Source organism: Marmota monax, unplaced genomic scaffold (genome assembly GCF_021218885.2).
Source record: "Marmota monax isolate L192 unplaced genomic scaffold, Marmota_monax_Labrador192_F-V1.1 WCK01_AAM20220418_F8-fsc00051, whole genome shotgun sequence".
Taxonomy (NCBI): Eukaryota; Metazoa; Chordata; class Mammalia; order Rodentia; family Sciuridae; genus Marmota; species Marmota monax.
The window spans coordinates 14,046,505-14,181,402 of record NW_026695202.1 but is presented as its reverse complement, the minus strand read 5'-3'; the positions used below and the strand labels follow the sequence as shown (position 1 = coordinate 14,181,402).

General features: G+C 50.0%; 1 protein-coding gene and 1 pseudogene across 4 annotated transcripts; one reads left to right on the top strand and one right to left on the bottom strand.

The window, feature by feature from the left end:
• Positions 1 to 744: 744 nt before the first annotated feature.
• Positions 745 to 2,411, bottom strand: LOC124083042 (heterogeneous nuclear ribonucleoprotein A1-like; annotated as a pseudogene).
• An 11,189-nt stretch (positions 2,412 to 13,600) lies between these two features.
• On the top strand, positions 13,601 to 126,641 carry Pacsin2 (protein kinase C and casein kinase substrate in neurons 2). Of its 4 annotated transcripts, none has more exons than XM_046429341.2 (11): positions 13,601 to 13,749; positions 96,525 to 96,663; positions 107,789 to 107,945; positions 109,710 to 109,945; positions 111,131 to 111,286; positions 114,944 to 115,119; positions 117,189 to 117,309; positions 119,522 to 119,643; positions 121,859 to 121,999; positions 122,542 to 122,738; positions 124,998 to 126,641. In XM_046429341.2, exons 2-11 carry the CDS (start codon positions 96,604 to 96,606, stop codon positions 125,108 to 125,110), a joined length of 1,479 nt encoding a protein of 492 aa, XP_046285297.1. In that variant the 5' UTR covers positions 13,601 to 13,749; positions 96,525 to 96,603; the 3' UTR covers positions 125,111 to 126,641. The 4 variants fall into 4 exon arrangements, with proteins under 4 accessions (XP_046285297.1, XP_058430273.1, XP_046285299.1 ...); XM_046429343.2 differs by having other exon boundaries at positions 13,602 to 13,749; positions 121,877 to 121,999; XM_046429342.2 differs by lacking the exon at positions 13,601 to 13,749 and adding an exon at positions 60,412 to 60,550.
• Positions 126,642 to 134,898: the final 8,257 nt, after the last annotated feature.

Below are 134,898 nucleotides of genomic sequence, written 5' to 3'. Positions count from 1 at the left end.
ATCCCTAGCCTTTTTATTTCGTTTATTTTGAGAAAGGGTCTCACTAATGATCCTGCTTCCCCGAAGGTTGAAGTATAACCCCAGAGAAGCTTTATTGAAAGGCTAGAAGAGACTTCAACCTTGAGGGAGAAGGGGACCCAAAACACCGAATCCGTGGGATGAGGAAGTCCCATCCCTTTATACATCTAAAGTTTTCTTTGTTCTTTTACCTTCTTCCCTCATCTCCTTCCTTTCCCCTCATCCTGTGTGTGTGACTGGGAGATGCCCTGGGAAAGCCAAAAGGGGGGCGGAGTGATCCGGCAGGAAATTAATCAGCAGTTCTCTAACAGGTCAGCAGTGGGAGGAGCTGCTTCACCAACAATTCTTCAGGAAGGCCACGGTTGGCTGGGCTTTGGGGACATCAACATTTCAGTCTCCCACCAGGCAGTCTCCAACCTTTGGGACCAGAACTAGTTGGTGGATTTTCCTCCATCTGGCCCAATTTATCTATCTCCCCTGACAACCTATTTTTTTAAGGACACATTCATTCAGCGTCATGATCAGACTATTGCATAGCAATCAACGGCATGGGTGCCCAAAAGAGTCTACATTAAACCCTTTGTTGGGATGTTTACGCTTTCCACAGAACAGAACTAAAATAACCTGTTACACAATTAGTCACAGATACAGAGTTCTGGGCCCACACACATGAGCACTGTCTGAACCGCAGCAGCGAGGCCCGGCCGCCACGGTGCTTGGCTGAGTTCACAAATCTGCTGTGACCTGTGGCTTCCCTGTCACTTCCTGGCTCTCCTCTCCTGACAAGCTCTGTTTCCTGGCAGTATCAAAACCTCTGCCCCTGCCAGAGCTCCTGCTGCCGCTGCTGGAGCCACCAGAGCCACCTGGGTCTCGTGGTGTTGGCCTCCACCACCGCAAGGTCCAGAGCTTCTGCCTCCAGAGTCCCCCCCTTCGTGGGCCAAAGTTTGACGACTGATCGTTGTAACTGCCCAAATCACTGCAGCTTCCACCACCTCCAGAATCGCTCCCGTCATTACCAGATCCATTGTAGCCATCCCCGCTGCCACCATAGCCGCCGCCGCCACCACCACCACGGCGGCCACCAAAGCCACCACCACTGAAGTTCCCTCCACGGCCGGAATTGTCATTTCCACCAACACCACCTCCACCTCCACCACCAAGGTTTGCAGAACCACCTCGACCTCTTTGGCTAGAGGAGGCGCCAGCCATCTCTTGCTGGGACCTGGCTTTCCTCATGTCTCAGGTGTGGCCCTTCACAGCAGGGTCTTTCTGAATGACAGTCTTATCCACAGAGTCACAGTCATCAAAAGTTACAAAAGCAAAGCCCCTTTTCTTTCCACTGCCTCCGTCAGTCAAGATTTCGATCACTTCAATTTCCCCTACTGTTCAAAATGATCTCGTAGATGATGTTCCCCGATGTCTTCTTTAATGCCACCAACAACAATCTTTTTCACAGTTAAGTGGGCCCCTGGTCTTTGAAAGTCTTCTCTGGAGACAGCCCTCTGAGGTTCCACAACCTTCCATCCACCTTGTGTACAAGGTCTTGCATTCATGGCTGCAGCTGTTATGCTTGAATTCGGGACCCCCCAAAAACACAAGAGACCAAGATCCATGTAAGCAGCAAAGAGGCGTTTATTGCCAGCTAGCTGGGTCCTCCGCGCACACAGCAACTGGTGATGCTGAGAGGCCCTGAGCCCAGGGTTTGTGGCAGTTTTATACACTCTTTGGGGAAGGCAGGGACTTCACATACATCATAGCGTCTCTTAGCAAATCATCACACACCACGGGAAAATCAAATAACAACTCTAAAACATGATTAGCACACTCACTGGCGGGAACAAGTTGGGTAGGGGTGATTGGTTACTACAAGAGGGGGATTCATTTGAACTGACTGGTTTAAGCCAAGAGGGGTGTTCGTGCTGAACTACACGGTTTCCCAACACCATAAACTACTGGGAGGGTCATCTGGCATCCCAGGTATTTCCCTGTCTCATGCTGATTGGTGGCTGCTAGGGGGTTACTCTGGGTCCCCACCTGGCCTGACTGAGTCAGGGACACCTGGCGCAGCAGATCTCTCCTGTGATTTGTAGATAAACAACTCAGCAGGGTGGGAATGTGCCTAGGAGTGCTCTGTGGGTCTTTCCAAGGACAAAGGTCATGTCCCTTCCTTGGACAGGCTTTGCTCTGAGGTAGAGGCTGGTTTTTCACAGCCACTTCCTCCACAGTGGCATAAATGACAAACCCAAAGCCCCTTGAGTGTTTTTGTGTTTGGGTGAGTGTCCCCATTGCTCAAAATGGCTTCTCAGACTCTCATCAGTTGTTTTAAAGCTCAGCCCTCCGATGAGTAGCTTCCGCAGCTGTTCGGGCTCTTTAGGGGACTCTGATTTAGACATGAGGCAGCAGGAAGAGAGACTTTAATGATGCTTTCTCGGCGGCGTTCACTGGCAGAAAGGACCTGACTACCTATTTTTTTTTTAAATTTTTTAATATTTATTTTTTAGTTTTCAGCAGACACAACATCTTTGTTTGTATGTGGTGCTGAGGATCCAACCCGGGCCGCACGCATGCCAGGCGAGCGCGCTACGGCTTGAGCCACATCCCCAACCCTGACTACCTATTTTTAATTCTGGCTTCACTAACTTGCTGAGGCTGGCCTTCAACTTGCAATCCTCCTGCCTCAGCCTCCCCAGCCGCTGGGATTACAGGCGTGTGCCACCACGCCCAGCAGTTAATATTTTTGTTATGACTTTTGTTTAAGATGTGGTGCCTGTCCTCAAAGAGTTACAAGGCATATTCAACAATGACAAAGACAGTGCAGGCTCAGTGCCAGAGAAGTAGCATGGATGAGACACGCCCCACAGCTGTAAGTTGGGCTGGCTGGACGATGGGGGGCTACCTGCTTGTCACTGGTCTCAGCAGCTCAAGAGCTTCAGAATGGGTGGAAAGATGATGAAGGACTTGGGGTGCCTAAGAATTTGCACCAATTCCTTAGGGACTAGGGAGCCACTGAATGTTTCTGAGGAGCAGAGTGATAAGATTGGTGTTCCTAGAGATGTGACTCTGGGGGCAACTGAGAGGGTGGTGGAGGCCAGGAGACTGGCAGGAGCCCAGCAGTGGAGGCAGATGGGGAGCTGAGGATGAGAACCAGGGCAGGCGCGGAGGACCCAGTGGGGAGCTGAGCACTAGGAGACGGCTCACAGGCAGAGGGCGTTGTCCAGAGCAGTTCTCAGCTGCCCAGCAGGGGGCGGACGTGTCCAGGGGCTGGAGCCTTGAGAGGAGAAGGATTGCCAAATAACACCCCCTGCAGGAATCCACCCCAAGGCCAAGAAGGCCCGGATTGGCCCAGTTCCCGCGTCTTGGATAAGCCATAACAAACATTGGAATTTGGGGAATGGGAATTAATTGTAATGGGAAGCTGGACCTGAAGGCGACCCTCCCGCACAGCCGTCCCGGGCACCCAGCACCAAGGCCAGGGGTGAGAAGGGAAGAGCAGGAGAGGAGGCCAGAATCAGGGGCTGGCTGGCAGCTGCTGAGGGTCTGGGAGCGGCCAGGCCTCCCAGGTGGTCTTGAAGAGCGGCTGGGCTCAGACCATTCCTATCTGAAGAGGGCCCTGGGCTCAGAGTGGGCCCCATAGACGCACCTGTGCGAATTGGGGCAGGGCTGGAGCTGCTCCCCGGGATCCAAGGGGCTAAGTTCATAAGGTGCCGGGTCCTGGAGATCCGCCCAGAAGGCCCCTGAGCTGGCGGCCTGGCCCAGGCCGGCCCAGTGCCTCCCTTTCCTCTCCCGATGGCCCAGTGCTTCCCAGCAGTGGAATGCCCCTGGTGTCCTTCCGGATCACCGCAGCCCACAGACGGTAGCCTGGGCTGTGGGGCCGGTGCCTGTTGCATGGAACCCAGAGAAACTTTTGCTGTTTATGTGGCTGGTGATGACCCCAGGCCCTGGGCATGCGAGGCAAGCGCCCTGCACGGACCCCCACCAGGCGCTTTCGCTCCTCCTCTCCTTCCTTGAGACCCGGTCTCACTGAGTCGCCAGGCTGCCCTCGGCCTCCGAGTCACTGGGATCAGGGCTGTGACCACCACTCGAGGCCCTCTGAGGGTCTGACCCTGTAAAAAGTCACCAGGTCACAGCGAGGTGAAGATGGAGCGCAAGGGGGGTGGTGGCCAGGAGAGGGCCTGGGACAGGGGTGATTGCTGGGAAGTAGAATGGGTTGACGGGACCTGGTGGGCGCAGGAGCGAGGGCCGGGGGAGAGTGCCCGGGCTCCAGGGTGAGGGGCCAATCACAGAGGGCGCTGTGGGCGGAGGGTGAGGGGAAGATGGAACCTGAGTGTGAGAAATGTAAAGCTTGAGAAATCTTGGGGACACTCACCTGGGTGTCACGTGGCATCTAGAGGGTCTGAGGATAGACCGGGGTGTGGAGCTGAGATCTGCGAAGGTGGAGGTGGGAGGGGTGGCCCGGCAAGAGGGAGGGCCGAGAGCCCAAGGGAGCCACAGGATGGTGCCCTGGTCATGCGGCTGAGATTCCAGGGTGCCTTTGGATTCACAACTGGAGGTTCCCTAGGCGAGGGCAATGTCACCGAGTGGTATCAATGTCCCCAAGGAAAGGGATCATCTGCATAGGCAAGCCTTTCAAGGAGGGTGGCCAAGGGGGGAAGACAGGGGCTGTGCTCCCACAGGGTTCCTAAGCTACTTCTGTTCCCTGTCCCAACATTCACGGGTGCCCTCTGTGTGCCGTGAACTGTCCTAGGTGCTGGGGACACTTGGTTAAATCGGACGAGAAGGTCTCTGCCAGTGGAAATGGGAGGAGAGAGCGTTCTGTGACCAGCTTTATTGAGGCATAATTGACATGCCATAAACTCATTCGCTTTCAGTGTGCAATTCAATGATTTTTAGAAAATTCACAGAGTTGTGCAATCATGACCACAGTCCAGTTCTGGAACATGTCCACCGCCCCAACAAGGTCCTTCATGCTCCTCTGCAGTCACTCCTTGTTCCTACCCCAGCCCCACGCAATCCCAAAGCCACTGACTGTTTCTATATTTGTCTTTTCCGGAAATTTCCTGTGGCATTCTGGTTTCGAGGTTGATGCCTGCTGTAACATGAATCGGCATTTTGTTCCTGCTTTGGGCTGAATGGGATTCCATCATCAATGGATAGGTCACATTTTCTTTCCCTCCCCCCACTGCCGGATGACAAGGGCTGAAATGATGTCCACTATTTGGCTATGGTGAATAGATCTGCTATGAGCATTTGCACAAGTCTTTGTGTGGACAAGTGTTTTCACTTCTCTTGAGTAGACACCTTGGAGCGGTCTTGCTAGGGGAGGAGACATTTCAGGGTATAAGGAGGACAGAGCGGTGTGTAGGCTCCCTGAGCCCTGGCCAGCAGGGCGAGGATGGGCCACCTCCGTAGCTTCTGCTCACTTGCTGATCTGCTGCGTATCCCTGTCTGCCAGAGGAGGTCTGCCCCACGAGGGCAGCCCCCTGTCTCATTCACCCTGCCTCGCCAGCGCTTAGAACAGTGTCTAGCACTTAATAGGTGTTCAATAAACCTCTGACTTCAAATCCTAGGCTCTGGAACTGGAGTCCCTGGGGAATACCTGTCCACCTCCTGGCCATGTGATCTGATCTGGGCTCTCCCATCTCTGTTCCTTGGGGATGGTGACATGAGAATGACAGGTATCCCTACCTGCCAGATGGGCAGCAGTGGTGACTGACCACGCACCTCTGGGCCTGAGCCAGGCCCTGGTTCCCTCCCTGCTATTCTTAGCAGCAATGATGACAAACCTGTTGTCGAGAGTGGCCCCTCCCAGTCCCACTGTCCCCTGGACAGGCAGTTCCCAGACCCTGCCCACTGCCCTCTGCCTTCAGAGAAGAGCAGCCCAGCTGGTGGAGCCCGGATGTGGGTGTGTGCCAAACCGGAGAGACTCAGGGCTGGGAGAGCCCTGGGCTGGGTGAGGGCTGAGTCACAGCCATAAAGCTGGGGGTGTGTCCTGGTGACACCGGACACCCACTTCCGGCCCTGAGGGACTGTGTCTCAGGCCTCCCAGGCTAGGAGCCCTCACAGAAAGCCTTTGAGAAATACAGGAAACAGGACCAATGGAAATTTTTGCATAACAGCTGCTCAGCCTGGGAGCTCCCTTCTGCTCTGGAGGTCTTTGACCTGTACCTGGTCTAACCTGTCACTCAGCCTGGGCCTGGAGTGGCTTTCCGGGTCACAGATGAAGCAGAGACTTCAAGAGTCCCCTGCCCGGCCCTCCATGCCCAGCAACCCCCGCCCCACCCCCAGGGCCACCGCCATGAGGTTCCTGTTCCTGGCAGGCTTCCTACCCCCCCCCCCAACACTCAGGCCCGAGGCCTTCCACCGCCTTCAGACCCAGCGCCTGTCACTGTCCTCTGCCTGTCCTTGACACTCAGGCCTTGGACACCCCTGGTGTGTCAGTGGGTGTTCCACGCTCACCCCTCTATCTCCAGCCACTAAATTGTCCATGCCCCGCCCCCCGCCATCGTGAACAGTCATCTGATGACCTCAAACAGTTCCACTGACCGCCACTCACAGTTGCCCAATCTCTCATAGGGACTTTTTCGTGCCATATGACAAAGCGGCCTGCCGCGGGCCAATAGCACTGTCCTTGGTGTTTACCAAGGATTTGGGAACTTAAGTCCACACAAAAACCTGTGCCCAGGGCTGGGGCTGCGGCTCAGCGGTAGAGCACTTGCCTGGCATGTGGGAGGCACTGGGTTCAAGTCTCAGCACCACATATAAATAAATAAAAAATAAAGGTCTATCAACTAAAAAATATTAATAAAACAACAACAAAAAAACTGTGCCCAGATGATTGTAGCAGCTTTATTCATAATTGCAAGCAAACAAGGTAGCCTTCAATAAGTACATTTTTAAAGAAACCAACTGGGCACTGTGGAGCACGCCTGTAATCTCAGAAGTTCAGGAGGCCAAGGCAGGAGGATTTCAAGTTTGAGGTCAGCCTCAGCAATTTATCGAGGCCCTAAGCAACTTAGCAAGATCCTTTCTCAAAATAAAAAAATAAAAAGGGCTGGGGAATGTGGTTCAGTGGCTAAGCACCCTGGGTTCAATGCCTCGTGAGAAAAAAAAGAAAGAAAGAAAAGAAAGCCTATTAATTAAAAAAAAAAAAAGACGTGGCCCTGTTTTTCTCCAGTGCTGAGAAGGCTCCTGGCCACACGTCTGTCCTTCCTCTGAGCTGCTAACAGAACTCACCACCCATTCTTCTCTCCCCTGAGGCCTCAGCCCTCACAGGAGGCATTTGTCGGCTGACTTGTTTTCCTTCCCCTCCTTCCTGCCTCCTTTTCTTTCTTTTGATTGAACCCTGGGCTGCTCTACCCGGGGCCATAGCCCCAGCCATTTTTATTTATTATTTTGGAATAGGATCTTGCTAAGTTGCCCTGGCCTTGAATTTGGATCCTCCTGCCTCAGCCTCCCCAGTCACTGGATTATAGGTGACAAGTCTGTTTTTGTGACAAACCCACTCATGTGGTAAGGACATTACTCCACTCATGAGGGGGGAGATTCCATGACGTCCCAACACTGTCACACTGGGGATCCAATTCTCAACATGTGAATTTTGGGGGGTCACATTCAAAGGATAACACCCAGACTCTTATGCATGGCCTCAGGTCCTCATCATCTGGTTGAGGAGAGGATGCAAGTATTTAAAAAAAAAATGCAGACATTACACAACTGTAGTTTGACAAAGAGAGCAGGAGAAGAGGGAGGGGAGGAGACTTCTGCTCACTCAGAAATTGTGGCTGCAATGTCAGAGGTGGTCTGGGGTCTTCTGGAAGGTTCTTTCTCACCTTTGTCTGGGTGGGCTCGTTAGCAGATGGGGTGGGGCTGAGGGGTCCGAGCCAGGAGGTGGGAGAGGGCTCTGCTTAAGCAAGGCTGTGCTCCCAGAGGCCCCTGGTGGGAGAGCCTGGGGAGTCCAGGTTTCTCTCTCTGTTGGAGACTCAGCATGGCCTGGGGCGGTGTTACAGGTGTGGCTTTGGCACCCTCTGAGAGCTGCATGACCTTTACCTCTCTAAGCCTCCGTGTCCTGAGTGCAGAGTGGGGTTGTGGCTAGGTAGAAAGCACTGAGCTCCGAGGGGGCCAGTTGTGTGGCAGCCAGTTCAGCTCTGCAGCTCTTCCTGGGCTCACCCCGTCCTGCAGGGTCTGTCCCAGGAGGTGGCTGACCCACGGGCTGCATGCATGAGTGAGTGGGGAGCTGTGCCCCAGGAAGGGGCCGGCTCTGGTGTCCGGGTCTGGGCACGAGCAGGAATGCCCGGAGCTGTAACTCACCCAGGCCTGGCTTGGCAGGTGGACAGGCGTGCCCGGTGCCCAGGCCTACTCCCATCAGCCCTAATGAGTGCACGTGCTGCAATCTGAAACCCTGCCCCCGGCTGGAACCAGTTGCACAGAGAATAGAGTTGTCACAACAGGAAGGGTGCGTCCAGAGCTGCAGAGGGACAGGGGGTGCCTCTTACTGCACTCCAGGCCCCGGAGCAGCTAGGGCACTGGGTGAAGGCCCTTCTGGCCACCCTGACTATGGTCTGGAGCTGTAGGGGGGTCTGTGCACTTGTGCTCTGGCACTTTACCCTCTCTGTCCCTTTACGTGTCCCTCAGACACCCTCCAAGTCCTTATTTTTTCTGAGGAGCTGCTGAAAGTCCTCTTCTCAGAAGCCTCGCAGGATCCCCCATGCCCCGCTCAGCCCATCTCTTGAGCACAACCCCTCTCCGGGGCTCCACCCACCAGGACTCACTTGGAAGTGGGGGTGCTTCTTAATTTGGGCCTAGTGTGTTTCTGGTGAATTAAACCAGACAGAAGAGGGAGAGAGTTTGGTTCATTGAGGGAAGAACTAGAGGAGCCCGGGGGCCCAAGTTTCGGGGGGGCCTCTGTTCTCTGGGAGCCCCCTGGCAGTCGCCTGAGTTCCCTGGGCCTTGGCTTCCTCACCTGGAGGCAGGGTAGGCCTCCCTCCCTCTCTTTGGGGGTCCTCTGGCTCTGCTGTTCTGTGGCCCCAGATTCTCATCAAGGACTTGTCCTGCCACTCTCCTGACCTGCCCACTGCTGCCCAGCAGGACACTTTGATGTGCAATTGTCATCACTTTATGTCTACTCTCTATCATTCATGCTCCCAAAGAGGAGGGGAACCGTCCTTCATCACTGTGGGGGCACACCACTAGGTCACATGACTCAAAAAGATGGTAGGCTTGGGCCTGCCATCGCCTAGACCCAGAGGCAGGGGGACGCGGGTGCCATGGGCAGTCGTCTGGGCAGAAGAGTTGCTTAAAAGGGACAAGGAGTTGGCCTCCCCACCTGCTGCCCCCAGGGGCTACTTGGGGTGGAATGTGGGTCTCAGACTAGGTCTGGAGGCTCTTGCAGAGGAGGGCAGGAGATGAGGCTGGGCAGGAACAGAGCCTGGGAGGAGCAGCTGGCTGTGGGCGTGGGATGCAGGGGCTGGGCAGAAGCCTGGAGGGGGGAGGGGGCTGCCTTCCTCTGCCCCCCTCCCCATAACAGCTGGGAGAGGGTGCTGACCTGAGTCCCAAGCCCAACTCCACTGCCACTCGTCCACTCTTGAGCAGCAGGAGGCCTCAGCCACACTCCTCCTGGGGCAGGCGGTATGGGGGGCGGGCAGGAGCTGCAGCTGCTGAGCTGCAGGCAGGGCGCTTCCTCTACTTGAGGTGGCGTGGTCACAGCACTGGTGGAGAGAGCAGCGACTGTGTGCTAGCATGGCCTACAGGAGGAGAGGGACTCAAATGCATCTTTGTTTTTGTCCCAGAATGGCAGGAAGATATGTCATCTAAACTCGAGGCTCAGGTTTATGGAGCAATTCTCTCTCTTCCTCCCTTCCTTCCTTCCTTTCTCTCTCTCTCTTTCTCTCTCTCGTTCCCTTTCCCCTAGTATGAAAGGTGTCTGTGCTTATGATAGTCTATGGAGGCCATATTAGAAAGCAGACAGGAGAGGGGAACCTCAGCCATGGCTTTCTCCTGCCCAACGCTGGCACAGGAGTAGTGACAAAGTACCACCAACTGGATGACTTACAGAAATTTACCTTTATAGTTCTGGAGGCCAGAGGTTCAATATCAAGGGCAGACAAGGACCTTGGTAAGGAGCGATTCAGGGGACGATGAGGTCCTGGGAGCCAACAGGGATCCCACTCTGAATCCTAAGTGTCATTTCTCCTTTTTCAGGGTCCTGGATTGAAAGGCACCCTGCGGTTGTTATGCAGGAGCAGAAGGTGCTGGGAGAAAGAGTTCCTGAGGGAATTGATATTTTTAACAGGTATCCAGTAAATCTCGACTTTGTCAGGTCTTCATTCAAAGTTGCAAAAGGTCAGTTTGGAATTCTTGACACTTGGCGCACGTTGGTACAAATGGTAACATTGTAACCTTAACCCCAGCAAAAGAGATTTTTCACTTAGTAAAAGTTAGACAGTAACCATCCAGATTTGGCCCTCAAACAGCAGGAGGCAGAAGAAGCAACTGAGGAACTCCTGAGAAGTGATCCTGATTCCGGGCACCCTGGTGATGCCTCCTGGGGAAGCCCTGTCCACTTGAAGTGTCATATCCCACTGCCTTTGGGTGGTGCAGGCTCTAGTCGATGGATGGCATGTGTGTGAGCGAAGTGTTGTACTCGCTGGTACAATTTTATGTGAGCAGAGCACATAGGCCAGGGAACAAACCAAAACAAAGCAAGAAAGGCTAAAGCAATTGCCTCCTAATCAATGACACATTCCCGAGGAATTCAGATCTTTACACACTTGGCAGGGAAGCTTCATTCCTAGGTACATCCAGAAATGCATCACTCCAGCTGCAACAGTTAACGCTTTGGTGTCTGCAAGATATTAACATGCGAAGAACATGTTCTGTTTTTCTTTTCTTTCTTTCTTTCTTTTAATTTATTTATTTATTGGTGCTGGGGATTGAACCCAGGGCCTGGTGCATGCTGCGCATGCTCTTTACTACTGCACTATATCCCCAGTCCTCAACCACAAGTCTTTTTTTTTTTTTTAATATTTATTTTTTAGTTTTAGGTGGACACGATATATTTTTATGTGGTGATGAGGATGGAACCCAGTGCCTCATGCATGCTAGGCGAACACTCTACCACTGGACCACAACTCCAGTCCCTCGACTACAATTCTTAAAAAAGTCGAAGCACTTTTACAAAAGGTGTAGGGGTCTTGGAACACACAGAACAAGTGGAGACTGTGTCAGGCCCCCTTCCAAGACCACTGCAAGTTTAAGTTCAGGCAGCTGCAGTGACTTGCCCAAGGGTCCTAGCTGGAGAAGGGCAGAGGCTGCAGGGGGCTGTAGGCTGCCTGAATAGGGTTGAAGGAGGTGGCTGGGCTGAGATACTGTGAAATGTTCCCAGCCTGCAAAGAAAGGGGAGCTGCATATGAAAACTACCTGGATAAGCTGCTGGGATAAAAGGTGCCCCAACCCAAAGAATTTAGCAAACAGTATCAAACTGCTGGGCTCCAGAAAACAAGAGGAATTTTGTTTCTTTTGAGGAGATGGGGAGATAAGAAGAGGGGAGTGTGAAAGGAGCCAGATGCTTGCAGAGCAACTGCATTGCTGCATGGGTCACATGACCAGGCAGTGACCCCCCTCACCCCTGGGGCCAGGAGGCCAAAAGGGCTTGATGCCTTTCTGTGGCTAGGGTGATGGTGAGGCCAGTGAGCACGGGGCACTGGAAGAGCAAGCGGCCACAAGAAAGACTGGTGCTCAGAAACCTGGGTGGCACCTCTGGATTGCTCAGGGCATGGCTCTGCAGCACCAGCTGACCTTAGGCAGGTCTTTAGGGCAGGGAACCCAGCTGGTGCCTGGGTCCACTCAGGTGGTCTAGAAGTCCCTGTGGATAGAGTCCCAGAGAACACATGGGACTTCTTGGCAGTGGTTTGTCTTATCATTAGGTTCTTTACTTTCTTTCTCAATTTGTGTATGTGTGTATGTGTGTATGTGTATGTGTGTGTGTGTGTGTGTGTTTGTTGCTGGTTGGGGATCCGACCCAGGGCCTCACACATACTAGGCAAACTTTCTTGGTTCTTTTCTTTTTGGTACCAGGGATTGAACCCAGGGATGCTTAAGCATGAGCCTCATCCCCAGACTCCTTAATATTTTATTTAGAGAAAGGGTCTCCCTGAGTTGCTTAGGGCCTGGCTAAGTTGCTGGGGCTGGCTTTGAACTCTCAACCCTCCTGCCTTAGCCTCCTGAGTCCCTGGGATTACAGGGGTGTTACACTGTGCCCAGCTACTTTCTCAGTTCTTATAAGGACAATGCAACAGAACAGTCTAGAAGGTGAACAACCACTATTTCTTTGTGACTCTTCTAGTTCCTATCCATATGCAGTAATAATTAGAGAGTTTCCGCCATTTTTAAATCTATCCTGCTTTTACTTTTTTTTTTAAATACCAGAGTATTATTAGTTGTAATTTCTTTTTTTAATATACCTTTATTTATTTATTTTTATGTGGTGCTGAGGATTGAACCCAGTGCCTTGCACATGCTAGCGCTCTACTGCTGAGCCACAACCCCAGCCCCTGCTTTTACTTTTTAAAATACATTTATTTATTTATTTTTATGTGGTGTCGAGGATTGAACCCAGTGCCTCACACGTTAGGCAAGCATTCTGCCACTGAACCCACAATCCTAGCCCCTGCTTTTACTTTTAACATTTTAATTCCAGCATTTTCCATATTGCTACAACAGTCCTCATTACCATTCTCACATGGTGATGTGGGACCAGCACAGGCCGCCATTGGTCCAGACGATCTGGGCTTCTAGTCCTGGCTCTGCCATTTGCCCATTTGCTCTTAACATGAAACTTCATGTTATCCCCAGCAAGTTACCTGGCTTCAGTTTCCCAACCCTCACTTGGGCATACCCTTACCATCCTCTCTCACCAGAATGATGTTCAGGAAATGTTAGCCCATTTGACTCACTATTTCCCTCTGTACACAGAATGGGGTTAATATCCTATCCTATCAAGCAAGTTTTTTTTTTTGTGTGTGTGCTGGGGATTGAATCCAGGGCCTTATGCACTCTAGACAAGCCCTCTACCAATTGAGCTATACCCCCAGAGCCCCACTATCAAGCAAGTTTAGTGTGAGAATGAGAAAAAATGTGGGTATCTTGCTATCGAGATGCACTCTTGGCCCTGTTTAAATTAAGCTGGCTCAAGTGGATACCTTCAGAGTTTTCTACGGGAAGAAACTTTCTGAAAGTCTACGTTCCCCGAGCTCCCAGTCAGGCACGGTGCTGCCCTGCTGCAACCCCCACCCCTAGGAGCTGGTTCAAGCCGCAAAACGCGCGGACCAAGGTCTTCCTAAGGTTGCAGATCTTGACCCCCGTCAGCCCTCTCAGTTCATTAGGAAGGTACTCCCGCTTTGATTGATAGAGGAAGCCGCCAATGCACGCTCAGGGGAGGCCCCTAGAGCGCGCTAGGGGGCGTGCCACCTCCTTGCTCCCCTGGCCCAATCCGAAGCCTCAAAGGGGCTGTGGGGCGGAGCTCGGCGTCTGGCAGCCAATGGGGCGAACACAGCGGGCGCGGCGGGGGCGGTGCTGTGGCGGCTGGCGGCAGAAGCGGCCGCTGCGGGTCTGGGCAGGGTTGGGCAGCGCAGCCGGAGCGAGGGGGTGCTGGGGCCAGAGCCCGAGCCGTGGCTGGAGACGCCGTCACGGTAGGAGCTGGGTGCGCGGCGCGTCCGGAGGCGAGCGGAGGCCGAGGTGAGCTGCGCTCCGCGACGGTTGGGCGCCAGGGCGGGACGCGGGGGCGCGGGTCGGCGGCCGGGCCCGTGCCTGACAGGCCGCCGCGCAGGGGCCGAGCCGAGCTCCGCGCCCCGGGAGCAGCTGTGGAGCCGCGCCGCGCGGAACTTCCCTTCGCCGTGGGAGGGGGCGTGTGCAGAGGAGCCGGGGCCGCCGGGAGAGGACGCCGCGGCCAGTGGGGTGCGCTTGCGGGAGGAGTGGGAGTTGGTGAGTTCTGGGGCGCGGGGCGCGCTGGAGAGGAGTCCGGAGCAGCGGCGTCCGGGCCCACGGGCCGCTCGCGGGGGGCTCTAGGCAGCCGCAGAAGTGGGAGGTGGGCGTCTTCAGGAGTCTGAGCGGAGCAGGGGCGCGATTGGAGAGAAGGCGGAGAGTCCCAGGGGCCCGCGGGTGGGCGAGGGGTGCCGGCAGCGGGGCTGGAGGAGAGGTGTGGCCGGGGAGCGCCAGTGAGCGGGCAGGAGCCGCGGATGCGCCCATTCTGGGCTCTTTGATGACCGCCCTCCATTTCCTTCCTTTCCACCCTCCCTGTCCTGCCTCTGTGTGCGTGTGTCTGGGGAGGGTGGGAGAGCAAAGCCCTTCCATGTCAGCAGGACCTAGGATTGGGGGACCAGCAGGAGAGGCTTGAGTGTTTGCCCATTTGACTCTCTAAGTTTCTCCAGACCCATTGAATCCCAGATGGGGACTCTTGCTCTTTCTCTGGGGCTTGTAAGCTAGTTTATCCTGAGAGGTATGGTAGCTGCTGAATTTCAGCGATTCATTCAGTTTCGCTCACTCACAGTTGGATTTTCTTTCCAGAAGGAGAGCAAGCTGTGCTGTCTCCTTGGGATCAGTACAGCCCATCTTTGGTGCCCCAGGGAGGCCATGCTCTGATAGGGTGCCTGAGGGAAGGTGGTCTTTGGGTGGGGCGTACACATCATTCCTGGGTCTTGCCTCTTCTCCTTTACCCCAACTGTCCTGAGTTTTTGTGGTCAAGGAGAGTTGGCAGCTCACAGTCTCCAAGGCTACTCATTATACTGTTTACCAAACACTCCCTGGCTGTCCTGATGAAAATCAAGAGACCAGCTCAAATAATTTAAACCTGAGCTGCGGATGTGAGCTCACACTTTCCTTCCCTCCTCTTGGGTTCCTCTCTTTGCAGTTATTTCAGAATGCTGAAGTTCTGTTTTAACCCTCCTAGGATTGCCAGCTTGGATCCCAGGGAGAGGGGACCAGGTGGGTCTTATTGAGTGCTAGCCCTCCTGTTCCATCTTGAAACACTCTTATTCCCCCAGCTTTGCAAGCCTGCCCAGAGCTGCCTCATAAAGGTTTGAATGGGCGCCAGTGCAACTTGGATTTCTCTTGATTCACCTGGAAAGCATTGATCTGTGTTCGTTTAAACTTAACTGGAGTTGTTTGGCAGCCTCCTTTGTGAAGTTGTGCTGGTTGAGATACGAGGCCACTACATCAAAAACTTTCCTGAGGGGCTGGGGATATGGCTCAAGTAGTAGCGCGCTTGCCTGGCATGCGTGAGGCACTGGGTTCAATTCTCAGCACCACATAAAAATAAAATATTGTGTCCACCTAAATCCAAAACAAAAAACAAACAACAACAACAAAAACTTTCCTGAAGTGTTTTTTTCTTTTGACAATTGTCTTAAAGTTATAAAGAAATTGGCCATTAGGCCAATGATATTTATTACTTGGGAAAGTAATATAACACAGGAGTAGATGAACAACTCATTTGAATGGAAATGGTAGTTTTTTTAAATAATATTTTTTTTCATTTTATTTGTTCTTTTTAGATATACATGATATTGGTGTGTATTTTGACATATATAGGGAGTATAACTTTTTCTAATTAGCATTCCATTCTTGTGTTGTACATGATGTGGAGTTACACTGGTCTTGTATTCATATATGAGCATAAAAAATATATGACTGATTTATCTATTGTCCGGAAATGGTGGTATTATCTCATGCTGTTTTGGGAACTGGAACTTCATTACTTTTAGCCCAGATGTTAAGAGGTCATAATATTTAAATAATTTAAAATTATGCATATGTAAAAAACAATATCTAGGTTTTCAACAGGTCCTGCTGCTGTGAAGCAGGATTGCCTTTACCTGGTCCTGGGTGTCCAGTCCAGATTTCGGATAACCAGGTATTTCTGGGGTAGGAGCAGAGGGGTTCTTGTCCTTAGCCCTTTCATTACTCCTCTGTCACTTGAAAGTCTGTGCTGAGTTAAGACATGATGCCAGGCTTCCTGCTTCTGAAGGGATCATCAGTTGATTATTCCAGGATGTGTGGAATATCAAACAAATTAAAGTAATATTTATAATAGCAATGGCACCCTGTGTTTAGATGTTGCTGTAGCATTACCAGTGCTCCCAGCCCCCCTCACCTGAACTGCCCAGCTGACTCGAGCCTGCCTTATCTGCCATCTGATTGTATTTCGGCTTCATGGAGACCGCCCTGTAGATTATGTGGGTAATGGCCATGTTCACATGAGTGATAGTGTCAGTTCATTTTTTTTTTTCCCCAGTTGTTTGGAACTGCCACTGCATACCTGAAAGCAGCAGAACCACCTTGCATTCCATAGGTAGAGTCCTTTCTTTATGCCCCCACCTGAAAGCATTGCTCTTTTGAAACTTGGCTTCTGGTGGGTCTCAGTGCTGTTCTGATAGTTACGTTCTGCCTGCTGAACGTTACATCCTAAAACAATTCTCCAAGTATTTTGCACAATGTGACATTTTTGACATCTGTGTAGTTTCAAAGGTAACTGTTTGAGGGGTAGCAGGCGTCTGAGAGCACATATTTTGGTATTTTGATTAAAATCACATGTAAAGCCAGGTGCGTGCGGTGGTGCACTCCTGTAATCCCAGCAGTTTAGGAGGCTGAGGCAGGAGGAACTCTAGTTCAAAGCCAGCCTCAGCAACTTAGGCCCTAAGCAACTCAGTGAGACCCTGTCTCTAAATAAAATACAAAATAGAGCTGGGATGTGGCTCAGTGGTCCAGTGTCCCTGAGTTCAATCCCTAGTTACCGCCCCCCCTCAAAAAAAAAATCACATGTAAAACAAAGATCCTAAATCTCTGCTTAAGTTATATATTGACTCATGCTTATTCTCATCAGTGTGTGTTTATTTTTTTTTGCTTAATAAAGCAGAGTACCAGGTAATCATTATTTTTTTTTCTTAAAGTCTTTTCCTTTTTTTTTTTTTTCATTTTTCCTCTCTCCCCCCCCCCCCCTCCACCTTCTTCTTCTTCTCTGTGATGGGGAACCCAGGGGCTTAGTTACACAACCTAGCACATGCTAGAGAAGTCCTCTACCATTAAGGCTCACCCCAACCATTTATTTATTTATTTAATTTAGTTGTAGGTGGATAGCATGTCTTTATTTTGTTTGTTTATGTAGTGCTAAGCATTGAACCTAGTGCCTCTCATATGCTAGGCAAGCGCTCTGCCACTGAGCTACAACTCCAACTCCCACCCCTAGCCCATTTTTAAAAATTTTTAATCTTCAATCACGTTTCTTGGCTCCACACAGAGAATGTGGCAGTGTATACAAAACAAACTCAATTATCAAAGATCTCAACAAGAAACTTTAGAAAGGTTAAATAAGGATAGAAACTTTGCTATAAATTTAGAAACCACAGGTGTGATGGTTTGTGTAACATACTCTGTAGCTATATGAAATTTTTTTTCCCTCCTCAGAATATGGGATGGTAGTGTGGTAGGACGTGATGGAGATCAGGAGCCCTAGGCTCTGTCCAGCCTTTCCCTGACTAGCCTTGAGGTCAAGGACAGTCAACACAGATCTTGAGGTCTCAGTTTTCATATTTTCTTTTTTTTAAAATATTTTTTAGTTGTAGATGGACACAATAGCTTTATTTTATTTTTATGTGATGCTGAGGATTGAACCCAGTGCCTCACACATACTAGGTGAGCACTCTACCGCGGAGCCATAACTCAGCCCCATCAATATTTCATATTTTCTTTTGAAATTTTTTTGTAGTTGTAGATGAGCAGAATACCTTTATTTTATTTGTCTATTTTTATGTGGTGCGGAGGATTGAACCCAGTGCCTTACACATGCTAGGCAAGCGCTTTGCAGTGAGCTACCTCAGTTTTCATATTCTTAAAATGTGGAGCTTAGAGGTTCTTAACCTTTTGAAACTCTGATAATAACCATGATCCCCTTCCCCCAAAAGATGCATGTGGCCAGCTTGAGGGGCCTGGAACCCAGGTTAAGAGTGGGATCTGCCCCCCCAAGCCGCCTCTCTCATGGCCTGGTGGTATCGTAGTGGGCATCTCGCATGGCCTGGTGGTATCGTGCTGGGCATAGCACCTTCTTCAGCTGCCTCTTGCCTCCTGTATTCTATAACCCTATTTTCCTGATCATCTTTGAGCTAATAATAACAGTGGCTTTTATTTATAGAGGACACACATTCCAAAGCATTTTCACCTATCATTTTTTGTGTCCAGAACATTTCTGAGTGGATGGTAGTGGTAGATGTTCCTTTTTGTAATGAAGAAAGGGTCGCCAGGCGTGACCACCACTCTGACAGGATCTCGAGTGAGGCTTGTCCTGAGACTAGAACTGGACTCCAGTTGCCAGCATGGTTTTTTTCCATTGGGTTTGCTTCCTTGGTGGTTGTCATTATGAGTTATGTTTGGCAGTGTAAATATCCCAGAATGTGTCACTTGCAGCAGAAACTATTTGTGCGTCTCCTGAAGGACTGTTTTTCTGTTGGAATTTGGATCCCTAAACACCTTTCTGCCTGACCATGAAAAGGTTATTTATATATTTTTTTCTTGCCACATTTTTCAAAGGGGCAAATTTGTAGAGCTTGGGTTTTTGAGCAGATTTAATGTTTATTGATTAAAGAGTACATTGAGATGATGACTTTTCAGTTGCTTAGCACTTCAGAAAGTTGTGAAATAAATGTTATTTGAAAATTCCAAATGTTTGACTTGTCCCATCCAAATATGTCCTCCTGGGCGAGACGCTCCTTGTGGCTTGAGGTTCCTCCCTGGGCTCAGAGTCTCTGGGTGGGTTTGAAACTTGGGTGTGGATTGTGCCAGTGACCATGACTATCTAACAGTAGCTTCTTGTGGCCACATTCCTAACACCTTCAGGATTGAGTTTTGTCAGTTTATAAGCAGAATAGAGAGCCTCAGCTATGTAAAGAGCACATGTATGTGAAAGAATACAAAACTTTTTAAAAAAATATATTTATTTTTTAGCTTTTATTTATTTATTAGGTGGTGCTGAGGATCAAACCCAGTGCCTCACACATGCTAGGAGAGCACTCTAACACTGAGCCACAACCCTAGCCCCATGAACACGAAACTTTAAAGCTGCACAGATGTTAGATTGTTTATTTCTGATGAAAGTAATCATCCTAATCAGTGTTTTGATTGTGCAGCATGGAAGTTGGTAGAGCTGCTCACAGTAGGCATCACTCACGAGTGGCAGGTAGCAGAGGAATCCCCCATCCTCCTGTCAATCCATGCTGGGGTCTGTCAGGAGAAGGGCTGACTAATCTTCATCATTGAGGTGTGGAAAAGAGATCTGTGTGTATCACAGACCATTCCTTTAAGATACCTGCGAGTACAGGGTGGCCACACATGGCCTCAGGGACATTGGACATGAAGCCTCTCCCAGGGAAGGGCCTTCTTGCGGTGAGAGGAGCTGTTGGAGGCTCCCGCTAAGGCTGACTGGTGAGCAGTGTGCCACCACCCAGAGCAGAAGTCTGGTGGGAATCCAGGCAGTCAAAGGCGACGCTATGACGGAGAAAGAGCAGCAGGTTGTGCCACCAGGCAGTTCCAGTTACTGTGGAGTGTGGATGTGGCCTGCCACAGGCCTGCTTCTAGGCTCTGCCTGCACTCCCTCTTCCCTGCAGGTTGGCCCATCCCTTCCGTTGGCTTCCTCTTTGATTTAGATATCAACGGGGGGGGGGGGGGGGGGGCAGGGAGCTGGGACACTGATAAGCTGCCATGGAAGTGCTGGGGTTTCACTACTGTCACACTCTGGGCTGCTTGGAGGTTGTCTTAGCTGCTGGTGTCTGGACGGGCATCAGTAGCTGAAGGGAAATGGGTGAGGTGTGGTGAGGGGGCTGCACTGGCAACTGCGTTTCTGTTGTGCCTCTGGCACCTAGCTCTGCCTGCCACTCTGGGCCCTGAGATTAAGGGACTGTTGTGCTCTGTGGAGTCAGCTCAGGGTCAGCAACAGGCCTAGAAACAGTTATGTTTCACGGTGACAGTGCCAGATAGGAGGGGGTGCACAGTGGGAGGGGAGGAGGGCAGGTGGGACTGCTCACGGGATGCGGCTGAGACTGGCCTTTGCCAGCACTGAGGTGGGATGATGGAGGAGAGCCCTGGGCAGAGGCAGAGTCGTCAAGAACATGTGTGCAGGTGGCATGTGGACGGGCTGCCGGGTGTGGAGGAGGGAAGGTCAGTGGGCAGGCTCTGTGTGCTGGGCTTGGGTCTGAACCCCCTCCTGGAGACTGGGGCCCACACAGAGCCACTTTAGGGTATTCCACAGAGGAGGATGAAGGTCTTGGCAGAAGCGGGAGGTGGGTAATGGGTCAGCTGCCTGGGTCTGCTCTTTCCACATGGTTCATGCTCACAAGTCTATGAGGTTAGAATGGAACCTTCACTGTCAATTCCTGCAGAAAAAAGGTCATGTCGCATTAAGGAATCAGAGGTTAGAAACATGGCTTTTTTTTTTTTTTTTTTAGTTGTAGGTGGATATAACATCTCTATTTTATTTATTATTTATATATGGTGCCGAGGATCGAACCCCGTGCCTTGCATGTGCTAGACAAGTGCTCTGCCACTGAGCCACAACCCCGGCCCCTAGAAACATAGTTTTATTTTATTATTTTTATTTATTTAGTTTTTTTTTAAGGTGGACACAATATCTTTATTTTACATTTATGTGGTGCTGAGAATCGAACCCAGTGCCTCACGCACGCTAGGTGAGCGTGCTACCACTTGAGCCACATCCCCAACTCCTAAACATAGTTTTAAGTAAGCCCTGGGTTCTGTTTCCAGCTCCACCACCAGGTGACCCTGTGACCTTCCTTGGCCAAATGTATCAACATTTCTGAGACTGGGTATCTTAGTTTGAGCTGCTGTAACACAGAGTACTTCAGACAGGTAGATTGTAAACAACCGGGATTTACTTCTCACAGTTCTGGAATCTGGAAGTCAGATCAGGGTACCAGTAGGGTTGGGTTTTTTCCCAGATTACAGACAGCTGAATTCTGATTGTACCTTACAGTGTACCTTATAAGGCCATTAATCCCATTCATGACGTCACCCCCTGTTTAGATCTCAGATCCCACCTTCCAATACCATTGCAGTGAGGGGCAGGATTTGAATAAAAGAATTTGGGGGAGACATAGACATTCAGTTAATTGTACCAGGACACCGACAGCCCCTTTTTCCTAGGATTGAGGTAGGTCCTATGAAGTAACAGCCCCAGAGTTCATCATGTGTGCCTGATTGATAGTCCTGGCTTAATAATTTTGGTGTCACTCAAAGTATGTGTAAGTGAATATGCAAATTAAGCAAAGTGTACCTTTAAAGTGCCATGTTGATTTTATTTTATACAATTCTGAAAATCCTTCTAAAATGTTTTGTTCTTCCTTTAGGTAGAGTATATGTAATGTGTTAGACTTCCCTTGGTGACAGGGGTCCTGTGTGGCATACCCTTGTATCCTGGCTCTCCCAGCCTGTCTCCTCCCTTCTCACCAACTCTGGGTTTCAGCCTGCTTCTCTCCACTTTTTGGGAGTGAGGCTGAGGTTGGGCTCCTCTTCCCTGGGTTTTGAGGGCAGCCCTGCCAGGTAGGGGCCTTCCTCCCGGCTTGATGACTCTGTGCTGAGGGTCATGTTAGTGGCTTGCAGAAAGCCTGAGACTGGGATGAAGGGATGTGGTTATGACTGAACATGGTGCCTAAGAACAGGAAGGGAGCCTGTGTGACTGTGATAATCACTCACATGTAGGCGAAGAAAAATGGAAGGACTTGGAAAAGTAAATGATAAGGGCAGGGACGCAGCTCAGTGGGTAGAGCGCTGGCCCACACACAAGGCCCTGGGCTCGATTCCAGCACCACCAAAAACTGTATGTGCACTGATCTGATCACATGTAAAATATTATTAAAATTTTATGCAGCAGTGATAGTTAAGGCTGTGGAATTATGGAAAGTCTTCTTTTTTTCCAGACTGTACCATTGCCCATTATGTTTCAGAATTAATATTTAAGTCATAACTTGATTTTATAATTAAAAGAGGTATATATAAAAACAGTCTGGGGGCTGGGGTTGTGGCTCAGTGGCAGAGCACTTGCCTGGCACATGTAAAGCCCTGGGTTCGATCCTCAGCACCACATAAAAATAAATAAAATTTTATTAAAAAAACCAAAAAATAATTTGGTTGCCAAGGTCTTTGCAGCTTATCACCAACTTCCCCACAGCCTTCATTTTGTTTTCAGAACAACCTTGTTGGTTTGTTCCCCTCTTCGTGGTTCAGAGGAGAAGAGGCAAAAGTGGATGGGTCAGTGACTTTGCCTGAGGCCACCGACCTAGACCCGGCCTGGGCCTGAGCCAGAGCTCCCAGGGAGGTAGTTGAGAGGCCCTCTGTCTGTACCTACAGGGTGGTCTGTAGTACATGAAATCAACTGTGGCTAGTGTTTTGAAGTTTCCTATTGAATTAAATGGAATTTTAGTATAAAGTGACGCCTAACATGTAGTTTGTGAACATTTTCATATTTTAAACCATGTTTGTGTTCCATTATACTAAATTATGTTGCCACCAAGTGAGTGTGCCAAGGTTGTGAATTGTGGTCTTCAAAAGAACCACGGACAGGCTCTGCTCCCTGCACAGACCTCCAAGCCTGCTATTAGCGGTTCTGGAACTGGTTGATTTGCTGAAGCCGGCCTACCTTGGTGCCCTTTAGCTTGGACACAACCATGTTTTAACTAAGCAGTTGTGATCCTGCACCAGCACCTGTATCATCATTAGGGAGGCTGGGCCTGGGTGGGAATGGGATCAGTGGTGAGAGGGGGCACCCCCCTGCTGAGTTCTGGGGTTTTCTGAGGGACCATAAAAGAAAGTTTACATTCTTGCTAGTTGAATTCTTGCAACAAGATAACTTTAATTCTACTTTACCCAGTAGTAAACCAAAGTTCAGAGAGATTAAGTCACCTTCAGAGGGTCAGAGTTGATGCTAAAGCCTACACTTAGGTCGTTTTACCGTGTTGTCTAAGTAGATTTGGAGCCACTTGCCCTCAAATGTGAAAACAATCTCTCAAAGTTAATCTCCCTCTACACCCGCTGAGAAACAGAAAATGAGGCAAATTATGTGGTCTTTGTTTAAGGCAGTATCTGTGCTTGCAACTGACCTGATGAAGGAAATTTGAAAGTTCTCAGTACTTCACGCAGCAGGACACATGCAGCTGCTGATGTGTAGTCAAAACCTGGTTATCCCCGAGCTCACGCAGGTGGGTTGGTCAGTCATGAGGAGCACACCCAGGATTCCAGAGGCCCTGACTTAGGGGCCTCACCTTCCACAGCTGCATTCTAAGAGATGTCACCTGCTATTAAAAAGCAGGTAGTCGAAGGAGAAGAAATTGCGTTTTTGTGTGCTTGTCTTACACTGTACTTTGTAAAACTGAGAAAGGCTTACATTTTGTTGATATCTTGTTATCAAATGAAGATGATTTGTGCAGGTAAATTAGAGCAGATGTTTTAATGCTTGTGACAGTTATCATTTTTATGCCAAAATGATTTTTTACTTTTTTAAAAATATATTTTAAGTTGTAGGTGGACACAATACCTTTATTTTATTTACTTATGTGGTGCTGAAGATTGAACCCAGTGACTCACTTGTGCTAGGCAAGCACACTACCACTGAGCTACAACCCCAGCCTTACTTTAAGATCTTTTAAAAATTGAAGGAACATTCGGGTGTGGTGATATATACCTGTAATCCCAGGGACTCGGAGGCTGAGTCAGGAGTATTGTGAGTTGGAGGACAACCTCAGCAATTTAGTAAAACCCTGTCTCAAAAGTAAATAAATAAATAGGGCTGGGGAATGCCCCTGGGTTCAATCCCTGGTACTAGAAAGAAAGAAAGGGAGGGAGGGAAGAAGGAAGGACAACATAGAAAATGGGGTTTCCTGAAGAAATGCTTTTGTGTGTTATCTTCCATATGCACAGGGTTTGTTTATTTTTGTTTATTGTAGTTGTAGAAGGACAGAATGCCTTTATTTGTTTATTTTATGTGGTGCTGAGGATCCAGCCCAGTGCCTCACACATGCCAGGCCAGCGCTCTGCCGTTGAGTTGCAGCCCCAGCCCTGCGGGTTTTCATGAGTCCTAGAGTGGGTACCAGAAGCAGGTGCTGCTGCCCGTGGACTGCGTCTCTAGCAAGCATTAGACGGGCAGGAGCAGCGCCTCGCCTCTGCATTGCTCACAGCATCGCTCTCCGGCTGTCAGTCTGAACGCGGGGAGCCTGTGGGTCAAAGATGGTATTCTTACCTCAGAGTCATCCATTGTAAATGGGGGACATTTGAAGCCTGCACTGACCTCAGGTGTCTGCCTTCTTTTCAGTAATCAACACTGTTATGGTTACATTTTTCAGATTCACTTAAATATTTTATCAAATATTTTCCATTGTTTTTCCTTCTCGGTCCCTCCATTCATGAGACTCAGCAAATATGGGGTAGGGTTGCTCTGCCTCTGAGGATAAGTACCAGGAGGCCTCCCCCATGTTCTTATCATCATCATCTTTAAATTTTTTTTTTTTTTTTTTTTTTTTGTGTGTGTGTGTGCGCGCGCGCGCGCGTGCTTGGGATCACCCCAGGGCCTTGAACATGCTAGGCAAGTGTTTACCACTAAGCTATACACCTGAGTCTACTCCCCAGAAGGTTTTTTAATGGCTGTATTATTCTGTTAAGGTAATGAGATTAAAACATTCCCTTTTGCTGGACATTTTAGGTTATTTCCGCTTTTTGGCTAATGTAGATGATTAACAGTTTTCAATTTCACTTTTATTTTTCTGCAGTTTGTTTCTGGGGATAAATTCCCAGAAATAGAAATCTTGGATTAGGCTGGGGCTATGGCTCAGTGTAAAATGCTGAGTACTTTCTCGCACGTGTGAGGCCCTGGCCCAACCCCAACCCCTAGTGCTGCCAAGAAAGAGAAAGAAATCTTGGATTAAAGGCTATGAATATCTTAGAGTGTTTTGAAATCCTGCTCTACTGCTTGTAAGTCTTTATTTTTCTGGCATTTTGGGTGAAGAAAATGGGAGATTATTTCTCCTGAAGGTGCCTTGGTCTTTAGACCTTATGCATAGCTGTGAGATAAGAAACTTTTGTGAGGGTTTCTTGAATGAGTCACATTTCCTTCCTAAGTTTCTGGATATCTTTTTATTTGAGTTGGATGCTTTATTTTTGTGATGAAAAGCCCTTACTTGGGGCTGGGGGTATATCTCAGCAGTAGAGCTGGTGCCTAGTGTTGTGCAAGGGCCTGTGATTCCCAGAGCGTGCACACACACACAGAGTCCTTCTTTATTATTAATCCCTGAGCTAATGTTCTACATTCCGAAGGCTGTAAATGTTTATGGTAGCATTCCTTCATCAGTTTTGTCCTGAGGATACTCTGAACCACAGCAACTCATAGGACATGTTTTAGTTTGCTTTCCTGCATTTACGTTGTGCATGTTGAGGACTGGGCAAGGCTATTTCTGCTGGTTTTATTCAAATCGGACACCAGCATGGTGACACACACGTGTAATCCCAGTAACAGGGAGGCTTAGGCAGGAGGATCCCAAGTTTGAGGCCAGCCTCAGCAACTTAGTGAGACCTTGTCTCAAATAAAAAGGGCTGGGGATGTTGCTCAGTGGTAGAGCACCCCTGGAGTCAACCCCCACTACCACCAAAACCAGAAGACAACAACAAAGACTTTCATTTGGAAATCAGGATAGCTCTGGGTCCTGTGAGCCTCTGGCTGTTGCCTCTGCAGTAGCACTTTCTGGGCGCTGCTGTCCCGAGTGTCCCGTGTCTCCTCCTTGCTGGAGGTGAACATGTCAGAGGAGCTTCCTGGGGAGAGTGTCACACTGGTGCTTTCTCTTGGTTTTGTTCATTTGCTTGTTTGTTTTTTCCATCCTAAAGTCCACTGTGGCTTTCTACCATGTCCCCTCCGTGGGCTGATTGGCTTTTCCACCTACCACTGTCCTCAGGTATTCACTTTCAGACTGAGTGCAACCCTGTTTTCCTGGTGGCTCATTTTCCAGTGTTTGCAGAGGACAAGGTGCATAGTGGGGACATGGAGGGGGCCCAGGTAGGGAGCCAGGGGCAGGCCTGCCCAGCTCAGCTCTTACCCTCATCCCCTTCCTTCAGTTCCTGCTGTGACAACTGTGTGTGTGTGTGGGGTGTCCACCCCTCCCCTGGGGCTGTTTCCCCTTTAGTTTTCTGTCCTCCTCTTGGGCAAAAACTGGCTTTTCTTGGTTCCTCTTATCCCAGCTAAGCTGACATTCACAATCAAACCAAACCAAAGGACTTTATTCTATACTAAGGCGGGAATAAGAGGAACAATCACAAATGACACAAAAGCATAAGTGTTTGTTCCCAATGCAAGCTGGCTGTGGTGCCAACCCTCCAGGGCTAGTCTACTCTCAGCTCTGCTGGCCACTGTCACTTCCTGCTCCCCGCCACCCTATTTATTCTGTCAGTAGGACCAAATTTTTGAGTAATGCTTGGCTCTGTGCTTGGCTGCTGAGTTTTTATCACAAGTGTAGAGATTGTACTTTGCTCTGATTTCCACAGATGCCTAAACATGTCTGGGTTGCCGTTGCCTCGGCAACTGACTGAGCAGTGCTTGTGAGTACAAAGGCTCTGGCCGGGCTGGGTGGGCGCCCAAGTCATCCTTAGGGTGCCTCAACCAAGCCGAATGATCACAGCTGAGTCCTTGAGGCACTTGCCCTTTGCTCCCCTTTGTCCATCCCATTTTCTTTTGATTTTCCTGAGAAATCTCTGCTTACCTGCCCCTGTTCTGCTGGGGGACATGGCACAGAGCGGGCCTAACCCTGAGGCACCGTCCCACAGTAGCCCTTGACCTGAGCATTATTCTGGGATGGTGCCCGGTTCCTCATGCTGTCCTGTCAATTTTATTTTGCTTCTCAGACCCAGGGCTGACAGTTCCATAGAAACAGGGCCTTGTAGTGGGCCAGAGGGATAGTTCTGACTTAGCATAAGTCATGGGAAAAATGCACCGTTATTGGATCATTGGGCCCTGCAGTGTGTATCCTTTTATGAAGACTGAGTGAAGGGGTTGGTCTAATGGCTCCCAGACTTACCCTTTGCTCTTCTCTCTTAATGTGGGTTTTGTTTCCTTTTGGGTTGCTTCTTGCTCTTGTAAGCCTGTGTCTGAAGTTGCTCGATGGTGGTGGAGGACGATGGGAGCCGACTCATTGCCTCCCTTTAACGCTCAGGTAGGCTGCTTTCCTTGAAGATTGTGCACGTGCACACACACACATGCACACGCACCTCATTTCCAGAATGGGTATTTTGGACATGTCTGCTACTTCTGCCAGGAATGTGTGGGTTTACAATGTTTAGAAATAGTTTTAAAATGGCTGTGCTCTTACTAATAAATAAAGGGATGGGACACCTCCTCGTATCCCTACCCTCCAAAAACTTCATGTTAGCCTTGTGATTGGCAGAGAGGGAAACAAACTCAGCCCAGGGGGAACTCCAGGGGGTCCTGGGGCTGGTGTGTGGGTGGGGCAGCACCCCTTCCCCAGTGGACTGGGGAATCGCCAGCGCTATGCACTTCACAAAGCCTGGGAAGTTCATCCTCTCCCTCTGAAGGCCTGGGTCCTGACCTGGGACCCAGGTTGCTTTCCCTGTACGGAGCCCCTCTCCAGCAGTGGGATAGGGACTGGCCTCTGTTGAGTTTGGGTCTGGGGCCCGCCCAGGGCTGTGGGACTACTGGTGTGTCTGGACTCCTTGCTAGATCAGAACTCTGCAGTCAGAATCCTGGGCTTGGCCTGTCCCTGCCGTTCATTGTGGGACCTGCCTCGCCTTTACAATGGAGTGCTGAGGGGACTGTTGTTTGTCCTGGATGAGTGCCTGTCAGGGCCCAGGCACAGGTCGCCCACAGAGCTCCCTGTAGCACAGCTCCTGCGACGGGACCCTCCCCTCCCTCCAGCTGTGTGCTTCCCTTCTGGGGGTGGACACTTCAGAACTCTTCAGACCCATGTTCTCGCTTTGGTGCATGGGTGGTCCCCACCGTGGCTCTGGCTCCCCAGGAAGTCAGCAAGTGACTGCAAAGGACCACTCCTTCAGGGCTGTGCCCAGCAGGCATGGTTTAATAATCTGATACGTATGTGCTGCACCCCCACACATACAAAAAACATTCATATGTTACTGTTATAAACCATGCTGTGATATGATGAAATCCTAATTCATTTAAAAACTAGAATTTATAATATCCTCTTGTCACCTTGATTTCCTATGCCATTGAATGCAAAAAGTACTATCATCTAGTGATTTAGGGACCTTGTCAGTCTTATAGGACCCTTTTCTTGCAGGGATGGTTAGTAGGAGTTTACTGTTGTCCTTTTCCCTGCCCTCTGGCATCTGCATGCCTGTCAGGTCAGGGCATGTTGTGCAAATGCGGTCCCTGGTGTGGTAGGGCTGAGCTGTGCACTGGAAGCAAGGTCAGGTGCCCCAAACCCGATCAGGTTCAAATAGGAGATGCCAGAGCACTGGCGGTTCCCACGGGGAGGGCCCTGAAGGAATTCTGCTGAATCTCTCCCTAGAAATGGGCTCAAACATTTTTGCAAGCAATTCTAATGGGTTCCTAAAGCCCTATCAATTTGTACAGCAAATATTTGAATATCTGCTGTGTTGGCACTGGGGCTACAAGACGAAAACAGTAGATGAAGGCATTACATTCTGATTAGGGGAGACAGAGTATAATTAAACTCCCTCTGGCCCAGTGTGCAGGGAAGGCTGGCCTCGGTGGGCTGAGGACCTAGGCTAGCTCTCTTCCAGCTGTCTCATCCCTGTCCTGGAGGTTTTTGTTTTTTAAATATTTTTAGTTATGGATGGATATGATACCTTTACTTTATTATTATTATTATTATTATTGTGTGTGTGTGTGTGTGGGGGGGGTGCTGGGGATGGAACCCAGTGCCGCCTCACATGTGCTAGGCAAGCCCTCTACCACTGAGCCACAACCCCAGCCCCTGTCCTGTTTTTGAACTTACCATGATTTTTTTTTTTAAATTTGGTACATATTGAGGTTTATTTTGTGCCAGGTGCCCAGCTTTCCCCTGCCTGATTACACTCATCCTCAGGACAGCATTGTTTTGCAGGTAAGAAGCTGTGCTTAGAGGGTTGAGGTGCTGGCCCCCAGTGAGTATGTGCTGATGATCAGTGTGCAGTGTGGGTTTTGGCACTTGGGAGCCAGGCCTGAGCATGCCATCAGAAATGCCAGCAATAATGAAGTGTGGGGCTGGGGTTGCGGCTCAGAGGTAGAGCGCTTGCTTAGCCCACTGAGGCACTGGGTTCGATCCCCAGTACCACATAAAAAAAAACATCAACAAAATAAAGGTATTGTGTCCATCTACAACTAAAAGTGTTCTTAAAAAAATATTGAAGAGTGGGCTGGGGATATAGCTCAGTTGGCAGAGTGCTTGCCTCACATGTACAAGGCCCTGGGTTCAATCAATCCCAGTACCCCCCCCCCCACCCCAAAAAAAAAAAAAAAAAGAAATAGAAAGTGTGTCCCTTTTGTCCTGGCTCATGACTATTCCTCTGTCACCAGAAATTTAATCTTCTCTGTGACTGTCACATCAGGTTGCTTTGCTCAAGTAGGGAAGGGTGAGGTGGAACATGCTTTAAGTTCTCTGCATGGTGGACATTACGGACACTTGAAGTTATTAAGTCTAACTATTTACTGTTAGCAAATTGTGTGAACTCATCCTCAGTCCCAAATAATTGCCTCATGAATGGCATTTGAAATGCAGCATTATTCTTGACTGAGAAGATATATGTGTACAACAGTTTTCTTGTTGTGACTTTTAAGGCAGTGCCCACTGGACAGAGTCACTTCCTGAAAAGTTACTTTTAAAAAACACCTTTACTCTGTGAGGGTGGAGGGACACACATTTGCCCCTGACTTGGCCCCCTGACGTCAGAGTCATTATTCCTCCTGGAAGTTTGCAAGCTGCCATCTTCCTGGCTCTGGCAGCTGTGAGTTCTTTAAATAAATATTTACACTTAATCGCTTTGTGGCTCTGCCTTTTTCTAAGACTTGCCTCACTTGATGTGGGATGCAGGATGCACGGTTGCATCTTTATGCCTATTTTGGAAGGGTCCCACTGTCTGGGTTAGGTTTCTCCGCAGGTAGGAAGGTGCTAGCCAAGCACGCCAGCGTCCAGCTGTTCTTCCTGGCGGCTGGGGCGGGCGGGTGGGTGGATGGAGGTGGTGCTGGGATGATGCCCTCTTTGTCTGTGTGATCAAGGGGCCATTGTTGGACAGTCCTGCAGTCTAGTGGAGTTTCCGGCTTTTGCAGGCTGCAAGAATGTAGCTCCAGATGTGGATGTGCAGGGGTGTTTAGGGAAGCCCTCAATATGAGCTTTTTTATATGCTGGGATCACTGTGGATTGGCACATAGGACCTCTTGCCTGGACCTTCTGCTGAGAGACCATGGGGTAGTGCATACCTGTAACCTTCTATACCATGCATGGACACAGAGACTCTGGGATACCCTGGCCCAGTGACCCCAGCCCACTTAACAAAAGAACTGTGTAGGCTTCCTCCCTGAGTATGTCCCCCAGGGTGGTTTGTGCTCTAGGTGCACATGCCTGAGACCCATAGTAGCCAAACAGTGACTATGCACAAGGTGTGTGTGGCCAGAACTGCGATGTGTGGATTGGGGTGTCCCCACCAGTGTGTGTGAGGATCCTTGTAGTACAGGACAAAGACCCATAAGTACACTTGGTTTCTTGAAATAAAAAAATCCATGCTTATTTATTTGGTGATATCTGCCCCTCCTTGTTTGACAGATGGGGCTTGAGACCCTGCCTGGAGCCCTGGTGCCAGAGAACCTGGGTCCAAGAGCAGGCCTGCCCCGCTGGGCAGCCATTCTTTCCAGAAACCAGTAACACATGAGGAGGCTCACTGGCCACTGCCCGTTTCCCCAGTCTTCCTTTAGGGCTGCCTGATGTTCTTTGGGTTTTGTCAGCATTCTGGCAATCAGAAGGATTCCTGCCTACGCTGTGGTCTTCTTTAGAGCTCACATTTCATTTCCGCTTTAGCTCAGCAGATTTTAGCTGAAAGCCTTCCAGTGAGGAGTCTTCACGTTGGCGTCTGAGCTCTTCCTAGTGCAAACCCAGCCGCTCTGGCTCAGGGTACTGGTTCTTGCAGAAGCAAGCCAGTGCTCCTCAGCTGCAGGCAGTGCTCTAGGAACCTTGTGGAGCCTTCTTTTTGTGATCTTGTGTTTTTTGTTTTGTTTTGTTTTTTAATGCAGCACTAGGGATGGAACGCAGGGGCATTTAACCACTGAGCTGTACCCTAACCATTTTAATAATTATTTATTATTATTTTAAAAAATATTTTTTAGTTGTTAGTGGACCTTTATTTTTTTTATTTATATGCAGTGCTGAGAATCAAACCCAGTGCCTCACACATGCTAGGCAAGCCCACTACCACTGAACCACAACCCAGCTCCTAATTATTTAAGACGGGGTCTTGCTAAGTTGCCAAGGCTGGCCTTGAACTTGCAATCCTCTTGCCTCAGCCTCCTGAGTAGCTGAGATTACAGGCGTGTACCTTCGTGCCTGGCCTTCTTGTGACTTATCCTCTGCTAGGGAGGAAGCAGTGTCTTGGTCCTACAGTGCACATGGCCATCCCTGGCACTGTCCTTCTAGGAGGGATTGCCAAGCTAGCCATGGAGACATAGCAGGGAGAGCTTTGCCTTGGGCTTGGTGAGCCCAGTTGCATTCCTGCCACAGGGTCACAGAAAGTGGTTGGAATGTGGGTTCTCGCCCACATGAGAAAATGATAGTGGTCTTCACGTGTGTCTTATGAAGGAACCTGTTTTGGTATAAAATTATGATATTGAACCTGTTTTAAAACGTCCTTTCTTTTAGTATTGTGGATAAGAGCTGGTAGGGTTTTTTGGTGGTGCTGGGGCTCAGGTCCCAGGCCTGGACATGCTGGGTAAGTAAGTGCACTACATTGAGCTGCATTACCAGCCTGGGACTGGTAGTTTCTGAAGAGAATACTTACTCGATAAAATGAAAGTTAACATAATTAACCCTATGTAATTCTCCCCCCCCCCACTTCAAATACTCAGTGAGTTATAGTGAGTAGATAACAGGTTGTCCATATTTAAAGTGTACAGTTTGATAGGTTTTGTCATTTGCATTCATTGTTGCTGTGACACACTGGAGAGTGAATGCGTGGTCACTCCAGGTTTCCCTCCGTGGCTTTGTAGGCCCTTCCCCTCTCTGCTACAGGCAGCCACTGAACTGCTCCCTGCCGCTGTAGATTGATTTGCATTTTGGAGAGAAAGTAAATGGAATCATACACTGTGTACTTTTTGTAGTCTGTTGTCTTTGATTCAGCAAAATTATTTTGAGGTTGATCCATGTTGTATATTATTAATTTCTTTTTTCATCAGTTGTATGACTCTGTCACAGTTTGTCCACTTACCCACTGATGGACATTGGGCGGATTCTAGTTTGGGGCTATTGCAAATAATGATGCTATGTATGAGTTTTTGTATATGCATGCTTTCACATCTGTGGGGGCCTGGAGTGGACTGGCTGGACGCCAACACCTTCACATTCTGCCGAGTGCTCTCAGAGGTGCGTGCCCAGTTCATCTTTCCTTGCCAGCAGGGGCCCAGCCTGTCTTTTCCTTCTTTGCTGTTCTGGGGGGTCTCTCTGGCTCAGAGTGGTTTTAAATGGCATTTCTCCTGTTTGTTGTTTATGTCTTCCTTGGTGATGTGTCTTTTCAAATCATTTGCCCATTTAAAAAATTCAGTTTTTTGTTTTATTAGTTTCGAGGTATATATTTTGGACATAGGTCTTTTATCAAATAATGTGATTTGCAGATATTTTCTTACCATCTGTGGCTTGTCTTTTCATTGTTTTTTTCAATTTTTAAAAATTTTTAGTTATAGTTGGACACAATACTTTTACTTATTTGTTTTTATATGATGCGGAGGATTGAACCCAGGGCCTCACGCTTGCTAGGCCAGTGCTCTACTGCTGAGCCCAGCCCTGTTTTCATTCTTTTAACAATGTCTTTTGAAGTGTAGAAGCTTTAAAAACTTAATGAAGTCAGTTTGTTCTTTTGTGGCTTGTATTTTTTGGCTGGTGTCACACCTAAAATCTTTACCCAATTCAATGTCACAAATATTTCCTCTGTCTCTTCCAGAAGTTTTAGGTTTTGCATTTAGGTCTGTGACCCATTTTGAGTTACTTTTTGTGAATGGTAAAAGGTATGAAATGAAGTGTTTTTTTTTTTTTAACCTCTGGATATTTAGTCGTTTCAGCACTATTTGTTGAAAAGTCCCCCAAATTTGGGGGAAAATCTTGAACCTGGGAATGAGGGTTCTGGCACCAAGGTCTCTTTCCTTTCATGAGTGTGGATTGTTCTTTGCTGCTTCATCTGGCCTGGCCTTGTCTCCTGGCGTCCTTGGCCCCTGGTAACTGGGTAGTGGGTGAGGAAGGGCCTGGTGTCTTTCTCCCTCTGCTCCATGCTGCTGGGAGCCCTGGGCACAGAGGCGTTACAGATTCCTGGTTGGTGGGTTCTGGGCAGCAGCATCATTTCCAGAGGTGACTGTGGAGGCTTGCCAGGAGAGAGAGATGAAAGGACAATAAGTCTTCTGTCCCTGGAAGGGTGGCTCCCAGGCTGGGGACGAGGCTGTGTCTGTAGAGGGCGGGAGGGGCTGTTCCTTGTTCTGCAAGGGCTAGCAGTGGTGTGACCTGCTGGCTCCATTGTGCCCTGGCCCTTCATGGCCAGCTGGATGACCATGTGGGTGGCCCAGTGTTGATTTCTCTTTTCACTTGAATCTCAGAGTGGCTTGAGCAGTCTCAGGATAGTTACCACTGCAGCAGCTTCCAGAAGGTGGGTGGCCTTCATTTGCTTTGGGACCTGAGGCAGTGGGTCTTGGTGATGCAGGTGCTGTTGGGGCCAGCACTGACAGTGCTGCTGCCACCCAGCAGTGATGGAGCTGTGCCGGGTTTCTGTTCTCGCAACTAAAAGGCTCAGGGGTCACTCCAATTAAACTGGACTAACTGGGCTGCACGAAATAACCACACAAGAGACACAATACCTTTTTCTTTGGGGTCGCTGTGACGGCTCCTCTGACCTTAAGGGTCTGCAGAAAAAGAGCGAGAGCACGTGCTGATCCCTTTTATTGAGAAGTTATTTAAATGAGGCAAGGGGTCAGGTTTCAGGGGGCTGAATCTATCTTCATGATGTCCACTGTCAGCAGGTTGACTGACACCTGGGTAGACCACACGCCAGGGCACAGTAAGAGAAGGGGACACACACAAGGCACTTCCATGGAAGATTCTATCCTAAACAGGGCAAGGGGTTATATTACAAAGGAACAGGTGAGTATAGCTTCACCCATGGGGCTGTAGCAAGACACACTCATTCACTAGATACTGACCCTCAAACCCAAGAAGGGTGGGGAAAGCTCTGCCACATTTCTGTGACTGAGCGCCTTAGCACCCAGCCGGGGAGTTTGACTCAGTCACGTGTAAGGATGGTCTCCCACAGAGCTGCTTCTCTGTTCTGAGCTCTTGTATATATTGCCCCCAGTCAGTCTTCACACAGCCTTATGAGGTGGTGACAGTCAGTTTTCCAGACAAGGAAACTGAGGCATAGAGAAGGTGGCCATGTGTAAGAGGTCTTTGAGCCACACTTCTCATTACTGAAGGTGGAAGGATTGAGTTGCTTCATTTTTCACTGACCCTTTTATTTAGTTAGTTTTTATTGGTACATTATGATTATACATAGTAGTGGGATTCGTAATGTGATATTCGCATATAACATAGTGTGATCAGTTTCATTCACTGGTACCTTCCCCTTCTTCCTCCCATTTGTCACCAACTCTTGCATTAAATAGTTCTCTTTGGATACTGCATTTCCTTATCAGCAACAGGGAAGGGTTGGGCTGTTTGGATTAAAATTTTTCAGTGGCACCTTATTGCCTGTGTGTGTGTGTGTGGGGTAGCCACATCCGTAGCTCTTTTTATTTATTTTTTTAAATTTTGAGACAGGGTGTCACTAAATTGTCCTCCTGCTTCTTTCAGCCTCCCGAGTCTCTGGAATTACAGGCATGTTCCATAGCACCGGAAAAGGCTTCTCACTTTCTATTTTTTTTTTTTTTTTTTGGTACCAGGTACTCAGAGATACTCGACCACCGAGCCACATCCCCAGCTCTGTTTTGTATTTTATTTAGAGACAGGGTCTCACTCTCACTGAGTTTCTTAGTGCCTCACCATGGCTGAGGCTGGCTTTAAACTCAGGTCCCCCTGTCTCAGCCTCCCAAGCAGCTGGAATTACAGGCGTGCCCCACTGTGCCCAGCCCACATGGCTGCTTTTTTTTTTTTTAATATTTATTGATTTATGTATCTTTAGTTTTAGGTGGATACATTAGTTTGTTTTTATGTGGTGCCAAGGATCGAACCCAGTGCCTCATGCATGCTAGGCGAGCACTATACCACTGAGCCACCACCCCAGCCCCACATGGCTGCTTTTTTAGGCTGAGTGTCCCTCTGGCAAGTGTCCTTGTCCTTGTGAGCTCTCTGACCATGAGGGGACTTGGCAGTAGCCATGAATGACAAGTGTTCAGGGACTGTCTTCTGTCTTTGATATCTGGGGCACACCTAAATTTTCCCAAAGGAGTTTTCTTTCAAGTTCTTTGGGAACAGGTATTTTAAATGAAATTCCTAGAGGTCTCAAACTTGAATGTAGCACTGTTCTCTGAGCATGGTGGCGTGGGTGTGTGTATGGGGGGTGGTTGTTCCTGGACTCTGAATGGGCTGCCTTGAGCCACCATGGTGGGTGTTCAGTGAGGTCCCTTGTTTAGTGATGTCGTCGAGGGGCTTAAGAAGCAGTGCTCTGTGGCAAGCTCAGCAGCCCATGCAGAGCAGCGTTGGCCAGTGTTTGGACACTGCCACGTGGCAGGCCCTTTACTCTCTTGACTTCCACTGTTCACCATAGCTCTGCAAAGTCCGTATCACATTACAGGGAAAATGTGGGCTCACAGAGGTAGGTGAGTCACATAACTAGGTCTGAAAGGTTAGCCCCTGTGTTGTGTAGATTCAGTCACCCCCCAGTCACGGACAGTGGCTTCTCTTGTCTGAGTATCGAGGTAGCCTAGTGTCTGTAGGCTGTCAGGAGGTCCCAGGGGATTGCTTCCTGGTGGAAGTGGAGTAGCTCTACCTGCTTGTAGGTGTGTGTAATTTACATACAGTGAAACCTTCCCAGGAGCCTGGGTCTCAGGCTTCACTGTTCAGGAAGTGGAAATCAACAGAGGCTTTTAACCAGGGTGAGGCCAGACCTGGCCTGGGAAGGTTTTCCTGGGGTGGGTGGAAAAGGACAGGGACTGGATGGGGACAATGGAATGCTTTGTGCTGTGCTGCTCACTTCCTGGAACGTCCTTCCTGTCCTTCAGGTCAGAGCGCCAGAGCCCCTGCTCAGTGGCATTTAGTCTAAGGTTGCTCCCTCCCCAGCGTCCCTCTGCCGGGTGTCTGACATTACTGTTTCCACTCGGGTTTTGGTGCAGGTCTCCATTCCTCCATGAGATGTCCACAGTCATGCAGGTGTGGCCAGTCTCTTTCTGTGGCCTCTACTCTCGGGGTGCTGTGGGCTCTCGGAGTGCCCAGTGAGTGCCTGGCGTGGGGAAGCAGCGCAGGGCTGGCCACTGTGATGTCAAGCTGGTCTGGCAGGAGCAGGATGGGGAGAGGGAGCCAAGGTCATTTTTTGGTATTTAGTTTCACGTGACCAGATTAATGCTGCCCTGGATCTATACTTGTGCTGTTTCAGTTGGGTGGCCACTGCTCTTTCCCAAGCAGCTGGGATGTCTGCCAGACCCATGGCCACTCCTGCAGCCAGCTTTGTGGCTTGTGACAGCGGCATGGTTTTGCTGAGCATGGGTCGCTTTCCCTTCGGGTTGGGCGAGTTTCTTTTGCCAGCCATCATTTCCCTCTTTCACAACCTCCAGTGTAGCTCCTGGGCTCCTTTTCCCTTGTCAATACTTACTTTTTCTGTATTCTAGGAAAAGCAACTTGGGGTCTCTTGACAGAGACTGCAGGGCGGGGTGGGGTGGGCAGGCTGTCGACCTTGAGATTCATGGTCAGTCTTCTAACTCAGGACTTTGTGCTTGGTTGGCTGAACCTTGAGGCTTAGTCAGGGTGACCTTGATATGTCCTTTGTGCTGCTGGTGTGGAGGTGAAGCCAGGTAGCCAGTGGTAGTGGCCCTTGGTCCTGCAGTCAGGGAGGGAGGGCGTGGTGGGGTGGGGTGGAATGGTTCAGGAGGAGATAGGAACCAGTGGAGTCTGGGTAAGCATGCGGGTTTGCTCAGTGATTTCTGGGTGGAGATGGGGGGTGGGGAAGGCTCTGATTTCAAACCTGTCCCTGGCTCCAGAATGTGATGTGGAAGAATGTGATGAGGGGGCTGGGGATGTGGCTCAAGTGGTAGCGCGCTCGCCTGCCATGCGTGCGGCCCGGGTTCGATCCTCAGCACCACATACAAACAAAGATGTTGTGTCCGCCAATAACTAAAAAATAAATATTAAAAATTAAAAAAAAAAAAAAAAGAATGTGATGAGGGAAGACAGTTAATGGCAGCTGAAGCTGGGTGAGGGCCCTGTGCATGCCCACGCGTGTGTTCCAGGGGCTGCTCACTGTATTGCTCTCTGTGTTTACAAGGATTTTAAAACCAGGTGGGCCCTTCCCAGGAATCGGCTGAGTATTGTGTCATTGTTGGGGGTGCTGGTTAGTAAAGGGTGACCTTGCTGAGTCTGGAACTGGGCCTGGGTGTGGAGGGAAGCCGGCTCCGGGTGTTGGGAGCACAGTAGAGCCTCCAGGCACCTATCTGTGTCCCCAGCGGGGTGGGGGGGGGGTTTGGAGCCCATTAGGAGTGGCCTGAGAGCCAGCCAGTCTCTGGGGTGTGCACCCCATCACTAGAGGTATGTAGCCCAAAGAGGAGAAGTCTCCTTCTGGTCACATGGATCCCGCATACTTCCTGATTCCACATTTATAGGAAGCAGCCTGCGTTAGCTTTCCTGGCCTTTGGTTACCAGCCAGAACAAACTAAACCCACATATGTCCATCTCTAAGGTTTAATTTAGAATAACAAATACTAAATATGTGCCCCACTTTGGTTTTCCTCACCCCACTTTTTTGGGGGCCAGTAGTTACTGCTTCTGGATAAGCCAGTCACAGCTGCTTGGCTGGAGGAGCTCACTGTTGGGAAGTCGGGGTGCTGTGGATGTGCCAGGGGAGGCCGTGTCTCTCTGTAGTGGGAGCTACCCCCTTCCCAGGGTTAGTGAACCCTGAGACCGTCACAGACGCCGCAGCTCTGCAGTCCCTCAGCTCAGTTGAGGTTAGGGAGATTTTACGACCTTTCCCAGTGGTTTGCTTTGCTCCTTTCCCCACATGTCCCAAAGCACTGGTTAAAGGGAGCATTGTTTGCACCTGGACTGGCTTTGGGTCAGGTGTAGCCAACCTGCCGTCCTGGGTCAGGCAAAGTCACCTTCTCTGACAGGACAGTCTCTTCCTCACCTCCAGGTTGTCCTGGGAGATGACATGGGGCAGGCTGACTGTCCACATCAAGAGTCGCCGAGGGAAGCCTGTGTCCTGCAGCTTGTCTTTCAGGCTGGCAATTGAGAATTCTGCATTACTGACCGGTTCCTTCTTTCAACAAGTGTTCACTGAGGGCAGGCAAGGACATTGTAAAGGTCTGGCCTCGGGCAGGGCCGGGGCCTGTGTAGGCTCCTCCCCCTGTCCTCCCCCAGGCTCCTTTCTCCACTGTCTCCTCCCCAACACTTGCCCTGACCAGCATTTGTCTCAGGAAACTGGGACCAGCCACCAGTGGGCTGCTGAAGAAGCTTCAGATAGGTCTGTGTGTACACATGCTTATGAACCTGTGAAATAGTGCACAGTTTTTTTGTACGAAAGCTAGAAGTTGTTAATTTTTTAAAAGTAAAAAATATAAAGGCTGGGGCTGTGGCTCAGGGGCAGAGCACTTGACTAGCATGTGTAAGGCACTGGGCTCATCTTTGCACCTCATAAAAATAAACAAATGAAGGTATTGTATTCATCCACAACTAAAAACAAACAAAAAAACACCTGACCACATTATAGGTGTGGGTGAGACAAGTGTACAAGTTTGGGTGAAAATCTAGAAAACTCGAGGATTCTGTGCTCATTTCTGTCTTCAGTCATCTTTAAGCAGATATCAGAAACTCAAGAGACTAAATTATGGATATGGTTTTTACAAAACAATACCTGGCAGTTCTGATCAGTGAGTGAGCCCTGAATGTAAAAGGAAAAGCCCGTGGGGTGGGGCATGGCTTAGTGGTGGGGCACTTGCTAGCAGGCACAGGCCCTGGGTTCAGTCCCCAGCACCTAAAAATGAGAAGGCCAATGAAGGATTGGCATGTGAGAGTGCATTAGTTTTTTTTTTTTTTAGTTAAAAATAAAATGCCTGAACTACGTTTGTTTTTTTGGCACTGCGGATTGAACTTGTGGGCACTCAACCACTGAGCCACATCCCCAGCCCTATTCTGTATTTTATTTAGAGACAGGGTCTCACTTGCTTAACACCTCGCTGTTGCTGAGGCTGAGGCTGCTTTGAACTCTCCATCCTTCTGCCTCAGCTTCCTGAGCCTCTGGGATTACAGGTGTGCACCCACACTGTGCCCAGCAAACTATATTTTTAAAAACAATTATCTCTTCTACTTCTTCAGTTAACCAGCAAGTGGCCAGTGTCTCACCTGAGATGAATCCTGAGATCACTTGGCCAGGTGTTATGTCAGTGCTGGGGACGGTGTTGCCTCAGGGAGGAGACAGAGAAGGTAGGGTGAGGGTGGGCGGAGGACCCTCCACAGGCCGCCGCACAGCACTCGCGGCACAGCACTCGGCAAGACCTTAAAAATGTTCTTGCCTGCCCTCAGTGAAGCAGGACAGCTATGTAAGTTGTTTAAAGATAAGGACAAATAAATGAGTGTGTGTATATTGTACATTTATAGTAAGAATCAAAATTGTCATAAGCAGAGACTTGAGGACAGACAGGTCCTGCACACTGGGCAGCTTGCGGGTCTGTTTGCCACACGTGGGCAGTAAGCTCAGGGTTCCCTTTAGTAAGTAGGGGTCTGTATTTAAGTACCCACACCACAGGTTAGGCATGGCAAATGTGCTTAAAGAGAGGACCCTACCCCAGCAGGACAGCTCAGAAGCATAGAGAAGATGGCATTTGCCCCAGGTCATTAATTTCTTTTTGTGTTTAGTTGACTATTTTTATATTTAGTTAAATATTTACATTTTCCTATGAATAGAGATGTAAACAGATATAACTGGTCTTGGGCTGGGGCAGTGACAAGAACATCCAGAGTTCCTTGTTTTCCTCTGGTATTGGGGGATGGCACCAGGGATCTGCGCTAGGCAAGGGCTCTACCACTGGCCACATCCCCAGCTCCTTTGAAGGACTTTGGAAATTCCTGGGTCGCAGCCCTTTGTGGGGGCATGTCTGTTTTTCCTGGGTGACAGAACTCCATAATTCTGTTGTTTGTACTCTGTTGCAGGGGATTGGTCAAGAGGGACAGGTTGATAGGCGTGGTGGCACATGCCTGTAGTCCCAGTGGCTCAGGAGTCTGAGGCAGGAGGAACTCGAGTTCAAAGCCAGCCTCAGCAACTTAGTGAGGCCCTAAGCGACTCAGTGAGACCCTGTCTCTAAATAAAATACAAAATAGGGCTGGGATGTGGCTCAGTAGTCAAGTGCCTCCGAGTTCAATCCCTGCTACCAAAAATGAAACAAAACAAGCAATAAGAAAAGAGGGACAAATTTCTGTCTCTCAAGAGTTCAGTAACCTGATCAGAAAAGCCATTTTCTTTGGAAGAACTGGTTGGGGTGGCCTCATTGATTCAGAGAAAACTGAAGAGGAGCCGGGGGGAAGAACTGTGGTTTCCAGGGGGAGGGAAACCCCTGGCTGGGGTGCTGGACACAGTGTGCCCATCTATCTGGAAGTGCTTGTAAAGCACCCTGTGGAATGGGGGCCAGGCTGCGTCCAGAATGCAAGTACCCCCCGCAGGGTCTCAGTTGAGTCTGCCTGAACGTCTGGAAACCAAAAGTGCAGCACACCCCTCGCAGGACCTCCCTGAGCTCCCGGTGGCGGTAGCTGTGCAGGGGAGACCTCGCCAGTGTGCCTGTGTGGTGCACTTCGTGCAGGGGGGCCATAGCACTGGAGGGCCAGTCACTGGAACAAGGTGCCTCCTGGCTCTCCCACCAATGCACCGTGGGCCCTGGGTTCTTATTTTGTCCTACATAAACGAGGGCTATTTGTACTATTTCCTACTGGATTTCTTAGAGGTCTTGGCGTTTGTTGTGTGCTCCTGCCAAGTGAAAGGAAAGACGGTCAGCAGCTGGAGCCTCAGGCCGGCTGGCCGGGACTGCTTGGGGGAGAGCGACCCGCCTTCCCTTGTGTTTTAAGAGGACGCTCCTGTGAGCATCACCAGCACCTTGCTGTTTCCGCTTCCCTTGAGCTTCACATGCTTGAACTTAAGCGCTCTGGAGGAGGCGGGTCTGGGAGCGCTAGGTGTCCTGGGTGCTTGGTGCTGAGTGGCTGTGGTGTGCTTGCATCTCTCCAGGTGGCTAGTTTTGTTGGCTTTGCCAGACTGACTTGCTTCAGCCTCTTGTCGACTTGTGGCCACAGCATGTGGGCACACCCCTTTGGGCACCCCACCAGCACTAGGTGTTGTTTTATTCCAAGGTGAGAATTCCTTTGTTGTTTTCATTAATTTTTTCCTGAATAGTGTAGAGTGGGACATCATTTTTCGTGTTTTTTGTTTGTTTGTATTTTTTTTTCTATGAATTTCATATCCTTTGCCCCCTGCCAAAGGACTGTTTTTCTTTTTGATTTCTAGGAATTCTTGGGCTGTTAGGCTCCAAGTCATTTATTGCATGTATTGCCAATACGCCCCCTGGCTATGGTTTCTATAATTTGTTTTTACTTTGTTTAGGTGTCTTTTGCCATAAAATGTTGAGGTTTGTATGTAGTCAAATATGCCTGTCTCTTTTTTATAAAAATATTTGCATTTCCTGTTCTATCATGGTCTAGAGAAAGCAGTAAGACCAGTTTGATGTGTATGTGTGTCTTTATGCATGTATGTTTATACATATCTGCTACATTTCTAAATACATTCCTCAATTAAAAAATCTGAATACAGTACTATGTTAGAAGATGAATCCCCCTTGAACAAGTAAGTGTATTCTGTAAATGCAAGGGTAGCCAAACACCAGGGAGTGTAGTAGCCAGAGAAAGTGTCCCAGCCCTGCCATCCACTAATTTTCTGACTTTGGTAAAATTATTTAGTCTAACTAAGGCCTAGTCTCCTCATCTGTAAAATCGGCAGGACAAGAATAGTACTCCTAAAAAAAAAAAAAAAAAAAGAATAGTACTCCTGTATAGGATTGAATTAAGGACCAAATGGGATAATTCCCCTTACGTGGTTAGGACAGGGCCCGGTACACAGTAAATGCTCAGTTAATATCATATATAACAATTCTCTATATCAAATTAAAGTCTAAACCCATGTGACCATATCAACAGATGTCTGAAAGGCATGTAATACGATTCTATAGCTAATCCTAGCAAAAAATAAGAGTAAAACAATCATAGAAGAAATCTGTTTCTGTATAGAAATATTTACCAGAACAGCAGTGAGCACATGGTGGCTGTTCTGTTCCACTCCAGGCTGGACAACTGGGAGTCGATGCCTGGCATTGGCAGGCTTTGGAGCCTGTGTGGGCCATGTGGCTCCTGCTGTCCAGAGCAGCTGGCCCCCAGGCCTGCACCTCCCTGGGCCTCTCACCACCCTGGGTGTGGCCTCTGGCCCCACCCTGTGGAACCGAGAATTCCTGGAGTTGGGCAGGGAAGAGGACTGTTCAAGTGACCCTCCTCAGAACATGCAGAGAAGCAGAGGAACAGGTTGTCCTAGAAGGAATTTTGGGAACCCAGCGAGCTCTTTGGAGCTCCCAGGCTTAGCAACAGGTGGGCTGGCTGGGCAGGAGTCCTTGGTGCTGTATCCCCTGTAGGTGAGGAATTAGCATAGGCATCTTTTCTACCTGCCCTTCTAGGTGCAAAATAAAAGGAGGCCTGGTTTCCACCTGAGAGAGGGGAAGGCCTCTCCATGCCGCAGGACTGCAGGCCAGATGGGACCTTGCAGACTGGGCTGGAAAGCTGGGGGCTGGGGGTGTGTCTCAGCACTGGCCTGCTTTTGCTGAATATCCGTATTTCCTTCTGTGTCTGTCTTGGGACATTTGTCTTGTTTACTTCTTATTTAGAAATGTTTTATTAGCTTAAACTTCACGTAAAACCATAGAGATGAATGTGTAAGTGTGTGTGTGTGTGTGTGTGTGTGTGTGAGAGAGAGAGAGAGAGAGAGAGAGAGATAGATAGATAGATACTGGGGATCAAACACAGGCCTGGCTCATGCTAGGCAAGGGCTCTGCTGCGGAGCTGCATCCCCAGCCCTTTTTAAATTTTATTTTTGAGATGGGATCTAGCTAAATTACCCAGGTTTTGCTTGAAGTTGTGATCCTCCTGCCTTAGCCTCCCAAGTTTGGTATTATAGGCTTGTGTTGCTGTACCTGGCTGTTTCTGTAACATAATGATAAAAGCCTCGAGCCAACCTCCCAGCTTCAGAAGGGAACCATTGTTCCAGAAGTTAGCTTCTGGTGGGTGCATCAGGGGTGGGCTTGGTTCTGGACTTTTCATCATTCCCTTGTTTAGAATACTTATACACACATATATGTATCTGTAAATAATACATTCAGTTTTTGTGTAAAGTGAGAATTATGAATAATCTGCAGAGTGCCTTTTCATTCCTTTTTACTGCTAGATAATTTTCTATTGTGTTCATTGTATTAGGGTTCTCTAGAATCAGCCATGTATCCCCTGCATGTTGTGTGTGTGTATGTTTGTATGTGTGTGTATGATTTATTATAAAGAATTGACTCATGCATTTATGGAGACTGGCAAGTCCAATATGCTGTGTTTGCTGTCAGGCTCTAGACTATGGTAGCTGATACTGCAGTTCTAGCCTGGAGGCTGGCAGGTAGAGTCCCTCAATGTTCCTGTTCTGTTTAGGCCATCAGTTGATTAGATGGGGCCCACCCACATTGTGGAGTGCAGTCTGCAGTCCACTGATTAAAGTGTTAATATCATCCAGAAATATCCTGGTAGAAATATACAGAATGTTTGACTAAATATCTGAGCATTCCATGGCTGAGTCGAACATGCACAGACCGTATTTTTGTTCCATCAGCAGATCCTGAGTTGCTTCCATTTTTTAAATTATTATGAGTACTCTGGCTGTGAGCCTTCTTCACCAGTTCTCTTGGCACACAGAAATCCTCATTTTTCTTAGGTTTGCGCTTAGAAGTAGAGTTTGGCTGGTGGGGTGGTTTGCTCAGCATGCAGTGGAGGTAGTGAAGTAAAAGCTTGCCTCTACCCTGTGAGGTCAGAGGTGCAGTCTTCTTTGTGACAGCTGGAGAAGCCGAAGCTCAGAGGTGAACTGTGTGTGATTCTGCAGCTGGGGGCTGTGCACTGGGTTTGAACTGAGTCTGCGCTCCACACTGAGACGTCTGCACCTGGGCTGTGTGCCCAGAGCTCAGGCTGCCATTTCTCTTATGGACTTTTCTCCATTCTTCTTTGGGCATATGCTGGCCCCATAGGTGCCAAGCACTGTATGGGTACCAAGGAAACGAGGGCAGTGAGGTGTGATGGAGATGAGCATGGGGAAAGGCCCAGGCTCAAGGACCAGACAGAACAGGCTGCCTTCCATGGCCGCATAGGAGGGGTGGGGCTCTGGGGAAGGGGCCGTGCCTGGGGACTGTGTTAGGCTCGCCATACCTGGGTAGAGAACATGCAGTTGGCCTGGGAGCTGGCCACAGCTTTACAGCCTCCACCCCCCCCCCCCACCCCCCAGTGTGTGAATTCCATGAGGATTTGGAAAGTTTCCAATTAAATAAAATACTTTTTTTAAATGAATGGGAAAAGCTCATATAACCTTGTTCTTACTGAGAAGATAGGGATGAACTGACGTGGTGTTGAGCATGAGGGTACTGTGTGGATTCCCAGATGCATAATCCAGAGCACTGGGGAAGTCTTGAAAACATTTTGTCAGAAACTCATCAAATACTGGGTAAGAAGAAAAGAAGTTGCTCAAGAGGTCTTGATTCACTGGGAGAAGCACGTCAGGCTCTGTTATTTGGAAACTTGTTCTGGAGAACAAGTGTGACCTTCTTTAGGGTTGCCTTTTCAAAAAAAAATTTTTTTTAGTTGTTGATTGACCTTTATTTTATTTATTTATATGCAGTGCTGAGAATCGAACCCAGAGCCTCACATATGCCAGGCGAGTACGCTACTGCTGAGCCCCATCCCCTAGATTGTACCCCCCTTTTTAAAAAAAAAAAAAGGTAATTTTAAAACATCACTGCCACTTGCTCGCACTCCTGCAGCAGTCTTGTGGGGTGTTTTGAATGGGCATGCTTCGCAGAGGTCCTCACTGGCCAGCATTCTCAGGCCAGGCGTGTCTGCTCCCTTTCCTGGGCACTCGTCAGCTTTGTCAAAAGTGCTTGCCTCTGGCTTGACCCCCACAGCAGAAGTCATCATACATCCAGTTCAGAATACATTCAGCCCCCGCGTGGTGGCCATCATTTGAAATCCAGGTGTGTGATTTGGTTTCAAGGATCTTGTCGTGCTGTTTCAAATGCAGGGAGACATTTTTATGAAGACTCACATCCAAGACTATTTAAGGGCCTGGTGGCATGTGTCTGTAATTCCTGCAACTCTGGAGGCTGAGGCAGGAGGATCACAAGCCACTAAACAAAGCAGGGGACTGGGCTTTATACAGGTTACGGGTTGATTTAGTGAGCATGTCAGTTTGGGCACTCAGGAATTTGGGTCTTTGGGCTGGGGGGTTGGTGGCCACCACCTGGAGAGGGTGTATCTGGGTATTAGTGTTTCCTAGAGACCATCACTGTAGGTGTGATGAGACACTTTCTCCCCGCCTACAGCCAACATCTGAAAGGATTTAGCTTGGCAGAGATGAAAGCTATCAGTGCATGGTTTTCTTTTTCACTCCGTTTCCCAGGCCTCACTATTTGGGGTTTTTCATTTTCCATATCTAATGCTAGGCATGTAGCTCAGTGGTAGAGAACCCTTGGGTTCAATCCCCAGCACCAGAGTTAAATAAACAGATAAAAACATGACTGAATTCTTGGCCTGCTCCAGGCAGCTGGTAGGCTTAGGGTTTTTTTTTTTTTTTTGTCCTCCCCTTAATTTTTTTATATTTATTTTTTAGCTTTAGGTGGACCCAATATCTTTATTTCTTATTCTTTATTTATAATTTAATATCTTTATTTATAATTCCTGAGTGCCCAAACTGACATGCTGAGGATCGAACCCAGTGCCTCATGCGTGCTAGGCGAACGCTCTCCCACTGAGCCACCACCCCAGCCTCTCCCTTAATTTTGAGGTAGAGTCTCATTAAGTGTCGTATTCTCCTGCCTCTGCTTCCCCTGTAACTGGGACTATAGGCACATTGCCTATAGATGTTTTTCTTTTTTCTCTTTTTTGCTCCAGAGATTGAATCCAAGGGCACTAAACCACTGAGCCACATCCTCAATTTTTTTTTTTTTTTTTTTAAATTTCAAGATAAGTTCTCACTAAATTGCTGAGGCTGGCTTTGAACTCACAATTCTCCTGCCTCAGCCTCCTAAGCCGCTGGGATTACAGGCCTGTGCACTGCACTTGGCTTTTTTCCTGTTTTGTCTCAGCAGTCCTGAGTCTGATCTCGCATCAGAAATTCCAGAGGCAGGCTTTTGCTTCAGCTCCTTCTCAGCTGCCCTTACTACGAGGCTGTGACTGCAGGTGTCTTGGTGCTGAATTGAATCAGTTTCTTTTTCCTGGATAGACGGAGGGAGAGATGTTTTTGTAGTGTGGTGTCGCAGGGTGGTTTGTGATGCCAGCTCCTCTTGTTGTTCTCAGCTTAGTGTTAACCTGCAAACCCTCAGAAACTCCCAAGTGTATGAGGAGGGTGCTGGGTGGGCTGCAGCAGAGAGGGCTGTGGGCCCTGAGGGAGGTGGGGGTCAGTGGGCCAGGGAGCCCGCACACTGCCTGTGGGGCAGCCTCGTGGTCTGGAAGTCACCCTGACTGAAGGCACCATCTGTGACTGTGGTCAGCTGGGGTGGTTCATCCTCCTGCGTGACCTTCAGCTTACAGAGCGCCTGGCCTTCGTTTCCAGGTCCCCTCTTTCTTTGAGATTTTTAACAGATTGTTTTCTTACATTGGGCTTCATCTTACCTGGATAAATGTTGAAATGAAGACCACGTTGTCACTGACTCTGTTTACCAAGGACTTCATAAATATTCATTAGGCAGTTTACATTTTTATATTTTTGTAATTAGCTTTTCTTTTTGAAAAATGTTTACAGATATAGAAGAGTTACAAAGCTGACGGAGATTCCTGTATTTTACGTGGCTTTCCCCAGTGTTGACATCTCACAAACCATAGCACATCTGTCAAAATAAAGACATTGACATGGTAACAGTATTAAATGAATTATAAACTTCATGGATTTCATCAAGCTTCCCCTACCTTCCCTTTCTGTTGCAGGATCCCACCCAGGTTCCTGTCGTGCTTAGCTGTCACGTCTCCTTAGTCCTCTCTCAGGTGTGACAGTTTCTCAGACTGTCCTTGTTTTTCATGACCCCGGCAGTTTTAGGAGTATGAACTGGGAATTTGTTGAATGTCCTTTAGCTCAGGTTTGCCTGGTGCTTTCCCATTAGTGGGCTGGGCTTCTGGGTGGGGGGAGAGTCCCCCAGAGGTGGAGCGCTCTCCTGTCACAGCATGTCTTGTGACCTCAGAGTGACTCCTGGGGGGCTTGTTAGCCTTGCAGGTTTGCCCTTGTCCTTCCTTGGCTTTACATGTGTGTTAGGTGCCCTGACTCCCCACAAGAGGGCTGTCCCTGCACCCCGGCTGCTTGCTTTGTGCCCCTTCCAGGGTGAGGCTCTGCTGCACCTGTTTGTCCGGGTGCTGCCAGGTCAGGTGGAGAGGTGCTGGGGGTGTTCACAGCATGAGACGCAGGATTGGTCAGGTGTTGACCATTGTTGAAGTTGTGAATCTTTATTCCAGTCTCTATTTTTAACGTTTGACATTTTTCATTGAAAAAGAGAAAGAGTAAAAACATCTCCAACGCAGAGCTAGGATGAGTCCCAGACTAGTCGATGTAGGTGTTCTCGTCTCAGTGGCTGCCAGAGCCCTGAATGCACTGGGCTCTTTCCCATGGCCTCTGTCAGCACAGCATGCGTCTAAACCAACAGTAGGCGGCCCTGCTAGTGGCACTGTATAAGAATATTCCTGAACATCTTTGAGAGTGAAGCATCATTGGTGTGTCACCAGAAAAAAAATTCCAGGGCTGGGGATGTGGCTCAAGCAGTAGCGTGCTCGCCTAGCATGCGTGCGGCCCTGGTTCGATCCTCAGCACCACATGCAAACAAAGATGTTGTGTCTGCCGAGAACTAAAATAAATAAATATTAAAATTCAAAAAAAAAATTCCAATTAAAAGGAGGTTACAAATTAGTTGGAATAAATTTATAGAAGAAAAAGAAGACCTTATCATATAACATCATGCTAATTTGTTGGCAACATTATCTGAATCTAACAAATTTGGAAACACCTTTTTAAAATAATCTCTGTGGTATTTTGATGCTTCAAACTGTGAGTACATCCTTTCAGTGAAGTAGCAGAGAAACATAGATCCTAGTCCAAGCTCCTGAACCCCAAGACAGTTACTGATAGTGGGGACTCTGTATGAACTGGGAGTGGTTGTGGGAGCCAGATCCATGGGCCTAAGGTCTGGGTTAGCTCACCCTGCCGCTGTGGTTGCCCGGCTGTGAGTTGTGAAGGCCAATGACACAAAATGCATACAGAACAAGCACACTTGGGGGCTGGGCTGTAGCTCAGTGGCAGAGCACTTGCCTAGCACGGTGAAGCACTGGGCTTGATCCTCAGCACCACATAAAAATAAACAAATAAAATAAAGGCATGCTGTCCATCTACAACAGTCAAACAAACAAACTACTCTAGGCAGAACAAGCACACTTGTAGGGTTGAATTTAAAGAAAATGTCCACCAGTATGTGGTCAGTACTTAGCACTCTGAGCGTGCCAGTCTGTCTCTTGATTTGTTCTGCTCATCCAGCAAACTAACACTTGCTTATTCACGAGAATGTCTCCCTCCTGCCTACCTCTGCCTGGAATCAATTCACATCACTGACATCAGAGAACCTCCAGGTGACGTGGCAGCCTGCTGATTCCAGCCTCACGGGAGTGGCACGTCCTGGTGGAGGAGCTCCCTGGGCTGAGGACTCTGCCTTGAGTCTAGCAGAGTCCTGACTCTCCCTAGGCTTTGTTTCACAAAACCTCCCACTTGGCATCATGGAGTAAATAGGGCAGAGTGACCACATTTTTCTCCCACATGAAATGGGTGAAAGAGGCTGAAGCCGGCTGTGGGGTGTCAGGCTTTGGTTAGTAGTAGCTAACCAAAAGAGTTCATCCAGCATCAGGGATTTTGTGAAAGCCCTGTGACTTCTCTGTGTCTGCTTTTGGAGCAGGTGGCTCTGAGCCCCTCTGTTCTCTCTGCAGCTCTCTAGTGCAGCCTGGCTGGCTGTGCAGGTTGGAGTCAGAGGGAATTCCGCGGCTTTCCTTTCTCCCGTCTCCCACCCTTTTTGTAGTACTGGGGATTAACCCAGGGATGCTTAAACACTGAGCCACACCCTCAGCCCCCTTTTTATGTTTCATTTTGAGACAGGGTCTCACTGAGCTGCCAGGGGCCTTGCCAAGTTGCTGAGGCTGGCTTTGAACTTGCAATCCTCCCGCCCTGGCCTCCTGAGCTGGAGCTGCTGGGATCACTGGTGTGCGCCACTGTGCCGGGCTCCGCTAATTTCTTCACTGTCAGAATCAATGCCTTTGGTCAAAACAAAATATTCAAAAGAAGAAAATCACTGTCCATATCACACTTTTCTAGATCTTTGTATTCACACATACACACAGTGATTTGTTTTTGAATATTTATTTTTTAGGTGTAGATAGACACAATACAGTGCCTTTATTTATTTTTTTATGTGGTGCTGAGGATCGAACCCGGGTCCCGCCCGTGCTAGGCAAGCGCTCTACCGCTGAGCCACAATCCCAGCCCCACACACAGTGATTTTTTTAAGAATAAAAGTGGAATCATATTATTTTAACTGTTTTGTAGCTTGTTCATGTTTAGCTTTTAGTTTCACACATGAGAGATAAGTGTCCTTTGTCTACCTGACACCTTGAGTCAGGTCATTGTCACAAAAGCATGTGACTGCCTACAGGGCCATGTTCCTTGCTTTCTCCCTGTGATGCCTGCTGAGATGGCCGGCATCATGCTTGTCACAGCAGTCCCCACCCCTCAGCAGGAGCCCCAGAGTCCCTCTGGAGCTCATCCAGTCAGCTCCTGGTGAGGTACCGTCCCTGTATTTTCCTTCATGTGACCTCTGAGCCAGCCCTGCCCGTACCTATGCTTGGTTCCTGGTGGTCTCTCTGTGTGGACTTTGTGGCATGGATTATGCTTTTCGACTCATTGCTGGCCCACTCTGAGTTTCCAGGGGTTGACCGTGTGCCGGAGCCACGGCTGCTGTGCCTGCCCTCCTGAGCTTCAGCTCTGCTCCTCGAGGCCCTCTTGGCCTCTTCTGTGGTTTTGTGCTCGGCCTTTTTGGGAGCTTACCTCAGTCACCAGGAGGTGGGCTTCACCTTTCTCCAGGCCACACATTGTGCCAAGCCCTAGGTGCACACCTTCTCATTTAATCTCAACAAGCCCACGAGGTGGTTATCGAGCTGTCTCTACTGTAGCACAAGGGGAATCGGAGGTGAGAGATTTCCTGGTCCCGCAGCTACTCACAACCCCCTTTGGTTATTTTATCTGCTCCACTGTTTCCCACACAAGTGCATGTGGAGGGGCTGCTGGGACCCAACTCAGCTAGTTACTGTCCAAATCCTTGCAGGGCAGTGTCTCATCCCAAGCCCAGAGACCACTGGAAAAATTATTTAAAAGACTTCAAATATAATGTACTCCAATTTTAAGTGGCAAAAGTAGAAGAAAGATAAAAGTTATAAAATGAGACACGTTAAGATTGTAGTTGGTAATCTGTAATATTCTCCTTATTTCATGGAATGGAAGCTTTTAGAAGTCAGCAGCCATGCCTTTTAAATCGTACTTAACATAACACCATGCCCAGGCTTCAGATGTATGTTTGTTCCATACCAGCTTGAGGTACAGCATTGAAAATCCCGTCTTGGCATGTGGAGTACTTGGTCTTTTCCCATCTTTCCCACTTCTTTTTCCTTGGCATTGGTCCAAAATGGAGAAGGTGCAAGGGGAAGTCTGGAAGGTCTCGGGTGGTGATTGCATTTATTTACATATTTTTACCTCTCCTGATTTCACAAAGGATTTGAGCTGGTGGTTGTTGGGAATACGGGGGGGGGGGAAAGAAAGAAAGACCAACCTCCTCCTTCCATCGCCAGATCAATGACAATAAGATAAATGTTTCATTCTACCAAGCACCTCAGAGATTACCTTGAGCCCTGTCCCACTGTCCCCTTGAGTGTCCCTTGGCTTTAGGGCCCAGGGCACACTGTGCTGTCACACATAGCAGCTTCACACACTGCCACCTCTGTGTGACTGTGGGCAAGCCACTTCCCCCTGAGCTGCATTTTTCCCATCTGAAAATGGGCCAGTGCTCCTATCCTGCACACACTCAACAAATGCCGCAGTCCGGCTGCAGCAAAATAACCGGGGGGTGACGAGCAACTTGTGTACATTGATACAGCAGGAGTGGGAGCCCTTTATTGTAGGACAGGAGGGGTATATATACATTCCACACAGATTATCTTAATTAACATAAACTAGATACAGCAGTCAACCAATAAGGAATCTCCACACTTAATGGCTCGCTGGCGTTACTTCACAAACCACTCCCTCTGGCAAAATGCCAGGCACCATCCTGACTTGTTTACAGACCCTAACAAACAAAGTTGAATTTGATGGTATTGTCCCCTTGCAGGGTTCCTCAACCCCAGTTCACGATGGTATTTTTCATTGTCATGCAGCCCAAAGATCAGCAGAACGATTATTTTATAAAGCTAAAAATGCTTAGTTTAAGCATTTTTTATTTATTCTGAGGGTATACTGTAGGTTATCTGAAACACACTTAACCTGTAACTGTTTTAGTGTTCAAATGCCTTTTTAAAAATTATAAAATGGCTTTGAAATGAAATAATGGGAGGTAAGAGGTTTTTCCTTTTATTAATGCCCTCAGTGGGCAAAATACAGTTGGCAGCCTGTGCTGGCAGCTTTAGCTTTACTTGTCCCTAGTAAGAGATGGTGGTCAGCAAGTTGTGAGCTCCTGTCTCGCCTCTGCTCTCCCTGGAGGAGGAGGAAGCTGTAGCCAGAGAGGGAGAGGACAGCCGAAGCGCAGGGGACGCAAGCCCTTGTTTGCCTGGCTCAGCTGAGCACTCTCTTTCCTGGGACTTGCCCACATGTCTTCCTTGCCCCCGTCCCAGCCCCAGCGTGGCTCCCTGCTTAGGTCTGCTCTGTGGCCCCTGTCATTCCATGTGGTCCTCTGGGCAGTTGTTCATCTGCCCTACTGTAGGCTCTGAACTGCTTAGGGGCAGCAATGGTGAATTATTGAATCTGTGACTTCCATAATAAAGAGGGTGCTGACTGCAGGTTTTCAGATGGTATTCGCTTCCCGTGAGTGTAGCAGATATCTGAGCTACTCGGCTTATGAAAAGCAAAGGTTTGCTTTGGCTCACGCTCAACAAAGTTGAATTTGATGGTATTGTCCCTTTACAGGGTTCCTAACCTGTTTTTGGGAATTTCATTCCATGGTCAGTTGGTCATGTTGGTTTTGGACTATGGCAAGAACGTGTAGCAGAGCATAGATGCTCACCTGATGGCTGGGGTGCAAATGAGAGAAAGAGGAAGAGTCGAGGGCCCCATAGTTGCCTTTAAGGCTACACCCTCCATGACCTGAAGAATTCCCACTAGGCTCCACGTCTTTAATTTCTGCCATCTCCCAAAAGTGCCACAGTGGGTGGGGACTGAGCCTTTAACACACAGATTTTAGTGGGGACAATCAAGGTCTAAACTTCAGTTGGCACAGTGGTGCATGCCTGTAATCCCAACAGCTCAAGAGGCTGAGGCAGGAGGGTCCTGAGTTCAAGGCCAGCCTCAGCAATTTAGCAAGGCCCTAAACAATTTAGATTCTGTCTCAAAATAAAAAGAAAGCTCAGTGGCACAGTGCCCCTGGGTTCAATCCTAGAACCAAAAAAAAAAAAAAAAAAAAAATCCAAAATTTGGCAGATGGCTGAATTAGAATAAGAGTAAATGAGGGAGAAAATCATGTTACAAAACATTAACATAGCGGGCTGTCTAACTTTTCCTGAAAATGCCCTGAACGCACCATGAACCTTGCTTCTCGAGGTTTCCTTTCTGAACTTAGAACTCCTTTTCCATCTTCAGTGTATTGCCCAAAAGAGGCCTGAGCTTTTCTGACTGCGTGCAGTGTGGCATCTCAGCCACCACGGTGACATCTGGACCACTCAGACGTGTTAGGAAATTAGGTGTTGCTTTTCCTGATGGCCTTTGGGGTTTATAAAATGTGTAAGAAAAAGCTTAGCACATCCTCTCTGTGCTGCGAGTGCGCAGGCGAGCTTTCTCAGGGGCTTTCTGCCTTGATTGTCTGGCAGCAGCTGCTGCCTTCTCTCCCTTCCTTCCTCTTCCCTCCATCTTTGGACAGCTGCCAGAGTGGAGAAGTGAGGTGAGGGACTTCCACTTTGTTTTGCTTTGCCAAAGATAGAACTGGTTCTCAGCTTTGTCCTGGCACCTTCTTTGATAGAGAGTTCTAGAAATCTGGCTTAGTGTACCCCTCTTTATGGGAGGAGCCCAGCAGGATGGCTCTATTGGACGTGGGGCTGACAGGATTTGAGATTGGTCCCCACCCTCCCCAGCCCGCCCCCAAGACTGACCCATCACAGTGTTTTCACATGATCTTAGTTATTGGTAGGCGTTTTCCAGAATTTAATGTTTACTTAGCATTTGAAGACACAGTCTGCACGTTAGCTTGGTAGCTGTGTGGTGACCGTTGGAGCCCTCCACGGAAAGCTGCCGTTTCTGTCACTTCCCTGGCGTTACCACATTCTGTTGCAGTGACACATCAGAATCCCTGGTGTGTGGCAGAGCTCATTGTCCCAGGGCTTGAGACACAGTGAGGAATGCTCAGGCCAACACGAGGGCACTCGTTCTAGTCCGTGACTCCGGCACCTTGCGATGCGGTTCGTGGTCAGCGCCATCTCCACTGCGGCAGAAGCAGGGCCTGGAGGGGTCTGGGGAGGGCTTTTCTTCCTGCTCTCCCCCTCTCCCCCCTCCTTTCCCCTTGTCCCCCTCTTATCCCTTCTGTCTTTCTCTTTGAGATACTGTGACAGACAACTGAATCCTCCAGGTGTGGACCTTGACTGGGGGACACACCTGTCCAGATGGAGCATTTCCACGGCCCTCAGAAGTTCCTGGAGCCCTTTGTAGTCCCCGCCCCACCCCGGCCAACAGTGATGTGGCCTGCAGAGGGGTCTTGCCTGGCTTGGGGTTCATACTCTCAGGCAGATACAGCACGTGCTGTTCGCCTGGGACTACCTTTGCTCAGCAGAATGCTCTTGTGATTCCCCACGTCTGTCACTTGGTAACCTGTCCTTTTTCATTGTTGAGTAGTTTTCTATGCGTGTCACTGCCACACACAGTTGTGGTGTGTGTTGAAGAAGTCCTGCCACTGCAGGGGTATATGCGTGGTCCTTTTTAGTCCCCCACTTCCTCCCCAACTTTCTGTAGGTTTATGGCAGGCAGAGTGACAAGCCAGATTTGGGGCTTTTTCATAAAGGCCTTGAGTCCTGGGAGTCCCTACGCAGTTTGGCTTCTCAGAACAACTCTACGCTGGCTTGGGCAGGCAGTACTGTTGGGATGCTCGCTCTTCTGGAGATGGGGACATTGGATTCCTAATGGCTAAGGCTTTGTAGTCAGGGGCTCCTTCTGGGCTCTTGCGTGGCTTCTGACATCCCTCCTGATGGTGGAGCACCTGGCTCTGCATTTTGGGCTCCTTAAGTTCAGGGACCCGGATATGTGGGGATTGTGGAGGCTGCCCAGGTGGGACTGCCAGACGCCTCCCTCCCCTGTGGCCACTGCTGTGGAGGCGCCCGCTTTGTTCTCACCTTGTTCCGCCTCATCTTGATCTTTAGTCTTGTGGGGTGGGGAGACTGATGGATAGGACTGCAGATTAATAACCCAAACCAAATATAGGCAGAGACAGCAGGGTTGCAGGGTTGAGGCCAGCCTCAGTAACTTCAACGGCCCTAAGCAACTGACTTGGACCTGTCTCAAGATTAAAAAAAAAGAAAGGTTGCAGGGAGAAGGGGGCTGGGGATATGGCTCAGTGGTGTAAAAAGCTCCCTGGGTTCAATCCCTGACACCAGACAACAACAACAAAAGCCATGACCCAGTCTATGTGCCCGCCACCACTTTATGAACACGGTGTAGGAGGCGGGCTGCCTGGTGCCGGGGGCGGGGGGCGGGGGGTGGGGAGCTGAAGGGAGGAAGGTGATGAGTGTGGGCTCTTCTGAGGTGATGGAAACACCGTGCGTTGAGGAGGTGATGGTGCATCCCTCTGTGGGTATGCTAAACACACGGGATTGTGCTCTGTAAATGGTGAAGTGGTGGCATGTGAGTTAGATCTCAATAAAGCTAGGAAAAAAAAAGGACTAGGGCAATAGCTCAGTGGTAGAGCACTTGCCTTGCATGTGTGAGGCATTGGGTTGGATCCTGAGCACCGCATAAAAATGAAAAAAATAAAACAAAGGCATTCTGTCGTTGTCGTAGTCGTCATCCTCCTCCTCCTCCTCCTCCTCCTCCTCCTCCTCCTCCTCGTCCTCCTCCTCCTTGTCCTCCTCGTCGTTGTCCTCCTCCTCCTACTACAAAAACAGGACAAGGTGACTCTAAAGCAGGGATAGACCAGTAGAGGGACAGGGGGAAGATCATGCTGTATAAATTTTGTCCCTTCCTCACATAACATGCCCTGTTGCCAGATATCCAAATTTCTGACCTGAATGTGATAGAGGATAGTCTTTGAAAGAATCACATGGGGGGCTGAGGATGTGGCTCAAGCGGTAGCGCACTCGCCTGGCATGCGTGCGGCCCAGGTTCGATCCTCAGCACCACATACAAACAAAGATGTTGTGTCCACCGAAAACTAAAAAATAAATATTAAAATTCTAAAAAAAAAAAAAAGAAAGAAAGAATCACATGGGCCTGAATTTGACTCCTGTTCTGGCTTGTTAGCTGACAATTTGCTTAGCCTGTCTGTTGTGGACGCCCTTCCTGTAAAATTGGGCTAATAGTACCAATCTTATGAAGTTGGTATGTAATTATTTATTTTTCCTAGTTACTGGGGTTGAATCCAGGGGCACTTTACCATTGAGCTACATCTCCAGCCCTTTTTATTTTTATTTAGTTGTCAAGGCTGGCCTTGCACTTGAGATCCTCCTGCCTCAGCCTTCTGAGTAGTAGTTACTGTAAAATAGCCTGTGAACTTAAGCCATTTCACTGTGTAGCATCAGACAGAGGAACAGCCATGTTAGATCCTTGTCCCATTGTCTTTTTTTTTTCTTCTCTATTTTTGGGATGGGGATTAAACCCAGGAGCACTTAACCACTGAGCCATATCTCTAGCCCTTTTTATATTTTATTTAGAGACAAGGTCTCACTTAGTTGCTTAGGGTCTTGCTGAGTTGCTGAGGGTGGCTTTGAACTCACAATCCTCCTGCCTCAGCCTCCTGAGCTGTTGGCCTTACAGGCATGTGCCACGATGCCTAATGGTCCCAATGTCTTTTAGTTTGGCTTGCTTAATACTTCTATTGGCTTGAATTGCTACCAGGAGACTTCCCATCATATGATGTGCTGATGTGTGGGCACTAAGCCACTGGATGAAGACCAGGTGATGGATGTCCTGGTCATCTTTAGCAAACTGGCTGGACTTTCAGTTGTTGAATTTTTTTTTTTTTCCTGCCTTAATCCACATAGTTTGAGTGGGCTGAAGGCAGGTTCTTAGAGAATCAACTCCTTTGGGAAGACTTCCCTGACTTTGCTACTAATTCTGGATCATTGCTCCCTTCCTTTGCAATGTCCCCCAGCACTTGGTACATGCTAGGTTCTAGCATTTATCTGCTGTCACCGTTTTTACTTATTTACAGTTCTGCTTGGCCCACACACCGAGAGCCAGTCCAAGGCAGGGACTTGGCTTCTTCAGCTGTGGGGTGCTAAGTCCCTAAGGACTGTCCCTGGCACTCTTTATTGAATGAGTGCCCAAAGACTTCAAGTCTTTGGTGACAGGAACCAGATTGGAACTGGAAATACCAGCCGAGGTGTTGCATATGGAGGTTACCAGGTGGGTTTCTGGGCTGGTGTTTCTATGCCAGCACTTCCCCCTGGGGGCTGTGTCCCTCCCCAGAGCAAGACTGCTGCCTGAGCCAGTCCTGTCCCCTGCCAGAGGGGCTACTATTCCTCCTGGAGTCCTCTGTTGAAGCATGGCTGATGTTATTGCCAGGCGAAAGTGCCCCAGCCATGCTGGAACGCTGGGCTGGCTACTTCATAGTCCCACTACTGTTCGTGTTCTTGATTCAGGTTGAATTTAGAGGTTTATTAAGTGGCAGTTGTATCAGAGACCCAGTTCTGATCCTTGAGGAAAGCCAAGATGGAGAAGCAGTGGGTGTAGCAAGCTGAGACTCAGATGGCTTACTGACCGGGTTCCAATCTGCACCCCTCTCCCGTAGTAGCTGTGGGTCACGGGCAAGCTTTGTGACCTCTCTGTGTACTCTCAGTTATCAACTGTGGAAAGTCGAGCTGACAATATTTCCTCCATAGGGTTATTTTCACAATTAACCAGAAATAAAGTAAGCACTATATACATGTTTATTGAATAGCCCTTTGTTTGTTGGATTTTTAAAAAGATAGAATGAGACTCTTTTAAAACAAAAGTTTTTTAGTTGTGGATGGACCTTTGTTTAATTAATTTATTTATATGTGGTGCTGAGAATCGAATCCAGTGCCTCACACATGCTAGGCAATTGACCTACCACTGAGCCACAACCCCAGCCCCAGAATGAGACTCTTGAGATGATTTTTTTTTTCTCTTTTGGTACTTAAGAACCCAGGGGGCTCTTAAGCACTGAGCCACATCCCATCCTTTTTTATTTTTTAAATACTTTTATTTATTTTGATGTGTGCTAAGGATCGAACCCAGTGCCTTGCATGTGCTAGGTGTGCACTCTACTACTGAGCCACAACCCCAGTACCACCCCCATCCCTTTTTATTTTGAGACAGAGTCTCATTAAATTGTTTAGGTTGGCTTTGAACTTGCAATCCCCTTGCCTCAGCCTCTCAAGCCGCTAGGATTATGGGCTGCTTCACCAAGCTTGGCATATTGTAAAAGATATTTTTTTTAAATTAAAAAAATTTTTAATTGTAGATGGACACAGTACTTTATTTATTTATGTGGTGCTGAGGATTGAACCCAGTGCCCGACACATGCGAAGCAAGCACTCTACCACTGAGCCACATCCCCAGCCCTTTTTTTTTTTTTAATATTTTTTTTTTTTATTTTTTAGTTTTCAGCGGACACAACATCTTTGTTTGTATGTGGTGCTGAGGATCGAACCCGGGCTGCACGCATGCCAGGCAAGCATGCTACCGCTTGAGCCACATTCCCAGCCCCAGCCCTTTTTTATATTTTATTTAGAGATAGGGTTTTACTGAGTTGCTTAGCGCCTCAATAAGTTGCCAAGGCTGGCTTTAAACAGGCGATCCTCCTGCCTCAACCTCCCAAGCCTCTGGAATTATAGGTGTGTGCCACTGTGCCCTTTTCCAATCTTATTGTGAGAAAGTATCTTGCTAGGTTTCCCTGCTCTTAAACTTGTGATCCTCCTGTTGCAGGGTAGCTGAGATTACTGGCATGCATCATTGCGTCTAGCTAAAAACTCTTTTTTTAAATTTACTTCTTCACGGACTGGAGTGTGAACCCAGGGGCATTTTACCACTGAACTATATCCATGGTCCTTTTACAATTTTGAGACAGGAACTAAATTGCCAAGTCTGGCCTCAAACTTGCAATCTTTCTGCTTCCGTTTCCCAAGTCTCTGGGATTACAGATGTGTGCTGGCTAAAAACTCTTTATTGAAGAATATCACGCATACACAACAGTACCCGATCACAAGTGTGCCTGTGCCTGAACTTTACACGCAGCGTGCACATAACCAGTTCAAGGACCAGAGCACCCTCGGAAGCCCGCCTGGACCTGCTCCTGCTGCTCTTCTCCTGGCTATGACACACGGGGACTTTTGCCTAAGGGGACTCAAGTGCTATGCGGTCTTGTGGGCACATACATCTTAGAATTAGGAAGGATTTCTTTCCTGCCTAAAGTTACTTTGTTTTTTTTTCTTCACTTTCAGTTCTTTCTCAGAATGGAAGATGTGGGGTGTGTTTCCTGTTTTACTCTTCGTAATGACACTTGACTATTTGAGTGCCCTCCCTCTTAGGAGACAGTGTAGGACCCTGTGTCCCCAATCCTATCTCCGACGTCAGGGTTCACATTCATTCTGCTAACAAGCTGCATTGCTTGATGTGTGCAGCATGGAAAGACATGGTGCTCTGTGTGTGGGGCAGTGTGAGAAGAGTGCCCCCAAGCCAGTCCCTGCCACTGGCTCCTCAGATACAGCTGTGCCTTTTTGTTGTTCCTAAGCAGACCTATCCCAATACAAGAAGGGAGGCTGGGAGGATAGTGTAAATTGGTCTATATACAAGTTGACTTTGGGGCTGGTGTTATATAAATTTCTTTGTCAGACTCCTCCTTCCTGCTTTCCCATGGAAACACCAAGGTTTCTGTGGCCCCTTTCAGAAAAGAGCTTTTCTGTGCTAGGCGCGGCAGGCAGGCAGGAGCCTGCAGAGCCCTCTGAGAGCCTGGTGCTTTACAGTGACTGCAGCAGTGTAAGGGAATGACCTGATCTCGGCAGCCAACAGGAAATGATGAAATGTGCTGGAGAATTCTTCAGGGAGACGGAGGTCAGACTCACCAGCAGTGCTGGGCAGAGGCAGGTGCGGAAGCTGCTGGCAGTCAAGGGGCAGGAGCCTGCGGGCAGGAGCGAGCCAGCTGCTGGCCAAGTGTGCATTTCTGGAAGGTAGACCTCCTGCAAGACAACGTTCATGGCTGGGTTTTGCCGAGCGACTGGTTTACCAGCAGTCTCACCTTGTCAGCAACCCAGGTAGTTTCGGAATTCCCGGAGGGAAGTGTCCCCTTGGGCCAGTGCTAACCGGTGTGGACCCGCCATCCTGTGTGGTAAGTATGTTCTTGGTGGATAGGTTTTGGACAAACTCAGGAAGCTTGTGCCTTAGCATTTGGGGCTGGCTTTAGAAGGTGTGCGTGTGGCGTGACTTTGCTTTTGGTCTCAGCCTGGCTGCTGCCTCCTGCTGCTGCCTCCGGCTGCACTTTCTTCTTGCCGGGAGCTTGCGGGTTTCCGAGCTCGCTGTACTATAGGCTGGCTTGTCCCTCACTCAGACACGTCATGCTTATCACATGCTGCCAGCGCCTTCCCACCAGCCACCTCTAAGCTGGAGGTCCAGAGAGAAAAGGAACAAGGAGCCTGTGCAGTTGGCCGAAGTTGCTGTTTCTTGCCTGCCCAGGCTCTGAGTTGGCATGCCACCTGCGCCAGCCCCTTCCCTGTCCCCCTGAGTCAGCGCTTTTTAATTTCCTTCTCAGCTGGACCCTGTGCCCTTGTCTCCATCAGAGGGGCTGCCACCAGGCCCTGTGCATGTCCTTAGCAGATAGTGAAATGTAGAAGTTTTATTATTTTATTGTCTCACACACACATTTTTAACTATTTCTTTTCTTAGATGTCACACTCTGGAATTGAAAAAGCGTGGCTCCCTCTTCCCTTTATGCAGCACTGCAATTCTAATTAGAAGTTTGTTTTTTCGTTTTGTTTTGTTTTTAAATCCCAATACAGAAGTAATCACCACTAAGCAAACTTCACTTATCAGATTACCTGTGGCCATGAATGTCCACGAGGCAGGATTCTGTTGCTGTTCTCCAGAAAACGCCATGCTGTGTGGTCTGTACCACTTAGAGAAGCATGTTTTCCTGCTGGGTTGGTACCTACTGTGATTCGTGTATGTCCAATACTTTCATAGGGTCTCAAAGGAACGGTTTCTAGAAACCTCTGAGGTAGAACGCATCTGTGAGACTTTAATTTGATCCGCCAGTTTTGTCTTTGTTCTTATAGCTCTGCATATTTTTTCTCAGATCCTGACCTTGACAATAAAATATACTGAATTCTAGACCAATTTTAAATGGTACGTTTATGAAAATAATTAAGAGGTTTCTTAACTTCAGAGCCTGCCCTGCAGGTATGAGATTTGTGCCAATAAGTAAAAATAAGCCTCCCTTTCTGTGCTTTTCTTTTTTGTGCAGTATTAGTCCTTGACTCTCCTCTACCCACAAATTCTACACATTTGGTGGCATAATTTAAAAGGCGGAACACAGTACTTAGCATTGTAGTGGCTGTTGGGATGGGTATGGCCAGGCCCCTCATCTTAACAAAGGAGTGGGACCTCGAGGTGATGTGGCTTGTTCAGGGTCCTCGGCCTGCAAGCAGAGTGAGTGTGGAGCCCAGGTCTCCCACCTTCTAGGTCGTGACCTTTCCACCCACATTATTGTCTCAAGATAGCAGTGCTTGGCTGAGTGGCACTTTCTTCTGCTCACTTTTAATTTGTTTCCTTTTCAAATACTCAGCTTTTTGTTCAATAATGATTTCCCTGTAGGTACTGTTTGACACAGGTGTGTACTGAGTACTATGTGATAAATTATATAGTGCACAGTGGAGTGCTTTTAGTACAAAGAGCATTGAGGTTTTTGCTTCTTACAGATGCATTTTCTAAAGAGTTGTCTGTTTTATAGTTTTTCCTGCCTCTCCCCTCAGTCAGGTCCCCATCAAAGAGGACTTCACTGTATGATTATGTGCTGTATGAGGATGCCCAGCTAAGATCACAGCTTACACGGAGCAGACAGATACTCAGTTCTTATTTGAAAGAGGATTCCTCAGGATGTGAAAGGAAAACCCTGAACTTTTCTCCCCCATTTCTCAGCATTTCGGGTCCCGTAAAGAACTACCGACAGCGCTCAGAAGGTCTTGAGAGGGACTGAACAGGTTAGAACACTGTAGTGGGATGTAAAGAAAGAGTGATTTTATTTATAAGAGAATTTACTCCCAGCTTCTCAGGATCTCTAAAAACAGTCTCTACAGGGGCCTTGCTCAGCCGTAGGTCACTGAGAGCGTGCGAGGCCTGGGGTTCAGTCCTCAGCTCCGGGGCTCGCACTCACACAGAATTGCCTAAAAACTGAATTTGAAATCTTCTGGAAATTCAAGTATGAAAATAGAAGTGCGCTGAGAACAGTAGGTGACTTCCCTTAGACCTTGGCATGCCTCCCACTGTCTGTGCAGAGCCACCTGCAGCGCCCCAGGTAGATTCATATAATGACAGGCGTTTGTATTTTCTGAAGTATTCAATGCATATGGTGGTGCTTGAGGAGTTTTTGAAACAGATACACTCCAGGAAAGTGGTCATTTTCATACATATTTTAATTGTACTTGAAATTGAATTTAATAACTTTATACCTATTTTAATTAATGAGCTACTAGGATGAAGAGGGATACACGAGCAATATTTTTATGCAACAGGACAGAACTTCCCTCGGGAGTTCTGGTGGGTAGGATTTGTCAGCATCCTTGAAGAAGTTGACTCTTGGATGGGGAACTGGATGGTCACTGCTGGTGGTCAGCAGGCCCTGGGCTGCAGCAAGAGGACTGGGAGCCGCCCAAGGTGCGGCTCAGGTCACTTCCTTGTCTGGTGACTTGTGTCCCCTGCTAGCACTTCAGACCTTGCTGCTGTCTTTTCACACATGGGGCAGCATGGGTACTGCTTGGTACCCTTTCTTTCTGTCCCCTAATTTCTGCCTACATTAATGTTGTGAGACTTAGAGACGTGAAGGGACAGCGGCTCTGCAGTTATGGCTTTGCTGCAGACAGGAGGTTAAAGGGTAGCCCTGGGGCTGCTGGGGCCCAGATGTCTCTGAGAAGTTCAGCTGTTTGTCAGCACACCATCGTGCCATCGGGGGGTTGTTTGCTTCCATCCCTGTGTGGGGCTTCTCTCCAGACCAGAGCTGAAGAAACTTTTCCCCGCACTCTAGGCCTGTGCTTTCTGTATGTAAGATGGTAACTGTAAAACAGAGGTCATTGATTTGAATGAAAGAGTGAGTGGACTAATGACTTGCAGCCTTCTGTCTGTATGGATTTGGGCTGTTGCTGCAGTGCCTGAAGCGTGCTGGAGAAGGCTGTGCAGCTGAGCTCTCTCCCAGCTCGAGGTTTGTCTTGAAGGCACTCTAGTGGTCTCGACACATTTGCATATCTCAGGACAGGCTGGGTGTCTATTTGATGTCTTCCCCAGCCCTGGGAATCTGGCATACTTTTCTCATTCGACCCCCATCATCCATGAATCATAAGAAAATGACTCTCTGTGTGGATTCATGAAGCATATTGTTCCATTTTGGGAAACAGAATCTAACAAAGTATTCTGAATTTGAAATGTGTGCCGGTGGTCATCACGGTAGTACAGGATTTAAGCTTTCTTTTTTTGTTGTTAACGTAAAGCTTGGACTGTGAATTTCATAGTCTCATTTCCCATCAAGATTTGTTCTATAGTGCAATCCTTCTAGGAGTGCAGGGGATGATTTTATTGGAAATGGTTACTTAACAAGACATTAATGTAATTAAGCTGAAATGTTGAACTTCCCTAAATTCCTATAACATACAGTGGTGGCACTAGTTTAAGAAAGTAAATGAAGCACAGGGCAATATGGGGACAGTGAAGTGCTTTTTCTTTTCTGATTTTGGGAAGAAAAAATGGTGCAAGGCACAGTGGTCTGGCCAGCAGTACCTGTTGACTTGGAAAGCTCACCTGTGGAGGAGGTGAGCTCAGGGTCACTTAGATCCAGTCCTGCCTGTGCAGGAAGAATGTTAGAGCAAGGTCATGAAGAAAGCAGCAGACAGCTTTTAGAGGTGAAGTCTCTGCATTCTTGACATTGAACTCTGTAAGACATTAAATTTATTCTTGGGCACATCCAATAAACTGCTAAGATTGAAGACTTTGAATTGGGATAGCAGAAGTTGTACTGATGGAAATTCTTTGTGTGAGGCTTATGCAAACTGTGATTGTCCCAGCATCTCACTGCCTTTGTTGATGGACATGCTAATATCTGAGTGAGCTCCGTGCTTATTTCCAGCCATCGATTAAGTTACTACCTGGAGGGACAGTCTACCAGGATGCTGGCTGGATGGACTGATTTGTTCATTCATGCACACATACATTCGTTCATTTAATCCATCCATTTGTTCTCTTGTTCACATCAGACACTGCTAGACCCTGGGATCCACAGATGGTTGAGACTGAATTCTTTCCAGGTCTAGTAGCACACATGTAATCCTAGGTACTCAGGAGACTGAGGCAGGAGGATTGTAAGTTTGAGGCCAGTGGGGGAACAGAAGAGGGAGGGGAGAGATAGAGATAGAGAGAGAGAGAGAGAGAGAGAGAGAGAGAGAGATTGATTGAGTTCTTTTTTTTTTAATGTATTTTTTAGTTGTAGTTGGACACAATACCTTTATTTTACTTATTTATTTTTATGTGGTACTGAGGATCAAACCCAGGGCCTCACATGTGCTAGGTGAGAGCCCTACTGCTGAGCCACATCCCCAGCCCTGATTGAGTTCTTGTCTATGAAAAGTCATAGACCAATGGGGAGAACACGTCTATTTTATTTTTTTTAACCCAGTAGTGCGATTGAACCCAGGGGTGCTTTACAATTGAACTACATCTGCAGCCCCCTTTATTTTCTGAGACAGGATCTCATTAAATTGTCAAAGCTGGCCTTGAATTTGAGATCCTCCTGCTTCAGCCTCCTGAGCTGCTGGGATTATAGGTGTGCACTGCAGGGCTTGTGTTGGGATAAGCATTTCTAAACTGCAGGGTGGCGAGTCTTCTTATAGCGCTAGAGGGACCTTATTCTTCCGTGAATAGAGGAGGTCATGGAAGACTTCTCAGTTTGGGGATGAGTTTTGAAGAGAGGTTTTGTGAGGTAGACGGGGGAAGCAGAGGGAACAGTACATGCTTGAGAGTTTGATGTCCTTTAGAGCTGTGTTGTCCCAGTTGAGGGTTCTGGGGCTGCAGCTCTGGGGCTGCAGCTCTGGGGCTGCAGCTCTGGGGCTGTTCTTGGCTCTCTCCAGGGAAGGCTCCTCCGTGGTTTGGATCCGTTCGCTCACTGTGACCTCCAGGAGCCCAGACCTGTGGAGGCCTCGGCCAGGAGGCCCCTCTTGTGCTTCCTCATGTTCATGGCTCCCGCCGCCTCCTCTGCTTCTGGTCTTGATGCTGTGTGTCATCTCCTCCGGTGTGCGCTGTTCCTGCCCTCTCTCTGTTAGAAGTACATCCTTTAGAATTCCTTCTCTGCACATTGGTTTTGGAGATGTGTATTTTACACGCCAGCAGTCTAGTTCTCGAGAGGCCGTGTGACCGGGTTCTGGCGGGCGTGGCTGCTGCTCAGCGTGTTGAATGGCGTGTTCCAGTGCTTGCTGCCCTCGTGGTGCTGTTAGTCCAGTTGTGATCTTTTTGAAGGGCGCTGTCTTCTCCTTTGGCTATGTTCACAATCCTCAGTGAGCCTGGGAGGTGTGTGGTGAACTTGTCTTGGTGACTCTAATTTAAAGTCTTGGCTCCTTGGACTTCTGGACTGGATTTAGTGTCTTTCAACTTTCTGAAATATTTTCTTTAAATTCTGATTTTTCCTTTTCATCAATATTTTTTCTTTCTGGAATATCATTAAATATAAGGTAGACTTCACTATTTACTAATAATCTGTTATTTCTCTTTTTTCTGTTACCTCAGAGAGAAAGCTGACTTATCTTCTTATTTATATCGTAGAGGCTTTTTTTTTTTTTTTTGCAGTGCTGGGGATTAACCAGGTCTTCACATGTGGTAGGCAAGTACTCTACCTCTGAGCTACACTCCTAGCCCCTGATTTCTGCTTTCAATTTACTACTTTGGTGTCTTTAGATGCCCTTATTTTCTTGCCAGTTCAGTGCCACGTCTATTCTTTATTTAGCTTTGAAAGTCCTTCCACAGGAGAGCTACTTAGACACCTGACTGCTGATGACAGCAACGGGGTCTAGCTGCTGCGTGTCTGCGCACCCTGCACGTTGCTGGACTCAGTCACCAAGGTGTGACTGTTGAGTGCCTGTTGCCCCAGTGCTGGGAACTGAGCAGTGAACTGGAGGAGAGAGAGAGAGACAATGTATAAATCTGGCAGGTGGGAGACGCAGCAGGCTGTCAGAGGCTGGGAAGGACAGGGCAGGCTTTCCTAAGAAGAAGGGCGAGTTTGAGCACCGGCTGCCTGGTGCTGGGTGGCGGCAGACTAAACCTGGAGACACAGAGGTGCCGAGGTCAGCTGGGCCTGTTGAATTTGGGGAACCATCGGCAGGTAACTCCAGCCGAGCTTGGGGTGGGAGCTGGGTGCTAGAAGCAGGGGCCAGATCACAGGGACCTGTGGGTCGGGGTGGGGAGTGTGGATAACTGATGAGCAGCTCTTGGCAGGTGTCGAGTAGCTGAGGCTAAGATGGTGGGAAGTGGCCACGTTCCCGCTGGCTTAGGGTGCATTGCTGGGGTGTGGGCATGAGGTAAAGGGCAGTTGGGATGACCCACCAGGGTGTTCTCCAGAGAGGGGCAGATGGATCGGGGCTGAAGGAGCAGGAAATGGGTTTTAGCTGGTGCCTCCAGGCCGGGGTGTCAGGGGAGCTCAGGGAAGAGTCAGGAGGCCTCAGCATGGGGACAGGTTTTAAAGCCACCAGAGTTTTCTAGGCTTTATTCCTGGGTAATTGTCCACTTACATGTTTTTAAATAAGCTTAAGCATCCAGCTGTTTAGATGTGGTTTGAAGCTACTTTGCACTGGCTGGCCGTTGGGCTTGTCTTCCGAGTTCCCAGCAGTGGCTCAGAGGTTCCCAGGTTCCTCTGCCCGCCTTGGTCCAGGCCTCCCGCGGCTGCCTCCTTTTCCAGCTGCTCATGTGTCTGCCCGTGCTCCCTGCCAGCCTGCCAGGGTGCCCGTCTCCCCTCCTTCACTTCCAGTTCCCCGCCATGGGCCTTGTTTTCACTGCCATCCTGGCTCTTAGCAGGCTGCCAGCTCTGAGGGTCATCTTTACAATTATTTTTATTTTTATTATTTATTATTTTTGGTGGTGCTGGGGATTGAACCCAGAGCCTGGTGCATGCAAGGCAAGCACTCTACCAACTGAGCTATGTCCCCAGCCCTAGAATATTTTATTTATTTATTTTTAAAGAGAGAATTTTTAAATATTTATTTCTTAGTTTTTGGCGGACATAACATATTTTGTTTGTATGTGGTGCTGAGGATCGAACCCGGGCCGCATGCATGCTAGGTGAGCGCGCTACCGCTTGAGCCACATCCCCAGCCCCCTAGAATATTTTAAATAAAGAAAATTGGGAGAAATATGTATGTGTGTATGTATGTATATTATTATTATTATTAGAGTGTGTTAAATATATAATGTTAGAAACAACTTTTGATTTAATATTAATTAAATCAGCTTTTTACAGCAAAGTTAATATTTTGTTCAAAATAATTAAACATTTGGGATACAGGTTATTTCTCAGGTCAGTCAGACTGACACGTTTTATGAAGGATCTTTGTGTGTTAGAGAGAAAAGCATTGTCTTTGAGGATAGATAGTAAGCAAGATATTTTCTTCAAGACTTTCCAGATAATATTTAGCAAGACAGGTCTGGGAATCAGGCATTGTGTCATAAATGTGAACGTCATTGATTCTCTCCTTCATAAAATGGCCACTGGAAATGTTTATGGGGCAGTAGCATGTGGAAAACAAAAGTTTTCAGGGGTCAGCCAAGGCACGAGGGCTGCTTGAACCCTGCTTGCTGAGGGCTTCTGCCCCGTGGAGGGACAGCAGGCCAGAGGGGCGGGCAGGAGTTATGGGGGACAAGGGGGTCGGAGTTAGGGAGCCTGGCATTTCCTAAGTACCTAGTATATGCAGGCCCTCCCAGGGGTCACCTAAATTCCTCATAACTTCCCATTGAAGTAGGTCAGCCATATTTATCCCCGTTTTCGGATAAGAAGGAGGCGGCTTAGAAATTGACCTGCTCCTGTCCCAGGTCCCGTGGAGTTCTTGCCGCTTTCCTCATTTAAGGGAAACCTGTGATTAATTTATGCTTTGTTTTAGCATGGTAATTTCAGAATGTTAGTGGGTTCTTTATTCATTTTTCCATGTTACTGAAAAATGAGAACTCAGTTTTCTGTATGGTCACTCCAGGTCCAACCTGGCCCTGTGCTCTGTGCTCTCTAGAGGAGAGCGCTTGGCTCCAGGCCATACCTGTGGACGGCTAGAATGATTTCTTGAGAAAGTGGCACCATGTAGAACGCAGAGATGCTCACAAAACAGTTAAAAATCCCGTCTTCGTGGGGTTTGCACGACTTGTTGACTTGGAAGACGCTTGTTGATGGTCTAGCTTGAGAAGTACCTGAGCGGTTCCTTTCCTGTCAGTGACGAGTCGCCGCATGTCTGTTTCTTGCTCTCCAGTCTCCTCGTGTTGGGCTGGGGGCAGGCCTGGGGGACAGGCCGTGTGCTCTGGGCTGGAAGTGCTGCTCTTTCATTGCTGGTTGGTGGGGTGGATGGAGCAGAAGTCACTCTTACGGTGACTTGCGTGACAGGCTGTACCCGTTCCTCGCACCCTGCTATTCATAAGTCTCTGTTTCCTTCTGTCAAAGCCACAGCTTCTCAGGGCCAGCCAGACCCTGAGCCTGGCACTCTCTTGTTTCATCACAGGTCTCTTCCTGAGATACACTCCCTACTTTTCAGATGATGAGTTCCTGCTGAAACATCAGTCCTGGTCACCCTTTCTGATCCTGTCCACGTCCCCATAGTGTCTTTGCAGAACTTTTTCCTAGTGTGTGGCCATGGTGTTGGAGGAGGTTGTGCATGTTCCCGCCAACCCTGTGGGAAGGCCCCCCCAGGTGATGGGCCAAGGGGGTCATCCCTGTGGCTGCTGCTGAATTTGAAGACCCTTATTCTCCAGAGGCCGTGCCAGGTCCCAGAGGTGTGCCATTTTATCTGCACAGCCTCTTAGGCAGATTGGATTCCATTTTACAGATGAGCAGGTATTTTTCTCTGAAGTGCTTGGAACATTAAAAAGTCCCATCTTGTGAAGAATCAAAGTTAGGGCCGTGGTTGTGGCTCAGTGGTAGAGAGCTTGCTGACCCTGGGTTGATCCCGGCACCACATAAAACTAAACAAAATAAAGGTATTGTGTCCATCTAGAACTAAAAAAAAAAAAAAAAAAAAAAAAAAAAAGTAGCAGATTCTAGAGACTGTCAGAGCCTGCATCCCAGCCGCCCCGTTCTGTTGCATTGCTCTCTTGCTGTCTCCGATCTCTCATTTTCCACTTTGCAATTTATACCCTTATCCAGAGATGTCCCTCCCTCAAGGGTTCTGCCCCATCAGAGTGTGGGGTGGGGAAGAAGCCCAGAAACTGCTGCCTGTCTGCACGGAAAAGCATCCGCTCCTCCTCTGTGGACAAAGGACCACAGAGGCCCTTTGTGTGACAGGAAGTCCTTCGTCCAGAAGGGGCTGCCTCAGAGTGGAGGGGTTCAAAGAAGCTGGAGGGGTCGACCTGGGGCCACTCTGACTCATGCTGTTGTTAATAGTGCCCTTTGTCTGTCTTGGGAACCTGCGTGGCTCCTCCTCGGCTGCCTCCAGCCCCTGTTCCAGGCGGTCAGCGTTTTTCTTCTCCCTCTTCCCCCCTCACGTTTGCCCCCGTGGAGAATGCCCCCATTTTCTGGCCTGAATAAAGGACAACCTCTTGACCCATTCTATATTTTTTTCCCTTCTACTTTTGCCAAAGATTATTTATTTTCTGATTCTTCTGGGTCTATGTAGTTTTTTTTTTTTTTTTTTTTTTTTGGTGCTGGGGATTGAACTCAGGGCCTTGTGCATTCGAGGCAAGCACTCTACCAACTGAGCTATATCCCAGCCCATGTGTAACTTCAGTTTTGGGGGTTTTTATTTTTGGTGCCTAGGATTGAACCCAGGGATGCTTAATCATCAAGCCACATCCCCAGCCCTTGTTAAATATTCTATTTAGAAACAGGGTCTCCTGAGTTGTTTAATGCCTTGCTTAGTTGCTGAGGCTATCTTTGAACTTGCAGTCCTCCTGCTTTAGCCTCCAGAGCTGCGCTATCATGCCTGGCCTTTTTAGGATTTACATGTAGTTCTTGAATGGGAAACTCTGCAGCTTAAGGAAGAGGCACCCACGAGGAAGGTGCATCTGACTGAGAGGGGATTTTCAGGAAGTATTCAATGTGACATAACAGCTGGCCCTGGTGGTGCCCCTCAAAGACTGGCACAAAGGGGAGCAGAGACTCTAAAGTGCAGGGAATAAAGACGAAATGCAGTCCCGAATCAGTATTCCAGTCCTCTATAGCCTTGTCACCTCTCTTGTCACTTTGGGGGACTGTGGTTAGGATGTGAAGACACCCTGAAGTGAGGGGGTCCTAGTGTGCTCAGTCCCGATGCCTGGCCTGATGTCAGGGGAACGAAGCGTGTGCACACGTGTGTGATGCAGGAGGGCTTCTGAGCCCATGTGGGAGCACCTCGGCAGCACGTGTGGCAGAGCTAGAGGGCTCCCTGCTGTGCCCTCAGTGAGTGGCTGCGTGTGGCAGCCTGGGCAGTCAGGGTGGCTTCGTGTGGTGGCCTGGGCAGTCAGGTGGCTGCTCGTGTCTGTGGGCAGGAGGAGCTTCTGTCTGACGTGCCTCACTGGAGCTGAGATTTTGAGATCTCGGTGACCGTGGGCATAGTGCTCTCCATGTTCAGAACAGGAGAAAATCAAACTGCAGAAACACAGTGTACCCAGCAGGCGGGTTAGAACCGGGAGGAGGGGGCGGTGCGATGGTGGGGGTCAGTGTTCACCAGGAAGGTGAGCAGGAAGGAGTGGGCATCAAGGACTGGCAGTACTGCTTCTGTGGGGCTCTGAGGCTGGGGATGACGATGGAGCAGCGGCCAGCGCCAGACAGTGGGTGGTGGGTTCCGAGCAAGGACCGAGGAGGGCTGACCCATGAGGGACTGCTCTTCAGGTTTCTGGTGTGTTATCCCATTAATGCAGATACCAGCTCAAAGGAGGAGCCTGATTCTTGATGACCGGCACCCAGGCCTGGGCAGGTCTGGAAGGTCTGGATGATGAGGTGCTATTGTGTGGGTTTCTGGAGGTGCTTTGGCCCCTACAGGGTAAGGGGAATCCAGAGGGACCTCTCCCAGGCCTGACACTGCCAGGTGGCCTGCCAGCCCCCCTCGGAACTTCAGGAACCCCACTATGGAGGAATTCCTTCCTGGAATTCCTGTGGAGGAGATTCCCTGTGAAGGAGGCATAGCATTTCTCCTTGTTTATTTCAAACACACGCATCTTCTACAGACCAGAGGCTGCCAAGCCTCGGCCCCTCCCACCCTTGTCCCTGCCAGCCTGCTTCACTGACTTGGCTCATCGACGTGGTTAGGATTGGTTCAGACATCCAGTCACCCGGCAAACATTTGAGTGTCCACCTATAATATAATAGGCCCTCTAGGGAGGCGGGAGGGAAAATGCCAACCCTCGCCCCTGACGTTCACGTGTGATCAGTGTCTGGGTGCAGTTTTGCTTATGCCCAGTCTCAAATGCAGAACGGCTCACCTGCTGTCCTTTATGGTGGCCATGCAGTGTCCATTCTTCAGTTTACCCTGGTGTCCTTGGTGTTTGAACTTGTAACTTGTCTCCAAATGTCTGCTACTGGGATGAACAATCTGTTCCTTCTCTTTTCCCTTGGGGCTTATTTTCTCAGAGCGCAGTCCCCAGAGGGGACTGCGGGGTCAGAGGTTGGTGGCTGTTAGCTGCCTTGTTCTGTGTTTCCAGATTTTTCCATGAAGCCTGTCATCCATGTTGAAACACCTTCCTACTCCCTCCAGCCCCACCCAGCTGGCATTGTCGAGTTCACTTGTATTTTTACAAGTTGTTTCCATTTGTTGAGGAAGTTGTGCTCTTTCTGCCACACAGCAGTTGGTTGTGTTGTATTAGGCTACGTCATCCCCCAGGAACAAGCGGACCCCAGATTTCAGAGACCAAACACAGATGTCTTTATTTTCGCTCTGCAGTCTCCTGTGCTGTGGCTGAAGTGCCGTCGCACGCAGCCACCCAGGGGCTGGCCTGCCTCAGGAGCCCGCTGTCCTGCAGCTGCCCCTCGAGGCCTGCTCAGTGGCTGGGACAGCAGCAGGAAGGAGAGGGCCCGGACTCTGTGCGGCCTTTCTACCTGGCATGTGACCCAGACAACTGGCCCAGCCTGGCTGAGCAGCTGGGACTTCCACCGCCACTCCCGTCTCTGGCCTGGCGCGCTCTCCTCCTCTTTGTCCCTCTCAGCTTCTAAGACGGTGGAATTGGATCCCCAGTCTTGGTGTCAGTCTTTAGAATATTTTTGGTGATGAGATTTTATCAGCTGTGTCTTATTCCTTTCTTTGCTTTCTACATTACGTTGTGTTATTCAAAGGTTCAAATAATTACGTTTGGAGCACATTCTTGTTTTTCTCTGATATATCTTTTTTTTTTTTTTAAACATTACAAACTCATCTTCTCAATGCCAGAGAAGAACTGTTTTCTTTGAGCTGCTTAAAATGGATCTTATTTAGTTCCCAGGATGCTTCAAGTTAATCAAAGTATGTAATGGCTGTCATTGTAATCCAAGGTAACTTTGGTCCCTCGTGATGCCTGTTTGTTCTGAAACGTTAAACTTACATGCACAACATCGCCATACTCCTTAGGATCAAAGCACTCAAACAAGTTAGGAGTAGCTTGTCTGGGTGGAGGGCGTTAGTGAAAGACAGACCTTCCCCATGACTGGGATTAGGATGATGACTGCTCTCTTGCTTCTTCTGTTCAGTATTGTGTCAAAGGTTCCAGCAGGAAAACTAGGCAAGAGGAAAAAATAAAAGGCGTATAATTGGAAAGGAAAAAGTTAATCTGTCTCTGGTGACAGGTGGCACGATCTTATATAGAGAAATCTTCCTTAAACTTGTAGTCCACCAAAACCTAATAGGTTTAGTATCCAAAATGCTTGGGGGAAGAAGTATTTCAGGGTTTGGAGTTTTATAGATTTTGGAATATTTGCGTGGACTTTATTGGTTGAGTATCCTTCACCTGAAAAACCAGTATCTGAAGTGCCCTCAAATCAAGAGCTTTTTGAGTACCAACGTGACACTCCTCAAATTTCAGATTTTGTATATTTGAAGTAGGGATGCTCAACTTGTTTTAGAACTAGTACAAGTTTGGCAAGATTGCAGAATACCAGGTGTGACGGTACACACCTAAAATCCCAGCAACTCGGGAGGCTGAGGCAGAAGGATCACAAGTTTGAGGCCAGCCTCAGCAACTTAAGTGAGGCCCTAAGCAACTTAGTGAGACCTAGTGAGACCTTGTCTCAAAGTAAGAAATAAAAGGGCTGAGGATGTGGCTCAGTGGTCAAACGCCCCTGGATTCAATTCCAAGTTTAAAAAAAGAAAGCCAACAAGCCAGTTTGGAAATTCCTAAAATTCAGGGACCTAGAATACTTAAAACAGTTTTAAAGAACCAAAACAAAGTTGGAGTACCCACATTTTCAAATTTCCAAATTTTTACCAATCTTTTGTGCTCTAGACAGTGTGGTACTGGCATAGATGAACACACAGAGCGACGGGGTAGAATTGAGAGAGCATAACGAAACTCCTGTGTTTGTGGTCAGTTGATTTTGGCAAGACACTAAGCCGATTCAGTGGAGGGAATGATAATCTTCAACAGGAGGTGCCAGGATGACTAAATGTCACATGAGAGGAGCCAGTTTGGATCTCTGCCTCATGCTGTGCATAAACTGAACTCCACATGGTAGACCAGAGACCTCAGCCAGGCTCTGTGGTGTGTGCTCAGAGGCTGAGGTAGGAGGATCATAGGTTCAGGGCCAGCCTGGGCAACATAGTTGACCTTCATCTCAAAAAGCAAACAGGGCTGGGCTGGGGCCGTGGCTCAGCGGTAGAGCGCTCGCCTCACATGTGCAGGGCCCTGGGTTCGATCCTCAGCACCACATAAAAATAAATAAATAAATAAATAAAAGTAATGTGTCCAACTACAACTAAAAAATAAATATTTCTTAAACAAAACAGGGCTGGGGTGTGGCTCAGTGGTAGAGCACTTGCTAGCATACACGAGGCACTGAGTTATATTCTGAGCACTGCATATAACTAAAAAAAGAAAAATTAAAACAAATAGACTTAACTGGATCAGAGACCTAAATGCAAGAGTGAAACCTGTAAAACTCTCAAGAATAAAATATTGACGTAAATCTTTGTTACCTCGAATTAGATGATGATATCCTAGATATAAAGCCATCAACATCAAAACACAGCTAACAAAAGAAAACGTGGATCAGTTGAACTTCGTAAAAATTAACCTTTCTGCTTCCAAGGATGCTGTCAAGAACGTGAAAAGGCAAGTCACAGCACGGAAGGAAACACTCTGAAGTCACACATTGATCCAGGACTCTTAAAACTCAACAATGAAAAACAGACAATTAAAAAACGAGCAAAGGATCTAAAGAGAGACCACTCCAAAGATAGTGTTCAAATGGCAGTAAGCACAGGAAAACATCAGTGTCATTAGTCATCAGGGCGATGCAAACCAGAATCAGTGAATCAGACGGTCATGATAAGAACAAACGCTGGTGAGGACGTGAGGAATCGGAAGCCTCACGCATCGCTGGCAGAGTGGCGCATCCACTGTGTAAGACAGTCTCGCTGCATGTCGGGAGCCCCCGACTCTGGGAAGCAGCAATTCCATTTGTAAGTTTCTACCAGAAAGAAATGAAGACACATGTCCACAAATTCTCGTGGTCGTCTTCATACTGCCCCACAGTGGTAATGGGTAAATAAGTTGTGGTGTGTCCATTCAATGGAATATTCTCTAGAAACGAAAGGAATGAAGTACTGATAAGGCTGCAGCAGTCTGGGCCTCACAGACATTGTGCTTAATGAAAGATGCCAGTCACACAAGGCCACACCGAAATGTCCGGAACAGGCAAATTTGGAGACAGACAATAGATCGGTGGTTGCCAGGGCCCTGGGTGACTGCTAAAGGGGGTGAAGCTTCTTTTAGGATGACAGAAATATTCTAGAATTAACCTACAAATCACCATGTGCAAGCCAGGCACAGTGGCGCATGTCTGTAATCCCAGTGGCCTAGGAGGCTGACGAAGGAGGATCACAAGTTCAAACCCAGCCTCAGCAAAAGCGAGGCTGTAAGCACCTCAGTGAGACCCTGTCTCTAAATAAAATACAAAATAGGGCTGGGGATGTGGCTCAGTGGTCGAGTGCCCCTGAGTTCAATCCCTGGTCCCCCCCTCCAAGAAAACAAATCACCATGTGTATCGTAAGTGGCTGGATTGTGTGTGGTTCTATCTTAAAGCTGTTAGTGAAATAGCAGAACTTCCTAGTGCTCAGTGCTCAGCAGTTGGCCCTCCTGAGCAGCTCTCCTGGCTACGCCATTTCATTTCTTTGTCTATTCTGGACAAACTTATACGAGGCCCTTACAGCCAGACTCCTGGGCACCCTGCATCCAGGGTGGTGCAGAGCTGTAGGGGACTTGCGCAGTGGTCCATGGTGGTGTGTGTTTGGGGGGTCAGTTTCAGACTTTGGCCCTTTTTAGTGGAGTCTGCAGGGACTCAGGACAGGATCTGTGGCTCGGGAGTGAAGCACCTGAGGAAGTCGCCCCCAGGAGCCACTGAGAGCAAGGGGACAGAAGGAGCATTTTTCCAGGACCAAAGGTTTCCCTTCCAGCAGTGGCCGCGGTTAGTTACAGGAGATGAAGAAAGCTGACGGCCATCAGCCCGGCCCCTGCACAGTGCCATGAACATGAGGCCTTTGAAAAGACCATTTGTCTGGGCCAATGTCAGTTTTCTTTAAGGTAAAATCATGGAAAAAAACTGTGAAATCCAATTTAAGTTTAATCAGCCAGAACAGAAGCAGTGAACAAACCCTGCTGAGCATAAAAACCATCAGGAGGCCTTTTCATTGTATGTACAGAATTTCACTCTTTTTGAACCTTCTAAATTGTCTTCCAGGATGAAACCCGAGGCCTCAGGGCAGGGGAGGCCGAGGGGGTGCTGTGCCAGCTCCAAGGGAAGCCCAGGGGTGAGCGGGGCTGCCCTCCCCAGGCCATGCTTGTGAGGGCACTGTGTCCCTGTCCCCTGGCCAGGCCCGCATCCTGGGGGCCCACTTCCTACCTGACTGGCCGCCCTTAGAGACTGGCCTGCTCTCCCAGATTTCATCATCCATACAAGAGGAGCGGACACGGAGCTCAAAGTGCTAGAAGTGCCTAGTGCTCGTGCCTCTGCACGCAGCCCACACCCCTTAGGCAGAGCCCCAGGTCCCAGCTTCTGCTCAGAGACAAGACGACACAGGCCCACAGCCTTGCGACTCTCTGCAAGCCACTTCTTTCATTGCAGAGTCGGAAAACCTATTTTTGGAGTAAAATGACTGTTGTAATGACTGAGTAGTGGAGAGCGAGTTTGAGTTTTTACAAGCATGTGCTTCCATGTAGCTGTAGTCTGTCTCCCCTGAACAGCCGGCTGCGTCACAGGGGCTGGGTGCAGGTGCGAAGCCCACTAGGAGTACCTCAGCCTCCACGGAGCAGGCGCCTGGTGCACAGGCAGGAGGACTCAGCTCAGGAGTCTGTGACGGTTCTGCTGTGCAGCCGCCTCCTGCAGGTCATCAGAGGCCTGCTCATGCCCTCCTCCCACTGCAGTCTCCAAGGAGGCAGGAACACGCAGGCACTCAGCACGCCTGAGTGACCCAGTGAGGGACCGCAAGAGGCAATGATAGTGACCTGTCATTTGGCCTAACCGCTGGACAGGGCTTGTCCCTCCCTCTGGTAGTAGGTGAGGAGACGGAGGCTGCTGGAAAGTGACTTGTAAAAGCCAGGTTTCCCAACTCGCCCTCCCTCTGTGCGTTCTGCCCCTCAGCCTGGAAAGCAAAGTAGTTACATATTTCTCATAAAAACCTTCCCTGGGGGTGCGCACGGCTCCCCACATGGCTAGGAGCTGGAGGGCACCGTGGCCGAGTGGCACGCTCTGGTTCACCTAGTGCGGACGTAAGTGGGTCACCGTGGATCATTTCTCTTTCAAATCTTTAGACTGTTCCTGTTCATTTCCTTGCACTGCTGTTGGCATTCTCACATTAATATCCGACTTGAAAACGGTGTCCTTTTTAAAGTAACTCTATTTTAAATCTGTGGAACAGTGACTCAATATTTAGGTTGGAAAATCTTCAGGCTGAATCTCCATATTCCCAGGGTCCTTGCCAACCAGATGTCTGAAGAAACATTGCTGTACAGTCAGCCTAAGGCACAGATCTGTCAGCTGACGTGTTTCATTATGTAAGAAAAATGATGCTGGGGACATTTCTGACCTCATGCTGCGAGCGGCACCAGTTCCATCCTGGGGGTGAACCGACAGCTGAGACCTTGTGACTGTGGGCCTCCTCCTACCTTTGCTGTTGGTTCTCTGTACCCTGAGGCTGCCACACCCCAGAGCATATCTAAAATGACCAGACGCCTGGCCATCAGCTTGTCTTCTTGCACTGTTAGGTTTAAAAAGTTATTTTAGGGGCAATAGTCATTTCAAGGGGCAAACAGTTATTGTAATGGTTATTGCATGCACCCACACCCACTATTTCTTTTATACTGATTTCTCACAAACAGTATTTTTTTCACAACACCTTTATTCTATTTATTTATTTTTATGTGGTGCTGAGAATCCAGCCCGGACCTCGCACGTGCTAGGCGAGCACTCTACCACTGAACTACAGCCAGCCCACGAACAGTATTTTTTTTTAATACTGACTTCTCTACCTTCAGGATCCAGGGCCGACAGCATCTCCTCTCCTCCCTTCCCTGGTCTCCCTGCTCGCTTCCTGAGCGCCTGATTTGGGTCCCACGTAGATGAGCAGAGCAGAAGCCCTTCCTCATGGAGCTCCAGGTGGAGGCCGAGGAAGACATTCTAGGGGTGGCCCACAGAAGGCAGAGAGGGGTTCAGAATTGCTTGAACCAAGCCAGTAGAAGCCCCCAGGGGTCCATGTCTCTGACTGGCCTCTAAATGGTGTGGGACCCCTGGGGTTCTGGACCTTCCTGCTTCCTGGAGCTGTGTTGGGTAGAGAAGGCTCAGGCCATGTTCCTGCTCCTCACCCACAGGGAGCCTTGAAGGGACGGTTGAGGTGGGAGCCACATAGGGCTCGTGGTAGGGGTGGGTGTGACTGTTGAAAGCCTTGGGTGTGCTGGTGTGTGTCCAACCCCTCCTTGTACAGGACTCAGGGCAGGGCACACACATGCACACACAGCAGCTCCTGAGCACAGGCTTGCGGATGATTGTGCCAGGAAATCTAGTCCAGGGGTCAGTGGTAGACATTGAGGGTGAGACAGAAGTTGCAAGAACGAGGTCATTTTGTTCCTTAAACTCATGTGTTGTCATTGCTCCTACTGTCTGGGTGGTCTTGGCGTCACCCTCTCCCCTGGGCTCCTGCAGTAGCTGTCTGCCCTCTGCAGACACTCCAGCAGCCTCCCTGGCCGCAGCGTGGGCTCTTCCTTTTGCCTGGGCTGGAGGCCCAGGCGGCTCCTCCTCCCAGATCATTTCAGGTGTCAATGAGGCCGTCCCAGTCATTCTGTTTTAAAGCGCCTCTTTTCAGCTTCTTCCTGGTCCCTTTCTCCCACCCGTTTCCTTGCCTTCTTTCTCTGCCTAGCAACTTCTCTGTCAGTCACCTGTACTAGAACACACACTCCGCAGGTGCAGGGATTTCTGTTTTTTTCTGTACCTGGTGGATTCCCCAGGATGTACTTGGTTGGGGAAACATCCCCAGAATGTTCTTGGCTGCATGGATTCCCAGTGCTGGGTGTGGGAAGAATGGAAAGTAAACAGAGGCTGGGTAGATGACCAGTGTGTGCCCAGTAAGTGTATGCTAACTTAAAGTAAAACCGCCTCTTCATTTGTTTATTTAAAAATCATCTGTTTTGACACCAGGTGCACAGTATGTATTCTCATTTATGACTTCCAGTAAGTCCATCCTTTGCCTGTGTTCCCAGCCTCCCCTCAGGTCGTTAGAGTCTGAGCAGACTGAAAGATCACCTGCCTTAGGACAGGGAGATCCAAGGTCCAGGGAGGCTGTGCCCTGCCCCCAGGAATTCTGCTCAGCCTCACTAATTATGCCAGAGCCATCGAAGGGAGCCTCTGCGAGTCATTGCCAGCCAAGAGGCAGGTGCCTCCCTGTAATCCCTGAGCTAAGCCTCAGGTCATCCCCACTTTGGGTGAAGACTGAATTATCTCGGAGACCTGTGCACACACTGGACACTTGCACTCCCACCATGGCTATTAAACATGATGGCTGAGGGTCCTGTGGAGCCCTTCTGGAACCTGCTCCCCAGGACGCACATTGATGTTGCTGCCTGCAGGTCTGGTGCACCTGCTGATAGCATGTTCTCGTCAAAGGAAGTAGTTGTCCCTCCTTGAAGTTGGTGTGCATTTGGGTGGTTTCCTGGCGTTTTGGTAACAAGACAAATTGAAATTTTAGTGATTATGCAACTTAGTGAATAATTTTTGTTGTAAAAGATTGAAAAACCAGCCTTACAGAGTTGATTTTCAGGGGCTGCCAAAGTACAAGTCCTTGAAAGGGCTCAGCCAGCAGCAGAGCTTGTTCTCCACAGGTGTCCTGGAGCTCTGGCTCCAGACCTGGGGGTGGGAGGGGACCTGGTGTGTTCACAGGGTTGCAGGCAAGGGGCAGTTGGTACCCGAGAGTGTTTTTTTTTTTTTCTTTTTTTTTCAAATGGCGAATGAGAGAAGAGATACTGCAGGTTAGGGCAGGGAAAAGGGAACGGGGCAGAGGGGCATGTCCTGGGTACAGCAGTCACTGAGCAGCTAGCTGCAGGTTCCGTGCAGGCACCAGGGCAGCCGGGCGACTTGAGTGTGGTCCCTAGGAGCTGACGGCTTGCTTGGGGGAGCAGCAAGGTGGCCAGGTATGGGCACTGTGTAGGACTGTAGCAGCATGGAGGAGGAGGGGTGAGGTTCCAGGCTGGCCTTGCAGCTGACAGGAGTGGACTAGGAAGGGCAGTCAGGCCACTGCGTGCCACACGTGAAGTGCGGGAGGTCAGGGCTGAGCAGGTAGGGCAGGCATGAGTGGGAGGCCCCGAGGGTCTCCTGTGTGAGGCTGCAGGTGTAGTTAGAGGTGGTGCGGGGAGACCGGATCCAAGGTGGGGGGTGTTCACACAAGCCAAGAAGGGGAGCACAGCATTGCGCACAGCTGCAGCTGGAAGGTAGAAGCCATGTTCTTGAGATTCACTGATTTGAACACTGGGTTTGGCACACTCTAGGGCCCTGGTTATTGTTTTGAATTTAGTTTGCTCTTATTAATGGCCTCAGTGCTCCCGATGAATGTTCATTTCTGTACTCCCAGCCCAAAACATAAGATCTTATTCATGTGATAAAATTAGAGAAAGTTCAAAGCTGCCTTTTCACTCCTGTTTGCCTCACGTTTCTGCAGTAGGGGAAATGCCTGGAAGACAAGTGTGTTAAAGAACGGGCTGTGCTCCAGCACTGAGGGGAACAGGGTGAGTCAGTGTAGCTTTTTGCTGGTATTTGAGTATCCGGTTTATTTTTAAACAGCTCTGCGCAACTGGAGTTTCTTTGGTGGTTTCTGTTACCATGGCTCCATAATATTTCTTCAAATCTGCTTGTTCATACTTTCACACACTTGAGCATCAACTTTACAACCCCTTATACTCAGAACCTCTTGTTCATAATGTCCATGTTCCTCCAGTTGTGACGGCAGTTTTCTCCACAAGGGAGGGGTTGGTTGTTTCAGTCACCTACAGAGGTTGGGAGAGGGAGGGTTGGCTCTGTGATGGTCCATGCAGTGGGCATGGGCTGTGGGGCTCCACTGGAGTTTGAGTGGACAGGTCATGTCCTCTGCAAGCAGCCACTTCCACTCCCAGGTTCATGGTGGGAGAACAGGCTGCGTGGGCCTCATGACTGCAACCACTGTGCAGTGTGGTCCAGACAGCCAAGAGACCCTTGGTTCTCGGGCATCATCAAGCATGAGTATAGTTTTTTTCTCTTGATCTTGTTTAGTAATTTGTTTTTGGACTTGACTGAAACTTCCACTTTGGGCAGATCCGTTGCTTCAAGAATCTGTAGTCTAAAGAAAAACCATGTTTGCCTTTCCCGTTCTTCCAGGCATTTGGGATCATTCTAGGAGATTCTTCTCTGCATTTCAGTGCTTTGAGAAATGTGAATTTACTAAAGAATTGTTCAGGGTTTAAAGAAAGCCCCAAGAATGCATGGAACCATAGAGCTAGTTTGTGTCTAATCTCTTGAGGTCTGTGACCACCTCCACTTGAGTGATTCCTGATGCTTGAAAATTTTGAGTGTAGTTGACTGACGTATTTCCTGACAAAGTTGGTTCTCCTGGTGCAGAGGGGACTTGAAGAACAGAAGCAATGCAAACATGTGGCCTTCTAGAGGTGTGTGCTTCTGGGATGTTCTGGAGGCCACAGGAGGCTCCAGATGGGGAGGGCTTCTGATTTGATGGGCTGTACCACTGGCTGTTGAGCAAGAATTGGCATTTTGCCTTTACTTGTTTATTTTTTTAAGGATTGGCTCTTTAAGGATCACCAAAAAAAAAAAAAAATTAAGTTTTACTCTCAGCTCAAGAAATGTCTTTGGTTAATCTGAGTCTGTTTTTTTTCTTTCCTGTGTTATCCAAGAGTTGTTAATATATAGCCTTCATGAGTGAAATCGATAGTGTAATTACTGTGAAGTTCCTGACCCTGATACGCTTTTCTAAAGTCAGCACTTTACTCTTCAAAGACCTCAGCATGTGTCTGCCAGTTTGACAGGCAGGGAGGACCTGTCACTGTGTGTGAGGGGCCTGTGGGACCCCCTCTGGGAGAGGCCTGCTGTAGACAGCACCAAGCTCTGAAGACGCCTAGGAAGAGTTAGGATGAGAGCAGTGGCGGTGGGCTAGATTAGAGAGGATGGTCAGGGAGTGTCCCTGAGGAATGGCCCAGTGGTCTCGGGGAGCCAGCCGTGCAGTCATTCCAGGCAGAGAACAGCATGTGCTTGTGTCCCAGAGTTCTGAGGTGGCGAGGTAACAGTGGGAGCAGAGCAGGACCAGCAGGAGAGGAGCATGGAGGGGACCGGCAGAGCCGGCCCCGAGTGACCTGCCACAAGGGGAAGGAATCGGGGTCTAACAGTGACGCGCAGTGCATTTGGAGCAGGAAGGTTATGTGATTTGAGTGTCTGCACAAGTTACCATGAGGAGACTAGAAATTGTAAATGAGGGTGGGTTTTCCTACCTGATGTTGATATTCCTCCGGGAAACATCAAACTTGTACTTTCATTTTGCTTTGAAAATGTGAAGTTATTTTCATATAACTACCTGTATCTGTTATGACCCGGGATTCTGCAAAGTTTTCTGGGCTCATTTGGAAGAGAGTGTTGTGTCATTAAACAATAAGAGCGGCATGATCTGTGTGGTCCTGGTAATTTAAAACAGTATTTATAGCATGTAAAATAGTTCTTAGTCTAGCCAGTAGCTGGACAGTTACGAAGTGTGACAGTGTCTCAAGTTTGAACCACACAGGGATTTTGGGTAGAAAGACCCCAGTTCTCCCTGCCCCCTCACCCCATCCCCTCTGGGCAGGCACCAGTGTCCCATGGACACCGATGCCTGTGCCCTCTTCTGCCCCATCCACATCCCACCTCCACCCTTACCTAAGGTTTCCTGTCTGGGGCGCCTGCCCCTCCCTGTATACCTGCGGTGTCACTGGTGTCACTGGCTGGGAAGCTGCTTCCTTAGAACCCTGGGTGGAGCACAGCTACTTCCACCTTGATTGAGGTTCATCTAATCTTGACCTTGAAGAGCAATTAGTCCCTTGACCTCATCTGAGAGGCACTTCAGGGAGGAAGATAGTGTGAAAGGAGGTGCAAAGCCCTGACAGAGCAGGGCTCTCCTTGGAACCCTGAGACAGCAAAAGCAGCCTGCAAACTGGACCAACTGGAAGTAGGTCACCATTGTAGAGTGGACATCCTGTATTTGACAAGATACCCAGCTGTGTGGTCAGTATGACATCCATTCTAAGAGTGGGCAAGCTGATCTTGAGAGAAAACCCGGTGGGTAAGTCACCTGCAGGTGCGCTGTTCCCGCCTAACCTTTACAACCCACTGACCCCTGCTGCGACCGTGCCTGGCCTCCCAGAAGCGTCTTTGGTGAGAAGTCTTGGGACCTGGGATCAGAACACCCGTGAGTTCTCGAGGCAATGTGTGTTGGTTGCTATCAGCTTTCCCTTTGAATTTTAGCATCTGTAGGCATAAGACGTGTTGGATTGATGAGCTTCTGGGTCACTAACATTGTAATTTCTGTGATGTAGATGTGCTTGGGAAGCTTAGGCTTTGTGTGGCTTGTTTCACATGAGACCTCGGGAAAGAGTTCAAACCTGGACACGGGGTCCTGGTGCGTTGGGATGTGCTCAAAGGGGGCTGTAAGGCTCAGGTGCAGTGAAGCCCCAAGGCATTGCATCGTCAAAGTCAACACAGATACACACTCTCCTCGTTTCTTAGCTCTACTCCATGCAAGTTCTTTCACAATCTGTTCCCACTAGGAGGCTCTTCTAAAAGTTTTCAATTTCATCCAACTCTGTTCTTTTCAAATGAAGGCGATGAGATGCTAAAACAATAAGGGGTCTGTCCAAAGTCCCACAGCTGTTTGGTGGCAAATTTGAGAAGAGTCTTCCAAATTTGAGCCCTGAGAGCCCTTTGTGAGATTAAAAAAAGATTTTTGAATCATTAAAAATTATGTTCAGTGTAGCTTTCTTCATTCTGTTTATTTGCAGATATGTGAATGCCTGGGATATTTTTCTTTTAAAATTGGCGTTCCAGCTGGGTGTGGTGGCGCACGCCTGTAATCCCAGCGGCTCAGGAGGATGAGGCAGGAGGATTGAGAGTTCAAAGCCAGCCTCAGCAACGGCGAGGCACCAAGCAACTTAGTGAGCCCCTGTTTCTAAATAAAATACAAAATAGGGCTGGGGTGTGGCTCAGGAGTTGAATGCCCCTGAGTTCAATCCCTGGTCCCCCCGCCCAAAAAAAATAAATAAATAAAATAAAAATTGGCATTCCAGGCAGTGTACACCAGTGGTTCCCTTCTCCCCACATCTAGGCCACAAGCGCACTGTACCCATTCTTGCCTATTGGGTGCACTTAATCCCATTCAGATATTGGCACGTCCTGCCAAGTTCAAAGAAGTCGTCCCCGTGGGTATCTACAGGTGAAGCACTCTGATAGCTGATACTGAATAAGTTTCATATTTAAGATTCTATGAGTGTCATTTATGTCCTTGATGTTTATTAAAAACCAAGCCAGCCTGATTCCTGTTCCTGCCAAGAGTGACTCCACGCAGCCAGCCCTGCTTTCCTGTGAGCTCTCTCTGTCCACTTCTTACTCATGGCCGGTCATGTTTGGCTTCCTGAAACCTCCTCCTGTAAGGTGGATAGCGAGTTACAGGGTGCTGTAGGCGGCGGGGGGTGGGGGGACTTACTGCAAGGACTCCCAAGACGGCAGCGCTGTGTGCCGCGGAGTGTCTGGGGGGGTGGTCTTCCCGCTCCTCTTAGGGTGTCTCCCACTTCTTAAGGGGGTGTGATCTGCCCTTTAAGTGCAGAGGGAGGGTGTCAGATTGGAAGCTTGCCCACTGTCTTCAGGATGCTTGAGCCAGACTGTCCTGGTGGAGTCATGGGACAAAGGCGCAGAGCTGTACAGGCGGTGCCCTGTCCCCAACTTGGCTCTGACAGGACAACCTGAAATGCTGACATCCGATGTAAGTGCTGGACCACAGGGTGATGTGTGAAAGCTTTTGAAAGTGACAGGGAGACAGGTGGACCTCAGGGAGAGGTGCCTGCCCTGTGGCTGAGGAGGGGGCCACAGGCTGGTTGGCTGTGACGACAGTGGGGCCGGCCCAGGACGGCAGAAGAAAGGCCGGGACGCAGCACCTGCGCTGGAGCAGAGCCTGGCGTGGAGTGCCTGTGGGTGGTGCCCTCGTTGGCTGTGACAGCTCTGTACTGTGGTGGCTGAGGGATGGCATTTGGATTTTCAGTTGTCATGGGCCTCGCAGTACTGGTGGCCGCAAAGAGCAGAGCTAGAGGGATTGTGCCCAAATGGAAGTTGGAGGCTTCGGCACGGACGCTGTGTCTCGGCTGGGTTCTTTGGCTGAGAGGAATCTGGATTCGCTCTCCTTTCCAGGATGAGATCTTTCTCCTTGCAGGAGGAATAGGACTGCTCTGCTAAGAGGCGTTTCCCTACATTTCCTTTTCTTTTTAACTGTAATATTTCAGCCTCTGAGTCACGCTTGTGTCTGGGGAACTGGCCTGTGTCCTGGTGGACTCCTGACGTGCCCCACCTCTCGCCAGCCCACCCTGCAGCTTGCTGTGGATGGTCTACACCACAAGGTGGTTTAAGATCCTATGCTAGCCAACCTGGTTTTCAGATGAGTGTTTCCATGGCGACCACAAGCTGTGTCTGCCTAGGGGCACTGACTGTTTTTCTAAAACTTTATAGTCCTACGGTTCTGCTGTTCACAGTTGTGAAAACGTACTCTGGCTCTTCTTACTGCCCAGGACCGGACAGCCTTGAGCTTCAGCGTCCTCCTCATAGGGGCGCCTTTAAACTCAACGTCTTACAACCCAGTGTTTTTTTCCCGTCCTGAGTTAAGTGCACCTCGCAGTGTTGCAGAGATTGTTGATCTGTATCTCTTCCCTTTGAGGAGTGTTCAGTTTTCCAGATGAAATCATTGGAAACGAAAGAGGTTGGGCCAGATACTTGAGCTTTTACAGCTAGAGGCACAAAGCAGTGCACTGGCTCAGCCTTCCTCCCGGAGGCTAGGGGGCTAGAGAGAGGCAGGAGACCAGTGCGGCAAACAGAAATGGCCCATGGCCAGGCTGGCAGCAGCAGGGACTCGGGCCTGGGACCCTGGGCTGTCGGGCAGTAGGAGGGCCTGCTGGGTGGCTGGGGGTGGATGATGGCCGAGCTGCATGCCCCTGACCGTGGTTACTGAGTCCGTTTGTGGTGTGGTGTAACCTGTACCGTAGTGTTCATCACATAATTCTAACCACTGGAGTTAAAGCATCTTCAAATAAACGTGCCAGTTAGTTTCCATCTGTGGATCTTCAGTCTGTATGAATAACTGGAGTCTTCAGTTCAGCTTTCCCCTTTCTCCCCTTGTGCTGGTGCTGGGGATTGAACCCAGGGCCTCACGTGTGCTGGACAAGTCCTTTACCACTGAGCCACATCCCCAGCCTTGTTCATTTTTTCTTATCCTGAGTTCCTCTCACAAGTTTTATTTTATTCTTTAAAACTTTATTTATTTATTTTTAAATAATTTTTTAGTTGTTGATGTACCTTTATTTATTTTTAATTTATTTATATGTAGTGCTGAGGATTGAACTCAGTGCCTCATACATGCCAGGCAAGTGTTCTGTCACTGAGCTAAAGCCTCAACCCCTCCTCTTGCAAGTTTTAACAGTGACTGTTACTGTGGGACTCTGGCTTTTGGGACTGTACCATTGAAAAAGGCGTCACCAGCGCCTGCCCTCCTGGAGCATGCATTCTACTGGGCAAGGCAGATAGTGAACAGAACAGGGAAGTGAATCATGTAGCTTGTTGGGAGGCCATAGTGCTTGGGACAGCAAGACAAGGCTGGGCGGGGGCTGGGAGTGCCAGGCCATGGAGGCAGAGGGGCCTCACTGAGGTAGTGGCTAATACAGGCCTGTGTAGAAGGAAGGCCACTCTAAGGAGGGGATGACCAGTTGGCTGTGCCCCTCAGTGCCACCACCAGCAGAGTTATCTGGCTGGAGCTGGGGTTGTGCTGGCTGGGGAGAGGCCTGGGGACCAGGTAACTTGAGGGGAGGTGAGCAGAACACAGCTGGAAGGATCTGGGCCCTTTCTCTGCATGAGGTCACTGCAGCGGCTTGGCAGGAGCCATTGGGAGGGCCCATTGTTGAGAATAGACTAAAGTGGGGCTGGGCATGCTGGGAGGTCCTCTAGGAGACAGGTGACAGCAGTCACGCAAGGGCAAAGTGAGTGGCAGTCGTGATGGTAGAAAGAAGTCATCTCTTTGGGTTTGCAGAGGGGAGCCAGCCCAGGAGTACAGGTGGACCCCAAGCTCTCCCAAAGCCCCGAGCATGTCCTAGGGTGGGGTCCCCCTCCTTTCCAGCTCAGGCCAGTCACCAAACAATGGGGTATTTGCCTGGGTTTTATTAGCTAGTTTGTATACTAAAAGCTTCTCATACCGATGGTCAACATCCTAGAGTAGTTTGGGAGGTTACCAGGTGAGACCTGAAGATCCCCCCTTACTCCTGTGACATATCCCTTGAGACCCTGCAGGAACTCGTGGACACCAGGGAGCTTTTACAGATACCTGGTCATTTTTTTAATACTATGGGATGACTCTGCTTGTGGGGCTGTGGCTCTTTTCACTCTGGGGCACCCTCACAGGCTCCTGGTGTCCCTCCGCAGGCACACCTGCACTTTTTACTCTGGATGGACACATCGTAGCTTCAATTTTTTTGTTGTATTGGTTTTGTTTGTTGCTATTGAAAGCAATGCCATGATGAACTCTTGAATTTGGCTCTTGGGTGAATTTGTCTGTAGGATAAACCTTCCGAAGAAATAGCTGGGTCCAAGGGTGGGGCTGGGTCAAGCGCATCTCGCATTGAGAAGGCGTGCGTCAGTGCGGCTGCGTGGCTCTGAGACGGCGATGACAGGAGAATGCAGGCTTGTGCTTGGGTTTTATAGCATTTCCTTTAAGTAATTGAGGCTTTTATTTTTATTTTTTTAATATTTATTTTTCAGTTTTTGGTGGACACAACATCTTTATTTTTTTTTATGTGGTGCTGAGGATCTAACCTAGCGCCCCACGCATGCCAGGTGAGCACGTTACCTCTTGAGCCACATCCCCAGCCCAAGGCTTTGATTTTTAAAACCAGAGCACAGATATTAAAATCTGAGTTAGCAAGATGCCATGTCACCCTTCCCTGGAGCCCTCAGTGCCACCCTTCTACCCTCCCACCCTGCTGGGTGCTGTGGCAGGCCCAGCACTAGTGCCCTCTGCTTCTCCTGGAAGTGCCCCTCGCCTGTCTTTCCCATACCCACTCCTCATCTTCCTGGGGTCCTCCGAGAGGAGGACAAGCCCTCTCTCATGCTCTTTTTCTAGAGCCCCATTCCTTTTTGTTCTAGTGTTCCCACATGCTTCAGCTGCATGCCATGTGCCCTAGTAGGACATCAGCCCCAAGAGGGCAGGGACCATGTCTGTCCCACTCACTGCTGCATCGCCAGGCTTACAAGAGTACCTGGTCCTTGGTGGATGTTTGTAGCACAGATGGGTAAAGAGGTGCCTTACCTAAGGAAGGATCCTCCCCTCACCCGGGCAGAGCAGTAGCAGGAGAGCTTCCAATCACTTCCCAGTTCCTGGAGAACATTCCATCCCAAGTAACTTTCTTTGCCTCCCAGGAGGAGAGAAGCCACGAGCACAGCCTTGTACTCCACGAGGCTGCAGTGCAACCCAGATGCCGGCCTGCCCCAGGGACAGGCCCTCTGCGGCTCTGTGGTCAGGGATGGGAGGAGGCTTCCAGGGAGACTCGCCAAGGAGTACTTTGTACGGAATGTTTTTGCTTTAAGCAATGGCCTTTGACCCAAAGAATGACACGTGTGTGTGTATTTAATTCATTAATTAATGAGAGAATAAATAAGATAAACTGTTCAAGTGAACACTCTCTCCTTTTTGGGGGGGTACTGAGGATTGAACACAGGGGCACTTAACCACTGAGCCATCTTTGGCCCTTTTTTATATTTTATTTAGAGACAGGGTCTCACTGAGTTGCTAAGTGCCTTGCAAAATTACTGAGGCTGGCTTTGAACTCACAATCCTCCTGCCTTTGCCTCCCAAGCTGTTGGGATTACAGGCATGCACCACCATACCTGACTCACTTTAATTCTAAACGTTTACTGTGGGATAAGGAATGCTGAAAGGACTTTCACAGATGGGCAAAACTCACTAAACTGGCCAGTATCCACAGAGCAGTAGTCAGTGGCATTATACTTGGCACAATTTACATTTCTATGGACAGAAATGATTCTAATTACTATGGTTAGCTTCATTTCTACAGTACTATGAAAAAACAGTCAAAGGCAGAGGTAACCTAGATTGCTGAGCTAGGAAGCATGACCATTAAATTTCAAAATCCTCCACAATTTTCCCTTAGAAATATGTTGTACATGCTGGGAGAAAGAGCACACCAGGAAAAGGCCAGGCAATAGAAGACTGTTCGTTCTTTTCAAATTCGTGTAAGCTGTTAGGAAACTTCACTGGGGCCTGATTCTTAAGGTATGTGATTCCCCATATGTGTTAGGGTATCTCCATACAGTCATAACTTCTTATCATTCCCTACACATCATTCTTGACCTTGTAGAATGACGAGTATCTTTAGCAACAGAGAGATTAAACCCAGACTATTCCAGTGCTCCAGGGAGTGGTGTACTCACAGGCAGAGCCCAAGATCCCCGGGCATATGAGCGCCAGGGAGGAATGACCTCTACTGGTTTTTCTTTTTGGAACAAACTAAGGTGATTAAAGGGGACTAGAGGTACTTATGCAATGTGTATCTTTTGTTTGCCTGATACCTGTTATCAGGCCCCAAGGGGAGGAAGGAGGTCATGCCAGCTTCCAGCTGAGGACAAGGGCACCCTCGGCTTCCTGTTCACCTCTGAGACTGCATGCACTCAACCTCAGCTGCTGCTGACTGATGGTGTTCACGGTCCTCATGGCAGAAGTCAGTGGAATTGGAGATCTGGGCCCCTTTACCCAACCCAGTCATTCTGGATCCCTGAAGAGTGCCTGTTAGAATGTGGGCACAGTGAGCATCTTTGGAGGGCTTACTGTGAGCCAGCCTGGAGGACCCTGAGAGTTGTTTTCAAGAGGATGGGGTGGGGGAAAGGTGGTGATCTGTACATCTTACACTTGGGATTTTCTTGCAGTCGAGCTGTGGTTTGCTGCTTGTCCACTTTGATGAGTCCGGGGGTGCACGCTGTCATGTGAGTGGGAATGTTATGGTCTCCAAGGAGCTGACCTGAGGGAGCCACCCATGAATGCAGTTTGCTCAGTGACCATAGCAGCTCTGTACTCCTCCCAGCAGATGATAGGAGTGGGCGCTGCTGTGACCCGCCCACACCCTCACCACCCAGCCTTCACTGAGGCCCTCTCACACACAGTACTGTGGGCCCCCTGAGCTAGAGGGGAAGTGGGGTGCACAGAACAAAACTCCTCGTCCCCAGGCCTTCAGGACTTCAGATGCTCCTCCTGGCTGCCTGCACTGACCCTAACATTTCTCTTTATCCTCCTGTTTTATGGAAGAGGAAATTCCTGTGGTTTTATCATGCAGGTCACTAGCTGCTGCTGCTGCTGGTTTTTCTTTCTTTCTTCCTTTCTTTTTTTGAAACGGGGTCTTTATGTGTCCCAGGCTGGTCTTGAACTCAGCTGCCCAGGTAGCTGGAATTACATGCATGTGCCACCACACCTGGCTACTAGCTTCATATTTAATTTTGTCTATTATACTAAAATTACTTATTTTGGTATTTAATAAAGTTCTAAAAAGAGTAAGTTTCCTGACTTCTGCTTTTCTGTGGCAAACCATTCATGTCTCATGGTGATGCAGTCACCCTTGACGCCCTAGAGAATTCTTACCAGAGTTTTGTTGGGTTTCTCCCTTGTCCCCTGCCTGGCAAGGCCCCTCCCCACCCCTGGTGTTTGGGTGGTTCCTTTGTGTTCTCTAGCCTGGTCCATCTGCTTGCTTCTAGTCCACCCTCCATTCCTGCGGCTCTGCCTCTTTCTTGTGTCTCTGCATTGTCACAGATTCCCTCTTGTCGCCTCAGTGGACCCTTGGCAGCAGGAGTGTGCATCTTAAACTGGCTGTTTTAGTGTCACGGTTTTGGAGGAAACAGTTTGGGGAAACATACGTACTTGCCTTCGTATTTTTCCGCAGTGATGGGCATTCAGTACCCACCAAAGGCTCGTTCCAGAATTAGTTGTGTGGAGTTCAGATGGCCACGTGGCTGTGCTAGCTTGTGGGGCACGTAGCATAGCCCGTGAGATTGCATCAGGGCCAGGAACCGTTCCAGGGCCAAAAACTTGTGCCCAGAACGTGTCAGGGCGGGAACCCTCTCCTCACCCCAGCACGAGTTGTCTGGGTATTGATTTGAGTATTGCAGCTCGATTTCTGAGGATCAGATAGTGTGAACCGTGCAGAAGTGCCAGCCCAGGCCCTGGCATAGGAGAGAGCAGTAACGACTCATTTGTCTGTCGTGTCTTGTTTTCCCAGAGTTCTCTTGTACCTCTTATTGCTCTGGAGCCCCTCAGTACCTCAGGAGGTGACAGGGCCTGTGATGCCTGCCTCACAGAGGACGGTGACCCTCATACAGATGAATGCCTGAGTTCCAGAGGCAGAGCGGAGGCCCATTTTCTTCTCAGCTTCCCGGTGTCTTTCTGGAACTTTTTCTTCCAGATGAGAGGCAGCAGTTAATTATCAGATGCACAGTCTATATTTTTTGGCATTGATGGGGAGGGGTTAGACGTGTCCAGTACCTCCAGGGTTAGAGAACAGCCTGTCCCACAGCGTGTGCCCAGGACGGGCAGGTGCCAGGCCAGCTCCTGCTCCTGGGAGAAGGGATGGAGCAGAAGCAGCAGCATCTCTTCCTTTAGCAGGAATGTTCCCCTCCGAAGTCTCAGTTTCCCCAAACTGGGAATTTCCTCAGCTCAGAGGATACTGGAATCACAACCATTTAAATGGTTAAGGACATTTGTGTGTGAGGGGAAAAAAAGAAAAGGAAAAACAACTTCTGACTAAAAGTCCCTGCTGTCCTTGGGGTGCTGTGGGGATCCCTACCAGTAAGAAGCTCTGCGACTCCAGAGCAGAGGGAGCTCCGGCTGGCACTCCTGAGCAGAGGGCTCTGGACCAGGGCTTTGAATCCCTCACACCTTGGCTGCTTTCCTGAGAAATAAGGACAGTAATATACCTGTGGGGGGGTTTGAGGAACCAGAAATAATGTGTCAAAGCTCCCCTGGAACAGCTAGCAGTGCCGAGAGGTGCTCAGAGCACGGTGCTACCTTGAGGTTGGCTTACTCTACCCCTGGACTCCAGGTGGAGCAGCAGACCACACCTGTGAAGCGAACACGGCAGCTTCCAGTCAAGAGAGCCACCCGTGAGGGTGTAATTCAGTCACCAGAGAGTTATTAAACACCTATGTGACGTCGTTAGGCAGCTACTTTAGTTCCTTCTCTGGTGCCTTGTGTGTGGAGTTCAGCGTGGTACCTTTTGGGGTACAGCCTGCCTGCTATGGTTCAGATCAGCTGCTAATACTCACTTAAGAAGGGAGACCCTCACGGGAGGGTCCGTACTAGAACGGAGAGCCAGTGTTCATCTGCTTATGAGGGGCATTTTGTACCAGAAGCGCATTTTCTCTTAGAACAAGGCTGTGTCCCTTGCCCTCTCCTCTCACCTCAGCTACTTGTCTGCAGCTTTAGGTACCAAGTCGTGTGTGCACCCACTATGCGCACTTGCCTTCTCCCGTGAGAGGGGACTGTGGCGGTGCCAGGAGGCGAGCTGGGAGGGAGTGTGGAGCTGTGGTAGGCCTTCTTCCCTCCCTCCCTTCCTTTCCCTGCCAAACTGTTTTCTCAGTGCTTTGTAGGGAAAACGGGTTACTTTTCTTTTTTTCCGAAGTTGTAAATCCACTAAAAAAGAAGATGAAGAATGTCTAAGTTGATTGGTACTCTAACACCCCTTTCACATTGGGTATTGGCATTTTTCTTGTGTAAATATGTAGAGCAGACATCATGAAATTCTATTCTAAATAGTCATCAAACATTTATTACCAATTTTACTCATTTACAGTGTTATAGAGCAAATCCTTTCTTCTGTTTGCATTTGACAAGATTTAACATTTCTTATTTCCTCACTGTTCGAGTCTACTTTTATCACTAATTTTTAAATCATTGTTTTTTGAGGTGAGGTTTCACTTCAGACTGATCTTGAATTCCTGGGCTCAGTGATCTTCCTGCCTCAACTCCCAAATAGCTGGGCCTGGAGGCATGCACCACCGTCCCAGCTATATTTTTGAATTTTATTTAAAAGAAATTGAAGTGTGCGTAGCTCATGGACTATCCGCATCCTCAGCACTAGCCCAGTTCCTGAAACTTAGATACTCACTCAATGGATGAGACTTGCCCACAGCAGCTGGTAATAGCAGGTTTCCTCTCTTCCCATTTCAGGTTGACAGAGACCCTTGTGCCCTGAGCCACACGACGATTCCTACTCTTTCCTTCTACTCTTGCTGACCCAGTTCTGTGCCTGGGTGTGTTGATGTGACTCGAGGTCACTTGGGCCCAGGAGTAGGCCATATTGAGTCTGTGGTACCAGTCAGTCTCATTCATTGTGTAGAATATTCCTTTTGAGCATAAAGCTTGAGAGCTGATTCTGTCACATATGTGAAACCACCACTTGTGGATTTCCAGGGACAGAGGAAATTTCACTGGTCCCCCTTGACCCATCTCGACCACCTTTATAGAAAGGAAGCCCTTCCTTTCAATACTTGAACAGATCCCATCTGCCTGTTACCCCTTTCCCACCTTTCCCTTTGTTCTGTGGAGGAAGGGACTCCTGTCCCCTTGGTATTTTCCTGGTATTTCATTCATGATAACCATGAATTGCTAATTATATGTGATGTACTATTAGATGAAGAACTCAGATTTTAGAACCTGGTTTTCAAGCTTTCTCTCACCATTTATTGTGAGCTGTGTGACCTTGCATAAGTAACTTGACCTTCAGGCTTTCAAATCTGTTCGTGTATAGCAGGAACAGGCATCCTCTCCCATAGATACCCTTGGTGGCTCTGGTGTCTTGGATTTGTTACCCCTTCACTCTCTTTCCCCTAAAAGTTGGCTGCTGTGCTGAGCCTCTTCTTGGCTCCAAGTGCTTAGCAGGCACTTAAATTTTGTGCAGAACTGATCTTCTCTTAGCGTCTGAACCACAGCTATATGCAGACAGAAAATGGCCTGGTGGGGCCACCGTGAGGCTCACCCCATACAAAAGTCCTGGTATTCCCTGAGGGCCTGGAGCAGAGACAGCTGCTCTAGTAGGGAACTTTCTGCTGCTGCAGGAATGGGCTGGGTGACTCCAGAAGATCCCTGGCTGGTAGCATAGGAGTCCATAGGAGAAGGGAACACTGTGAAATGTGGCACCTAGGCAGGGTGGCCTTTGTGATATTTTAGCAGTTTGCAGAGTGGAGCCCCAAAGCAGGAGTGCTCACTGGGGGTCCTCTCAGTGAGAAGTGCCCACTGTCGGGTGCATGGCTGTGACCAGCTCTGCCTCTTCAGCCTGAGTGGTTTGGAGTGCCTGGCTCTAAAGTGCCCTAACCTGTTCCTGCTGGGTATCGATGACTGCGTTTACTTCTGGAAGCTCTGTGGTCTGCCAGAATGAACTCTTTCCACCAGCAATTAGTGTTTAGGTGATAGGACACCTGACTTAACTAAGTTTTAGGTTATTTTTTAATTTTTTTAAAGAGCGAGCGAGAGAGAGAGAATGAATGAATTTCAACATTTATTTTTTAGTTATCGGTGGACACAATATCTTTGTATGTGGTGCTGAGGATTGAACCCAGGCCGCTTGCATGCCAGGCGAGCGCGCTACCGCTTGAGCCACATCCTCAGCCCTAGGTTATTTTTTGAAAACGTGTTGGTATAATGGAGAGAACACTACAGGGTGCTAGGTATTTAACCTCCGGGAGCATCAGTTTTCCCATCTGTAACACAGACAAAAGGAATGATAGTAATTATAATTACTTTATAACCATAATGACAATAGTAATTAGTGTTCACAGTTTTTAGTGTGGATCAAGTGTTGTTCCAAGCTCTCTTTGTATGTATTTGACTCACAGCAATCATGTGATGTAGGTTTCATTATTATCTCTCTTTTATAGATAAGGCAATTAAGTCACAGAGAGGGTAGGTAACCTGCCCACTGTTGCCCAGCTGTAAGTAGCAGCTCTGGGATTGGTGCCTGGGCAGCCTGATTCTAGTGCCTGTGTTTATTACTATATCTCTAGATTGTCTCCCAAGAAATGGTGAGGATTAATGGATGACATAGGGGCGGTACCTAGAACAAAGCCTTGTACCTTGTAGGTGCTCCAAGAAGGAGCATAGCTGAGACCAGCTCCTCCCACTGCTAAGCTAAGGCACTGGCCTCTTGGCTCGGGAAGTCCCTGTCTCACCTGGGCTGCATGCAGGTTGCCCTGGCAAATCCATCTGTGCTATGAATGTGGAGGACCCTCCATCTTCCTGCTAGCAGGGGAAATGATTGCTCTTTGCCTGGGCCTGCCTTGAGTCTGTTACTCAGAAATGGTGGGTTTGTCTTTCTCTTTCTAGTTAAGCCTCACACAGAGGGTTTGAGACTAAACTGGTGTGAATTGGGCTTTCTCTGGTTGAGTCCATCAAAATGGGGAGTGGGATCAATGCTTAGCCAAAGCGGAATGTGGTGGAAACTCTGGAGAATGAGGTCAGGTGTTGAAGGTGGGCTTGAGTCCACCCAGGTTTCATCCAGTCCTCGCCCCTCCAGATGGTTAGGATGGGCTGGGGCAGTCCTGACCCAGGGGCCCTGCTCGCCACTTCCACATATTCTCCATGCATGATCTCTGTCCTTTCCTTGAGGGATGGGGAAGGTTATTCAGCCAGGGTATCAATCGTGTTGATCTGAGAACACAGACTGTTCTTCAGGGAGTTCTTTAAGCTTTTCAGGAAGATGTTGAGGTTTCCTCCATAATATGGAGACAGATGGAGGAGCTTGTGCTGTACACAGGCCAGTGCCCAGAGCTGCTTACGTTCATGACTTTTTTTTCTTACCCAACAGAAACCTTTCAGCCTGTGTGGATGGGCAGTGGAGAGCATGGAAGTTCTGGATGGGGTGACTTCCTTTTTCCTTGAGAATGGGAAATTGCAGTGACCTGTGCTTTTCCTCCTTAGGTGTGTCTGCAGATCTTGAGCATCTGAAGCTGACCCCTGAGTCCGGGAGCTTGCTGCTGCTGCCTCACCCTTTAGAGAGATGTCTGTTCCCTATGATGACTCCGTGGGCCTGGAGGTGTCCAGTGACAGCTTCTGGGAGGTAAAGCCTGGCACCTTGCTGGTGATGCAGAGCCCGGCCTCAGTCCTGGCAGCCTGTGTGTTGGTCGAGATGATGAGATGAACACACCCAGAGGCCGCCAGGCACTTGTGGTCAGGTCTGGATGGCAGCAGGGAAGGGGCGGTGTTTGCCATTGGCCAGTTCAGGCTCGCCTTCACTCGCAGGGAGGTGACGCTGGTCCTGCTGGGAGTCGGGTACCTGAAGAGGTTGGGGACCTTTTTCATTCTAGATGTTTCCTTTTCTGCTTAGCAATTTTGTGACCAGGAGCAACATAGGCTGATGACCCAACTTAGCCTGAGGCAGCTTTACTTTTGTTGGAATGGAGACACAGACAGCTGTGATGTGACATCATGCTGCAGGGTGCAGGCAAGTGGCCAGAGGGCTGACCACACTGCCCTTGAGCCCGGTGCAGCATCTGCTTGCTGCCCTGTGCCTGTGAGGAACTCCCTTCCTGGCTGCAGTGTGAATGTTTGTGTTGTGTTTTGTTCCAGAAGCCATTCTTCCTGAGCCCCACTTACTTTTCCTGCTCACTGCTGAAAGGAAAGTCAATTGGGTTGTTGTTTGGGTGGTGCTGGGGAGGGGACCCAGGGCCCTGCACATGGGAGGCAAGTGCTGTACACTGAGCTACACCTCCAGCCTAAAAGTCAGCTCTTGATCTCCTGTTGTCCCTGGGGCAAGACCCCTGGAGCTTCTTGGCAGCTGTGGACTTCATGGAAAAAAGCAGCGCCCTGCAGTGGAAAAGACCTGGGCGTGGGTTCCAGCTAAGCCGCCACAGCTGTGTGACTGTGTGACTGTGGGCAAGTGGCTCAGCTCATCCGAGCCTCAGGGTCTTTATCTGTAAAGGTGGATACTGGTCCCCAGGGAAGACTGCCAGATAAAGTGGGACAGCCATCAGCATCGCACGGGCGCCCTCCTGACACAGGCGCTCTGGTGACGGAAGTTGAGGCTGATGTCCTGGTGTTGGCCAGGGACAGCAAGAAACAGGGTGTCAGTTTGTGGCAAGTCGAACACGTCTATGTTATGATTTAATGGGGATGGGAGATCTCAGAAGCCCAAGGTTTGAACCGAGGGGCTCAAATGTCCATCATTTGTACTCTCCTTTCCTGTTCCAGTGAAAGGCCCCAGTGGACTTTGGACTAAATCCTTCATTCCAGGATGAGTATGACCTGAGCCTGGTGCGGTGGTACATGCACAGTCCCTGCATTCCGGGGGCTGAGGCAGGGGGATCGCATGAGCCCAGGAGTTCAAGGTCAGCCTGAGCAAAGTAGCAGCCTGTCTCAAAGAGCTGCTTTCTGGAACACGAGAACATGAAGGGTTCTTTCTTCCAACCGGACCTCTGTTTCCTTCCCAGGGAGCACTTCCTCCAGGAGGCCTCCCTGGACCATTCCTGGCCAGCGTAGGCAGCCTTTGTGCCTGCTCATCCCGCATGTTGTATGGTCACTGCTTGCTTCTTCATCTGTACTATGAACTCCCTGCCAGCAAGGACTTGTTTCTCACATGACAGTCTGGGACTTAGCAGAGAGCCCGACTGAAGGGAGGAGTGGCCGGGGGTGCGAGTTGATCTGAAAGGATGAGGCCAAACTGGGTGGTGTGTTAGGACTGCTCTCGAGATGCAGACAGATATTTGGAATAAGATATGTACTTAGATAACACTGAGCAGAAATCACTCTTTTTCTCTAAGCATTTATAGAGACCTGCTAGGCACCACGCCCTCTTCTGGACCTGGGGACACAGCATGGATAAAGCAGACAGAGGGACTAAAATGGTCCTAGTTGGAGGCTGTGTGGGTCCAGCAGAAGGCCCTGCCTGCCGACTCGGGTTGGGGTGGCCCTGGGCTGCCTGCTCCTAGAGAGCGGTGACCCCCTGGCCCTGTCGTGTCCCAGGCAGGGCGCATCAAGCTTATACACATGGGTGGTGTGCTTTTGATCTGTGACCTTTTCTGAGGGCATGTTAAGCTTCAAGAAGTTTAGAAATGGAAACCAGGGCTCTTGGTTGGTTTTCACTGCACCAGGCCCTGTAGTCCTTCCAAGGCTGCAGCTGCCTCTTTACAGATGGGAAAACCCAGGCTCAGAGTAGTTTAGGACTGCCGAGTTCGTGTAGGGAAAAGGTGTGGAGCTGGGATTTGGGCACAGGGCTCCCTCCACTCGTAGCCTCTGCCAGAAGGGAGTCATCCTCTGTAGTGGTGGCCGCGCGTGAACACAGCAGGGTCCTCTGTGGGCTCAGAGAGGTGAGAAGGCCTGATTGGCTTCCCAAGCAGTTCCGTGGCATTGCTGGGCCCTGCTTCCCAGGTCGGTCGTAATGATTACTGAGAACCTCCACGAAGAGCCTCACAAGGCACATGACACCCTCTTCCTTTTTCCTCGACAGAGACTCTTTACCCTGCCTGATGTGACACACGCAGCATAAGCATGCTGCACTTGTTGGCAAGTGCACAGTCTTTATTTGAGGTTCTTCATATTTCTAGGAGAGTCACATTGCTGCTGATGGCCTTTGGTCACTCTGGGACTGCTAGACAGGCTGCTGTGGCCTGCTCTTCAGAGCTCTGTCCCTAGATTTTTAGGAGTAAGTTGTGTTCTTGTGAAGTTCTTTTCAGCCAATGAGATAATGTGGTTTTCCTAAGATCCTGCACTTCTGTGGTGGGTGAATGTCTCCACTTTGGTCCTTGGTCCAGATGGTAAGGTGGTGTCCTGAAGGGTGCTGGGCTCCTAGACTCTGGGGCTGCCTTTGTCATGGCCTGATTTGTCTGGTTCTGGACCTCATGACTTACAGAATTAAACCTTCTGAAAATTCCTCTGTGATTTTACAGTTCAGAAGACATACATAGGAGCCGTGGCTGGATGCCTCTGACAGCATCCAAACATCAGCGCCGGGCGTTGGCTGGGACTTTGATGTTAGAGCAGAACTCAGCCAGTGCTGCCCTCTGTCCAGCCAAGGGGTTTTTGAATGGGGATTCTGGGTTTTCTCCAGGCTTCCTTTATACTTCTTGGTCGTTCAGGTGAGCCTGTATGAGTTGAGCACTCACCATGTGCCAGACCTGAGCTTGGGACATGTCCCTCAGGTGAATACGACAGGGACAGTTTCCGTCCTCGTAGAGTCCACAGCTAGCATCAGTGCCCTGGGTTCCTTCTGTTTTTCTGTTTTTTTGTTGTGGTGCTGAGAATGAACCCAGGGCCTCTCACCTGCTGGGCAAGTGCTCTACCCCCGAGCTGAGCCGCACCCCAGCGGGTTTTGTTTTATGTTGAGCAAGATCTTGTCGGGTTACCCAGGCTGTCCTTGAACTTGCAGAGCTGGGATTGTAGGTGTGCAGTGCCACGCTGGCTTATCAGTGTGTGCTTGGTAGCCTTTAGCACCCTGCTGCACCTGGCCTTGGCTGCTGTCCTGTGGCGCAGCAGGAGCAGGGTGGACCTGTTGGCTTGTGATGCCAGTGCCTACCACTGGGCGTAGGACAGGGAGGTACTGAAGGTCCTCCCAAGAGCTCTCTCCCTGCTGAGCCCAGTGTGTCCTCTGCAGGAGCCTGGGTTCAGGTGCAGAACTGGCCAGTTCTAGCAGGCAGCCACTGGACCTCCAGACAGCTCACTGCATGCAGGGTGGACACCACAGGGTAGAGCAGGCATGGCTGGTGCCAGTCCCCTTCACCTAGCTGCCCATTAAGAGTTGAGAACCAGCCAGATGGTTTATTTTAGCTGCTGCCCCAAGCATGGATTCTGTGGGTGTGGTTTCGGCTTGGGCCCTCCACGGGCCCCGTTTGCAGCCCTCCACGGGCCCCGTTTGCAGCCCTCCTGAGCCTGTGCACTCACTCACTGCTAGTGCTAGGGAGAATCGAGTCGTGCTTTTAGTGGGGAAAGGAAAGGTAGAGTTCAGGGTGCATCCCCACAGGGTAGACTCCACAACCAGGGTGGCCTGCTCCTGAATAGGGACCAGCTGCCCGTGCCAGGTGCCCACACGCTGGTGCTGACTGGCACTGGACCAGCAGCACTGATCAGCATGTTGAATCCAAAGCCTCTGGTATCAGGGCAGAGCCAGGTCTAAGGGGCTTCTGAACCCAAGGGGCCTCTGTAGCGCCAGCTTTGCTCTTACCTGGGCCCTCAGTGGTGTGTGTGAGCCTGGCATGTGGTGTTAGGAGTGGTGGCGGAAGTAGACCCTCCTAGGTGCGGGCAGCCTCCTGGCTGTCCACAGGGTTAGAGTGGCTCTGTACTTGCCTCCTGAGAATCCAACACTTCAGGGTTGTGCCATTGGGACACCACTTCTCTGAAGAAGAACTTTCTTTTCTCCCTGGGTTTCAATGATTTGGAAGTAACTGTTTAAGGGGTTGGAGACACATTTCCCTTTCTAACCAGTAGAGTTTAGAGTGGGAGAGGCCTTTAGGCTCAGTGACACTGTAGTAGCTTGGCTCCATTGTTGGTTTGGGCTGGCAGGGTGAGGTGGAGGTACCCAGGTGCAGTCAGCGGTGCCGCAGTCTGGCTGGGCACAAATCACGAGCCACTGAAGCAGGAACAAACTTTATTTCTGAACTCCACCAGCATACTCCACACACGCTCCCCGGGAATTCTCTCGAACGCCACCCACGCTGCTCCTCCAGGAACCACCAACCGGAAAATCCCTCCTCCGGCACTTCCCCAACCAATGGGAACTCTCCGGGAATCCCCACGAGAACTCCAAAGTAGCAGGCCGAGGTGGACAGCAGGGGTCTAATATACACAGCTTAACATAACCATTATCATCTCAATGGCTTGCTGGCGTCACCTCTCAACCACTCCGTTCTGGCAAAAATGCCATGTGTCATTCCGGACTCGGCTATGGCTCTCAGCATCTCCCCCCTTCTGTTTAATTAAACACCAAGCATGTGGCTTAGGGACCATGTCTGTTAGGCTGTCCAGTACTACATATGGTCCTTACCCGTCATCGGATGAGCTGACCTCAAGGCGTCAGCCTCCTGCCTTAGGTTGGTACCACTGCAATTACCTGTCACTGACTACCGGATAGGCCTATGCACCAGTGGGGGTGGTGAGGTTCTTTGCCTCACCTCTGTTGGCCCCCAAATTTGGCCATCACTAGCAGAAGGGAGGAGGATACAGAAATGCCACGATACCAAGCCAATTGATGGCTCCTATGGAAAAATTGTACCATCGGTGACACCATCAGCAAAGATACGCCAGCACTACCACAATTCGCTGCACCAACAGATGGTTCACAATGCATACAAGTGATACATAGTCCAGGCAAGTTCTGCAAGCAGTTCAAAGCAGAGGAATCTATCAATATGTCCATTTCCTCCCAAAGTAAATCGACTCCTTGATTGAGCATTACTTATTGAGTTATTATTCATTGATGCATCAGTTTATACAGTTTACTGTGATAGCTGTCGAAGAAGCTGTAGTTTGGTTTTATCTTTGTCTTCACCAGCACTGGGATGAAGATAGGAATTCTGGCAATGATGGCTAAAAAAAATTATGTAACATTCCAACAGGCACTAAGAAAACAATTTTCTGAACAATTTACATTATCCTGAACAGAATTATTAAATATAATGAAAAGGGAAGGTGAAAGAAAACAGATCTGTTAACCTCCTTATTTGTTCACATATTAAAACAATCCTCAACAGCTGTTTACCCAATTTAAATTAAACCATTTAAATCACGTGAATAAAAAAAAATTTGGATCCATTTTTTCATGAGTGCTCCTCATATATGATATATGGACATACGCACATACAGACATACAACACAAAACACAAGTGTGCACACATAACATACAACACATAACACAATAGTAAAGGCCTTGTAGCTTTACACAGGTGAAATCTCCATTGCAATGTTTAAAAACTCCCCCGTCAAAAAATAAAACTGATCAGAAAAACATTAACCTAGGTCTGTATGATCTCAAAAAATAAAATAGAACTTCATGGTGTGGGAAAAGGCAATAATAAAATAGATATTGAAAAAAGCATCCTGGTTACCACCTGGGTTTGACTCTTCTTTGATATCCCATCCTTCTGGGTGTAGGGTGGCGAGAGTCATAAGTAGACGGGCATCAGGCTTTGGGGTCCAGGGCCAGGGTAGAGGTAGACTGAGGTCAGGGACAAGGGAACTGGGAGGGTGCAGGGGCAGGTGTTCCTGGAGGAACCCCCAGTGGTGATTCCCTACCAGAGGGTTTGGCTTTGTACCTTAGGGGCTGGCCCCGACCCTGGTGTCTCCAGGATTGTTCCTGCCTTCTTCTGTGGTTAGTTGGGGGATGCTTTTGGGTTTCTGCTGAGAGCGGCCAGCCTTCTGCAAGCACTTACCCAGGAAAAGGATCTTGCCATCCCGTGTGGCAGCCAGGTGCCTGCCATGCATCAGGCACCTCGCTCGGGTGCAAGGGATCGTGAAGAAGACGACAGTCCAGCCCCTCCACAGCCAGGGATCATGCTTCTGCTGTTTGCCGGGCAGTTGACTGAAGGACAAGTGAAGTTGTGCATTTCTGCCCAGGAGACCAGGAGGCATAGGGGAGTGTCGGGGTGACTGCTCGCAGGTCTGGGGTGTACTGTCTGCGTGAGCACCCGGGCGGGACAGTGCGGGGGTGGGCTCCTGGGCACCACATGCCCTGCAGGCACTGGGCACAGCAAACCTGCTCAGGAGGAAGGAGTTTGGCTCAAAAATAGCTTTGTTTAAACATCCTTCCTCTCGGCAGTGTTTCTTTTCCGTGTTCTGCCTTTGGACTCAGGATCTGCAAGTTGAAGTTTCTGGGTTACTAGTTCATCCACTTTCTAGTTTGTCATCTTGAACATTTTGATTAAAGATGGATGACTTAGTTGATCTTTGAAGTTGTGGAAATCTGGGGTTTTTGTTTAAAACTATCAAAGGACAGGCTGCCTTTGCAGGATGGGGAGCCTTATCTTCTTCCCCCTCCCACCTGATGAACAGCAGATCCTGGAACAGAGGGTGGGGCCACCCAGTGGGGGCAGGAGCCAAGTACCCAGAGTTGAGACCGAAGGAGGCCCCAGGGAAATAGCAGTAGTAGTGCTGGGTCAAAGTCAGCCAGGAACTTGCAGATCCAGCTCCGGTGGGCTGGACACGAGGCTGTTGGTGAAGCCATGGCTGCAGCAGCAGGCCCAAACCAGACCCTCTCAGGTGCTGCAAGGTAAAGAGCATCACCCTGTTTTGCAAATGGGGCCCCAGTGAGGTTTGGTGTTGTCTGGGATGGTGTTTCAGGGGAGCACCCAGGTGAAGGCTTAGGACACATCGGGATCGTAGGGTCGGGTGGAAGGAAAGTTGGAGACAGGAATTTGAGGATCTCATAAAAACAAGGATTCAGAGAGCACAGTTTTCTAAACATAACCCTTAGTGTCTTTAAGCATGTATGACAAATTTCACAACTCCAAAATCAGTTGTCACCCCTATTTGGAAAGGAGGATTCAGAGGAGGGCTTGGAATGGGAAGTCAGAAGGTTGCCTGAGATGGGGAGCCCTGTGCTTTTACCAGGGGAGACCCTACAGGTAAGTATAGGATGCAGAATCTGCAGAGCACCACCCTGGGGAGAAGGGACTCCGTCCTGAGCCCTGCAGCCTGCCTGGGACACCAGTGGGCTTGGGACAAGCTAACTCTGGCCCTGGACTTCACGAAAAGATTTGTAGGCTGCAGTGCAGGAGCAGCGAGGCCCTGCTGGTTTGTGCTACGGTTTTTCCACCAGAGATGTGACAGAGCATGTGGAGCTGCTCATCTGTCCCCGAGGAGTTACTGTGTGATGACGCATGGAGAGTCGAGTCTTTTGAACAGTTTGTGGGCAAAAGCTTGTGGGACTCGCTGGACTAGACTTGTTAAATAAAAGGCCTCAGGTTATTCCATTGCCTGTGCCTCTGAGCTCTCAGCAACTCTTTGGTCCCCTCCTCCGTGGAACAGAATCCCAGCCTCTGCGCCATTTGGGTACCGAGAAGACACTGTGGAGTGCCCTGTGTGTGCCTAGCCTGGAGGATGGAGAGAAGGAAAGCTGCAAGTCTTCCCTTGCAGCCTACATTTTAATATATCTTGGTGTGTGGCAGCACAGCCCATTCAAGGGGACCGGGGTGCGCCGGGCTGAGCGCGGCAGGAGGCACGCAGAGGGAGATGTGTGCACTCAGGCTGCGCTGGTGGTGCTCACTCCTCTGGGCTGCCCTGACCACCAGAGTCCCCTTCCCATCTGTACTTGTTGTTCATCTGGCCCTCAGTCCCACGAGGGTGGTGACAGTTTGTTCTCCATTACATTCCTGCACCTCGCAGATGTTTGTTAAGTGTCTGTGGGCGGCCAGAGGGTGTTGCCAGACCCTCAGAGGTTGAAAGTTAGGAATGCCGTGGTGGCAGATCCGGCTCAGTTGAGATCCCAGAATTGTGAAGGCTTGGAGTCATCCAAGCCTCGCCTCCTCGCCTCCTCGCCTCCGCCCCCCCCCCCTGCCCCGCCACCCCCAGGCTGAGTGGACAAGATGATTGAATGGGAACCAGAGGCCAGGTTGAGTCAAGTGAGTGCCGGGTGGGGAGCTGCCAGCCTGCAGTGGAAGTGCCTACTGGTGTCCTGCTCTCCCAGGCTCAGCTTAGACCCTGCCTTTCAGCTGAAGGGGCAGAAATGCAGAGAGGAGGCTCAAGGTCACACGTTTGGGGCAGGGCCAGATCAGCGCTGCTCCCCTTGTGAGAGCCAGAGGGCAGGTGGAAGCTATTTAGCCCTCTTGTCGCCATCTGTAGGACTGTAATTAGGAATCCCTGAAAGAGTCATCTTTCACCCTTGTCCTCCCAGCCTGCAGAGAGGGCACTAGAGCTGCTCGACCACCTTTCTCAGCTTTGGCTGTACTGTCCGACTGTGGGGTCCCTGGGCTTGCCTGGGAGGAGGCTTAGAGCAGCTGGCTTACTTTGAACCTCCTCACCAGGGTGGAGAGGGCAGCTGTGGTACTTCCACACACGGTCACAGGTTAAGTGACATGGTTGTTCTCAAGGTAAAATCAAGGGCATCCTAGCAAGTGGTCTTAGTAGGGTGCAAATTTGGGGTTCTTGGGATGAGCCTCGTTGGCATACAGTGGAGAGAGGAGCGAGGTCTGTGCACCGCTTGGTGGCTCTATGCACTCTCTCATCGTGGCTCCAGTGGTGGCCCCAAGGCCAGCACAGTTTCCTCAGCCACCTCCAGGACCACCGACAGCTTGCACGGAAGCCTGGAGTGTGTACTGGCTGAGAAAGCCTTCCCGCCTGTGACTGCCTCAGGTGTCCCCAGTCCTCAGCTCCTAGTTGAGCGGGAGCTGCAGCTGCACTGTGTGCTGATGAGCCTATCAAAGTTTGGCTTGTGGGGAAATCCCTTCCTCCCGGGCTTTTGGAGAGCCCACCGCCTGCTGTGATGGTCAGCGCCTGCCTGTGTGAGAACTGCTCGCAGCAGGAGATGAGAAGCCGCTCTGCATCCCAGCTCCATGGCAACCGTGGAGGCTGCCTAGGCCTGTGATTATCTTTTCTCCTCTTGCCTCCAGCTCAGCAGTACTGAGCTGTGTTTAATCAGGGTTTGTTTGTTTTTTCATCCAGCTGTAAGTGTCAAAATGATAGCAAGGCCCCATTTTAGGAAAAGTAGGTACACTTCTAATAGGTTGTGAAAACACTTGGTTTTGCCTTGGGAAAGGGCCTGCTGAAGTTTGGAGCCACAGCTCACGTGTAGCTCCGTGTCTGGCTGAGCTGCTGGCCTTGCTGAGGAGTTTCCACCAGGCCACGCCCAGGAGGAGGGGCGTCTGTGGAGGGAAGGACTAGGCACAAGGCAGGGGTGGTGGGCGGGGAGGGGGTGGTGGTGGTGGTGGTGGTGGTGGGCGGGGAGGGGGTGGTGGTGGTGGTGGTGGTGGTGCAGATCTGTTCCCTCGCCGTAGCAGATTGGCTGGAAATCAGGCGGTCCTCTGGAGAAGCTGCCCAGGCAAATTACCTGTGGGGGTTCTGTGCTGGGCAGGGGTCATCCCAGCCTGTTTAGAGCGCCGGCCTCAGGGGACAGTCCTTCTCAAGGCGCCACAGCCCTTTTCTCTCCCCTTGCCATCTGTGCGCAGGGCCCAGGGGCTGTTCCTCTGCAAAGTCTCACCAACGCCCCCGCCTTCTGGCAGACCCACCCACCCACCCACCCAAGCCCTCCTCCTCCACTGGCTAACCCAGCTTAGGAAGGGAGAGACTCAGGGGTGCTGTGGCCACTCCACACAGAAAAGGCATGTGTCCATCCTGTCCTCTAGGAGCTTCCAGGCTGGCCCTGAACAGAGAACATCCTGGTGGTCAGCCAGGCAGAGACTGTTAGAAAAGGCAAGATGGATGAGAATTTTTAAGACAGTGGAAGAAAAAAGAATGAGAATATAATAGATCCTTGCTTTTGTCATTTCCTCTGGGTGCTCCAGGGTCAGCTGCCCTATACCCTTGCAGATCAGTGACTCAAAGGATGAAATATTAAATATTTTGATTTCACCCCAAATTACACATTAAGGCTATTTCAATTATAGTTTTATTATTTCTAATTTAGATGAGCTAGTTTCTCCTTTCATATGTAAAATAAGCAGTCAAAACTCACCTTGCCCTTGACAAAGCAGATAAGAATTAAACTTGTGGGAGTCTGTCCTTCTGCAGCCACTGGAAAACCTACCTTTAGCTCCAGCCCAGCTGCTGCAGCTTTGAGATCTCAGCCTGGTTTGCTTATCTGTGAAAAAGAGGTGGTTGTTCCTACTTGGTAGCAGGTGGCAGTGGTTGGAGGTGTGCACTTCCTAGTCTGGTGCCTGGCTGAAGCTAGGTGCTCAGTAAGGGGGAAATGGCGTTTATTACTAAAACTGGCAAGTGGTAATCGAGCATGTAATGACATCAGAGCAGGTTTACTTACAAGTCACCTAGTCTGGGAAGCCGTCCCTGGCCCCTCCGTCTGCCTCCCTCCCGGGTCACAGGTGGCTTTCTGCCCAGCACCTGGCTGCAGTGTACTGAGGAGCTCTGGTTTCCTGAATTGCGCCCCCCTGTGGTAATACAGGCAGGGAGACTATTGTCCAGCATGCAGGGTGTCTTTCAGACTGTGGGGAGGGGGAGCCCGGCCTGGTGGCTTGCCCTGTAGGCAGCAAGGGGCTGGCAGGTGAACAGCTGGCTGGGCGTCCGCCCCACAGCATGGCTCTGTCTCCTAGGTTGGGAACTACAAGCGGACGGTGAAGCGGATTGACGATGGCCACCGCCTGTGCAGCGACCTCATGAGCTGCCTGCATGAGCGTGCGCGCATTGAGAAGGCCTACGCGCAGCAGCTCACCGAGTGGGCACGGCGGTGGAAGCAGCTCGTGGAGAAGGGTAGGGAGGCTGGCCCTGCGCCAGGCGCTCACTGGGGCTCTGGGGAATGCTCCATGCTCTCTAACCTGTGTCTCCCAAGATCTGGGCAGTAGGATACCTTACATTTCTGCGGCTGTGATTTTTCACGGGGCTGGTGGGAGCCTTTCGCCCACTGCATGAGCTTTTGTCCCTTTTCCTTGGGGACTCTGAACTGCTCTTTGCAAATAGCCCTTGAGCCTCCTGTTCCAAAGGCTGGTCCGCAGGCACTCAGCCTTGATGGCCAGCTTGGAACAGATGCTGGGGCTGACTTGTGAGGAAGCTCCTGTCACCTGCAGGTGCTCTGCTCACAGTCTTGCTTTCTCACACCAGAGCTGTTCATTTCTAAGCCCAGATCAGGCTAGATGGTGACAACTGGCTGGCTTTGTAGCTGCGAGTCTTAAAGGGAGTGACTACAGTGTCACATGGTGGACTTTTGTCCCTTTGCCCTCCCTACCAACATCTGTGTCCACAGATGCCACTGTGAGGGTGGAGCCCACTTCCCAGCCTAGGGGTGGGACTTGATTGAGTTCCTAGGAGGGACACAGCGTAGAGGAGCTTCTCGGGGGTGCTTGGGGTAGGCTCTCCCAGGGCCAGCTGACCTCAGAGGAGCCAAGCAGGGAAGCCAAGCCCCTGGGCATGGGTTCAGCCCTGCTTGACCAGGTGCCTGTTCCTTCCCTGGATGCTGAAGCAGGTCATTTAAGGGGCTTACAGCACAGCCTGGCACAGGGCGTGTGAGCTTTTGTCCCCTTTCCTTGGGGACTCCAGACTGTTCTTTGCAAATAGCCCCTGTTGTAGCCCTTGTCACCTGCAGGACACACGCAGGCTTGCTGGCTCAGAACTCGGGTTCGGGGCTCAGGTTGTAGAGAGGCACATAGCCCTGGGCGGGGGAGACCTCCCTCAGCCAGTGGCAGCCCTCTGCTGCCTTTCTACCGCTGTCAGCGTCCGCCCTCGCCCGGGTGTCTGGAGGGCACTGTGACTCAGACAGCAGGCTGCCCTTTTTGCAGTCCCCTCATTATGCAATCCCAAGGGATTAATGGTTCAGAGGGGCCACACTTCTGCTGTTCCCAAGCATGAGTTGTGTGCCCCACTCCTCTGTCATTTCTTGGCCCAGTCACTGCTACTCCCTGTGAATACCTCAAGGACCTGGCCAGGGTCTCATTTTTACCCTCAGCTTTGTCATAGCTCTGCTCTTCCCCTGCCGGGTCCCCTTATCAAAAGTGACAGACCAGATTAAGTTTCCTTCCTGAGCATTGTGGACCAGAGCAGCAAGGAGCCCCTGAGGTGGTGTAGCCCCCGCTGCACTGCGGAGATTGCCATCTGGGCCTGTCTCCTGCTCGCCTTCCTCCCCTCCTCCCTCCTCCCTCCTCCTCCAGGGACAGGATTGGTCCTGCCAAGGAGACAGGCCTCCATCCCACAAGCATTCTGGCTGCTGCTCCGGGCTGGGAGCCTGCCTGGGAGGCTGACAGCGCTGGCCAGGGGCTGCCTGAGAGCCCCGCCGTCAGGTGGTGTGGTGGGTGCAGAGCAGCCTGGGATAGAGGGGACCCATTTCAGAAAGCCTCCCCTTCTCTGGCCATCTTTAAGCAAATTAATGCCTCCAAAGTATAGAAATTTGCATTTTTAAAGAGCTCATTGCCTTAAAAAAAGGAAATGCGTGTGGGCCAGTGTTTCCATGTGAACAGCTGCAGGGTGACAGGAAATCCCCGACACCAGCTGCGGCCAAGTAACCCAGTTCTTGTCCCATGCCAGGGCCCCAGTATGGAACGGTGGAGAGGGCCTGGATGGCGGTCATGTCTGAGGCGGAGCGGGTGAGCGAGCTGCACCTGGAAGTGAAGGCCTCGCTGATGAACGAGGACTTCGAGAAGATCAAGAACTGGCAGAAGGAGGCCTTTCACAAGCAGATGATGGGAGGCTTCAAGGAGACCAAGGAAGCGGAGGACGGCTTCCGGAAGGCCCAGAAGCCCTGGGCCAAGAAGCTGAAAGAGGTGCCTTCCTCCCGCAGGCCACTGCTGGCTTGACCTCTGTCCTGCTGGCCACCCCACCACCAGGGCTCTCTCCCGCCCACACTCCCAGGAGCTCGTGCTGCTGCCTTAGCCATGGGAGGCCACAGATGGTAGAGGAAAAGCCACCCCTCAGCCCAGAGTCTGAGTGACTGACATTTACCCAGATCCCAGACACGAGTGCTTTATGAACATTCTTTAAATGTAATCCCTACCAGCCCGACTTGGAAACAGGCTCAGAACTGTATATTAGTGGTGGAGCTCAGAGCGTGAGCTCTCACCCCTAACAGTACCTCCCCGACCTGGGGAACTGTCTGCTAGAGAGATTGCTTCCTTTTGGTTTAGTAGAAAGGAGTGACTTTTGTTATTCTTTTGCTTGGGTTTTTCTCCTAAATTTGCAAAGGGTACTGATATTCCATTTTCTAAAATGAGCAACCGGTCACGGAGTCTGTTCAGGCCCCTGCTAGCTGGAGGCCGACCTCAGCCACCCCAGCCCGAAGCTGTGCCCTGCACCCTGCTACAGCCTGGGCCCCCTCCCTGCTGGGCACACCTCCTTCTCCATGTGGCTTTTCTCAGGAGCTGTGCTGCCTGCCCTCTCATAATTGTTCAGAAAATGCCTCCAGTCTCTGGGTTTTTACAGCCATCTTTCTTTTCCTTCTCACCCCTGGGCCCATTCACAGTGGAACTGTTTCCCCTCTCACAAGGCCGATGCTCCGAGTGCCTCTTTCCCTCTAAAGTGAACCTAGGGCTCTGGAGCACACCAGGGACCCGTACTTTGACACCTCCATGCGAGTGAGTGTGGAATCACGGGCGGCAGCATGTGCGCCCTCCTCACCCCCCAACACACACAGCCCGCTTACTCGCCCACAAGATAGCCCCTTTGGAACTTCCCTGACTGGCATGCGCTGGCCTTGGATAGCCATGCCTCCTCCCTGGTGCTCCATGTCCGCTCAGCTGACTTGCTCCAGCCATTTGTGAGTCTGTCGGCCCCCTGGTGTTCCTTGGCTCTTGCCTGCTTTCTTGGTGGTCCTGTTTCAGAAGTAGAGTGCATGGAGCCTGTGCCTCCTTGTGCCTTGGCTCCGCAGCACACACAAGCCCAAGTCTGTGTGACCTCTGGTGAGGATCCTGGACTTTGAGCAACGAGGCCTTCAGAACTCATTCTCCTTGTAGGTAGAAGCAGCAAAGAAAGCCCACCATGCAGCATGCAAGGAAGAGAAGCTGGCTATCTCCCGAGAGGCCAACAGCAAAGCAGATCCATCCCTCAACCCTGAGCAGCTCAAGAAATTGCAAGACAAGGTAGAAAAATGCAAGCAAGATGTCCTGAAGGTAAACTGCGCTGTATCTGTCACATTGTAAGCCTTTTGCAATTGCTTGGTTGGCTGGGTGGGTGTAGAGATAAACAGCGAGAGACACTTCCTTCCCTCTGGGTACTGACCTTACCTCCACTGTGGTGCCTGCCCCAGGAGAGGGGCAGAGCCAAGTGCTGGGCAGGAGGGAAGGAGGTGCCCAGGGGGAGGGTGTATCTTGGAGCCCATAGGAAATTGAGGGCTGGGAGAGGGGTGGAGCTGTCCTGCATTCATGGCAGTGCCAGGCCCGAGAGAGCACGGCAGAGGCTGTGGGAGCCTGGGCAGCAGGTAGTCTCCTTTGATGAGGAGACAGTCAGTGCCCAGGCAATTTGAAATCCTGGGCATGCTTCTGTTTCCCTGTAAAAGAAACTTGTGCCTCCGGGGGTGAGTGAGGAGATGATTTTGTAAAAGTGCTCTGTAAAGTGAAGTGCCCCACAGATCCTGGGAGCAATTCTTCCTGGAAGGTCCCGGAATCACAGGAGTCTAAAAACTAAGCAGCATGTTGTAATTTTGAAATTTCTTGTAAGTGAGGGGCCGGCCCCTTGTCCATGTCCCCCTTCCTCTGCTCTGTGGTGAGGAGCTGGCTGGAGGACGCCCTGCTGACAAGCTGTCTCAGGGGTCTGGCCAGACCTGGCTTTGCAGGAGCAGATGGGCTGGAGCTAGAGAGGGCTGCGCTCCACAGACAGAACTGGAGGCTACACGGAGCAGCAGGAGTCGTGGGCTGATTCCCAGGCCTGCGTCGAGTGCCACCATGCCCTGTGGATTGGGTAGTGGCACACGTGCATTGTGAGAGAGGCAGCCAAGGCCAGAGTTGAAGTCATATGTTGCCCAGTGGCTCAGGAGCAGGGGTTTTGACCCCGGGGCCAGTGCCTTTCCACACTATTCTCCTGCTGGGGAGGAAGCGTGATCCTGTGAGAGTCCATCAAGTGTCAGAGTCCCTTTGGGGAGCAGCGCCTCTGGCCTCCATTGCTGGGGTGGGGCCAGGAATTAGGGGGTTTTGAAGCACTCCAGGTGCCTCCCTGTGGGATTAAATGAGGGACCTGGGCCTACATGCTGGATGTGGGGGGTGCCCCTAGGTTTTAAGTCAAGGAGCAGGGTACGCTGGCACACGCCTGTAATCCCAGCGTCTTGGGAGGCTGAGATAGGAGGATCACAAATTCAAAACAAGCCTCAGCAATTTAACAAGGCCCTAAGCAACTTAGCGAGACCCTGTCTCTAAATAAAATATGAAAAAGGGCTTGGGGATGAAACAACCCACCAGGCACCATGGTACACGCCTGTAATCCCCATGGCTCTGGAGGCTGAGGCAGGAGGATCACGAGTTCAAAGCCAGCCTCAGCAATTTAGCAAGCCCCTAAGCCACTCAGTGAGACCCTATCTCTAAATAAATACAAAATAGGGCTGGGGATGTGGCTCAGGGGTCGAGGGCCCTTGAGTTCAATCCCTGGTACCCTCCAGAGAGGGGGGGGGGGGGGGAGGGAGGGAGAGAGGGAGGGAGGGAGGGAGGAAGGAGAGAAAAGGAAAGAAGGCAAAGAAAGAAGAGGGAAGGGGCCAGGAAGAAAGGAAGAAACAAGCCAAGGAGCGCTCCACCCTGGCCAGAATGGAACTAGGTGCGCTCGAGGGCGCCTGGAAGAAGACGGAGCCGCCTCTTGTGGATCGGTTGTGGGGTGCTTTCATGTTTCACAGACACATCAAAGCCATGCTTCTGCACAACAGAGGTGTAGTGTCTGTAGGGGGTTTCCTCCTGGGGCCTCCCCACCTCTGTTCTGCTAGTGATGCAGATGCCTTGGAGGTTCTTATAGCCTTTGAGTCCTGCGGAGAGCCCAGTTCCCCCGACCCTTGAAAACGCCAGCATTGACTGGTTGCACAAGGACTTGGGTTTGTGTAGCGGCCAGGCAGAGATTGCATTGGGCAATGTCCATCAGAGAGGAAGCTCTTGCGTTTGGTGCCAGAATACTCCAGTGCCCCAGAGGGCAAGGGCTGCCTCTCCATGCAGTTCCACTGGGAACTTCCTGCAAGCTCTGACTGTAGGTCTCCTGAATAATGAGGACCCAGCTTAGCACATGGGCTGCGCTGGGGGAGAAGCGGGGCTCAGCACCATCAGCACAGCCTGGGGGCAGGCCAAGTCCAGGGGTGGGAGCACCGACTGCACTCCAGGGGCTCCCGGGAAGCCACCTGTTTCTAGCTCCTGCCCCACAACCTGGGTGCTTGAGCCCACTGCCCTGTGTGTCCTGTGTCTTCCTGCTGAGCATCCCCCAGCCCTGGCAGGGATGACCTTCTCCTGTACTCTTGGAGGACCCACGCATGGCCACCTTTGAGAGCTCAGGACAGAAATGAGGAACCACAGATGCCAGGAGAGGGGCCAGGGAGGAGCAGGCCCCAGGGGATGGGTGGGACCTCCCCCCAGACGATGGGGACAGGCTTCAAGAAGAGGGACCTCTGCTAGACATGGTGGTGCACACCTCTAATCCCAGCTACTGGGAGGCTGAGGCGGGAAGATTGCAAATTTGAGGCGAGCCTGGGCAACTTAGACCCCATTTCAAAATTTTAAAAGGGCTGGGGATGTAGCTTACAGGTAGACTACTCCTGGGTTCTCTTCGGAATACAGAGGGCTATCCCAGCCCCTGAATCAGCAAAGGGTGACTGGGAAGGGAGCAGGATGGGCAAGGCTAGCAGAGCAGACTCAGCGTCCTGGGGGAGCAGAGAAGGTGCCTCAGAGGCCTGCAGGCTTGGGAGGGACTCGGTCCTTCCCCAGAAGGCCCCACACATGAACAAGGGAGACCAAAGCAAAGTTCCCAGGTGGAGCCCCTGGCTACCCCCTTGTTTCTCAGGGTCTCATGGTGGAGAACCCTGCAGGAGAGAGATGGCCCCAGCCCTGCTATGCCTCCCTTCATGCCAGGGGGCTGCCACCAGAAAGCAAAATGCCCTGGCCAGCAGAGCAGTGGGCCAGCATGATGTGGTGGGGAGAGTGTGGAGTCTGTGGACGAAGCCACTATCCCCAAACACCTGCCTGCCAGGCAGGAGCCTCACATGTTTTCTAGCTGTCCCTGGGTGCTCTTGAGATAGGGATGAAACCCCTTCTCAGGACCGTCTGGAAAAGAGCAGCGGTGTGGGGGACAAGGGATGAGACCTTGCAAGTGCCTGCTTCACCGCCTTTGCGCCTGTTGTTTGCACTCAGAACACTGTGAGGTGGGGGAGTGTGCCCATTTTTTGCTAAGGAAAGTAAGGCTCCAGGAAAACAAAAGAGCTCTGGGGTTCAGCCCCAGCCCTCTGTGGCACTTAGAGCTGTGACTTTGTTTCTATGGTGACTCACTGAGCCATTGCTGCTGGGCACCAGGGCCAAGGCTGCAGGGTGGCCCTTCCCAAAGGCAAAAAGGACAGGTGTGTGGCACGGGTGGCATCATGCACACTGAGCTCTGGAGTGACCCCTGCTTTGCCTGTGTCTGTCTGCCTGGGCCTCACTCCAGTGAGAAGCAGGGCAGGTGCACAGAAGCAGGGCGACTGGGACTGGAGCTTGAAATCCGTCTGAGAGCTCCTGCCCTTTGGGTTTGAAATCCTGGGGGCCTGAGAAGCTACCCAGCAGGTGGGGTGAATGGAAAGGAAATGAACACCTTCTTGTGCCTGGGTTTTCATTTAGACCAAAGAGAAGTATGAGAAGGCCCTGAAGGAGCTGGACCAGGGCACTCCCCAGTACATGGAGAACATGGAGCAGGTGTTCGAGCAGTGCCAGCAGTTTGAGGAGAAGCGGCTGCGCTTCTTCCGGGAGGTTATGCTAGAGGTTCAGAAGCACCTGGACCTGTCAAACGTGGCTGGGTAAGTTTCCCTTCTGCTGGAAAAGACAGGGGAGTTGCTGGGGAGCGGAACTCGGGTGCTGTGCTGCAGGCCTGGGGGCAGTGTCAGCCAGAGGACTCCCACTGCAGCCCTGAGCCCAGGGTCCCTCGTGCCAAGCCCCTCTGCAGCACTGCCAGCCAGCACCTTGCGCTTCTGGGCAGGAAGGGGCCATAGCTGTGATCAGCCGCAGCTGGGGGTCTGATTTGCCCCTGGACGTGAGTCCCATGTTTTCCAGGCTGGGCGTCCCCTGTCTCTGGACAGGCTCAGGCTGAAGTCCCTCATGAGGTCCTCTCACCCTTGCTGTCTACTCCCCTTCACAGGGGTCCTAGACCTCCTGGGGAGGCTCAGACCCCTCAAGGCTTGGTTCTGAACTGTGACACGGGATCTATGACGTCTCTCCTGGGCCCTCCTTGTCTTTGGTCAGAACTCCAGACTTCCTGGGGCATTGAAAGAGTTCTACTTTTGTCATTCATCTAACAGAGCCATTAAGAGAGAAATCAGAGGTCAAGATCTGTTTATAGGAAATTATATTCTCCTTGTTATCTTCTTCATTTTAAAAAAAAGAAAAACAACAATTATTGTATAGCCAACCTGCCACCATGCAATTAATCTTCATGACATCCTTGAAAAGTACACAGCACTGTCCCTGTCTTGTTGATAAGGACATGGTAGATAAGGGTTAATGACCTGTCAGGCCAGGGGAGTGGGTGTGTCCTTCTCTCTGCATGTGGGGTCACCTCTGCCTCATATGTGATTAACCTCAGACTGCAGCCAGGTGTGTGCATCTTGACTCCCTGTCTTCCAAGCCACTGGGTGAGGTGGCCAGTTGCATCCTAGGGCTGCTGTAACAGTTCCAAAATTTTGGTGGCTTGAAAACTGGAGATGTTTGTCACCTGACAGTTCTGGAGGCCAGAAGTCCAAAATCAAGGTGTAGGTTATGCCACACTTCCTCCAGGGCAGATCCTTCCCACCTCTTCCAGCTCCTGGTGTCTGCCAGAATCCTTAGCTTCGTCAGCTTCTGACCACATCACTCTAGGCCTCCTGGTCTTCTCTCCATGCCTGTGTCATCATGTCACCTTCCTTCTGTATCTATCCAAATTCCTCCTTTTAAAAGAACACCTGTCTTTATTTATTGATTGATTGATTGAGCTGGGAATTGAACTCAAGGGCACTCGACCACTGAGCCACATCTCCAGCACAATTTTGTATTTTATTTAGAGACAGGGTCTCACTGAGTTGCTGAGGTGGCTTTGAACTCGCGGTCCTCCTACCACTGCTCCCCCAAGCAGCTGGGATTACAGGTGTGGGCCGCCAAGCCCAGCCCTTATTGGGGGTCTTAATGTTCTCGTTTGAACTTGCTTACATCTAGTAAGACCCTGTTTTCAATCAGGTCAAATTTAGAGATCCTGGAACTAGGACTCCAGTGTGTCTTTATTAGAGGACAAACTCAATCCTTAACAGAGGGCGACATGCCTGCTTAACAGAGGAAATGAAGGCCCAGAGAAGGGGGCTGACTTGCCAGCGACGCAGATTATGAGTGAAAATACCAGCTCCAGCTCTGACCTTGGCTCTTGCTTCCTGGAGTGACCAGAGCAAGGCCCCAGGGTGCAGTGGGCATGTCCTGCCTCTCAATCGGCCTTCAGACTGGACTGTCTTTGCACTCTGCTAACCACCAGCTTTCTGAGGGCCATGGGGGAGGGGGGCTTTTGGCACTCTCCAGTTGCCGCTCCCTCCCCTCAGTGTGCCCCAGTGCAACCGCACAGTGGTGCCCGCACAGCCCATGAGTGCCATCTGACCCGGAGCGAGGCTCACTGCCTGCCTTCTGCTCTGATCCACCGTCATTTGTTGGAAGCAAGCTGTGGTGGGTGGTTGTCCCCATCTGTGCATGTGACAGCCAGCAGCCTTCGCCTACCAGGGAGAGCACTCCTGAACCACTGGGAAATCAACTCATGCTGGCTACGAGACCTGGGGGCCTGCTGCAGCTGGCACTGGGTGGGAGAGTGGTGGCCGGCCCCATGTCCCACAGCACCGTGCTGCTTTCTCTGATTTAGTTACAAAACCATTTACCGGGACTTGGAACAGAGCATCAAAGCTGCTGATGCAGTGGAGGACCTGAGGTGGTTCCGAGCCAATCACGGGCCTGGCATGGCCATGAACTGGCCACAGTTTGAGGTAAGAGGAGGCTGCGTTACCCCATCCTCCAAGGAGGGGACCTGGACCCATGGCCAGACTCTGTCAGCATTAGTCCTGGTTATTAGGCAGCCTTCTTGGGTGGCTATGGTATGGACCAGGTTTAGTCCCAGGTGCCCCAGGCAATACTGAAGACCTTCTGAGTCTCTAGGGATAGTGCAAGGTAGGGACATTGACTGTCACTTGCTGACCACTGGCACTCCCTTCCTGCTGCTGTTCCCACAGCTGCAAGGACATAGGGGACCTCCTGTCCTGCCCCTTCCTCCAGGGTTGGCTGGGAGGGCAGCAGCCACAGTGTCCCCTGGCCTCCCTGCAGTGGGCACCCTCCCTCTCCTAGCCTCCCGTCTGTGGGCTGAGCCTTCCAGGGTCTTTACATCACAAACCCCAGGGCCTGGGGAACTTGGGTGATGGTTGCATAGAAGGCAGTGGCCAGAAGTCCTGCCACCCCGTTCCCTGAAAGAGGGCGAGCCCCTCCTTGTGGCAGGCCTAGCCCATGGTGTCAGCCACGTCCCTGTGCGCTGGGAGGCTCTCTGACTCGCTTGGCTCCTGCCTCACCGTGTTGCAGCCGTGGGGTGAGCGAGCCACTTGCCCTCATGTGGCTCAGTTTCCTGAATGTGAGATGGGAATGACAACCTGGGGTGGTGGGGCGGTGACCTGGTCCTGCTGGGTTATGGGCTCGACTCTGGTCCCTGAATGTTGGCACTGGAGAATGCCAAAAGCCACCTCCCCCATGGCCCTTGGAAAAGCCAGGGCCACTACACACGGTCCCTTCTCAGTCTGCACTAGGGTCCGACCTCACCCTGTGCTTCTAGTCTCTGGACTTTCACACGGTATCTCCAAGTGCCAGGGTGGGGCCCCTGGGGCTGAGCTCTTCCCACCTGCCCAGCAGAGGCTGCAGAGCAGGCTGTGCCCCTTCTAGGAGGCTTTGGGGTTAGTAGGGGCCAGCCCTTGAGTGCAGGTGGCCCTGGAGGGGACAGGCAGTCTCCCCTCCCCTGACAGCCCCCTGGGAGGAAGTGTGAGCTGGAGTCTGGGCACTGTTTGGCATTCAGCCCACAGTGGTGCTGCTCCTCCAGTGGCCTGGGACACTGTTGTTGGAAGCAACAACAGTGGGATTCTTCTGTGTCCCTCAGAGATGCCCGTTAATATCAAGAGGGGAACTGAGGGAGGAATATCTGACAGACTGTCTCCCTGGAGAGGTGTCCTGGCCAGAGCCTGTGGGTTCCCTGTCCCCGTGCTCTCTGGGCACACATCTGCCACTAGCAACAGACTGCTTTTCTTTTCTCTAATGAAGTTATTTGCTTTTGCTTTTCATGCCACCAGGATGAAGTAAGTCTGATTTATGACTAACTCATGGCTTGCCCAACCCCCTGTGGTGTGTCTCACCCAGCTCGACCCTGGGGGCGGGGGGTACCCCAGCTCTGTGGCAGAACAATTGATGCCCCTTTGTGTCAGGGCTGTTAGCTGCTGGCCCTCCTTCCAAAATCACTTGATGCCAATCCCATCAGCCTTTGGAAGCCACCCAGGCAAGATGGGCTTATATTCAGAGGTCTCTGTAAGGAACAGTGAGGTTCCAGCTGAGCATTTGGTTAGGAGAGTAATTAATAAACAAGGTAGCCCACTGGGCTGCCCCCTTTGTCGTGCCGTAGTCAGCCTTGGTCTTGTTTGCAGTGCAGGGTTGAATGTCCCCACTTGGCAGGGTTGCTCAGACCTCTGCAGAAGTTAGTGTGTAAGTGGGAAGGCTCCTCGGCACCTCAGGACAAGGCCATGTGTCCCAGTCAGGTCCCCAGAGCACTGGCTCCCTACATCCCTGGGAGGCTTGGGACACCTGGCAAGGCAGACCAGAAGCTGAAAGAATGGTGCAGGAAGGAGTGGGAAGTGCCAGGGCTAGGTACTCGAGTCAGCCCTGGTTCGGTCTGCACCCCACACCTGTGTCGGGACAAGTGTGCTCGTCCCAGGAGGTGGGCTAGGCCCTGTGGTTATAGGGTGCCGACCTCCAAGCCCTGTAAACAGTAAGGATGGGCTCAGGTCGCTTGGCCCACAGGTGGGTGCTGGGGAGCCCGAGATCACAAGGGAGGTCACAAGGGAGGCCGGCAGCCATAATGGCAGATGTCACTGATGCACAGGGCTGATCACTGTCCTGCTAGATAGATGTTTAGACCTCTGACTGGTTCTCTCCCTGACCCCTTATGCCCAGGAGTGGTCTGCAGATCTGAATCGAACTCTCAGCCGGAGGGAGAAGAAGAAGGCCGCTGATGGCATCACCCTGACAGGCATCAACCAGACAGGCGACCCGTCTATGCAGAGCAAGCCCAGCAGGTGAGTGCCAGGAACGGGCTCAGTCCACAAGAGGCCACCTGTGGGAGGGATCTCCTGGGCCATCTGCCTGGTCCCTCGGTGGCACCAGCTTATTCAGCTGAAGGAGTCCTTGGTGGTAGAGGGACCCTAGAGGAAGGGTCCTCCACCCCCAGACATCTTTCCTGAAGCCCCCCTGGCTCCTGAGGACTGGGCAGTGTCTCAATAAGATTGTCTTGCTGCCTGGTGCTGGAGCTGCTGAAAGTTCACAGGGAAGAACTGGGCGATCATGTCCCCAGGGAACGGCCGTATGTGGACGTGGCAGGTAGTGGTAGCGCATGCTCGAGTCCTCCAGCAGGTCAGGGGCTGTCAGGGTGGATGTTTCCTTCCCACGCTCTGTACAGGTGCCAGTTGAGGGAGCGGCAGGGGACCCTCTAGTGTCCCCTTTTTAAACTACCTTCTTGCTGACAACATTGGTTATTCCTGGGTCAGGTTTTTTCTAAAAATTAGTTGTTTAGGCCAGGCGCTGTGGCCTGTAATCCCAGTGCCCATAAGGCTGAGGCAGGAGGATCATGAGTAGTTCAAAGCCAGTCTCAGCAAAAGTGAGGCAATAAGCAACTCGGTGAAACCCTGTCTCTAAAAAATAAAAATAAAAAGGGGCTGGGGATGGGGCTCAGTGGTTGAGTGACCCTGGGTTCAATCCCAGTACCAAAAAGAAAGAAAGAAAGAGAGTTGGCTGCACAGTTGTTAGGTGCTTCTGGAAAGCGTGTGTGCTATAGAAGGCCTATTGCAGGACTTGCCCAGAGGCCGCTCTGTAACACTTAGTCACCTTGTGACTGGGTCTTCCCAGGAAGACTCAGCCAAGCACGTGGCCTGCCTGTCGCCCTGGGCACTGTGCCCACAGGCTCCCAGCAGATGTGCCTGGTCTTCGCTCAGCCGCTGTGCACGTGGTCTGGGCAGATGGGCTCGGCAGTGAGCACTGGCTAGAGAGCAGGCCTGCCCTGTGTGCTGGGGCAGAGGGTAGGAAGGAGGCCCGCAGGCTCCTGGCTGGCCAGAGACACTGTACCAATGTGGGTGCCGGCGTCAAGCCCCCAGAAGAGTCTGCAGAGAAAGGTGCCAAGGAGAGCCGCCGTCCCGTGGTCTCACCCCGTGCTCCATGCCAGACTGGACCCCATGAGGCAGTGGCTGCCATTCAGGCCATTCGGTGGCATCCGAGGTATTTCCTTGCCTCCCTTTCCCAGCTGTGGGATGATGGATGCTCAGACAAGTTCCTGTTCCCAAAAGCAGTGTTGCCCAGTAGAGGGGCAGGACGTCAGCCCAGAGTTATTTGGTGGGCATCCACCACCTTTTTTTTTTTTTTTTAGTTGAATTTCTTTTAGTCCTAGATGGACACAATACCCTTGTTTTATTTATTTATTTTTATGTGGTGCTGAGGATGGAACCCAGGGCCTTGCACTTGCTGGGCAAGCACTCTACCGCTGAGGCCCAGCCCAGCCCACCCAGTGCTTAGCACCCTGCAGCCTCTTCATCTCACCCCCCTCACTTCCAGTCTCTCTGGTCCCCACGCTGGGCCTGTCACACAGAAGAGCAGATAGAGTTGTGAGAGCGGATCGTCTCCCACAACACTAGAGAGACCCTTCGCGCTTCCTGGAAAGGGTTGCAGAGGAGCCTTTGGTCCTGACTCTGGAAGCTCCAGCCCCAAGAGAACCAGGAAGCTGCCGCTAAGCCTTTTAGTAGTGAAAGGAGGAGGCCTCTGAAAAGTCCTGACCACACGGCACGCAGAGCTCAGGAACCATCGGTGTGATCTGGGGCTGGAGAGCTGGAGAGCTCAGAATGGCCCCTGCCAGGCTGTCGTCCTCCCAGGAAGGCCCACTGACTCTGCCCCTTTGGATTGGCCCCATGTGGGAACAGGGGGAGGGGAAGAATGTGGAGAAGCCCCGAGCCAAGAGCAAGTCAGATGCCAGCTGTGGCCCATTGCCCCCCACCCCTAGGGCCTCTGCACATCGATGCTTCCAGGTGGAAGGAAGGAAGGTGGGCATCCGGTTGTCTCTAGACTCTTGAAGTGTTTTGAACAGCTGAGGTTTGACCGCGTGTTTTGCTAAAATAACCATTTTTGTCCACATGACATATTCCTCCTCCTCTGTACGAGGAACTAGTTTGTCCTGGAAGGGCTGCGCTGTGATCCTGTCGCTGGGAGTCATCAGGACCCTTGGCAGGCCCCAGCTGGGGTCCCTGAAAGCTCTGTCTCTCCCCATAGCAACCTTAGTGTCCTGAACAACCCCGCCCAGTCTGCGCAGTCACAGTCCAGCTACAACCCCTTTGAGGACGAGGACGACACGGGCAGCACCGTCAGTGAGAAGGAGGACACTAAGGCCAAAAAGTTGGTGAACACACGTCTCCCTCTGGTCTCCGCCTCGCTCGCTCTGTCTCCCTTTCTCTCTGTCAAGGTTCTCTTGGGGTCTCCGCCGCTCGGCACTCCAGCAATGCATGAGGCCTGCAGGAGGTGGGCGCCTGCCGCTCTGCACGCCAGGCCCCTGCTGGCCGTGGACGGTCTCTGGCTTCTCCACTTCTGGGGAGGGCACAGCTAACGCTCTTTGGTTGCTTTTTCTCATCCTGCATTAACCCTTCAAGGCCCTGGCACCACTGCCACAGGAACACAGGCTGTGCTGGGGACCTGCTGGAACAGGCCCAAGTCTGCCTCTGCAGCCACTGATGTGGGGCGTCTCTGGCCCCACTGTTGGGGGCTCAGGACGAGTGCGAAGGGCATGAATTCTCACAGGGATCTGGCTCCACCCAGGCTAGTACGCCAGAGGGAGCTGTGCCCCCTGAGGAGCCCTCAGCCCAAGGGGCAGAGGCCCTGAGTGGGGGCCTCAGTCCTTTGCCATCCCCATGCTGAGGGCCCTGTGGCCACCTCTGTTACAGCGTGAGCAGCTATGAGAAGACCCAGAGCTACCCCACTGACTGGTCCGATGACGAGTCCAACAACCCCTTCTCTTCCACGGATGCCAACGGGGACTCCAACCCGTTCGACGAGGACACCACCTCAGGGACAGAAGTGCGAGTCCGGGCGCTCTATGACTACGAGGGTCAGGAGCACGACGAGCTGAGCTTCAAGGCCGGTGGGTGCTGGTCCTCCCTGCCGCCTCCCCTCCGTCCCCGCTGGGTGCCAAATCTCAGAAGACAGCCAAGTGCCTTCGTTTCTCTCCCAGGAGGCCCGCCCTTGCTGGCCACTGGCTAGTCATGCCGGACCCGCTACTGGCCTGAGCAGCAGGCCTCGCTCCCTCTGCGCAGCACAGCAGCCCACAGGCCCTGAGGGAAGCCTCGTCTCCCCAGGCCCCATCTGCCAGGCTTTGCCCAAAACCCAGAGGGGTCTCTGACCCCATCATCACCCCTCTGCAGCCATGGTGCGCGCTCCTTGCCACGGGCAGTCGGGGCCCTGTTCGCGTGTGCTCTGCTGCACGTTTTCCATCCTGCTCTCTTTAATGCTGGCAGCATTTCACCAAAATGGGCCTGGGTTTGGTGAGCACTCCCTCAGAGCCCGCCCAGGAGGTTCCTTCCCTTGCCCTGCACCTCCCTAAAGCCAGAGCCACCCTTCCAAGAAGAGGGAGGCCAGGCTGGAGCTCAGCAGCAGGGCGGGGTGTGTGCCCCTCAGGCCCCACCTGTGGAGAGGCTAGGTGCCCGTCCCCTCCCCTAACAGCCAGGCTCCTGACCCTCCTTCCCCGGGGCGCTCAGTAAGGCCAGCCAGCTGCCCCAAACGCCTGTGCCCAGCACTGGTCATCAGGCATCTCTGGCCTGCTGTAGATTTTTCTTTCCTGTGGTGCTGGGAACCTAACCCAGGTCCTGCACGTGTTAGTCAAGTGTTCTACCACCAGGTAGTCGCGTGCCTGGCCCTAGAAGTGTTTTATGTACCTTTAAGCCATCTTCATCCACTTTTCTGATTTCAGTGATCCTTGTGGTCACTCACTACTTCGTTGTTTTATTTACTTTTAACTTCTAATCATTTTTGCACCGTACGTATTGGACTTGGCAGCAGTTTTATAGATTTCAAATGTGTCCTCCAGCTGTGAGTAAATTGTCAAAAAAGAAACGCTGATGGGAATGAGTGTTCTCTAGCCACCAGCCGCACTCCTTCGCTTTCCTGCCCATCTCTTGTGGTTTTGCTTTTTTTTACCATGGAAAGCAGTGCCCTACCTGGGTTCTGTCCGCCCCGTGCAGCGTCACCCTCCAGCAGCCTCCGCACGGACATGGGGAGCAGCTGGAGCTGGGCAGCTGCCTCTAAGTGCAGCCGCTGTGAGGGCTGGACCGTAGGCCGGAGGGGCAGGGGAGGCTGGCAGCTCATTGTGGACACAGACTCACGTATTTCCAGCCCATTTTGTGGGAGCCCTGCTGCAGGGGTGGCAGGGCAGTGGGAGTTCGAGAGCACAGCCAGCACCAGCCTCACTACCTCCCGGGCCCTGCGTGTTGAGTGCATGGGCGCACGGCACCTTCCCTCCACAGACAGCAGATACCCCGAGAACAGGAGCTGCACACGACGGCAGACGGCAGCCCCAGCTTGAGCTTTCCACCCACTGCTTGCAGCTGATGACACCTGGGGTCCAGGCTGCTCTGCTTGCCCTAGCTGGCAAACATGGGACCTGGGACTCTGCCCCAGTGCCACCTCCCATCCCAGCTCCCATCGCCACACCATGGACCTTATTCCCCATCTCTCTGAGCTGGGCTCTGTCCATTTCTCTCATCTCTGTGTCTCTCCCTCCAGCAAGGCTGGGCCTGGAGCTGGGGCTTCTTCAGGTTGGAATAAACAAAAGATAAGTGAAGCCACACTAATGCACAGAGCCACAGGGAGGTTCCAGAATGAAGCCTGTGACTTCCGTCTCAGCATGTAGAGGAGGATTGACAGATGTCATCTTGCACGAGCCAGGTGCTTGGGAGGGAATGACAGGTCTGAGTCATACATGATCTCTGGCCTCCCATAACCTGGAGAGTGGCAAGGACAGCGATCAACAGAGACCCAGAGACCATGGCCTCAAGAGCTAGATGAGATAGGAAGAGCTGGCTGTCTGGGATTCAGGAAGGGATTCAGCATTGAGAGCCTGGACTGTGAGGAACAGGGGACTGGCAGGAAGGCAGAGGCCAGGCTGGTAGTATTCGGCTCTGTAGCATCTTTGGGGATTATTATAGCAACTAAGAGCCGGGTGCTGCAGGGTCACTATGTGAGAGCTGTTTTCTTTAGATCCTGGGCTCCTGGGACTAAAGAAACATTAGAGAAATAACCAGGCCCACTGCCCCTCCACCCAGAAGCACCCTTCACAAGCTCTCCTGCAGCCAGTATCAGGTCAGTGTCACCCACCCTCTAAGACCACTCCCTCTTTGTTTTGCAGGAGATGAGCTGACGAAGATAGAGGACGAGGATGAGCAGGGCTGGTGCAAAGGACGCTTGGACAGCGGGCAAGTTGGCCTGTACCCAGCCAACTACGTCGAGGCCATCCAGTGACAGGCTGTGAGCAGGCTGGTGGAGGGATGGAAATGGCTGGCCCTGAGCTCCGCTAGCCTAGGCCTGGGCAGCAGCACCTCGGGTGCCCCAGCAGCCATGTGGCATCCACTCCACCTGCAAAAGATGGTTTCTTGGCCTCCTGGTGTCATTTGAAGGCAGACAAGCTGATCGTTTCCCCTGGGACTCAGCCCCTTTCCAAGTGCATCTGGGGAGGACTGGGCACAGGCAGATGCAGCATGGAGAGCCAGGCCCCTCCCTGCCCGCTAGCTCTGTTGGCTTATCATGGATCTGTCTATTCTTGACCTCGCCTCCTCCAAGTCAATGGTGGTTACACTGATTCTTGCTCCACTGATTATTTTCCCTGATGAGTCCCATAACTGTAAGTTTAATGAACAAACTTACATGCCAATTTCTGAGTAAAGATTTTGAGGTTTTTAATTTAAAGGCTATGTACAGTTATACTTTTTTATACGCCTGTTCTTCCATTCATTTGTACATAAGTGATGGTGAGACTGAGCCGCACCGTTCTGTTCTCAAGGACACAGTACCTCCATTTCCATGCCATGCTGCTCATCAGCCAGACCTCTTCCTGGGCAGGTGCAGGACCACAGTCCTGAGACAGGGAGTGCCCTTGGCAGACACCTGGCAGAAAGGTGGGGGGCATGCGTGGTGAGGTTTCAATACAGAGTGCGCACTGCAGAGAGAACCTTTTGAAGAACTCCCCAGAGTCGCCATATTTAAAAATTATTTTCATTCTGTTGCTTAAAACTTTACTCTTGTACAAATTAACATTCTATCAGTGATTGGGAAGGTTAAAACATTAAAAGGTTAGCTTTTCAGGCAGATGCATCTGTAGATTAAGATGCTTTATATTGGACTGCCATGTCTTGCTGTATATCTGTATATATTATTTGATATTCAGAGAATCTAAAGAGTTCACCTAGTGTTTAAATGAGGTTTAATAGCTTCTGAACGTGGGTGTCATTATAAACTGCTTGAAGCCTGAGGTGACCACCTGGGGTGTGGCTGACTGGCTGGCTGGACCTCCTCTGGACTCTGAGGCGGCCCTGGCCTCTGGCTGAGGCTGTCCTCACTGGCCAACTGTGGCTCCAGCGCCTTGACAGGCCCCAGTTCCGCCTCCCTGCAGGGCGCTGTGCAGGCTCCGCCACAGAGCTGGTTGGACTTGCAGGCTGTGCAGACCTGTATGTTTCTCAGGAGCTAAGGGAGGCTGGGTCTCACCGAGTGCACAGTTCCCTTCGAAGTCCCAGTGGTGGGCGGAGGGGAAGGTGCAGGAAGGCCTTGGTCTTGCTGCCTGAGCGGCCCAGCAAGCTGTGCACTTGCTCAGTGTTCACAGCCACGCGGGTCTTGCTTGGAAAGTGGGTGCGTCTGTGTGTCACGCAGCTTCCCAGCAGAAACCCTTGTGCCTGTGCTGCAGAGTTACCAAAAACTGTTGTCTTTGATTTTTAGGAGTTCCTTTAAATGTACAGTATTTTAGAGCAAAATCAATAAACAGTCGATCTCATGCTTCCCAGAGGCCTCTGCTGTGCATCTACCTCCCGCTTGCGTCAGTGGTTTTCCCAGGGTCATTGGCTTTGGAACTGGACCAGATCCAGGGCACAGGGCCTCTGCCCAAGGGGTGTTCCACTGCCCCCGACAAACCAGAGGTTGGGGTGGGCATCTGCCTAGCATTTACCTCTCCACAGGCCCTCACAGCAGCAAGGCCAGTGATCACTCGCCCCCCCATAGCTGTCCTCAGAACATCTTTTCCTGAGCACCTACTGTGCGTTGGTCCTTGTGCTCCACTTTGTATTTATATCGCCTGCAAACAAGTCCTCAAACAGCCCCATGGTGGGACTGAGTCCCTGTTCCATTTTACAGAGGAACAGCAGAAGCTCCCAGAGCCAGATCTGCCCCAGGAGGGCTGAGGCACTCAGCAAAACCCCAGGGCCCACCCTTCCACTGGGCTGGGTAGAGTGGGGAGGTGGGCTGACCTGGGCAGCACCTACTGGTGTGAAGTGGGGCAGGGGAGGGGCGAGGGTCGCCACACCCACACTCACCAAGCCCTGCGAGGCTGCCCAGCCAAACAACCCTCTGGCCATGGGGCTCTCCCAGAGGAGCCACCTAAAGGGGGGCAGCAGGTGGCACCTCTGCCCCGTGCTAGACCCATTCTTACGGCCACCCCACCGCACATGGACATGTGGTGGTGCCTAGGCCTACTGCCCTGTCCTGCTCTGCTCTTAGGGGCAAACTTGGGAAGCCCACCTCTTCTCCGGGCCTCTGTTCCCAGGCAGAAGGATGTTGGCCTTCCCCCTTGGAGGGTTTGGGTAAGGGGGAGTCCACAGGCACTCAGGAGGCATCATTGTCCTAATTCTGAGGGGCACTCAGGTGGGGGCTGGGACTCTGCCATCCCTGGTTGGCCTTCCCACCACCTCCACGTGGAGCTGCTATGTTCTCCTGGCTCCTCCTTGTTCTGCCTCCCACAGCCACCCACAGCCACCATGCTGAGCCACAACCACCACTGGAGCTCCACACTGCACTTGCGGGGAGTGTCAGGGCCCCAAACTGCTCCTGAGCAGGAGCTTGGTTCAGGTGGCTGGAAGTGTTCCTTCCTCTTCCTCCCAGCCACACCTCCCCACCATCCCCCACCATCTCCCACCATAATGCAGACCGAGCCTAAGGACCCAGGCAGGGACCTGACTGCTACACCTGAGATAAAGTGCTGCGTTTTTGCAGACAGGAGAGGACTGCCTCTGTCCCAGGCTTTGGGACAGGGCCCTGAGCCACCCAAACACATGGAAGGCCTCTAGTCACCTGGCCTGGTCTTCTCTGAGCAGGCTATGGGTGGGGCTGGGCTACACCAAGGCCCTGGGCGCTGGGACAGCCCGTCAGGGCAGGGATGGGCAAAGTGGTGAAGTGTTGAGAGCCACAGCCGAAGTGGCCACAGCAAACTTCCAGCTGATTGGCTCCTCTGCAGTGATGCTCATTGGGCTGTTTCCCCGCCCTTTCAGACCACAGAGCTGCTCATTGGAGGACTCTTTTGTCTCCGCCCACGCGACCCAGCCAATCGGCCTCAAGAGTGGGAGGAGTGGGGGTTGAGAGACTCGCAGGAAGCCGGTGGTGGCAGTTGGGCTCTGAGGGAATTCCTGAGGAGCTGTGTGGTGAGGGGTGTGTGTTCTAAAAATAAAGTTCGTTTCTGCTTGACAAGTGGCTCGTGAATTGTGCCCAGCCAGACTGCGGCATTTGGTGGCCTGCACGGGGAATGACTGAGGGTAAGTGATAAGGTAAACTGCTCGCCCCTGAGGGCAGGGCGAGAGGATGGGTAGCCATTTTAAGATTCTTCTTTCCTTTTGTTTTGCTTTTGTTTTAAGTTGCCTGTCCCTGGAGATGGGTGAGATGGAAGAAAAACCGCTCACATCTGAGGAAAAACTATTTGCTTCTGAGGAACAGATAGGCAGAAAGGACGGATGGACATTTCAAGAGGATAGAAAGGCTGATATAATGAATTTTTGATCCATTTTTGTTTCATTCTGTTTTGGTTTTGTTTGGTGTTATCTTGTTGGGTTGTGTTGTCTTTAGTAGAAATATGGGATCAGAAATTAGTAAAAAAGAAACCGAAAGAGTGTTAAGTAAATTGTTAGAGGAAGGAGGCATCTCAGTAAAATCAAGAGCAGTCAGGGCATAGGTCGATACAATACAAAAATGTAGCCCATGGCTTTTTAAGGAGGAGTTGTTGAATTTATCACAATGGGACCATCATGGTGAAGATTTAAGGGAGAGGGAAAAGAAAAACCCAGGAACTCTGCCAGTTGGCACATTGCCATTGTGGATGATGATACGATTTTGTTTGCCTAGTCCAAAGCCTTCAGTTCAGACTATGGTAGAAGACATGTTAGATCAAGTAAAAGAGAAGGTCTCTCGAGCTAGTCAGACAGAGGAAGAAAATTTAAAGGAGGAAAAGCCATCAGGGGAGAAGTTACAACAGGAGGCTGTTACTAACACCTTTCTATCACCAGAGGGCGTTAAGTGTCCAACCAACAGCTCCGCCTCCATATGCTGGGAGGCCCCCAACCCCCGTAGTTGATAGATAGGATCCTGAGACAGGACCTCAAAAATGAGCATGCCCTGTATTTGAACAGGCAGGAGGGCAGCGAATTCACCATGTTTTAGATTTCAAAACAGTGAAGCAGCTAAAAGAGGCTGTAACAACCTATGGTCCTCAAGCACCCTTCACTGTAAACATGGTCGAATCCATTACCAATTTGAGCATGACGCCAGCAGATTGGACTAGTATGTGTAAAGCTGTGCTAAATGGAGGACAATACCTGTTATGGAAGGTTGCCAATGAGGAATTTTGCACGGAGATGGCTAGGCAAAATGCAGCAGCCGGTTATCCTCAGAGAAATCTAGATATGTTGTTAGGAAAGGGACCTTATGAGGGTCAGCAGCAACAAATTGCATATGATCCTGCCGTATACTCACAAATTGCTGTAGATGCGGTTAGAGCATGGAAGACTTTACAAGGACATGAAGGTTTACAAGGTCAATTATCTAAGGTAATACAAGGAGCTAATGAACCTTACGCTGAATTTGTAGATAGGCTTATTCAAACAGCTACCAGAGTTTTGGGGAATACAGAACAAGCAATGCCATTAATAAAACAACTGGCTTATGAGCAAGCAAATCTTTGGTGCAGAGAGATCATTAGACCATGGAAACATGAAGATTTAAACACATATATTAAATTATGTAGAGACATTAATGAACAAGGGCAAGTCGTGGCAGCTGCAGTACAACAGGCTTTAGATGCCAGGCCAAAAACATGCTACAATTGTGAACAAACAGGACATTTTAAAAGGAATTGCCCCATAGAAGGAGGGTTTAACAAAACTAGGTATCAAAGGAGTAGAATACCGGGTATCTGCCCACGATGCCATAGAGGGAGACATTGGGCTAATGAATGCCATTCTCAAACCACCATAGAGGGTACTCCGTTATCAAAAAACGGACAAGGACCAGGTGTTTACCCACGATATCATGGAGAAAGGCATCAGGCTCCATTGCCAAAAAACGGACAGGGGGGCCCTATGCTCCGGGGCCCATGACCACAAATATACGGGGCACTGGAGGAACCCAGCAACACCATCAGGATAGTGCCCAGGACACATTATCCATTAGATCCCTCACTAGACAAACCAGAAGAAGTGCAGGATTGGACATCTGTGCCTCCGCCAGAGCAGTACTAACTCCAGAAATGGGAGTTCAAATCATTCCCACCGGGGTAAAAGGGCCTCTTCCCCAAGGAACAGTAGGCTTATTATTGGGACGCAGTTCTTCTACTCTAAAAGGACTTATGATAAGTCCTGGGGTAATTGATCCTGATTATGAAGGTGAAATAAAAATTATAACCAGTTCTCCAAGGGGTATATCAGTAATTTCACCAAGAGATAGAATAGCACAGTTATTATTAATAATACCCAGCCTACATGATAAATTTTCCAGTCATACTGTAGAAAGAGGTTCCAGGGGATTAGGCTCCACAGGTGTAGATTGGGCTATGCTGTCTTTAAATTTAGATTCTCGCCCCATGCTAAAACCAAATATTCAAGGACATGAACTTAATGGGCTACTGGATACAGGTGCAGACCTTAGCATCATCTCTCCTCAAGAATGGCCAAAACATTGGCCGTTACAACAAGCCACTCAAACGCTTCGAGGCCTAGGAGTGGCGACTAATCCCCATAGAAGTGCGATGGTATTAGATTGGAAGGATCCTGAAGGATGTAAGGGAACTATACAGCCATATGTATTGGATCAACTTCCTGTAAATTTATGGGGATGAGATGTCCTAGATCAGTTAGGACTAACATTAACAAATAACATCAATTCAAATGCATCCACTATTATGGCTAGAAAAGGTTTTAGGAAAGGAAAAAGATTAGGAGAACAAGAACAAGGTATAGCACCACCAATACAAATAGATCAAGGAACAAACAGACATGGATTGGGTTTTCAGGAGGGGTCACTGAGACAATAAAAATTACATGGAAATCAGAAAGGCCAGTATGGGTTCCTCAGTGGCCCCTGACTAAAGAAAAGATACAAGCAGCCCATGACCTGGTCAAAAAACAATTAGTGGAGGGACATATACAACCTTCCTATCTCCCCATAATACTCCCATTTTTGTCATCAAAAAGACATCTGGTAAATGGAGATTATTGCAAGATTTAAGAGCCATTAATAATGAGATGGTTATTATGGGACCTGCTCAATCGGGGATTCCTCAATTGTCTGCTTTGCCAAAAACCTGGTATGTTTTAGTTATAGATATTAAAGATTGTTTTTTTTTTTTTCAATTCCAATTCATCCTGAGGATAGTCTACGTTTTGCATTTACTATCCCTGCACTGAATCATGAAGGTCCTGATCAGAGATATGAATGGAAAGTACTCCCTCAAGGGATGGCTAACAGCCCAACTATGTGTCAAATTTATGTTAACAAAGTAATCCAGCCACTTAGAAATCAAAATCCTGAACTACAAATATTTCACTATATGGATGATGCATTATTAGCACACAAAGATAAAAACACATTGCTAGAATGTTATGCCACACTTACAAACTTATTAAAAAATTATAATCTATAGATAGCAATAGATAAAGTACAATTAAATTTTCCAATTAATTATTTAGGAGTTCTATTATCCTCAACCATGGTCCGTCCACCAAATATTCAAATACGAGTAGATCAACTCAAATCACTTAACGACTTTCAAAAGTTATTAGGAGACATAAATTGGATAAGGCCTTATCTAGGCATACCAACAGGAGAGTTGGGACCTTTATTTGATATCCTAAAAGGTCCATCAGATCCAAATTCACCCCGAATGTTAATGCCTGAAGCAAGAAAGGCATTAAAAATCATTGAAACATATATGGAAAATATGCATTTGGATAGAATTGATATAAGTTTGCCTTTATTATTTATTGTACTACCAACAAAAAATATTCCTACAGGTGTATTTTGGCAAGAAGGTCCATTATTATGGATACACTTATCTTATTCTCCTAACACTATTCTTACTAGGTATCCTGAGGCTGTAGGACAATTAATACTCAAAGGAATAAAAGCAGCAAAGGGAGTGTTTGGAATTTCTCCCAATAAAATTATTACTCCATACTATGGATCAAATTGATGAGTTAGCAAATGAGTTAAATACTTGGGCAATAATCATGTGCAAATCTAATATTTCATTTGATAACCATTTACCATCTAATCCTTTGTTGTCTTTTTGGTCATTGCTTCCTGTAAATTTTTCCAAAAATGACAAGAAAAACCCCTATCATGAATGCTCCAAATATATTCACTGATGGGTCAAATAATGGTACAGCAGCAGTAGTTACCCCTGATCAAACTTTTACGTTTTTAGTACCCAAACAATCAGCTCAAAAGGTAGAGCTTAATGCAGTATTACAAGCTTTTGTGATGATTAAAGATGTTTAATTTATTTTCCGATAGTCTGTATATAGTTAATGCTATAGTATCCCTTGAAGATGCTGGTAGGATTTCCCCTTCCTCTACTGTTTTCTCTTTGTTTTCCACTATACAAAGTCTAATCTGGGACAGAAAAGATCCATTCTTTATAGGACATATCAGGGCACATACAGGATTGCCTGGAGCCCTTAGTTTGGGCAATGATTTAGCAGATAAAACTACACATGACATACATATTTTCTCTACACTAGAAGAAGCTACAAATTTTCATAAAAAGTTCCATGTCAATGCTAATACTTTACAAAAGCATTTTAAAATAACTAAGGAACAAGCTAGACAAATAATAAAACAATGTCAAAATTGTGTGACCTTTTTACCATAAGTTAATCTTGGAGTCAATCCTAGAGGACTGATACCTAACCATATTTGGCAGATTGACGTCACACACTTGCCAGAATTTGGAAAATTAAAATATTTGCATGTTACAGTTGATACTTCTTCCGGATTTTTGATGGGCTCCCTTCATACCAGAGAAAAAAATTAAAGATACTATAGCTCATTGCTTTCAAAATTTTGCCACTGTGGGCGTTCCAAAACAGTTAAAAACAGATAATGGTCCTGGCTATTCTTCTACCTCTTTTAAACAATTTTGCTCATCATTTGGCATTACGCATATAACAGGAATCCCATACAATCCACAGGGTCAAGGCATAGTTGAAAGAGCTCATCAAACTATTAAAATGTACTTATTAAAGCAAAAAGAGGGAATTGGGAAGGGGTATATATCCCCCAAATATAAACTTAAATAACCCTTTTTACTCTAAACTTTTTAAATTTGGATTCATCAGGGCTTAGTGCTGCGGAAAGGCACATGTGTCCAAAAAATGTACATAAGCCCAAGGTACTTTGGAAGGATATTCTAACAGGACAATGGAAAGGTCCTGACCCAGTGATTGTCTGGAGTTGGGGGTCTGTTTGTGTGTTTCCACAGGGAGAACAGCAGCCGATTTAGATTCCAGAGAGATTAACTAAAGCGATTTCTACAGACCAAAAAGAAGATGATTTGGCTCAAATCCATAACATCTGATATCCAGAACTCCAGTTTGGCTATCGTTACATCTGTGACAGTGGTTCTCCCACACCTGGAGGCTAATGAAACCAGGATGCTTTTTTCAATATCTATTTTATTATTGCCCTTTCCCACATCATGAAGTTCTATTTTGTTTTTTGAGCTCATACAGACCTAGGTTAATGTTTTGCTGATCAGTTCTATTTTTTGACTATGGAGTTTTTAAACATTGCAATGGAGATTTCACCTGTAAAAAAGTTACAAGGCCTTTACTATTATGTGTTATGTATTATGTGTTCACACTTGTGTTTTGTGTTGTATGTTTGTATGTGCGTATGTCCATATATCATATATGAGGAGCGCTCATTAAAAAAATGGATCCAAATATTTTTTTTTCTTATTCATGTGATTTAAATGGTTTAATTTAAATTGGGTAAACAGCTGTTGAGGATTGTTTTAATATGTGAACAAAAAAGGAGGTTAACAGATCTGTTTTTTACTTTCACCTTTCCTTTTCATTATATTTAATAATTCTGTTCAGGATAATGTAAATTGTTCAGAAAATTGTTTTCTTTTAGTGCCTGCTGGAATGTTACATAATTTTTTTCTTTAGCCATTATTGCCAGAATTCCTATTTTCATCCCAGTGCCAGTGAAGACAAAGATAAAACCAAACTACAGCTTCTGCAATAGCTATCACTGAACTGCTTACAGAACTTGCCTCGACTATGTATCACTTGTATGCATTGTGAACTATCTGTTGGTGCAGCGACTTGTGGTAGTGCCGGGGTATTTTTGCTGATGGTGTCATCGGTGGTACATTTTTCCAAAAGGAGCCATCAATTGGCTTGGTGTATCCTCCTCCCTTCTGCTTGTGATGGTTGTTCAGCTAAAATTTGGGGGCCAACAGAGGTGAGGCAAAGAACCTCACCCCCCCACTGGTACAAAGGCCTATCCACAGGTGTCGCTGTATGCTGGACTGGTAGTCAATGACGAGTAAGATCCAATTGCAATGGTACCAACCTAAGACAGGAGGCTGATGCCTTGAGGTCAGCTCATCCGATGACGGGTAAGAACCATATGTAGTATTGGACAACCTAAGACAGGCACAGTCCCTAAGCCACATGCTTGTTGTTTAATTAAACAGAGAGGGGGAGATGTTGAGAGCCACAGCTGAAGCGGCCCCAGCAAACTTCCAGCTGATTCGCTCACAGCGGCCCCAGCAAACT

Excerpts from the sequence above, each read along its gene's own strand:
- Pacsin2 (XM_046429341.2), top strand. The coding sequence starts at position 96,604 with ATGTCTGTTCCCTATGATGACTCCGTGGGCCTGGAGGTGTCCAGTGAC. Across the intron at positions 119,644-121,858 it reads ATGCAGAGCAAGCCCAGCAG|CTCTGTCTCTCCCCATAGCA; the intron begins GTGAGTGCCAGG and ends GGTCCCTGAAAG. Across the intron at positions 122,739-124,997 it reads CGAGCTGAGCTTCAAGGCCG|GAGATGAGCTGACGAAGATA; the intron begins GTGGGTGCTGGT and ends TTTGTTTTGCAG.